The sequence below is a fragment of the Scyliorhinus torazame genome, chromosome 5, assembly GCF_047496885.1.
Source record: "Scyliorhinus torazame isolate Kashiwa2021f chromosome 5, sScyTor2.1, whole genome shotgun sequence".
Classification (NCBI taxonomy): Eukaryota; Metazoa; Chordata; class Chondrichthyes; order Carcharhiniformes; family Scyliorhinidae; genus Scyliorhinus; species Scyliorhinus torazame.
The window spans coordinates 301,202,493-301,333,859 of NC_092711.1; the positions used below are offsets into that span (position 1 = coordinate 301,202,493).

At 47.6% G+C, this 131,367-nt stretch overlaps 1 protein-coding gene across 1 annotated transcript; it reads right to left on the bottom strand.

The window, feature by feature from the left end:
* Positions 1-52,990: 52,990 nt before the first annotated feature.
* Positions 52,991-101,914, bottom strand: steep1 (STING1 ER exit protein 1). The gene is made up of 7 exons (XM_072505813.1): positions 101,699-101,914; positions 85,255-85,372; positions 84,683-84,724; positions 81,623-81,761; positions 66,596-66,685; positions 55,458-55,550; positions 52,991-53,366 (listed from the first exon to the last, which is right to left on the bottom strand). The coding sequence occupies exons 1-7, from the start codon at positions 101,820-101,822 to the stop codon at positions 53,304-53,306; spliced, it is 669 nt and encodes a 222-aa protein (XP_072361914.1). The 5' UTR covers positions 101,823-101,914; the 3' UTR covers positions 52,991-53,303.
* Between the last annotated feature and the right edge of the window lie 29,453 nt (positions 101,915-131,367).

Below are 131,367 nucleotides of genomic sequence, written 5' to 3' on the forward strand. Positions count from 1 at the left end.
AAGGATAGGATTTCTGAGCATCTGGAAAAACACTGCTTGATTAGGGATAGTCAGCACGGATTTGTGAGGGGTAGGTCTTGCCTTACAAGTCTTATTGAATTCTTTGAGGAGGTGACCAAGCATGTGGATGAAGGTAAAGCAGTAGATGTAGTGTACATGGATTTTAGTAAGGCATTTGATAAGGTTCCCCATGGTAGGCTTCTGCAGAAAGTAAGGAGGCATGGGATAGTGGGAAATTTGGCCAGTTGGATAACGAACTGGCTAACCGATAGAAGTCAGAGAGTGGTGGTGGATGGCAAATATTCAGCCTGGATCCCAGTTACCAGTGGCGTACCGCAGGGATCAGTTCCGGGTCCTCTGCTGTTTGTGATTTTCATTAATGACTTGGATGAGGGAGTTGAAGGGTGGGTCAGTACATTTGCAGACGATACGAAGATTGGTGGAGTTGTGGATAGTAAGGAGGGCTATTGTCGGCTGCAAAGAGACATAGATAGGATGCAGAGCTGGGCTGATAAGTGGCAGATGGAGTTTAACCCTGAAAAGTGTGAGGTTGTCCATTTTGGAAGGACAAATATGAAAGGGAATACAGGGTTAACGGTAGAGTTCTTGGCAATGTGGAGAAGCAGAGAGATCTTGGGGTCTATGTTCATAGATCTTTGAAAGGTGCCACTCAAGTGGATAGAGCTGTGAAGAAGGCCTATGGTGTGCTCGCATTCATTAACAGAGAGATTGAATTTAAGAGCCGTGAGGTGATGATGCAGCTGTACAAAACTTTGGTAAGGCCACATTTGGAGTACTGTGTACAGTTCTGGTCGCCTCATTTTAGGAAGGATGTGGAAGCTTTGGAAAAGGTGCAAAGGAGGTTTACCAGGATGTTGCCTGGAATGGAGAGTAGGTCTTACGAGGAAAGGTTGAGGGTGCTAGGCCTTTTCTCATTAGAACGGAGAAGGATGAGGGGCGACTTGATATAGGTTTATAAGATGATCAGGGGAATAGATAGAGTAGACAGTCAGAGACTTTTTCCCCGGGTGGAACAAACCATTACAAGGGGACATAAATTTAAGGTGAAAGGTGGAAGATTCTTTACCCAGAGATTAGTGGGGGCATGGAATGCACTGCCTGTGGAAGTAGTTGAGTCGGAAACATTAGGGACCTTCAAGCAGCTATTGGATAGGTGCATGGATTACGGTAAAATGATATAGTGTAGATTAATTTGTTCTTAAGGGCAGCAAGGTAGCATTGTGGATAGCACAATTGCTTCACAGCTCCAGGGTCCCAGGTTCGATTCCGGCTTGGATCACTGTCTGTGCGGAGTCTGCACGTCCTCCCCGTGTCTGCGTGGGTTTCCTCCGGGTGCTCCGGTTTCCTCCCACAGTCCAAAGATGTGCAGGTTAGGTGGATTGGCCATGATAAATTGCCCTTCGTGTCCAAAATTGCCCTTGGTGTTGGGTGGAGGTGTTCAGTTTGGGTAAGGTGCTCTTTCCAAGAGCCGGTGCAGACTCAAAGGGCTGAATGGCCTCCTTCTGCACTGTAAATTCAATGATAATCTATGATTAATCTAGGACAAAGGTTCGCACAACATCATGGGCCGAAGGGCCTGTTCTGTGCTGTATTTTCTATGTTCTATGTTCCTGCTCCTATTTTCTATATTTCAATGTCTGTGTTTCTAATACTGGGGACGGTGACCCACAAAGAGGCAGCATCACAGTCCTCACCACATCATTTCGACATTTCTCGATTGGTTTGCTGCACTGTTTTAAATGTTTGCAAAACCAGACCTTCTGCTGCTCAGACGTACACCCTCAGCAGTGCTGCTGTCAGCACTAAAACTCCCAGCTCTAACCGGGCTGCTCAGCATGAGTGTTCCGTGGAACTGCCAAAGTCGACATTATGGGATGGGGACTGCAGCAATGCTGCCATCTGGGCAACCTGTAAAGTTAAGCAGTAATTCTTAAAAGCTAGATGAAGAAACCTGCGCCCTTGGAAACTTTGAATGAGCGAATTCTAAAAATAGAACCCACAATGGGACAGATTCACATCTCAGAGCATTTAATATTGAATCAGACATGAGAGGGAGAAAGTTCTCATTTGGCTCCGCATGTTGGTTTATTGCTGTGACAGTTTGTGTTTCCTAGAATAACTCATTTGTCAATGTCACTTGTTAACATTACCTCCCGACCCTCTCAGAGGACTGCGCAGTGCCTCTAATTCCCTGGTTTCTGCAACTGTTCAGCTATCAGAACAGTTCAGACAGGAACTTCATAGATAGCAAGTAATTTAATCTCGGGGGCTGTGAACAGGTGCTCAACCAGTTCCGTTACAAAGAAGACAGGAAAGATTTATGCTTTTAATAGTAATGATGATGAAGGTGTGGTGGTTCAATGTTAGTTCCCTACCTCTGGGTCAGGAGCTCTGGCTTCAAGCCTTGGACCTCATGACCACAGAAGGTGTATTCTCAATGTGGCCAAACAGATTGATTATCAGCCTGTCAATCCTTCCAATATGCCTGGTGGTGGGTGGGAAGAACAGGAGAGTTTCTGGCTCAGCCTCACTGCAGAATGCAACAGTAGCCAACTATCGTGCATTGCCAAGGATAATCATGGGCCAATCCAATGGAAGCCAGTGGACGCCAACACCCTTTTAGGGCCTGATACCTAAAGGAAGAGGTAGCTGAAGGAAGAGGACAGTAACGGCCCTGAGGCTACCACATTTCGACAACCCATGAGCAATATAAACACAAATGTTCAGTGAAAGGGTCACATTCTGCTTGGATAAGGTTTGAATATGTGCACTAGCATGCATACTGTTTGGAATGTGGGTGTCATTGGTAAAACCATATTCATTGCCCATCCCCAATTGTCCTGAATAAGTGTCGGATAGCAGATTCTCAATACAGCTGGTTCCTGGACACTGAATGTCAAGACAGTGAAAACCAATCAGGGAAGCATTGATTTAAGAGCACAGTAAGAAGTCTTACACCAGGTTAAAGTCCAACAGGTTTGTTTCGAATCACTAGCTTTCGGAGCACTGCTTACTGTAAGACTTCTTCTGTGCTCGCCCCAGTCCAACGCCAGCATCTCCACATCTTGATTTAAAAGGGAATCCTTTAGGACTCAAACAATTACAACTCCTTGAAATGAAAGGCAACAAACTAAAACTCTCCCTCTCATCTTCTGCATTACACACTGGGGAAAGGTGAAAGCCTCGGTTTGATAAAATGAAGACAAGAGAAGCATTCAATATCTGTGTGAGGAATTAATCTCTGTAGAGGAAAAGAAGAATGTGAAAGATCCTGAAGACACTGCTGGAGGTGAGAAAAGGAAGACTTCCCTCCTACTCTTAGGGTAAGAATTTCTCCTTTTATAAGTTGTGGTATTACCCCCATGCTTGTTTCAGCTCCGCTGCAGACAATGCGATCTCAGGGTCAGTTGCAGGAAGTAGGATTCCATCATCATCAACAATGGAATAAACTGTACGTCCAGGATGGAACTCAGATCTGCAGACTTGCTTCAAAGTTCAACATCTGCATCAGGCATTTTTACTACAAGTTGATGTTGTAACTGGAGGGAAGATCCCAGAATGCAACCATGGCTCAAAAGATTGCAACTTTTATTTTTTTTTAATAAAAGTTGGAGGAACAGAGTCAAGAGACTGTGAATTAGCTTAAACATCAAGAATTTTAGAAAATTAAACATGAAAAAGCTGGATGATGAAACAATACGCTTTTACTCCCTCTTCATTTAACAGTTATGCACAGGTTTTAGGATTGACACAGATCACAAAGTACATTTTAAGCTACATTATTCTTATTAACACACAAAGTCCCCTTTAAGCACACAAGATGATTGTGGTCAAATACACACTCTGCTCTGAACCCAAATTAGTATCTGTGGATTTCTCCTCAGAATCCCCCAGATGATTGTCATGTGACAGCTTCAAACTCCACACCCAAAAACATGCTTTAAAAACTTCTCCCATAATAATCCTTTCCCTTAGTGGCTTGTATTCCGAAATCCTGGACCAGGTTTACCAAATTACACTTTTAAAAAAAGCTTCCACTCCAGTTTTAACAGTGCATCCAGTCCAGGGTTTCACACAAGCCCCTTTAGGAGTTATTTGTCTTGACTGCTGTGCAAACTTCTCACTATTTGTTTCAACTCTTGATTTTCAGACTGCATTAAAATAGCACCAGACATTTGTTTCACCTTTGAAAGCTGCTGCCCCACTTTAAATCTGGTTACTGCAATTCTCTCTTTTACTCAGAATACTTTATTTACCCTTCCTTGAATTTTTCTGAACAATACCTTGGTCTCGGTTCACTTAACTCCAGTCACCTTAAACATTCCTTCTGTCCTAATTCCCTGATTATCTGGATTGTAACTTATACTTTAGGAAGCCTGCCTCTTGCAGCTCCCATTCTGGCCAGTCTTTCTTTTGGCAGAATTGAGAGAGGTTCACTCCCCGAGGTCTTGTCTCCAACTGCCCACAAATTCAGCTAATATTGCAACTTAAAAGTTTTTCGACCTTACGAATCTCCAGTTGCTAAGCAACACCCACATGCTTATGCCTTTTTTAAATTCTTCACGCTGTAGCCCTCTCTAAGCACAACAGAGACACAGCTGGAACTTAATCAACCAGTGCACATACAAAAATCTTTGTCCAGCAGGAATCAATCTTTAGGTTTTACCCTTTCAGGCACAGAAACATTAAATTAAACACACTTAAAACTATATCTTATTTATAATGTTCCAATACAAATATATTCCCTTAAAACGACCTTTGTTTTCCTAACACTGGGCTTCACTTGAAGTTTTCCCCACCATTTTCTACTGTTTCTCTGGGGGTGTAGTCACTGCTGCCACCCTCTGTTATCGTGGGTTTATCTCGCGATTTGTAAACTTCTAATTGTAGAAGAGATCTTGTTGAAGACAATGATCTTTTGTTGAAAATGTATTTATATACATACTAGCTCTGTACAGAGGTTATGCAAGACCAAGAGATAGGACAGAAAATGCAGCTGGAGCTGCTCTCTGAGAAGCTTCTCAGCTGTCTTCATTTAGTAAGTGACGTAATTGGGACGTAACTCTTTACGCACACTGCAACACTTTACCTTTCACTCCATAAGGCAAGTCGAGTGTTTTGGACTATATCACATTGAAAAACCGAATATTAAACAACCTGTTCTCTTGAAGACCAAAGTCAGACACTGTTCCCACTGTGCATTTGTTTTATTTTTCACAGTGAATAATTATTTTTAATATTGAAGTCGTACAAAATAATAGTCAACAGTTTCTAATTCATCCTGTGTAGCCAAAATGAAAATTGAAGCAGACATCCAAAGTAGTTAAGAGATAAACACCAAAAGGTTGGAGCTTGTTGAAAGAGGATTTATGATGTAAAGGGAACTTTCATTGTATTTTAAAGCTTTTAAATTTGAGTCATTTTGAGATGCAGGTTTAATGCATGTCTTCATTGAAGATACAGCTTCTACTGTGTGCGAATATTAGCACTGGGATGAATGAACTGTCAGTTGATCCAGATGGTTCTCTGATAGCTAAGCATTAATAATAATAATCTTTATTATTGTCACAAGTAGGCTTACATTAACACTGCAATGAAGTTACTGTGAAAATCCCCTAGTTGCCACACTCCTGTTTGGGTACACAGAGGGAGAATTCAGAGTGTCGAATTCACCTAATGGCATGTCATTTAGGACTTGTGGGAGGAAACCGGAGCACCCGGAGGAAACCCACCCAGACACAAGGAGAACGTGCAGACTCCACACAGACAGTGACCCAAGCCGGGAATCGAATTTGGTTCTCTGGCCCTGTGAAGCAACAGTGCTAACCACTGTGCAGCCTCACCGATTGTAAGGTAGGAACCTAATAAATCCTATCAGGAATTCAGGAACGACCTGGAGTAGAACTTTCTTCCACATCAAATAGTTGAGGCAAATGGCATAGATGTATTAGGGAAGTTAGACACCTGAATGAGGGAGAAAGGAACAGAAGGTTATGCTGATAGGATGAGATGAAATAGTATAGATGGAGGTCCGGGAGGGACATAAGCCTGTTTCATGCTGTAAAATCTATGTAATTGCTCATAAAACAATGAGAGGGTGTGTAAAAATATAGTGTTGCCTGTATCAAGCAATTGAAGCAAAGAGACGCATTATCTCATTGCAGTTGTAGGGGCTGTTGATTGCTTTAAAACTGTGCTGCTTCTGGAGGGTACGAATAGCTGCGGAAAGATTAACATCATGAATGGTATCTTTCCAGGAATGCTCTGGAGATGCTGAAGGGAAGGATGATCTCTTTTTGGAGAAAGGAGGCATCAATCAGCGCAGGCTTGATGGGCCGAAGGGCCTGTTCCTGTGCTGTAATGTTCCTTAATCTTTGTGCAGCAGCATCAAAATAAGTAGCAGAGAGAATGCACCCATCTCACCCGGTACAAGAGCCTGGCAGCAAGCGAGGAAGAAACGTGTCAGACTCCGAGTCTTTTATTTCTTCCTCAGTGATCCTGACAAAGCCTGTCTCTGAGGCCCCATGATGTACAAGAAGTAGTTATGTTAAAGGGTCTTATCATGTATGTGAGTGAGCAGAGATTTTGCTCAATAGTGTATTTACAAATTACACTGAAGTGTCCTCAATCAAGATATCTCATCGAGGCCTCTGCTGTGTAACATTCTTAATGCCATTGTTATTAAAAGAAGATGGCAAAAGCAAGTGAAAAATACATTTCTTGTCTTCATTAATTCCCATTCACACCATGGGAATCATTTTGCATGTCACGCTTCTTTGATCCTATTAGTGTTACAGACACAGATAACTGCAAATAATTGAGATTTATTTAACATTTAAAAAATGAGAGTGAAGCTGGCAGAGCAATACATGATTCTAATTAATGAAAGTTTTGCCGAAGGTGGAAAATGATCTGATTTTCTAAAAACCCAGCAAGACTTTCAGATATTTAATTTATATGTTAATTGGATTAAATAGAGTGTAAAGCAGAAGGTAACGGCCTCAATTAGCTGGGATTGTTTGAGCGAAATCTCTGATAATATTTAATGGACAGATTCTGTCCATTTTTTGTGTGGATTTCTGTTAATAAGGCCCCCCATCTGTTGGGAATTGGGGGAGGTGGTGATAGTGTGGGAGTATTGACACTGGATTAGTAATCCAGAGACCCCAGAGTAGTGCTCTGGGGACCTGGGTTCGAATCCCACCAGGTGGAGGTATTTGAATTCAATAAAAAGAAATCTGGAATTAACAGTTTAATGATCACATTGTCATAAAAACCCATGTGGTTCACTAATGTCCTTTTGAGAAAGGAATTCTGCCATCCTAACCTGCTCTACATGTGACCGGCTACATGGGGTTGCCTTTTAATTGCTTCTCTGAAATCGCTTAGCAAGTCACTCCATTCAAGGGCAATTAGAGTTGGGCAACAAAGCTGGTGCTTACCAGTGACACCCACATCCCATGCAGGGATAACGAAAAGATGATTTTCTGCTCCATATTTACTGGAATACAGAAATCTTTAGAACATTTTGCAGCTTTTGGAGAAAGGGTGGGGAAGAGGAAGGGTGAGTGGGAGAGTGCCTGAGAATTAATGTTTCTTTAAATAAATCTAGAGTACCCAATTTGTTTTTTCCAATTAAGGGGCAATTTAGCGTGGCCAATCCACCTAACCTGCACATCTCTGAGTTGTGGGGGCGAAACCCACGCAAACACGGGGAGAATGTGCAAACTCCACACAGACAGTGACCCAGAGCCGGGATTGAACCTGGGACCTCGGCGGCGTGAGGCAGCAGTGCTAACCACTGCGCCACCGTGCTGCCCTCCTGAGAATGAATGTTGCCTGAAAGGGAGGTAGCTTGGCTTTAGTGGGAGATCCTGTTGTCTCAGTTGGATAGTTCGATGGGGTGAGTTGTGAATTTTGCCTGCATGAGGAGATGAAAGTTCAGAGCACGGTGTGGTGATATGCCTGCAGATAATATTACATGTACTAAACAGTGTGATCTTCCACCAGCAGGTGGTATGCACTCAGCAGTGTGACATCCCACCAGCAGGTGGCCATGTACTCAGCTGTATGACCTCCCACAAGCAAGTGGCCATGTACTCAGCAGTGTGACCTCCCACTAGCAGGTGGCGTCAGATATAAGTCAGGGGACATCCGGCTACCAGGTGAAGGTTGTGAGACGTACATGAGGACAGTCGCACATAAGGGTAATTCCAGGAGAGTGTAATGGAACTCTATGATAACTTGGTCTGTATCTGATCATTACCTTACCACGTGTACATTAATAAATCCTAGTTCTGGCTAAGTCATACAGCGAATGTATTTACAGAGTACAGTCCCGTTGAGACAACCAACATGCCGGTCCCTGTCCGGGCCGGCCTTTATACTAAGTTCTTATGAGCCCCTGTTGAATAACAGGGAAGATCAGGGTATCCCTGTGGGCCTCATGGGGGTTATTACAGCACCCATGAGGTGCTGTGGGCCATTAGCAGCAGAATTGTACTCAACACAATCTGCAACCTCATGGCCCAGCACATCCCCCACTCTACCATTACCACCAAGCCAGGGGATCAACATTGACTTAATGAAGAGTGCAGGAGGGCATGTCAGGAGCAACACCAGGTAGACCGAAAATTGAGGTGTCAACCTGGTGAAGCTACAACACAGGACTACTTGTGTACCAAACAGCATAAGCAGTAAGTAATAGACAGAGCTAAGCGATTCTACAATGAACGCATCTTCAATGATGGAGGAGCCCAGCATGTATGAACAAAGAACAAAGAACAAAGAAAATTACAGCACAGGAACAGGCCCTTCGGCCCTCCCAGCCTGCGCTGATCCAGATCCTTTATCTAAACCTGTCGCCTATTATCCAAGGATCTACTTCCCTCTGTTCCCCGCCCATTCATATACCTGTCTAGATGCATCTTAAATGATGCTATCGTGCCCACCTCTACCACCTCCGCTGGCAAAGCATTCCAGGCACCCACCACCCTCTGCGTAAAAAACTTTCCACGCACATCTCCCTTAAACTTTCCCCCTCTCACCTTGAAATCGTGACCCCTTGTAATTGACACCCCCACTCTTGGAAAAAGCTTGTTGCTATCCACCCTGTCTATACCTCTCATAATTTTGTAGACCTCAATCAGGTCCCCCCTCAACCTCCGCCTTTCCAACGAAAACAATCCTAATCTACTCAACATTTCTTCATAGCTAGCACCCTCCATACCAGGCAACCTCCTGGTGAACCTCCTCTGCACCCTCTCCAAAGCATCCACATTCTTCTGGTAATGTGGTGACCAGAACTGCACGCAGTATTCCAAATGTGGCCTAACCAAAGTCCTATACAACTGTAACATGACCTGGCAACTCTTGTACTCAATACCCCGTCCGATGAAGGCAAGCATGCTGTATGCCTTCTTGACCACTCTATCGACCTGCGTTGCCATCTTCATGGTACAATGGACCTGAACTCCCAGGTCTCTCTGTACATCAATTTTCCCCTTGACTTTTCCATTGACCGTATATTCCGCTCTTGAATTAGATCTTCCAAAATGCATCACCTCGCATTTGCCTGGATTGAACTCCATCTGCCATTTCTCTGCCCAACTCTCCAATCTATCTATATTTTGCTGTATTCTCTGACAGTCCTCCTCGCTATCTGCAACTCCACCAATCTTAGTATCATCTGCAAACTTGCTAATCAGACCACCTATACCTTCGTCCAGATCATTTATGTATATCACAAACAACAGTGGCTCGAGCACCGATCCCTGTGGAACACCATTAGTCACCTTTCTCCATTTTGAGACACTCCCTTCCACCACTACCCTCTGTCTCCTGTTGCCCAGCCAGTTCTTTATCTATCTAGCCAGTACACCCTGAACCCCATACAACTTCACTTTTTCCATCAACCTGCCGTGGGAAAATTTATCAAACGCCTTACTAAAGTCCATGTATATGACATCTACAGCCCTTCCCTCATCAAGTAACTTTGTCACTTCCTCAAAGAATTCTATTAGGTTTGTAAGACATGACCTTCCCTGCACAAAACCATGCTGCCTATCACTGATGAGTCTATTTTCTTCCAAATGTGAATAGATCCTATCCCTCAGTATCTTCTCCAACAGTTTGCCTACCACTGACGTCAAGCTCACAGGTCTATAATTCCCTGGATTATCCCTGCTACCTTTCTTAAACAAAGGGACAACATTAGCAATTCTCCAGTCCTCCGGGACCGCACCCGTGCTCAAGGATGCTGCAAAGATATCTGTTAAGGTCCCAGCTATTTCGTCCCTCGCTTCCCTCAGTAACCTGGGATAGATCCCATCCGGACCTGGGGACTTGTCCACCTGAATGCCTTTTAGAATACCCAAAACTTCCCCCTTCCTTATGCCGACTTGACCTAGAGTATTTAAACATCCATCCCTAGCCTCAACATCCGTCATGTCCCTCTCCTTGGTGAATACCGATGCAAAGTACTCATTAAGAATCTCACATTAAGAATTTCCTCTGACTCCACGCATAAATTCCCTCTTTTGTCTTTGAGTGGGCCAATCCTTTCTCTAGTTATCCTCTTGCTCCTTATATACGAATAAAAGGCTTTGGGATTTTCCTTAACCCTGTTAGCCAAAGATATTTCATGACCCCTTTTAGCCTTCTTTATTGCGCGTTTGAGATTTGTCTTACTTTCCCGATATTCCTCCAAAGCTTCATCAGTTTTAAGTCGCCTAGATCTTATGTATGCTTCCTTTTTCATCTTAGCTTGTCTCACAATTCCACCCGTCATCCATGGTTCCCTAATCTTGTCATTTCTATCCCCCATTTTCACAGGGACATGTCTGTCCTGCACTCTAATCAACCTTTCCTTAAAAGACTCCCACATTTCAAATGTGGATTTACCCTTAAACAGCTGCTCCCAATCCACATTCCTTAGCTCCTGCCGAATTTTGTTATAGTTGGCCTTTCGCCAATTTAGCACTCTTCCTTTAGGACCACTCCTGTCTTTGTCCATGAGTATTCTAAAACTTACGGAATTGTGATCGCTATTCCCAAAGTAATCACCGACTGAAACTTCAACCACCTGGCCGGGATCATTCCCCAATACCAGGTCCAGTGTGGCCCCTTCCCGAGTTGGACTATTTACATACTGCTCTAAAAAACTCTCCTGGATGTTCCTTACAAATTCTGCTCCATCTACGCCTCCAACACTACATGAGTCCCATTCAATGTTGGGGAAGTTAAAATCTCCCATCACGACCACCCTATTACTCCTACATTTTTCGATAATCTGTCTACATATTTGTACCTCTACTTCACGCTCGCATTTGGGAGGCCTGTAGTAAATTCCCAATAATGTTACTGCACCCTTCCTATTTCTTAGCTCTACCCATATTGCCTCAGCGCTCGAATCCTCCATCGTGTCCTCCTTAATCACAGCTGTGATATAATCTCTGACCAGTAATCCAACTCCTCCCCCCTTTTACCTCCCTCTCTATCCCTCCTGAAGCATCTATACCCTGGGATATTTAGTTGCCAGTCTTGCCCTTCCCTCAACCAAGTCTCAGTAATACCAATAACATCATATTCCCAGGTATTAATCCAAGCCCTAGCTTCATTTGCCTTACCTGCTACACTTCTCGCATTGAAACAAATGCACCTCAGACCACCTATCCCTTTGTGTTCATTATCTCTTCCCTGTCTACTCTTCCCCTTAGTCACATTGAGTTTATTCTCTAGTACCTTACTGGCTTTAGTTGCTGCCTCTTTACTGACCTCTAACTTCCTAATCTGGTTCCCATCCCCTTGCCACATTAGTTTAAAACCTCCCCAACAGTGTTAGCAAAAGCACCCCCTAGGACATTGGTTCCAGTCCTGCCCAGGTGTAAACCATCCGATTTGTAATGGTCCCACCGCCCCCAGAACCGGTTCGAATGTACCAAAAATCTGAACCCCCTCCCTCCTGCACCATCTCTCAAGCCACGTAGTCATTCTGACTATTCTTGAATTTCTACTCTGACTGTCTTGTGGCACTGGTAGCAATCCTGAGATTTCTAGCTTTGAGGTGCTACTTTTTAACTTATCTCCTAACTCCCTAAATTCTGATTGTAGGACCTCATCCTGTTTTTTTACCTACATCGTTGGTGCCTATATGCACCATGACAACTGGCTGTTCACCCTCTCCCCCCCCAGAATGTCCTGCAACCGCTCTGAGACATCCTTGACCCTTGCACCAGGGAGGCAACATACCATTCAGGAGTCTCGTTTTCGACCACAGAAACGCCTGTCTACTCCCCTTACGATTGAACCCCCTATGACTATAGCCCTGCAGTCATTTTCCAGCCCTTCTATGCAGCAGAGCCAGCCACGGTGCCATGAGCCTGGCTATTACTGCCTTCCCCTGGTGAGTCATCTCCCCCAACAATATCCAAAACGGTATACCTGTTTTGGAGGGAGATGACCGCAGGGGCCACCTGCACTGCCTTCCTGCTCTTTCTCTGCCTTTTGGTCATCCATTCCCTGTCTCCCTTACCAATCCTAATCTGCAGTGTGACCAACTCACTGAACGTGCTATCCACGACCTCCTCAGCTTCGCGGATGCTCCAAAGTGAGTCCATCCGCAGCTCCAGAGCCGTCAAGCGGTCTAACAGGAGCTGGAGCTGGACACACTTCCCGCACATGAAGGAGTCAGGGGCATCGGCCGCGTCCCTGAACTCCCACATTGAGCAAGAGGAGCATAACACGGGTCTGGGATCTCCTGCTATTTTTACACTCCCAACAGTAAGTTTTTTTTAAAAAATGTAGTCCCCATCTCAGCAAGCACTCACTCAGCAACCACTTCGGCCCACACGATAACACCTCAGGGAAAAGAAAAACTACTTACCAGTCACAGCCAATCACTTACCTGCAGGCTGTGACGTCACAGTTCAACTTCTCTCTACTTCTACCTGCCCTCGAGTCTCCCTCTTGATCTTTACTTGGTTGGGATCCTTACAGTGATTGTCTTTTTTTTGGTTAGCTGTCACTTGACAACAGCTCCTCCACAAACCACCTTTTGGATGCAGTGACCGCAATGCACGGATGCAAATTTTCCCCGCAACAGCCAATCAGCAGCTGCACTCTACTGCCCTCTGCTGGATGCTTGCCTTGAACACCTAAGGTGCCTTGCTCAGGTACACTTTATGGATGCAGTGACCGCAATGCACGGATGCAAATCTTTCCCACAACAGCCAATCAGCACCTCTGCTCTACTGCCCTCTGCTGGATGCTTGCCTTGAACACCTAAGGTGTCTTGCTCAGGTACACTTTATGGATGCAGTGACCGCAATGCAGGGATGCAAATTCTCCCCGCAACAGCCAATCAGCAGCTCCGCTCTACTGCCCTCTGCTGTGCGAAAGACAAGGCTGAAGCATTCGCAATAATCTTCAGCCACAAATGCCGAGTGGATGACCCATTTTGGTCTTCTCCAGAGGACCCCAGAATCACAGGTGCCAGTCTTCAGCCAAAACGGGGAGGTGTCGGCGGCCACATTTTGGGAAGCACTAAAAGCGGTAGTCTGAGGGGAGATCATCTCATTCAAGGGTCATGCGGATAGAGAAAGGAGGGAGGATTATGAACGGCTAATGAGCGAGATAGTGGAGGTAACTGCAGATAAGGGACTTTGCGCGGAAGGTTTGGAAAGAGTTTCCCAGGTTGCCAAGGTACACCCTATTGGAGTGACTGCTGCTTCCGGATGTGGAAGGAGAGGGCAGGATCGGAGACATATATAGTTGGCTGGGAAAACAGGGAGGTGAGCGGGTAGTGAAGATTAAGAAGAAGTGGGTAGAGGAGCTGGGAGGGGAGGTAAACTGGGGAGCATGGATTGAGGCACTACGAAGGTTAAATGCGACCTCCTTGTGCGCAAGGACGAGCCTGATACAGTTCAAGGTCGTAAGCAGGGTACATATGGCGTGGGCATGAATGAGTGGTTTCTTTCAGGGGTGGCAGATGAGTGTGAGAAGTGTGGGCGGGGACAACTGAATCACACACATATGTTCTGGGGCTGCGAAAAGTTGGAGAGATTCTGGGCGGAAGTGTTCGTGGTCCTCGCAAGGAAGGTGGGGGAGGAGGTTGAGCCGGACCCTTTGGTGGTAATATTTGGGATATCGGAGAAGCCGGGGCTGATGGAGGGGAGGAAGGCTGATGTTGTGGCCATTGCATCTCTGAGTGCCCGCCAATGAATCTTATTGGAGTGGCGGTCAGTAATGTCACCGGGGCTAGCGGCCTGGCAAGGTGACTTAATTGACTTTCTTTGGCTGGAAAAGATCAAATATGAGTTAAGGGGTTCTGCGGAAGGTTTTGAGGCAAGGTGGGGGATGTACATAACCATGTTTGATGAGTTGTTCGGAGCAGGGGCTGAGGGGTGAGGGGGGGGTGAAAAAGGGGAAAAGTTTGTACAAACTGTATAGTTGTGTGTTGGGAAGTCTGTTTCCCGAATTATCTATGTGTTGTAAATTTTCATATTCGTTTGGAATAAAACACATTTTTTAAATGTGTCCTGGCTGGCACATGACACAGTGGTTAGCACTGCTGCCTATGGCGCTGAGGAACCGGGTTCGAATCCCCACCCTGGGTCACTGTCCGTGTGGAGTTTGCACATTCTCCCCGTGTCTGCGTCGATCTCACCCCCACAACCCAAAAGATGTGCGGGTTAGGTGGATTGGCCACACTAAATTGCCCCTTAATTGGAAAAAACAATAATTGGGTACTCTAAATGTATGCAAAAAACTATGTCCAACTTGTGTGACACCTTTGTTGTTCATCTCTGTGTCTTGCTTCTGCAGATTGAAGTTGGTACTAATGTGAACATCTGGAGTTGCAGCTTCTCTCGCTGAACACGATGGAAAACTCAGATTTGTGCTCCAGGGACGTGGAATATCGAGCACTGTTGGGGTACAGTGACAGGCATTTTGCATTTGGCACCAACTAAGAGGAGGCAGCAGGTGAGTGGGTTTGGCAAGAGGTTATTCATGAAGTCCCACCGTCTCAATCTTGCCCCACTTACTCTGTAAAAAAATGATTTAAGAATTATTTATTTTACAAAAGATATCCTCTGCAGGTATGCTCAGACCCTGTCTGACAGAATAAATGTGCTGGAGCGGAGCCGATTTATTCATGTGCAGTGGGTCAGACTGTGGGCACTAACACAATCTGGTGTATCTTCCTGTTTTCCAGCTCTCTGGACTGAGTTAATATTTGTAAACACAGTAAAGCAGCTGTGATCCAGTCTGAGCGGGGAAAGCACTGACAGCCAAGGAGATGGATGTTTGCATTAAAATATCTTTTAAATAATCAACAGACATGGACAGAGTAATTGCACTTACTTGATCTCTGATTAATTAATATATCCATCTACATCTGTCCACTCAGGGAGCAAAATAAAATCTGTCAATCAGTGGAACAGTGCCAGCTGAATTTCGACTCCAATAAAGTAAAATGGGAGCCCCACACTGTATGAATAGTGTCGAAATAATGAATTTGATTTCAAAACTTATTAGGTCGAATTCTCTTCTCTTTTCAGCCGGATTTTGGATGGTACTGGGGGAGAGGTGAGGTGCTATTTTAGATGGATGTGGAAGCCCCTGTGGGACAATTGATTCAACGATTTAAATTAAAACAAATTGACTGGAGATTGAACACTACATTTTGACTTTAACAGCCAGCAGGGGGAGTTTCCTAGGCTTTGTAAAATGCTCCAGGGTCAACGAGGCGAGAGCACAGGGTGGTTTGATGGCTGTTTGAAATTGACAGGCTGGGAAGCCTTTCAAGACTGAAACAGCACAGCTACTTCCTTGCCTAAATCAAAAGCCTTTGCTGAAGGACTTGAGAATGTGTTTTCACAGCTTCCGTGTGATTTCAGATTCACAAAATTGTTACGGTGCAGAAGGTGGACATTTGGCCCATCATATCTACACCAGTTCTCCAAACAAGCATCATAACTTAGTGCCATTCTCCTGCCTTTCCCCCGTATTCCTGCACATTGTTTCTATTCACATAATCATCTAATGCCCTCTTGAATGCCTCAATTGGGAGTAGGTTGATTTGATCTTAGTTTCAGACTAGTTGAGCACAACATCGTGGGCTGAAGGGCCTGTACTGTGCTGTACAGTTCTATGTTCTATGCATCTGCCTCCACCACACTTCCAGGCCGTGCATTCCAGATCCGAACCACTCACTGTGTGAAAAAGGCTGTTCCTTACATCACATTTGCTTCTTTTGCAAATCACTTTAAATCTGCGCCTTCTCGTTCTCAATCCTTTTATGAGCTTCTCCCTATCTACTCTGACCAGCCCACCATGATTTTGAACACTTGTATCAAATCCCCTCTTAACCTTCCCCTCTCCAGGGAGAACAGTCCCAAACTCTCTTCACAACTGAGGTTTTTCCTCCCTGGAACCATTCTTGTGCCATAGTCCCAGTGACCGTAGGCTGCTTTCCCCTTTGCGGTGGAGAGCTGGTGGTGGTTTAACCTGAGGATCACCACACCTCAGGCGAGGGGCGAGGTTGAGACGGTGGGCTTCGTGAATAACCTCAGCCGTTATGGGAATTGATCCCCCGCCTTTGGCGTCAGTCTGCATCACAAACTAGCTATTCAGTCAACTGCACTAAACCTGCCCCCTTAAAACGTCGGTGAGGCCACAGCGAGAGTCTTGTGTGCAGTTCTGCAATCCACACTCTAGGAGGGACGTGATAGCCACTGGAAAGGTTGCAGAGGAGATTTACCAGGATGTTGCCTGGGCTGGAGAGTTTTAGTTATGAAGAGAGATTGGATAGACTGGGATTGTTTTCCTTGAAGCAGAGGAGACTGAGGGGAGAGAGGATTGAGATGTATAAAATTACGAGGAGCATCGATGGAGTAGACAGGAAGAAGTCTTTCCCCATGGTCGAGGGATCAATAACCAGGGGGTATAGATTTAAAGTAAGGGGCAGGAGGTTTAGAGGGGATGTGAGGAAAAACCTTTTCACCTCGAGGGTGGTGAGAATCTGGAACTCATGGCCTAAAAGGGTGGTGCAGGTAGACACGCTAATAATATTTACAAAGTATTTAAATGTGTACTTTCGAAGCAAAGGCATAAAGGGGTCTGAGCCAAGTGCTGGAAAATGGGATTAGAATAGTTAGGTTTTTATACCGGGTCAGATGGGATGGGTGATGTGTGAAGTAAGTTGGGTCAACGTTGACTGCAACTGGATGCAGTGAAACTAGAAACAGGCTTCTGACACAGGAGATGGTCCAACACTGTTTTATTGAACTTCCTGATTGCTGTACATAGTCTGCTGTGGGTTGACACTCTATCAATCTAACTGATAACCTCCTACTGGCTTGACCAGACTAACTCTCTACCTCACGGTGACAGTGCTCACTGGCTTGTGCACTCTTAATATCTCAGTAGCTGTGTCCTGTAGAGAGAGGGAGAGTCTTAATGCCCTGTGTGCTTTACAGTGGTGGTGTCTTGTCTGGTGATTGGTTGTTCTGTGTCGTGTGTGTTCATTGGTTATCCTGTGTGTCAATCACTGCCTGGCTGCATCTCATTATATACATTTTTTTAAAAAAATAATATTTTATTGAAAATTTTTGGTCAACCAACACAGTACATTGTGCATCCTTTACACAACATTATAACAATACAGATAATAATGACCTTTTTTATTTAAACAAGAACAAAAGAAAACAACAACAAATAAATAAATATTAAATAACAAAAATAAAAACTAGCCCTAATTGGCAACTGCCTTGTCTCAGGCCACCCCCCCCCCCCCCCCCCCCCCCAAGTCCTGGGCCGCTGCTGCTGCCTTCTTTTTTCCCCCATCTATCTTTCCGCAAGATATTCGACGAACGGTTGCCACCGCCCGGTAAACCCTTGAGCCGACCCCCTTAGGACGAACTTAATCCGCTCTAACTTTATGAACCCCGCCATATCATTTATCCAGGTCTCCACCCCCGGGGGCTTGGCTTCTTTCCACATTAGCAATATCCTGCGCCGGGCTACTAGGGACGCAAAGGCCAAAACATCGGCCTCTTTCGCCTCCTGCACTCCCGGCTCTTGTGCAACCCCAAATATAGCCAACCCCCAGCTTGGTTCGACCCGGACTCCTACTACTTTCGAAAGCACCTTTGTCACCCCCATCCAAAACCCCTGTAGTGCCGGGCATGACCAAAACATATGGGTATGATTCGCTGGGCTTCTCGAGCACCTCGCACACCTATCCTCCACCCCAAAAAATTTACTGAGCCGTGTTCCAGTCATATGTGCCCTGTGTAATACCTTAAACTGAATCAGGCTTAGCCTGGCGCACGAGGACGACGAGTTTACCCTGTTTAGGGCATCTGCCCACAGCCCCTCCTCGATCTCCTCCCCTAGCTCTTCTTCCCATTTCCCTTTTAGTTCGTCCACCATAGTCTCCCCTTCATCCCTCATTTCCCTATATATATCCGACACCTTACCGTCCCCCACCCATTTCTTCGAGATGACTCTGTCCTGCACCTCTTGTGTCGGGAGCTGCGGGAATTCCCTCACCTGTTGCCTCGCAAAAGCCCTCAATTGCATGTACCTGAATGCATTCCCTTGGGGCAACCCATATTTCTCAGTCAGCGCTCCCAGACTCGCGAACTTCCCATCCACAAATAGATCTTTCAATTGCGTTATACCTGCTCTTTGCCACATTCCATATCCCCCATCCATTCCCCCCGGGGCAAACCTATGGTTGTTTCTTATCGGGGACCCCCCCAATGCTCCGGTCTTTCCCCTATGTCGTCTCCACTGTCCCCAAATCTTCAGTGTAGCTACCACCACCGGACTCGTGGTATAGTTCCTTGGTGAGAACGGCAATGGGGCTGTCACCATAGCCTGCAGGCTGGTCCCCCTACAGGACGCCCTCTCTAATCTCTTCCACGCCGCTCCTTCCTCCTCTCCCATCCACTTACTCACCATTGAAATATTAGCGGCCCAATAATACTCACTTAGGCTCGGTAGTGCCAGCCCCCCCCTATCCCTACTACGCTGTAAGAATCCCTTCCTCACTCTCGGAGTCTTCCCGGCCCAAACAAAACCCATGATACTCTTTTCTATCCTTTTGAAAAAAGCCTTCGTGATCACCACCGGGAGGCACTGAAACACAAAGAGGAATCTCGGGAGGACCACCATCTTAACCGCCTGCACCCTCCCTGCCATTGACAATGCTACCATATCCCATCTCTTGAAATCTTCCTCCATCTGTTCCACCAACCGCGTCAAATTTAGCCTGTGCAATGTGCCCCAATTCTTAGCTATCTGGATCCCCAGGTAACAAAAGTCTCTTGTTACCTTCCTCAACGGTAGGTCTTCTATTTCTCTACTCTGCTCCCCTGGATGCACCACAAACAGCTCACTCTTCCCCATGTTCAATTTATACCCTGAAAAATCCCCAAACTCCCCAAGTATCCGCATTATTTCTGGCATCCCCTCCTCTGGATCCGCCACATATAGTAGCAGATCATCCGCATATAAAGATACCCGGTGTTCTTCTCCTCCCCTAAGTATTCCCCTCCATCTCTTGGAACCTCTCAGCGCTATCGCCAGGGGCTCAATCGCCAGTGCAAACAGTAATGGGGACAGAGGACATCCCTGCCTTGTCCCTCTATGGAGCCGAAAATATGCCGATCCCCGTCCATTCGTGACCACACTCGCCACTGGGGCCCTATACAACAGCTGCACCCATCTAACATACCCCTCTCCAAACCCAAATCTCCTCAACACCTCCCACAGATAATCCCATTCCACTCTATCAAATGCTTTCTCGGCATCCATCGCCACCACTATCTCCGTTTCACCCTCTGGTGGGGCCATCATCATTACCCCTAACAGCCTCCGTATATTCGTGTTCAGCTGTCTCCCCTTCACAAACCCAGTTTGGTCCTCATGAACCACCCCCGGGACACATTCCTCTATTCTCATTGCCATTACCTTGGCCAGGACCTTGGCATCCACATTGAGGAGGGAAATTGGTCTGTAGGACCCGCATTGTAGCGGATCCTTTTCCTTCTTTAAGAGAAGCGATATCGTTGCTTCTGACATAGTCGGGGGCAGTTGTCCCCTTTCCTTTGCCTCGTTAAAGGTCCTCATCAGTAGCGGGGCGAGCAAGTCCAAATATTTTCTGTAAAATTCAACTGGGAATCCGTCCGGTCCCGGGGCCTTTCCCGTCTGCATGTTCCTAATTCCTTTCACCACTTCTTCTACCGTGATCTGTGCTCCCAGTCCCACCCTTTCCTCCTCTTCCACCTTGGGAATTTCCAGCCGATCCAAAAAATCCATCATTCTCTCCCTCCCATCCGGGGGTTGAGCTTCATACAATTTTTTATAAAATGTCTTGAACACTTTGTTTACTCTCTCCGCTCCCCGCTCCGTCTCTCCTTCCTCGTCCCTCACCCCCCCTATTTCCCTCGCTGCTCCCCTTTTCCTCAATTGGTGTGCCAGCAATCTGCTCGCCTTCTCTCCATATTCATACTGTACACCCTGCGCCTTCCTCCATTGTGCCTCTGCAGTGCCTGTAGTCAGCAAGTCAAATTCCACATGCAGCCTTTGCCTTTCCCTGTACAGTCCCTCCTCCGGTGCTTCCGCATATTGTCTATCCACCCTCAAAAGTTCTTGCAGCAACCGCTCCCGTTCCTTACTCTCCTGCTTCCCTTTATGTGTCCTTATTGATATCAGCTCCCCCCTAACCACCGCCTTCAACGCCTCCCAGACCACTCCCACCTGAACCTCCCCATTGTCATTGAGTTCCAAGTACTTTTCAATGCATCCCCTCACCCTTAGGCACACCCCCTCATCCGCCATTAGTCCCATGTCCATTCTCCAGGGTGGGCGCCCTCTTGTTTCCTCCCCTATCTCCAAGTCTACCCAGTGTGGGGCATGATCCGAAATGGCTATAGCCGTATATTCCGTTCCCCTCACCCTCGGGATCAATGCCCTACCCAACACAAAAAAGTCTATGCGTGAATAGACTTTATGGACATAGGAGAAAAACGAGAACTCCTTACTCCTAGGTCTACTGAATCTCCACGGGTCCACCCCTCCCATCTGCTCCATAAAATCCTTAAGCACCTTGGCTGCTGCCGGCCTCCTACCAGTCCTGGACTTCGACCTATCCAGCCTTGGTTCCAACACCGTGTTAAAGTCTCCCCCCATTATCAGCTTTCCGGTCTCTAGGTCTGGGATGCGTCCTAGCATTCGCCTCATAAAGTTGGCATCGTCCCAGTTCGGGGCATACACGTTTACCAAAACCACCATCTCTCCCTGTAATTTGCCACTCACCATCACGTATCTGCCCCCGTTATCCGCCACTATAGTCTTCGCCTCGAACATTACCCGCTTCCCCACTAATATAGCCACCCCCCTGTTTTTCGCATCCAGCCCCGAATGGAACACCTGCCCCACCCATCCTTTGCGCAACCTAACCTGGTCTATCAGTTTCAGGTGCGTTTCCTGTAGCATAACCACATCTGCTTTAAGTTTCTTAAGGTGTGCGAGTACTCGTGCCCTCTTTATCGGCCCGTTAAGCCCCCTCACGTTCCACGTGATCAGCCGAGTTGGGGGGCTTCCCACCCCCCCCCCCCCTTGCCGGTTAGCCATCATCTTTTTCCAGCTTCTCACCCAGTTCCCACGCAGCTGTATCTCTCCCAGACGGTGCCCCCCCGCCCATCCTTTCCCGTACCCACTCCCCCCTTTCCCCAGCAGCAGCAACCCAGTAATTCCCCCCTCCCCCCCCCCTGCTAGACCCCCCGCTAGCGTAATTACTCCCCCCATGTTGCTCCCAGAAGTCAGCAAACTCTGGCTGACCTCGGCTTCCCCCCGTGATCACGGCTCGCACCGTGCGACGCCCCCTCCTTCCTGCTTCTCTATTCCCGCCATAATTATCATAGCGCGGGAACCAAGCCCGCGCCTCTCCCTCGGCCCCGCCTCCCATGGCCAACGCCCCATCTCCTCTCCCTCCCCACCTCCCCCCATCACCACCTGTGGGAGAAAGAAAAGTTACCATACCGCAGGATTAAAACATAAAACCCCTCTTCGCCCCCCCCCCCCATTCGCCCCACCACTTTGTCCAAACGTTCATTTTCATAATCCAATCATTCCAATTTTTCTTCTACAATAAAAGTCCACGCTTCATCCGCCGTCTCAAAGTAGTGGTGCCTCCCTTGATATGTGACCCACAGTCTTGCCGGTTGCAGCATTCCAAATTTTATCTTCTTTTTGTGAAGTACCGCTTTGGCCCGATTAAAGCTCGCCCTCCTTCTCGCCACCTCCGCACTCCAATCTTGATAAACGCGGATCACCGCGTTCTCCCATTTACTACACCGAGTTTTCTTCGCCCATCTAAGGACCATTTCTCTATCCTTAAAACGGAGGAATCTCACCACTATGGCTCTGGGAGTTTCTCCTGCTCTCGATCCTCGCACCATAACTCGGTATGCTCCCTCCACCTCCAACGGACCCGTCGGGGCCTCCGCTCCCATTAACGAGTGCAGCATCGTGCTCACATATGCCCCGACGTCCGCCCCCTCCACACCTTCAGGAAGGCCAAGAATCCTCAAGTTGTTCCTCCTTGCGTTGTTTTCCAGTGCCTCCAACCTCTCCACAGATCGTTTCTGGTGTGCCTCCTGTATCTCCGACTTCACCACCAGGCCCTGTATATCGTTCTCATTCTCTGCTGCTTTCGCCTTCACGACCCGAAGCTCCTGCTCCTGGGTCTTTTGTTCCTCTTTCAGCCCTTCAATCGCCTGTAATATCGGGGCCAACAACTCTTTCTTCATTTCCTTTTTTATCTCCTCCACGCAGCGTTTCAAGAACTCTTGTTGTTCAGGGCCCCATATGAAACTGCCACCTTCCGACGCCATCTTGGTTTCTGCTTGCCTTCCTTGCCGTTGTTCCAAAGGATCCGCTGCAATCCGGCCACTTTCCTCTCCTTTTTCCATCCGTGTCCAGGGGGAACACCCTTCTGGTTTACCGCACGGTGTTTTTAGCCGTTAAAATTGCCGTTGGGGCTCCTATCAAGAGCCCAAAAGTCCGTTCCACCGGGAGCTGCCGAAACGTGCGACTCAGCTGGTCATCGCCGCACCCGGAAGTCATCTCATTATATACATGAGTAGATATTATGACATCTCCCATTTTTGAAGTAAATTTTGGAACGTGGCTATATATATATACATGCATGATTATATACAAGTGGTGAGTGAATGAACATATGTACATGGGAAGGTGTCTATCGTGCAGATACAGAGCAAACTGAACAAAATTTACAAGATTTAAGTCTATAGATTCAGTCTTTGTGGCTGGCGACGAATCCTTGTCGACCGCCTCAGAGGTGGAGGGGGGGGGACGCCAGCACTTGGACAGGCGGGATTGCTGCCATGTCGGTGGCCTCGTGAACAGGCGGGATCGCTGCAGATCGGTGGCCACGTGGGGCGAGATGTCCTGAGGCGGCATGATGACATGCGGAGAAGTGCGGCCAGGCGGTGGGCAGGGAACTTTTCATAGCGCCCTCCTGTTGTGCCGTAGAATGGAGCCATCAGCCATTTGGACAACGAAGGACCTGGGGGCAGCCTGCCTGACGACAATTGTTGGGGCTGACCAACCTCCCTCAGGCAACTGGACATGAATAACATCGTCTGGAGCCAGAGCAGGTAGATCCTTGGCATGAGCATCATACGTGATCTTGTGCTGGTCCCTGGATCACTGCACTTTCTGCAGCACCGTGAGGCGGTGAAGGTCTGGAACATGGATGGCGGGAACAGTCGTCCTCAGGTTGCGGTTCATGAGCAGCTGCGCCGGAGACAAACCAGTCGACAGAGGGGTTGCCCTGTATGCCAACAGCGCCAGGTTGAAGTCCGAGGCTTAGTCTGCATCCTTGCACAGCAACCGCTTGACAATATGGACCCCTTTATCGGCCTTCCCGTTTGATTGCGGGTAATGGGGATTGGATGTGATGTGACTGAAGTGGTAGGATCGTGCAAAGTCGGACCACTCTTGGCTGTAGAAACATGGGCCGTTGTCACTCATTACTGTGAGTGGTATGCCGTGCCTGGCAAACGTCTCTTTGCAGGCTTTAATCACTGACTTGGACGTGAGGTCCAACAGTTTCACCACTTCCGGGTAGCTGGAGAAGTAGTCGACCAAGAGCACGTAATCAATCCCATTTGCGGGAAAGAGGTCTATCCCCACCTTGGACCACGGAGAAGTCATGATCTTGTGCTGTTGCAGTGTTTCCTTGGGCTGAGCTGGTTGAAACTTCTAGCATGTTGTGCAGTTGAGGACCGCGTTGGCAATGTCCTGGCTGATGCCAGGCCAGTAAACTGCCTGCCGAGCTCTGCGTCAACATTTTTCGACCCCAAGGTGACCCTCATGGATCTGTCTGAGCACCATGGCTTGCATGCTTTGGGGAATGACGATTCTATCTAGTTTAAGAAGGGTCCCCTCGACAACCGTTAACTCGTCCTTAACGTTGAAGAACTGGGGGCACTGCCCCTTTTGCCAGCCATGGTCAAGGTATTGTGTCACACGCTGCAGTAGAGGATCTTTGGCAGTTTCTTTGCGTATCTGGACAACTCGTTCATCAGTGGCTGGGAAGTTGCTGGCACACAACTGCACCTGTACCTCAATGTGGCGAATGAAGTCGCCCTGTTCACACGGCATGGTGATGAATCGGGATAGGGCATCCGCGACGATCTGCTCCTTGCCCGGTGTGTAGACGAGTTTTAAGTCATATTGGCGGAGACAAAGAAGAATTCGCTGCAGCCGAGGTGTCTTGTCATTTAAATCCTTCTGGATTATGTGGACTAAAGGCCTGTGGTTTGTTTCCACCGTGAACTTCGGCAGACCGTATACGTAGTCATGAAACTTGACTATTCCTGTCAGGAGACCCAGACACTCCTTTTCGATCTGGGCATATCGTTGTTCGTTCAGAGTCATGCCCCTGAAGGCATATGCCACTGAAGCCCAAGACGAGGAATCGTCTCGCTGGAGGAGCACCGCACCAATGCCGTCCTGGCTTGCGTCTGTGGATATCTTGGCATCCTTGGTTGGGTCAAAGAACACCAGTACTGGGGCTGTGATGAGCTTCGCCTTCAGCTCAAGCCACTCCGCTTGATGTGCGGGAAGCCACTGGAGCACTGTCGACTTTTTAACGAGATGCCAGAGGGCCGTGATGTGGGATGCCATGTTGGGAATGAATTTTCCGAGAACATTTACCATCCCGAGGAAGCGGAGGACCGCCTTTTTGCCCTCTGGGGTCTTCATGGCATTGATTGCCAGCACCTTGTCGGCGTCAGGTTGCACACCTTGCTGTGAAATGTGGTCACCCAGAAACCTGATAGCTGACCGACCAAATGAGCATTTGGCCCTGTTGAGCTGGAGGCCATTTTCATGAATCCTCTGGAAAACCTATCTGAGGCGAGCAATGTGATCCTCGGGCGTCGTGGACCAGATGATCATGTTGTCCACATAGACTTGCACCCCCTCGATGCCCTCCATCATTTGCTCCATTATACGATGAAATACTTCGGAAGCTGATTTGATATCAAAAGGCATGTGGTTGTAGCAATACCTGCCGAATGGAGTGTTAAAAGTGCACATCCTCCAACTGGACTCATCCAGCTGAATTTGCCAGAAGCCACGGGAGGCGTCCAGCTTGGTAAAGAATTTGTCATGAGCCATCTCACAGGTCAATTCTTCACACTTCAGGTTCGGGCAATGCTCTCACATGATGTTGCGATTCAGGTCTTTGGGATCAATGCAAATGCGGAGTTCACCAGAGGGTTTCTTGACGCAGCCCATGGAGCTGACCCAGTCTGTGGGCTCCGTGACCTTTGAGATGATGCCCTGGCCTTGGAGCTCTCGTAGCTGTGTTTTCAGACGATCCTTGAGAGGAGCCGGCACCCGGCGTGGTGCATGGATGACTGGGGTGGCATTCGGCTTGAGCAATATCTTGTAGTGATATGGGAGCGTGCCCACCCCATCAAACAAATTGTGATATTGCGTGAGAATGTCGTCTATCTCAGCCTGGAGATTCGCATTGGGCGAGGCAGTCGCCGGTGTCGAGGACATGGCATGGACTTGCTGGACCAGATTTAGGAGTTTGCATGCGCGAGCACCGAGCAGGGATGCCTTGTCAGGCCGGACGATCTCGAATCTCAACGTTGCCTTGATTGCCTTGTGAGATACACCTAGCTGACATGATCCACTGGCATTACCATTGTAGTCAAGGAGCTGGCAGGCTGGTGGAAGAATGCTAGGTTGGTGTTGGATGCTGTCGAGGTCCAACTGTGATATGAGGTTCGCAGACGCGCCAGTGTCCAATTTAAATCAGATGCGAGACTGGTTGACCGTGATGACGGCACCCCACTCGTCGTCAGGATCCACACTGAGGATCGAAAGGCTGTTGGCAGGCACGGTAGAGACCAACACGCATGTGGTGATGATGCCCACCCGATATGGAGACTCGAGGCAGTCAGCATCGGTGTCCATTGGGCTGTCTGGATCAGAATCCTGCAAGCCTTGTTGTACGCAGCAGACACGTCTGCGCTGCAGCTGGGATCGCTGGCTGTTGTTTGGTGGAGCGGACCTGCAGAGAGCCGCGTAGTGGCCAGGCTTTCCACACTGTAGACATCGCCTGCCTTTGGCTGGACATTGCTGCTTTAAATGGGCGGAGCCACAATTTGGACATGTCATGACACTGACGTCAGCACATTCCGTGCGCCATCGCGCATGCGCAGTGTGGTCGGCCGACGTTCGCGCATGCGCCGCAGGGTCTTCGGCCTCATCATCCTCCCGGTCGTAGCGCGCATGCGTGGGGACCCGAGAAAAGCGCGCGAAATGGCCACTCTCCTCGATGCTCAGGCCTTGCATTTTTGCTATTTCCTGCACCCTTTCTGCCTTGTGGGAGGCCAGTTTTGCAGTTTCTGCCGCCCTGATGCGCGAGTAGCGATTTCTGGCATGCTCATGGACAACGCACGTTTCGATGGTGACGGAGAGAGTCAACTGTTTGATTTTGAGGAGCTGTTCCTGCAGGGAGTCGGACTGGACCCCAAAAACGATCTGATCCCGGATCATGAAATCAGTTGTCGACTCATAATTACATGACTGCGCTAGGATGTGGAGATGGGTCAAGAAGGGCTGAAAAGGTTCATCCTTACCCTGAAGCCTCTGTTGGAAGATGTACCGTTCAAAGCTCTCATTCACCTCAATGTCGCAGTGACTGTCGAATTTCAGCAGAACTGTCTTGAACTTTGTCTTGTCTTCGCCATCAGCAAACATTAAGCGAGTTATAGATGTGGGCGGCGTGGTCCCCCGCAGTCGACAGGATCAGCGTGATCTTTCTGACATCCCGATGCTGCCTCGAGGTCGGAGGCCTCGATGTACAGGAGGAACTTTTGTTTGAAGACTTTCCAGTTGGCGCCGAGGTTGCCGGAGATCCGGAGTTGCGAAGGAGGCTGGATGTTTTCCAGCTGGATGGCTGCTTGCTGGTCATTGCAGATGCACTCGAGGTAGGTTCATTAGGATTAATAGCACTCTGGTACCATGATGTGTTCAGTAAGTTGGTTCAACATTGACTGCAACTGGATAGTGCTCACTGGTTTGTGCGCTCTCACTATCTTAGTAGCTGTGTCCTGTAGAGAGAGGAAGAGCCTTAATGCCCTGTGTGCTTTATAGTGGTGGTGTCCTGTCTGGTGATTGGTTGTTATGTGTTGTGTGTGTTCATTGGTTATACTGTGTGTCAATCACTGCCTGTCTGCATCTCAGTATATACATGAGTGGATATTATGACAATGGGCTGAAGGGCCTTTTCTGTGCTGTAGGTCTCTATGACTCTCTGACCATTTATCGCAAGGCTGATGTCCACTTGGCAGGTGAGAAGCAACAGTGGAGATGATTGAACAGTGGAAACTAGAAATAGAGTTTGACGTGCTTGACAATGACAATAAAGTGGACGCATTAAGATATATTTAAATGCTTAAGTGCGCTTGTTTACTACATAAATTGTTTCTTCCTTTTTCTACTACCCGTACACAGTGTTACTCCAATAGCTTTGGAAGAGCAGGAAGCCAGCTGCTTGCTCACAGCTCTGGTTACTCAGATGCCCGAGGCAAAGGCTCTGTGAGGCTTCTGCAGAAAACCAGCACCTGTCCTGACTTCCATGTGCCTCTCTTTGTTTTACCCCCATGATCCTTCCACAATTTACTGCTAGCCAAGAACTGGAAAGCACTTTGTTGCACTTCAGTGAGGCAATGAATGGGAAAGGAAAGGCTTTCCTCCATCCTATTTAAACTGACAATTTGAGTGCGCAGGCCGTTGGTCAGGAACCTGCAGTCTGTTAATTGTCACGTCCATGCAGGTGGCCACTCAATCCCTGAATATGGTCATCAGTGTGAATGCAGTGCAAGGTGTGCGGGAAGCCCTGCAGATCATGTCCATATGTTCTGGCCATGCCCAGCTCTTAAGGGATTCTGGCAGGGATTTGCTAAGGCAATGTCCAAGATCTTAGGCACGGGGGTGGTGCTGAGTCCAGAGAGAGCGATCTTTGGTGTGTCAGATGTTCAGGAAGCGAAAGAGGCCGACGTATTGGCCTTTGCCTCCCTGGTAGCCCGGAGACGGATCCTTTTAATGTGGAGGGACTTGAAGCCCCCGAGTGTAGAGACCTGGGTTAGTGACATGGCTGGGATTCTCAGTCTCGGGAAGATAAAGTTTGCCTTGAGGGGTCCATGACGGGTTTCTCTCAGAGGTGGCAGCCGTTCCTCGACTTTCTAGGAGAGCAGTAAAGGTCAGCAGCATCAGGGGGGGGGGCAATCAATTAAGCTTCAAGATGTCAGAACAACCCCAAGAACAGTTGTTGCTCACATAGTGTCATCAATGATTGCTCATATAGGTACCCTGAAAACACCTCAGCATTGGGTGTTTAGGATTTATGGGGGTAATTTGCCCTGCGGCCATGCAGAGTATTAGCCGAACTGAAGGATTTGAGGACAGTGAAAGGGGAAGGGGAACCGAGTTTCATCTGGGAATAGGAATTTGAGCAAGCTGGAGGGGTAAAAAGGGGGGAAATGTATAACTTACTGGTCATGGAGAGGGTGGGCTTCGAGATCCTGCTCACTGACAGAAGGCCCAGGTCTGACGAAGAGGACGGGGGGGGGTCACTGTCTTATATTGAGCAGCTTTCCATTTTGTTTCTCATTTTATTTGATCGATTTGCTCAGATGGTGTGATTTGATTCTTTTATTTGTATGTCTTCTCCTCTCTCCTTCGTGACCGTCACTCTGTTTCAAACTTTCCGCTTTTCCTTTACTCTCTTTTTCTCATTCCCTTTCCTTATCGTTTAGTTTCTTTTTAAACTTCTCTCTTCCTTGAAGGGCAGGGAGGAAGAGTCAGGATCAGAATTCAGGTGGAGTAGCGAGTGAGCAGCCTGTCAATTGGTGTGCTCATAGGTGAGAAAGTTGCAGAAGCCGTGAACACCCAGTGTGGATCCCTGAGCAGTCGGTCATCCTTGGAGACAAGGGCTGAGTTATGTTTCTGTTGCAGGTTTAGTGAACCTGCTGACATTCAGCCTGCCATTCTTGTGACATGAATTTATTTTAAATATCCAATTCAGCAGCACTTCGTTAAGCGTTCACTCTCAGATTTTTAAGGGGCTTAGAAAATCCTATATCACTCTTCAAAGATGTTATTGCATTTTATTAAATTAGCGTGTGGTGATATTTAGACTGAAATTCAATAGTCCTTCACCTTCATTCGGAAAGGGGCAGGAATCCAGTGGTACAGATGTAACAGTGTGTCCACTCCAGGGGCTGGCAGAAGAAGCCAGAGCAGCGAGATGCCAGTCCAGTGGCAGAGAGGCGAACTGGGTGAGGAATCAGTTGCAGATGTGAGGAAGAGGGCAAAAAAATAAACAGCCAAAAATTATCCAGCAGCCTAAAATGACAAATCAGCAAGCCACCTTGACCTCGCTGAAAGGAGAGCTGATTGAGGTGTATAAGATTGTGAGGGGCATGGACAGGGTTTCATTTCATTAAAGCTTCTGCAGTGTCCTTACTGATCAGAACCCACAAGTTGCAAAGTTATTTTTAGAGTACCCAATTCATTTTTTTTCCAGTTAAGGGGCAATTTGGCGTAGCCAATCCACCTACCCTGCACATCTTTGGGTTGTGGGGGGTGAGACCCTCACAAACGCGGGGAGAATGTGCAAACTCCACACAGACAGTGACCCAGGGCTGGGATGGAACCCGGGCCCTCGGCGCTGTGAGGCAGCAGTGCTAACTACTGCGCCACCGTGCTGCCCCTCAAAGTGAGATTAGCATGTGGCGAGTCAGGTTTTAGGCTCATCCAATTTCACAAAACGGTCTTTCAACAGGCGAAGGATCCTAATTAAAATCTGAGAATTAGGCTTCTAAATGATTTGATTGGCCACCTGCCGAAGAGGCCATAAAACAGGCGGTGTTTATAACGGCTCAGGATGTGTGTCTTTGCTCCCTGTCATTGGCAGCACGGTAGCACAGTGGATAGCACTGTGGCTTCACAGTGCCAGGGTCCCACGTTCGATTCCCCGCTGGGTCACTGTCTGTGCGGAGTCTGCACTTTCTCCCCGTGTCTGCGTGGGTTTCCTCCGGGTGCTCCGATTTCCTCCCACAAGTCCCGAAAGACATGCAGGTTAGGTGGATTGGCCACGCTAAATTGCCCTTAGTGTCCAAAAAGGTTAGGAGGGGTTATTGGGTTATGGGGATAGGGTAGATGTGAGAGCTTAAGTGGGTCGGTGCAGACTCGATGGGCTGAATGGCCTCCTTCTGCACTGTATGTTCTATGTTGGACACATTGGCACCAACACATCTCTGCAGTAGAGTCTTTGTATGCGTGAGCTCTCTGTTTTAATGGTTATGTTTTCAGGATTACTGAGCTTGTTTATATCAGGCATCAACAATTGCCGTCATTGTAACATGAGAAGTAGTAACTGATTATAAGATCAGAATCTAAAACACACAGTAAAACAAAATGAATATCTGCAAAAATGTTCTAATTGCGTCTGTGCTGTTTCATAGTTGCCTGCCTGTATCAAAAATCATGGAATCATGCAGTAAAGGAGAGGCCCTTTGGTCCATCAAGACTGCACAGATAAACAAATATTCTAAATCTACACTAATCCCACTTCCCAGCACTCAATACATAGCCTGGAATGTTCTAGCATTTCAAGTGCTCATAGAAGTAGTTGTTACAGATTGTGAGTTTTCCTGCTTCAACCACCCTCCCAGGCAGCACATTCCAGATTTCCACCACCCTCTAAATTCCTTCTAAACCTCCTCCTGCCTTTCACCTTAAAATGATGCCCTCTTGTTATCGACCTTCAACTAAGGGGAACAGCTGATTTCTATCAGCCCTGTCCATGCCCCTCACAGTCTTATACACCTCAATCAGGTCCCCTCTCAGCTCTCTCTGCTCCATCGAAAACAACCCAAGCTTATGCAGCCTCTCTTCATAGTTAAACACCCTGGTGAAGCTCTTCTGCATCCTCTCCGGTGCAATCACATCCTTCCTATATAATGCGATGTCCAGAACTGAACACCGTACTCCAGCTGTGGCCTAACCAAACTCCTGTACAAACGTAACCTCTGTGCTCTTATAATCAATGCCACAACTGATTAAGGCAAGTGTCCCGCATGCCTTAAAACCTACCCTATTAACCTATCCTGCTGCCTTCAAGAGACCTGTGGACAAGCACCCAAGACCCCTCTTCTTCACTGTCAGCCACCGGCCAATCTTCGTGTCAACTGCAAACTTATTTATCACCGCACCCCACACACATTTTCTTCACATTATTTATATATATCACAAACAATATGGGACCCAGTACTGATCCCTGTGGTACGCCACTGGACACCAGCCTCCAGTCACACAAACAGCCTTCTATCGCCATCTTCTGTCTCCTACCGCTGAGCCAATTTTGGATCCAACTTGTCACAGTACCCTGGATCCCATGTGCTTTTACCTTTTTTATCAGTCTCCCTGGGCTCAGTCCTTTCTTCCTTTTATTTCTTATTCTTCTGAGTTTATTTTTCCTCTTTCTTACCTTTGTAAAGTAACCCTTTGCTGTATTTTTCACTCTGAGCCTATCCCACCTCTTTCTTGTTCTGAGCTTATCATTTTCCCCAAAGATGTTCCTTGTCATGTATTTTCTCCCCATATCATGAACCCTTTTTAATTAGGCAAATGCTGAGCCTTGAGACAAGACACCTTCTCCTGTACCCAGCTCAGGCACGGCACTAACCCTCCTCTATCCTGCCCATACCCAGCTCAAATACAGCATTAATCCATTGCCATGTGTCATGGGAGTGACTTTAAGAAAGGTTTTTGTCTTATCACATGGCTTCAGCTATGTCATTGTGTGGGTGTAGCTGGGCTAAAGCTTTGTGAGCTGTTTTACTTTCGCTTTCAGATTTGATTGCTGTGGACTCAGGGAGAAAGAAGTGTTTTGTTCCTGTCTTTCTATTTTCACTTTGAATATCTGTTCCAGTAAAAAATCACCTCGGTGGTGGCTTTAGATATAGTCTGCTTTCCGGAAGGGTTTACATCTGCTGGTGAGACGGGGTCAAAATCTCAGGGAAAGCCATTCTTATTCAAGTGCGAATGCAGTGTGCTGGGCCACGCCCTTGAAAAGGGTTTTTTGGTTTATGGAATTTTGTTTTTGAATTGGAACAGTTAAGGGGGAATTCATTAAGTTACACATAGATTACTGTAGCTGTGGGGTATCTTTATGTTTGTAATTGATAAAAATTCTTGCTGTTTGGTTTATATAAATGTTAACTAAGTTCGTAAAATAAAGCTTATTTTGATTAAAGTGTCTAGGAAGACTGTTGAATAACACCTGAAGAGTAGGCTCTTGTGCTCACCCTAGTCAAATTCAACATAAAAAGTTATAGGTCAGGTGAACTCCATAATACTTTGGAGTTTTTAAACCCTGGCCCATGACACATGCATATCTAGCTCAGGCATAGCATTAACCCTCCTCTATACTGCTGATACCCAACTCAAATAAAGCACTAATCCATTGCTATCCATATTCAGCTCAGACAAAACACTAACCCTTCTCTACCCTGCCCACTCTCATGCTCAAATACATCAATAGCTGCCCATTACTAGTGCTCATGCCTGGACCAATCACACCATTATCCCTCCACTACAATGTCCAGGCATAGCCCACCCTCCAATGCTCATACCAGCTACCTTATGTCATTTTAACTGTCTGTATCCAAAGCAACTTCAGCCCTAACCTGTGTGAACAATGCTTAAAACCTGACCAAGACACATCTCTGTTGCTCGTCACACTATCTATGCCAATGGCCCTCTGCCTGTATTTAGGTTAGACACACATTATTAGCCAGCTCATTTATGTTTTCGAAACAAATCATTGCATTTCATGAGTGAGAAAATTAATTGCCTGTCTCTGATCTATGCTATAAGGATCATGCTGTCACTGCGTGTTTACTGTCTCTAAGTTTTAGCATGGACTCTCAGTACGTTAATGATTCAATCTAAGTGCGCCATTAATGAGGAAATTCTGTATTACTCCTACTGTGGGTGGAAAAGGCTCATGATATACAATTACATTATACACAGAACTGGACATGGGAGCACAGTGGTTAGCACTGTTGCTTCACAGCACCAGGGTCCCGGGTTCGATTCTCGGCTTGGGTCACTGTCTGTGCGGAGTCTGCACGTTCTCCCCCTGCCTGTGTGGGTTTCCTCCCACAAGTCCCGAAAGAAGTGCTGTTAGGTAATTTGGACATTCTGAATTCTCCCTCAGTGTATCTGAACAGGCGCCGGGAATGTGGCGACTAGGGGCTTTTCACAGTAACTTCATTGCGGTGTTAATGTGAGCCGACTTGTAACACTAATAAAGATTATAATTATATATTGTTGCTAATGTTCTGGAGAAACATTGTGGCATTGAGTACAAGAACTCCCTATGAATCACAGGTTTTTACTCATCTCACGATTGAAATGCCATAAAACACTAGAACTGCTGCCACAAGAGGTGAAAGTTTACATTGCTGGAGAGGGTAGACTTCTGAGTTTGGCTAATATTAAAATAACTGGCATTTTCTTGAAGTTTGTTTCTCTGCCTTGTGCACAAACTACAACATAATAGACGAGATTCTCAAAACAAAATGGTGTCAGTGTTCAATGTTTTGAGTTCAGATATGAACTTGTAGCGCACAAAGACTCACGAGAGACGAATAGAGATGAAGTCGATGAGGCTTTATTAAGCGTGACTTGTTCCCCGCAGTTCAGTAGCTGACTGGCCTGCGGGGGAGAACTCCAGGTTCTTATACTCCGCCTTCAGGGCGGAGCTAGAGGTCAGCAGCCAACCAGGACCCGGGATCTTTCAGCCAATGACATCATGGCTTCACAGTCCCACATGACCCCTAATGCATACTACCACATTCACCCCTTGTTAAAAATGAACCCGGCGGGGTGGTGCTTCGTATGGTGGTAAGGGTTTACAAGGCTGGTCCTGGGAGGAAAACTTTTGCATGTACAGAGGTTTTTTTTTTTTTTGTTTTGAACTATTTACAGTAAAAGGGGGGAAAAGGAAAACGTTCTCGTTACAGTCCACAATATAGTAGTGTTACATTGATGCCACAAGTCGGTCGGGCGGTCTGGTCGTCCTCGTCGATCGCCTCGGCCCCGGTGGTGGTGTTTGTTCCCGTGTTGTCGTCTCCGGGAGCCTTACGGTTTCTGCTTCCGCTTCACTTCTGGTCGGACCTGGGAGGAGGACCGATCCCCCCGGGAAGGGGGCGCTTGCGGGGTGCGCCGGTGGCAGGGAGGGGGTGATTGGTGTCGGGGTGTGTGTGTGTTGCCGGCGGGCGCCAGATCTCGCAGGGAGACGGTGTCCTGTCGGCCGTCGGGGTACTCCACGAAAGCGTACTGCGGGTTCGCGTGGAGGCGAACCCTCTCGACCAACGGGTCCGACTTGTGCACCCGCACATGTTTTCGGAGCAGGATGGGTCCTGGGACCGCCAGCCAGGTTGGCAGCGACGTTCCAGAGGAGGACTTCCTGGGGAAGACAAGGAGGTGCTCATGAGGCGTTTGGTTAGTGCTAGTACATAATAACGACCGGATGGAGTGGAGAGCGTCCGGGAGGACCTCCTGCCACCGTGAAACTGGGAGGTCCCTGGACCGTAGGGCCAGTAGGACGGTCTTCCAGACCGTGCCGTTCTCCCTCTCTACCTGCCTGTTCCCCCGGGGGTTGTAGCTGGTCGTCCTGCTCGAGGCTATACCGTTGCTGAGCAGGAACTGGCGCAGCTCGTCACTCATAAAGGAGGACCCCCTGTCGCTGTGGACGTATGCGGGGCAACCGAACAGTGTGAATATGGTGTTAAGGGCTTTAATGACTGTGGCCGCTGTCATGTCAGGGCAGGGGATGGCGAAGGGGAAACGGGAGTACTCGTCAACCACGTTCAGGAAGTATGTGTTGCGGTCGGTGGAGGGGAGGGGCCCTTTGAAATCCAGACCAATGCGTTCAAAGGGACGGGAAGCCTTGATCAGGAGCGCACCATCCGGCCTGAAAAAGTGCGGTTTGCACTCTGCGCAGATGTGGAAGTTCCTTGTGACTGTACGGACCTCCTCCACAGAGTAGGGGAGGTTGCGGGACTTTATAAAGTGGTAGAACCGAGTGACCCCTGGGTGCCAGAGGTTCTCGTGGAGGGTTTGGAGGCGGTTAATTTGTGCGTTGGCACATGTGCTATAGGGCGTCGGACGGCTCGTTCAGCTTTCCGGGACGATACATGGTCTCATAGTTGAAGGTGGAGAGCTCGATCCTCCACCTTAAGATCTTGTCGTTCTTAATTTTTCCCCGCTGTGCATTATCGAACATGAAGGCTACCGACCGTTGGTCCGTGAGGAGAGTGAATCTCCTGCCGGCCAGGTAATGCCTCCAATGTTGCACAGCTTCCACTATGGCTTGGGCTTCCTTTTCCACTGAGGAGTGGCGGATTTCTGAAGCGTGGAGGGTTCGGGAGAAAAAGGCCACGGGCCTGCCCGATTGGTTAAGGGTGGCCGCTAGAGCTACATCGGAGGCGTCGCTCTCGACCTGGAAGGGGAGTGACTCGTCGATGGCGCGCATCGTGGCCTTTGCGATATCCGCTTTGATGCGGCTGAAGGCCTGGCAAGCCTCTTTCGACAGGGGGAAGGTCGTGGTCTGTATTAGGGGGCGGGCCTTGTCTGCGTACTGGGGGACCCACTGGGCGTAATATGAAAAAAACCCCAGGCAGCGTTTTAGGGCTTTTGAGCAGTGCGGGAGGGGAAATTCCATGAAGGGGCGCATGCGTTCGGGGTCTATTATCCCATTGCGCACTACATATCCCAAGATGGCTAGCCGGTTTGTGCTAAACACGCACTTGTCCTCGTTGTATGTGAGGTTCAAGGCTTTAGCGGTCTGGAGGAATTTTTGGAGGTTGGCGTCGTGGTCCTGCTGATCGTGGCCGCAGATGGTCACGTTGTCGAGGTACGGGAACGTGGCCTGCAACCCATGTTGATCAACCATTCGGTCCATCTCTCGTTGGAAGACCGAGACCCCGTTTGTGACGCCAAATGGGACCCTTAGGAAGTGGTATAATCGCCCGTCTGCCTCGAAGGCTGTGTACTTGCAGTCACTTGGGCGGATGGGGGCTGATGGTAGGCGGACTTGAGGTCCATGGTGGAGAAGACCTTATATTGGGCAATCCGATTGACCATGTCGGATATGCGGGGGAGAGGGTACGCATCTAGTTGTGTGTACCTGTTGATGGTCTGGCTATAGTCTATGACCATCCTTTGCTTCTCCCCTGTCTTTACTACTACCATCTGTGCTCTCCCGGGACTGTTGCTGGCCTGGATTATGCCTTCCTTCAGTAGCCGCTGGACTTCGGACCGAATGAATGTCCGGTCCTGGGCGCTGTACCGTCTGCTCCTAGTGGCGACGGGTTTGCAATCCGGGGTGAGGTTTGCAAACAAGGATGGGGGCTCAACCTTGAGGGTTGCGAGGCCGCAGATAGTGAGTGGGGGTATTGGGCCGCCGAATTGAAACGTTAGGCTCTGCAGGTTGCACTGGAAATCTAATCCCAGTAATGTGGGCGCGCAGAGTTGGGGAAGGACGTAGAGCCTGTAGTTTTTAAACTCCCTCCCTTGCACCGTTAGGGTCACTATGCAGAACCCTTTGATCTCTACGGAGTGGGATCCTGCAGCTAGGGAAATCTTTTGCGCACTGGGACGGATGGTCAAAAAACAGCGTCTTACCGTGTCGGGGTGGATGAAGCTTTCCGTGCTCCCGGAGTCGACCAAACGTGCCCGTTTATCAGCACCGTTGTTGTCGTCGTCTGGAGCATCCGGGGCCGTGCTTGGTCCAGCGTCATTGAGGCCAGACGTGGTCGTAGTGTTTGAGCTTCTTCCTCGAACCCCGTGGAGCCGTCGACACTGGGGTCCGTTGTTGCCGTCCAAGATGGCGGCGGGGGTGAACAAAATGGCCACCCCCATGCATCGCACATGGCTGGGGGGGTCACAAGATGGCGGCGGGGGTGGACAAAATGGCCGTCCCCATGCGTCGCACAGGTCTGGGGGATCCCAAGGTGGCGGTGCCCCTCCTCCCCTCGTGGTGGCCGGGACCCAAAATGGCGGCGCCTGCAGGTCGCACATGGGGCGCTGGGGGGGTTGGGGAGCGTCAGAAATGCGCAGATCGCCTTGTTCTCCGGGGACAGCGGTAGTCGGGACCCAAACTGGTTGCGCCTGCGGGTCGTACATGGGGCGCTGGACAGCGGTGGCCGGGACCCAAACTGGTTGCGCCTGCGGGTCGTACATGGGACGCTGGGGTGGTTGGGGAGCGTTAGAAGCGCGCAGGAATCCTTGTTCGCCGGGGACCGCGGCAACCTCCCGGGACCGGCACACAGCCGCGAAATGGCCCTTTTTCCCGCAGCTCTTACAAGTCGCTGCGCGGGCCGGGCAGCGCTGCCGGGGGTGTTTCGCCTGGCCGCAGAATTGCAGCGGGCTCCCCCGGGACGACTTGGCGTCTGAACCGCGCAAGCCTGTGGGGTGGGGGGGGAGGGGGGGGGTTTGTCGCGACGGGGGTCCACGGAGCCCAAGGGGCTGCCGCGCGGTCGGGGCCGTAGGTGCGGGCGTTTCGCGCGGCCACATCTAGTGAGGCTGCAAGGGCCCGTGCCTCTGAGAGTCCTAGCGACTCTTTTTCTAAAAGTCTTTGGCGGATTTGGGAAGAGTTCATACCAGCCACAAAAGCATCACGCATCAACATGTCCGTGTGTTCCATCGCGTTTACCGGCGGGCAGCTGCAGGCCCGTCCCAAAATTAGTAGCGCGGCGTAGAAATCATCTATCGATTCTCCGGGACTTTGCCATCTCATTGCGAGTTGGTAACGTGCGTAGATCTGGTTCACTGGGCGAACATAGATGCTCTTTAGTGCTGCGAACGCCGTCTGGTAATCCTCTGCGTCTTCGATGAGAGGGAAAATTTCCGGGCTTACCCTCGAGTGCAGGACCTGTAGTTTCTGGTCTTCTGTGACCCGGCCGGGGGCTGTTCTGAGGTAGGCCTCGAAACAAGTCTGCCAGTGTTTGAAAACTGCTGCTGAGTTCACTGCGTTGGGGCTGATCCTCAGGCATTCCGGGATGATCCTGAGCTCCATAGTTCTTTTAAGCACGCTTAATAAATTGTAGCGCACAAAGACTCACGAGAGACGAATAGAGATGAAGTCGATGAGGCTTTATTAAGCGTGACTTGTTCCCCGCAGTTCAGTGGCTGACTGGCCTGCGGGGGAGAACTCCAGGTTCTTATACTCCGCCTTCAGGGCAGAGCTAGAGGTCAACAGCCAACCAGGACCCGGGATCTGTCAGCCAATGACATCACGGCTTCACAGTCCCACATGACCCCTAATGCATACTACCACAGAACTGTAAGTAGATTTTGACCCTTTCACATGCGAGGAAGCAGGTTTGTCTTCTCTGACTGTAGTGTTGTAGGATTTAAGTTGTAATTCTTATTTTGTATACAGAGTTAAACTAGGTAACAATGGCAATGGGTGAGTCATTTCAGCCCATCAATGTACTAATGCTCGATGAATGCTCCCAGTTCCCTAGCCACGCCTGTTGTTTCCCCCCGTTGCGGACTTTGATCTGTCCGTCAGTGGGTCCTGTTCTACAACCCCCCCCCCCGGTGATCAGTCAGTGCGTATCTATGCCAGGGATTTCCGCCATGGTCTTTTTTATAAACTCTGTGTAATCCCGGTTGGGTGCATACGCATTTACCAGGGCTATCGGTGCCCTGTCTAGGACACCGCTGACCATGACGTACTGTCCCCCTTGTCCGTAACCGTTTTGCCGCAGTGAACACTATGGCCTATCAAAATGGCTACCCCCTAGCCCTCGTCCCAGGTCAATCAGCCGACCAGCCCAAATTATCCTCACGCCCTCCGGAGACTGAGCAGCTCCGAGGGAAACATCCCGGAGACCAGCATCGAGGAGGTGACCTCAGCAGATCCACAGCAGGCAGATGAAGAAATGTTCCAGGGATCCGGCGCTCAGAGGGATGCCAGAGACTCGGACTCTGCTGAGCCCCAGGCCAATGATGTACCCTGGGTATGGTCGTCCCAACGCGGCTGGAGCTATAAAGACAGAATTGCAACATCAAGAAGGGATGACAGCATCTCTCCTCGGACTAGAAGAGTCCCATCACCTACTGTCTGAGGAAATAGTGCAGTCACTCCTACGCAACAAAGCCGACACTGCAATGTGGCATCCACAGTGAGACCTTGGCACAGGACATGCACTCTATGGAGAGAGATGTCCATTATTCTGCTAATGACCTCCATGGCTGAGGTCGTGAGCTCCATCGTGCAGGGCTTCAACTGCATGGTGCAGGCACTGGGAATCCAGGAGTGTCAGCACCAGAGGATGGAGGGGCCTCTGGATCTCACTCCAGCTGCCTCTCCATGCCATAGAGCCTCTGGGCACCTGAAGGGAAGAGGACCGGCAGGTGGGCAGCCCAAAGCCTTCTACAATGTTGGCGACCCTACACATACTACTCAACAAGCACCAGAGGTGGTAATGAAGAGCATCAGAAAGAGGCGATTTTGCAGGCCCATTCATGGGTTCCATGTTCTTGCTCATCATAGATGCATACTCCAAGTGGTTAGACATACACGAGATGAAGTCCATGGTCTCGTCAGCAATGGCAGATACATTGCGACAGACATCCACCCACGGGGTGCCCGATGTGCTGGTCTCAGATTATGGGACTGTTTTTACTAGTGATGAACATTTCATGATCAACATATTCGCACCGCTCCCTACCACCCTTCTTCAAGTGGACGGGCCGAGAGAGTTGTCCAAACATTCAAAGTCGCCACAAAGAAACAGTCATCAGCCGCTCTATAAACCAAACTGGCCTGTTTCCTGCTCTCCCATATAACAAACCTTCATGTCACCACAGGTGTTCCATGTACCGAGTTGCTAATGGGCAGAGGCATTAGAATACGGTTGGATATTTCCAGATTTGGCGGGAAGGGTGGAGGTAAAACAGAATGCACAGCAGAAACATCACAACTATCTGTAAAAAAATTGGTGCTGGTCCCAATTGGATGCCTGGAATGGTCGTGGCCAGGACAGGTCCAGTGTCCTATGAAATAGTGTCCAAGGTAAAAGGGTAAAGATACACTTGGACCATTTGAGAAGGAATCACACACAGAACCAGTGGGGTAGCCCGTCCCTAGTATGCCTATCAGTGATATTGCTGCAGATGAAAGAAATGCTGCAACAGGCTGCCCCAAGAGCCCAGTAATGTTTCAGGGGGAACTGAGGAAATTAACTGTACGGATGTATCTTCGCAAGTTGAGAGTCAACCCAGTGAGGGTCAAACCAAAGTTACCGCTACTGCTGATGTGGCCACTGTAAATTATGATGCTCCCAAAGTAAAAGGAAGTTCCCTGGCCGGCTCACCTTATGAGGAACTGTGCTGAGATTGATTTGTTATATATTGTAAGTAGTTTCAGTGTTGTAATGTGTTAATCAGGGACTTAAAAGGAGGGATGTGGTGGTGTGGCCCTTCAAAAGGGTGAGTTCTCAAGAGTGTCATGTGACCCATACGACCAATTGGGCCTGAGGGCAAGAAACTTGGGCTGGGCATGGGCTTTACAGCCAGTTCGGAGTTTAGAATTGCGGAGCACGGTAGCCTTTATCTCACTCTCTGTAAAATAGTTCAGTGTTTTTCAAACCTTTTTCCTCCTTTTTTCATGCCCAAATCAGGGTGCTTGACGCCTGTCTACGTGCCGGGCACGTGAACTGTTCTCTGCTGCTGCTTCTGGCGGGAAGGCTCCGTCATTTGGATTATAAAAGCATTCTCAACTTAAAAGCTGTTGGGCATTTCTCCTGCAATTGGAAACACCATGACCAATTGCTCCGCGACCCCCCTGACAGCCGCCTGCAACCCACCCTATGTTTGAAAAACCCTGCAATAGTTATTGTCCTTAATAAACAGTTTATTTGTTAATCTACTCGGTGACCATCAGACGTTCAGGATACTACAACCTCAATAAATGGTTACCAGTAATTCACTCTACTTGCCTCCACTGTGGGCAATTTACATCAGGGTTGATGTAATCAGATAGCAGAATTTTCTAGTTTTTATACAATAGGTAAATACATAAATACCACTGTAATATTCTTTGAATATGTTGATGTTGAATCTTGATGTGGTAGTGTTAACAAAGAACATTAGACTTTCTTTTACAACAAAGCTATTTATTACAAACGCTACTCTAAAAGGTTACTATAATGTTAATACAGTTGGAAATAATGGTCTAACACTATTAACATACACTAAGATACTACAGAGCTACTCTAATGTGTGACTGCTATCAACTCCTTACTAACACCTTGTCCTGGAACATATGGTTCGTCCGGGTCACGTGCCTGCATACTCGCAACACCTGCTGGTTGGATGCTAGAACTACAACAGTAAAACATATAACTTATAATACAGATACAGATGATGATGATCTGCTAATATTATATACAGATGATAGTCTACCTATCATCTTAGACACTTGAACAATTAGTGGGGATTCAGCATTAGCAAGGCCATTAAACGTCAAGGGGCTATGGTTATTTTCTCTCTTGTTGGAGACGGTAATTGCCTGGCACTTGTGTGGCATGAATGTTACGTGCCAATTTTCAGCCCAAGCCTGGATATTGTCCAAGTCTTGCAGAATTTGGACATGGACTGCTTCAGTATCTGAGGAGTTGTGAATAGAGCTGAATGTTGGTACCTGGGACTTCGATGTTGTGGCCATTTCGGAGACATGGATAGAGCAGGGACAGGAATGGTTGTTGCAGGTGCCGGGATTTAGATATTTCAGTAAGCTCAGGGAAGGTGGTAAAAGAGGGGGCGGGGTGGCATTGTTAGTCAAGGACAGTATTACGGTGGCAGAAAGGACGTTTGATGAGGACTCGTGTACTGAGGTAGTATGGGCTGAGGTTAGAAACAGGAAAGGCGAGGTCACCCTGTTAGGGGTTTTCTATAGGCCTCCGAAAAGTTCCAGAGATGTAGAGGAGAGGATTGCAAAGATGATTCTGGATAGGAGCGAAAGCAACAGGTTAGTTGTTATGGGGGACTTTAACTTTCCAAATATTGACTGGAAACGCTATAGTTCGAGTACATTAGATGGGTCCGTTTTTGTCCAATGTGCGCAGGAGGATTTCCTGACAGTGTGTAGATCGGCCAACGAGAGGCGAGGCCATATTGGATTTGGTACTGGGTAATGAACCAGGACAGGTGTTAGATTTGGAGGTAGGTGAGCACTTTGGTGATAGTGACCACAATTCGATTACGTTTACTTTAGTGATGGAAAGGGATAGGTATATACCGCAGGGCAAGAGTTATATCTGGGGGAAAGGCAATTATGATGCGATGAGACAAGACTTAGGATACATTAGATGGAGAGGAAAGCTGCAGGGGATGGGCACAATGGAAATGTGTAGCTTGTTCAAGGAACAGCTACTGCGTGTCCTTGATAAGTATGTACCTGTCAGGCAGGGAGGAAGTGGTCGAGTGAGGGAACCGTGGTTTACTAAAGCAATCAAAACACTTGTCAAGAGGAAGAAGGAGACGTATGTAAAGATGAGACATGAAGGTTCAGTTAGGGCGCTCGAGAGTTACAAGTTAGCTAGGAAGGACCTAAAGAGAGAGATAAGAAGAGCCAGGAGGGGACATGAGAAGTCTTTGGCAGGTAGGATCAAGGATAACCCTAAACCTTTCTATAGATATGTCAGGAATAAAAGAATGACTAGGGTAAGAGTAGGGCCAGTCAAGGACAGTAGTGGGAAGTTGTGCTTGGAGTCCGAGGAGATAGGAGAGGTGCGAAATGAATATTTTTTGTCAGTACTCACACAGGAAAAAGACAATGTTGTCGAGGAGAATACTGAGATTCAGGCTACTAGACTAGAAGGGCTTGAGGTTCATAAGGAGGAGGTGTTAGCAATTCTGGAAAGTGTGAAAATAGATAAGTCACCTGGGCCGGATGGGATTTATCCTCGGATTCTCTGGGAAGCTAGGGAGGAGATTGCTGAGCCTTTGGCCTTGATCTTTTAGTCATCTTTGTCTACAGGAATAGTGCCAGAAGACTGAAGGATAGCAAATGTTGTCCCCTTGTTCAAGAAGGGGAGTAGAGATAACCCCGGTAACTATAGACCAGTGAGCCTTACTTCTGTTGTGGGAAAAATCTTGGAAAGGTTTATAAGAGATAGGATGTATAATCATCTGGAAAGGAATAATTTGATTAGAGATAGTCAACACGGTTTTGTGAAGGGTAGGTCGTGCCTCACAAACCTTATAGAGTTCTTTGAGAAGGTGACCAAACAGGTGGATGAGGGTAAAGCAGTTGATGTGGTGTACATGGATTTCAGTAAAGCGTTTGATAAGGTTCCCCATGGTAGGCTACTGCAGAAAATACGGAGGCATGGGATTTAGGGTGATTGAGCAGTTTGGATCAGAAATTGGCTAGCTGGAAGAAGACAAAGGGTGGTGGTTGATGGCAAATGTTCAGACTGGAGTCCAGTTACTAGTGGTGTACCACAAGGATCTGTTTTGGGGCCACTGCTGTTCGTAATTTTTATAAATGACCTGGGGGAGGGGGTAGAAGGATGGGTGAGTAAATTTGCAGATGACACTAAAGTCGGTGGAGTTGTGGACTGTGCGGAAGGATATTACAAGTTACAGAGGGGCATAGATAAGCTGCAGCGCTGGGCTGAGAGGTGGCAAATGGAGTTTAATGCAGAAAAGTGTGAGGTGATTCATTTTGGAAGGAATAACAGGAAGACTGAGTACTGGGCTAATGGTAAGATTCTTGGCAGTGTGGATGAGCAGAGATCTGGGTGTCCATGTACATAGATCCCTGAAAGTTGCCACCCAGGTTGAGAGGGTTGTTAAGAAGGCGTACGGTGTGTTAGTTTTTATTGGTAGAGGGATTGAGTTTAGGAGCCATGAGGTCATGTTGCAGCTGTACAACACCATGGTGCGGCCGCATTTGGAGTATTGCGTGCAATTCTGGTCGCCGCATTATAGGAAGGATGTGGAAGCATTGGAAAGGGTGCAGAGGAGATTTACCAGAATGTTGCCTGGTATGGAGGGAAGATCGTATGAGGAAAGGCTGAGGGACTTGAGGCTGTTTTCGTTAGAGAAGAAGGTTAAGAGGTGACTTAATTGAGGCATACAAGATGATCAGAGGATTGGATAGGGTGGACAGTGAGAGCCTTTTTCCTCGGATGGTGATGTCTAGCATGAGGGGACATACCTTTAAATTGAGGGGAGATAGATAGAAGACAGATGTCAGAGGTAGGTTCTTTACTCAGAGAGTTGTAAGGGTGTGGAATGCCCTGCCTGCAACAGTAGTGGACTCGCCAACACTAAGGACATTCAAATGGTCATTGGATAGACATATGGACAATAAGGGAATAGTGTAGATGGGCTTTAGAGTGGTTTCACAGGTCGGCGCAACATCGAGGGCCGAAGGGCCTGTACTGCGCTATAATGTTCAATGTTCTATCATCAGTGAACATTCCTACTTCTGACTTTATGATGGAGGGAATGTCATTGATGAGGCAGCTGAAGATATTTGGGCCTCGGGCAACACCCTCAGGAATTCCTACAGTGCCCTGGAACATTGGTGTGACAGAGCTAAGTGTTTGCACTACCAATGGATCAGATCTAAGCTCTGCAGTCCTGCCACATCCAGCAGTGAATAGTGATGAACAATTAAACAACTCACCGGAAGAGGAGGCTCCACAAATAACCCATCCTCACTCTTAGCAGGGCCAAGCACATCGGTGCAAAAGATAAGACGGAAGCATTCGCAACATTATTCAGCCAGAAGTGTTGAGTGGATGATCCATTTCTGCCTCCTTAAGAGGTCCCTAGCATCACAGTAGCCAGTCTTAAGCCAATTTGATTCACTCCACATGATATCAAGAAATGGCTGAAGGCACTGGATACTAGAATAATAATAATCTTTATTCGTGTCGCAAGTAGGTTTACATTAACACTGCAGTGAAGTCACTGTGAAAATTCCCTCGTCGCCACACTCCGGCGCCTGTCTGGGTCCACGGATGGAGAATTCAGAATGTCCAATTCACCGAACAGCACGTCTTTCGGGACTTGTGGGAGGAAACCGGAGCACCCGGAGGTAACCTGCGCAGACACGGGGAGAACGTGCAGACTCCGCACAGACAGTGACCCAAGCCGGGAATTGAATCTGTGTCCCTGGCACTGTGAAGCAACAGTGCTAACGACTGTGCTACTGTGCCTCCCGCTATGGGCCCTATGCAAAGGCTATGGGCCATGACAACATTCCAGCAATAGTACTGAAGTCCTGTGCTCCAGAACTACCCACGTCCTATTCTGGGACAATTACAACACTGGCATCCACCCAGCAATGTGGAAAATTGCCCAGGTATGTCCTACACAGGAAAAGCAGGACAAATCCAAACTGGCCAATAATCACACCATCAGACTCCTCTTGATTTTCAGCAAAGTCAGGGAAGGGTGCATCAACAACGCTATCAAGTGGCACTTACCCACAATAACCTGCTCATTGACGCACAGTTTGGGTTCCGCCAGGGCCACCCAGCTCCTGACCTCATTACAACCTTGGTTCAAACATGGACAAAAGAGCTAAATTCAAGAGTTGAGGTGACAGCGACTGTCCGTGACACCAAGGCAGCATTTGCCGGGTGCTGCCTCAAGGAGCTTTTGCAAAACTGTATCTACAGCTCGGGGACTGCAGTGGTTCAAGAAGGCAGCTCACCACCACCTTCTCATGGGCAATTATGGATGGGCACTAAATTCTGGCAGCACCCACATTCCGTGAATGAATAAATATAAAAATGTATTCAACATCAAGAGTATAGAGTCCCTTTGCTCCTTCCTTTAAGCTACAGACTTTAAAACACACATCCAACAGCTCTCTTGATTTTTTTCTCCTCTGTTCGTCAGTCTTGGTGGTGTCTGCACCATGGGTTTTGACGAACCTATAATCTGTACATAATTAGTCAAAGTCTCTCTGAAGACAATTAATTAGCTTTCTACTCATTATTCATCCAAAAATGTTGTCATTAGCAAGTCCACAGGCAGTCTGTTTTACATCATTTATGTTTGCTGCATAGATTAGAGGAGATATTTGGGAATAGAGAAAAAAATACATATTCTATCCAAAACAGGCATGGAATTAAATCAAATAGATATCTGGGAATGAGTCATACTGCAAACAATAACTTTGAGCATTTAACCTAATTAATACAGGTAGCTATGTTTTACTGAGTGATTAATGTTTAAAGTGTAATGTATGTTACAACCTTAAATACAGACACATGTTAACATGTTAAATGGGGGGGGGGGGGGGGGGGGGGGAAGAGCTAAAAATGCAGGGAATCTTACACAAAATATTCCCTTAAAAAGTAAGAACAAAACACCAAAAGTTCTTTCTAGATCTAGTTCAAAAATATATTACTTTAGTGCCATCACCAATTGAAAAACATCTGCCCTTTTAAAGCTTCTCTGTTATTTGGGCCCAGTTAGCAGTGCAACATCAAGGCTGCCAATAATCTCTCCATGAACGAACATCTCTTTGAACCGTTTTCTGCCTTTGAAAACGTAAGGCTAAAAAGGAAAACACTGAGAGCTAAATTTTGGAAGAATACTTTTTTTTGAAGCTTAGAATTTCCTTTCAAGCTCAGTTTCCAAGAGTTTCAGTTGATTACACTCATTACCTCATTCAACGGAAAGTTTATCTTTATGTGCACCTTTGTGGGAGTTGCCAAGTGGCTAGTTGAAGGTATTGTTTCAATAGGTGACTTATTTGTCCCGTCTATAATCTAAGTGTTCACAACCCACAATAGCTCATTTTTGGTAACTGCCACAGAGCATGCCTGGGTGTAAAACAAAAGGCAATATATTTCATTTGATCAAACCATTCTCCGCAGGATTAAATTCAGCCAATTGAGAGAATGGGTGGAATACTAGACTACACGCTAGACTTTGATCAATGGAACCATGCTTCAAACCTAGCCCAGTCATGTAGGATTGAAAGCCTAGCCCTTTTTGTAAGGTTGTAAAGCCCTTTTAAAAAATAATCTTAGGTGATTCAGCTTCAAGTGGCCATGGGTTCAAAGCAAAATAGCTGCACCGTACTTAAAGGAATGCCAGAGGGCAGCACGGTGGCTCAGTGGGTTAGCCCTGCAGCCTCACGGCGCCAAGGTCCCAGGATCGATCCCGGCTCTGGGTCACTGTCCGTGTGGAGTTTGCACATTCCCCCCGTGCTTGCGTGGGTTTCACCCCCACAACCCAAAGATGTGCAGGCTGGGTGGATTGGCCACGCTAAATTGCCCCTTAATTGGAAAAAATGATTTGGGTACACTAAATTTATTTTAAAAAAGAATGCCATGCTGGACTGGTTGGAGAAATGCAAAATTGTTATATTTTTGCAGCGAGTGCTAGGATGAGGGAGGCCAGGTACATTACTGGTAGAGGGAACTCGCTTCTGGCTGCATTTTGTATGTTGCCATTAGAGTCTGGGTCATTTGGGGAAAAGAGGAGGCAGTCTTCCCATTACATCCATGCCAGCAATAGCTCTTTGAAATTGACAAGTGTCAATCCCAGCATTCAGATCCTTTTGCAAAACCAGCTTGGAACCAACAGAAAGAGAACACAGCAACGGCTCCTTACTTCATTTGATACCAATGAATATGGGATTTTCACAGGAACGTCATTGCACTGTTAATGTAAGCCTACTTGTAATACTAATAAAGGTTATTAAAGCTAACGCAGGTTAAAGCTCAGGAGGCTATGCAGCCTGTCCTGTCTATATCACTTATTTGCTCCCTTCCCAGTTTGACATTTTGCTCTGAATATTTATCACAAGCTAAATATAGGTTGTTTTCTCCATCCAATTAAAGGAGTTCTCAAAAGGTTATGTTTCTACTCTTTCAATTTCTTTTGACTAGAGAAATAAACACTGGACATCAACGGGATATTTCTGAAATAAACCAGCGAATTAACTTTATACTTCATAAAGGTTAAAGGTGATAAAATGAATAGATTTTTGAAATATTCATTCGAGGGACGTGGGCATCACTGGCAAGGTCACCATTTGTTGCCCACCCCTAATTGCGCTTAAGTTGTGAGAAGCTGCCTTCTTGAACCGCTGCTGCCCATGTGCTATGGGTAGGCCCACACAGTGCTGTTATGGAGGGAGTTCCAGGATTTTGATCCAGTAACAGTGAAGGATCAACAATACAGTTCAAGTCAGGACGGTGTCTGCTTCGAGGAGAACTTTTACGTGATGGTGTTCCCATGGATCTGGCTGACCTGGTAGAAGTCATGGATTTGGAAGGTGCTGTCAAATGAGGTTTGGTGAGTACCGCTGTGCATCTTAACACAATTCAAACGACGCTGGACAAAGAGCAACCATTATCCACCACAAAGTACGATTGAGAAACCATCAGATCTTCCAGGATGATTCAATTGGAAGTAGAATTAGAAACACGGCTGTGATAACCCTATGGTAAAATAGATTGCCTTATAGGAAACATGACCACAAGGGTTGGAAACTATGGAGTGGTTGAAATCTGCGGAAGTCCAATCAACTAGTCAGCATCAACAGGAAAGGAGAATAAAGTATGAAATGGAAAAGTACATTTTATAGTAACTATGGAGGAGGAAGACGGAATTATTTTCAAACATAACTTTTGAAATGAACTAATATGCCAAAAGAAAGCTTTTGCTAGTAAATCCAAACAATAAGATTTGATCCAGCTATAAAGACTAATCGAGGCTATTGGGGCCAAATGATTCCCAACCTTTCCCAATGGCTACCGTTGCTGTTTTCATATGTTCCATCAATATTGCTTTGTTGGATTGTTCCCAGTGCAGCACAATTGTCCTGGGGAAGTTAACACTTCTGGACAAGTGCCGTGTAAACCCTTGCCTGGGAACCTCAGATAAGTATTCCCCACCGTATCTTTGGGGTACTCTCACATGACACTTGGAGCCAGGATGTTACAAACCATTGTTTCTGCTGGTCAGGGAATCTGAAACAGGGGGGCAGAGTCTCAGGATAAGGGGCCAAATGAGGAGAAACTGCTTCACCCAGGGGGTTGTGGATGTTGGGGGCAGCACATTGGTTAGCACAGTTGCTTCACAGCTCCAGGGTCCCAGGTTCGGTTCCCAGTTTGGGTCACAGTCTGCACGTTCTCCCAGTGTCTGCGTGGGTTTCCTCCGGGTGCTCCGGTTTCCTCCCACAGTCCAAAGATGTGCAGGTTAGGTGGATTGGCCATGATAAACCACCCTTAGTGTCCAAAAAAGGTCAGGTGGGGTTACTGGGTAATAGAGGGTGGAGGCATGGACTTAAGTGGGGTGCTCTTTCCAAGGGCTGGTGCAGACTTGAATGGCCTCCTTCTGTACTGTAAATTCTATGATACTGTAAACAGACTTTTGGTTTCTTAGGGGATGTGGGGAACGGACAGAAAGATGGAGTTGAAGCCCAAAATCAGCCATGATCTTATTGAATGGAGAAGGATCAACAGGCAGTACGGTCTACTGTTGCTCCTATTTCTTGTGTTCTTGTATTTCTTTCTTACAAAAACAATAGCCATGACATAAGGCCATAAATCAAACTTATTTAAAGTGATTTATTGTGAAATGGTTAGAATGTTCCACTTGAGAATAGAAAACACTGGGGATTAATGTGTTTTTTTTAAAAATACAAGTGAACTGACTGAAAACTGGCAACATTGGAGAGCTCTATATGATGTACAGTGCCTCATTAGACAGACGAACAATGCAGCTCCCAGCCAGCTTCTCAGTGTTTTTCTATCTCTCAATAAAAGCAGTTTGTGTGAATGTCACTTTCTCCCCTCCTTTTTCAATCCTCCCATTGCGTTAAAACAATTTATTTGACTTTCAAGTATAAATATATCTTATTTTTCACACAATCCCAAGGATATAAATTAAGAATTAAGGGAGGGGAAAACATTTGAACTCTTATATTTCAAGCTAAACCGAAATGAAAATGAAAATGGAAACACAAAGCATCTGAAGGAGAAACTGAAAGCTTTACATGAAAATATGGTGATGGCTCTGGTGAGGATCCCTCTGGGAAATACTTTTCTTTCTGTTGCTGATTATCATATTTTTAATTCAGAAATCTAGCATTTTTGATTTTATCTTCTCAAAGGATACCTTTGAAGCCTCAATGTTGGAAATTGGCCATCGTACAATGTGGTCACATTTTCATCAATTGCTTTGTGTTCAGTGAAGTTCTTTAGGCAACTGTTCACATAAAAATGCACCAAATATTGACAAGCAAATGTCTTCAACTTTCTATTTTCTAAACTTTCTAAAAATTAATTAAAGCATATTTTTTTGTAGTGGGAAAATGAGCAGATCTAAATGTTTCCTTGCACATGACGTGGCTCTTAATGTTACAAGGGCAGATTAGAGTCCATATTACTCACTTTGGAGGAACATTAACTTAGGGTGGACCTTGAAGAGTTTACAATTACAAAATGAATAGGTGTTGCAACATAGGTTAGGTCAGTGATTTTCAAAATCCGGGTCGCGACCTGTGGATGGGTCACCGGATGGTGTAGCATGGGTCGCCAAAAAAAATCATCAAAATGATCCCCAAATGGCACCTGACCGTGTTTACCATTTTCTCTCTTAGTAAATTCTCACTGCGTTAGTGTATGACCGTGCGAGGCTGATGAAGAAGCCGGTGCCGTGGACTTCCTTGCCTCTCTGGGCTCGAGTATAGTTGGGCAGTTCGCAGTCAGAGACATGCAAAACTCTCTTTGGGTGGCCCATCCTGCTACTGTGTTCAGCGGCAGGAACGGTATTATTTCTTGAGTTGTGTGTCACGAACAAACCCTGTGCGTCTTTTATCATTCTCTCAATTAAGCTGGACATTCAGACACCTCCAACCCTACAAGCCCCTGTGTCCATTCCTTCCACTTCAAAATAGTCTCTCACACCAGGGCTTTTGTCCTTCAAGGACGCTTCTTTTTTTCCATCACATCCCCCGCCGCTATCCACTCCCTCTTCCCAGGTACTCATCCCCAAACATCCGCCTCTGCCGCATGGCGACATGGACACCATCAGCTGAATTGGTTCCTCTACAGCAAGGACTTTTGCATCTACCTTTATCGGGGCTTGACTTGTTCGCCAAAGATGGCAATAGCTGGCGATTAAACTACACATGTATACAGGAGCCGGTAAAATGTTGCAGCTATATGGAATGGAATGTTTCTGCATGTTTTGTAGATTGGTCAGCTGAGCTGTGCCCAGCATTGTTTATTTTAGCATGTTTCAGTCTGTTACATATTCACCTGGGAAACGGTACTGACAGGCGTCCTGTGACATTCTGTCTGACCGTCTTTTTCATTCAACAGTTAGGGCTCCTGTTTCTGTAGTTGAAGTTGAGTTTAATTTCCTATCCAAGATAGTGTTCGGTCTTGAACGCTGAACATGACGTTGTTAAAACTGTGCAATACTGAGCCCGTTAATCTTTCCAACGCTTGCACACAATTTTCCAAATGCTAACAATGGATGTGAAGAAATAAAATAATCAAATAATCCTGAGTTACACCCTTTAGCAATGTGTCAGGGTGCGACTGTCCTTTAAGGTGAAACAGCAGCGCAATTTACAAATTTACGTTCAATAATACAGAAGTGGCAACGAGTGTGACTTTTCAAAAAGTAATTATGGAGAATCTTTTGTGAATGTGGCGTGGGTCGCGATCGTCAGCCATTCTGTAAACATGGGTCGCTCGAAAAAAAGTTTGAAAAACACCGGGACAAGATATTCAAGGTGGATTGTGTTAGTGGAATTGGAAGATTTATCCACAAAATATACAGGCAAAGGATAGGGTAGGATGCAAGGAAGCATTTCTGTTCTCACCCTCTGTAAGAGGCTACCAATGTATGTGAGAATACAGTTCAATAGGTACTGATGGGCATGCAACCAGACCATTCTTCACGTGAGCTAATGCAGTGCATTTTGGTATCTTATTCAACTACAAGGAGCATCAGAGACAATCATGATGCCTGCACACTCTTCAAGTGGAAGTCACTTGGTGTCAATCAGGAATAGGACGGTGTAATTTTAACTCTTCGCCTAGCCCATGGATAATAAAGTCAACTATAGTGCACCATCTCTGCTGTGCTTTCAAAGGATGACAGAGCTTGGCCAACTCTGCTTCTCTATAAATTAGTTTGTTGTAGAAGAGCGGATTGACCATGAGCAATAGGAGAGCTGAAAACAAAGGATTTTAAGGAGTTAGAAGTGCAAAGCAGCTTGAGGGAGTGAAAATTTATTAAAATACACAGTGTGCTGAAACACATTGGTCTACTATTTATTAGGATGTATATCATACAACGCACTTGTTTAGATCCCAATAGTACAACAGCAAGCATCCAAACACAAGATAGCCCCTTATTCATTCAAATTCTTTCCTCTCCTTACCCACCCTTGCTCCCTACCGATTACTTGAAGGAAGGTATAAATGATCTTGTTCAGGTTAACAGCTGGTTCATTAAATGACAATCACTTTAAAGTTGATTAGTTGGGCACTGATTAGAGGATGAATTCACCAGTAGTTTTAGTTGGGCACTGATTAGAGGATGAATTCACCAGTAGTTCATGTAAGTCTTCATTTGAACTGATTGTCGATCAGGGTACCTTTCATCTTAGCTTTCTTAGCCTCCAACTCTGCCTGCAAAGAAAATAAAACAATGGGTTTTACAAGATACTTAAACCCACCGAGTGAAACCAACAACTAGAAATGAATTCAAAGCGTAGATGAGAATTAAAAATTTGATTTATTTTTACAATTACAATACTATGAATGTACAATAATTGGAAGCCATGAATGCTCCAGGTTATCATAGATTCATAGAAATTACAGTGCAGAAGGAGGCCATTCAGCCCAACCAGTCTGCACCTGCCCTTGGAAAGAGCACCCCACCCAAGCCCAAATCTCCACCCCATCCCTGTAATCCAGGAACCCCACCCCACCTTTTTGGATACTAAGGGCAATTTAGCATGGCCAATCCACCTAACCTGCATATCTTTGTACGAAGTCTTACAACACCAGGTTAAAGTCCAACAGGTTTGTTTCGATGTCACTAGCTTTCAGAGCGCTGCTCCTTCCTCAGGTGAATGAAGAGGTATGTTCCAGAAACATATAAATAGACAAATTCAAAGATGCCAAACAATTGTCACCCGAGGAAGGAGCAGCGCTCCGAAAGCTAGTGACATCGAAATGAACCTTTTGGACTTTAACCTGGTGTTGTAAGACTTTGTACTGTGCTCACCCCAGTCCAACGGCGGCATCTCCACATCATGCATATCTTTGGACTGTGGGAGGAAACCGGAGCACCCATAGGAAACCCATGCAGACACGGGGAGAACGTGCAGACTCCGCACAGATAATGACCCAAGACGGGAGTCGAACCTGGGACCCTGGAGCTGTGAAGCAACTGTGCTAACTACTCTGCTACCATGCTATGTGGTCAGCTTGATTTTTGATGAATTTGTTCCTCAATAACAAATATACAGCGTATCTGTATTACATGTTTTTCTCTAGAATAAGAAGCGGGATTATCCACTCCCACGCCGAAGTGGGCGCGCCGTCGAGGGTCACGACGGCGCGGAACGGCCCAACGTCCCGACCAATTCAGGCCCTGACAATGGGCCAGTATCGGGGCCGTGTCATCTACCCGCGCCAGGCCTTGTCGCCCGCGTAAAAGCGGCGCCGCATACATGACGCGGCCGGCGCCGCATACATGACGCGGCCGGCGCCGCATAACAGACGTCATCCGCGCATGCACGGGTTGGCCGGCACCAACCCACGCATGCGTGGTTGCCGTCCTCTCTAAGTCCGCCCCGCAAGAAGATGGCGGACGGATCTTGCGGGGCCGCGGAAGGAAGCAGGTCCTCCTTCAGAGAGGACGGCCCGACGATCGGTGGGCACCGATCGCGGGCCACCCCACATTTGAGGTACCCCCCAGTGCAGGATCCCCCCTCGCCCCCCCCCCACAGGCCGCCCCCCCAGCATTCACGCACCGCCCACGACTGCAGCGACCAGGTGTGGACGGCGCCAGGGGGAACCCGCCGTTTTGGCCTGGCCGCTCGGCCCATCCGGGCCTCAGAATAGCAGGGGTGCCGGAGAATCGCCATTTTCGGTGTCTCCGGCGATTCTCCGGCCTGCGAAACTCGACCGGGCCGTTCCCACCGCTTGGGAGAATCGCGGGAGGGCGTCGGACCGGCGTCCCCGGAAATTTTGGCGGCCCAGGCGATTCTCCCAACCGGCGTGGGAGTGGAGAATCGCGCCCAAGGTCTAGGAAAGAAACCCTACAATAGCATTAACTGAGTTTTCAGTGGGTATGCACTCAACCTCAATTCCAAGAGCCTTCTGCTATTTGTTGATTTCAGTTAGGTCAAAGGGGAGAAAGTTTGCGTGAATTAGCTGTCAAGACTGAGCTAATAAATACCCTGGCATTTGGGCTGAAACAGATCTGGCGCAATAACAAAATCCTAGCTGGTTTTCTGGGTAATGCAATGCTCCACGAGTGGGTTTTCACCAGTAAAGGCATCTTTTGTGAGCTGTGAAAATGCTTGCCGACTTTCTTTTTTAAATGACATTACACTGCAGGAACATTTTAAATTATTTTTCAAGTTTCACAGTTTATGATGTGATTTTCTGCTGATTCAGACCACACCAAAAAACAAACTGATCCTGAACTTGGGCTAATGGATTTATCACATTTGACAGGAGCGACATTAAAATTGCTAATGCTTTTACCAGTTCCTGCAGTCTCTTCTTGCTCATGCCTTTCCTTTCCAGCTGCTTCTCAATCACTTTGGCATTCTGTGCGTAGGAATCAGCAATCTCCCTCTGTCAAATACACAAAATACAAGTTAGCAGCATTTAGTGACAATTCTAATTCTGACATTCATTCTGGCTTGCTGTGAGCTTCTTGTTCTGAGCCCGTGACAGGTGAAGATTTACAAGCTACAAAATGAACAAAGGTAATTTATTCCATCAAAACTATTCCTTCCACTGGCTGAGATTTGAATGGTAAAGCATACTGCTAACATTACCGGAGACGAGCATCATGCTCAGGTACTGTTCTCATGTATTGCCTTGCAGACAATCAGAGCAGATTTGTCAGAGAGCTGGAAGCAGCTTACTCTTTTCCCTTGGGTATTGATGAATAGAGCAGGAGGACCAAGGAGAAACTCATCCAGATGCACAGTCATATATTCTGAGACTTTAAAAAAAAAAAAACTTTTCAGATACGCTCTTATGGACACTAGGGACACCTCATCTCAAACTGGCAGTCTTAGAGACCCAGAACCGACTAATTATAGCTCCTTTGGTCTAATTGGACACCACTGTAGTCTGAAGAAGAAAAGGTTACCATGCGGCTGATTGGGAGTTGGGGTATTCTGGTACCTCAGATCAAGTGCATCAATTTCTAGCTGTCAAAATGTTACAAGAAGCTATAAAAATGATTCACCAAACAGTATAGTATCCTATAATGAAATACAATGCATGGGCTAAAGTGAATTAAATGCATACTCTCGATGTACACCCTCATTTGTGCCTGTTGGCGGAAGAAATTGCTATGTGTCAGGATTGGTATAATAAAGATGTCGCAAAGTATTGTAATAGCACAGGTCAAGGGCAAACCAGCAGGCAAGGGGTTAAACATATACCAAGGGAAAACCAGCAAGCAAGGGGTTAAAGTCACCCACATTGGAAATGGTTTAATCATCTCACAGAGCATTTGAATATGAAAAGGGAAACACAGGAGGCCCCAGTAAGTCTAAGGGATCCATTGTCCAACACGTTCACACCTCTTCTAGAAGTTAAATATATTAAGCACAAACCCATGAGATTGTAAGGAAACATTGTATTCTTTAATCTTTTTCCCATTACAGGGACCAGAAAATATGCACTGATCACTTTGTATTGTTCCGAATGATTCAGCGACGTCAATACCTGCTCGTGACTCCAAGGAACTTTAAATATATATGCGTGTAATTCTGACTATGATCAGTGCTGACCTTTGCAAGCTACAGGATGGTCGCGGGATCGGTCTCTCCTGTGTGCACAGTTTTTCCGAATTAAAGAAAGTTTTACCAACACCACGTGGTCGAGAACAGACTTTGAGGTTTTTCTTCCCTCCAACAGTGCCTTTACCTGTAAACTTCACTACCCCCAATGCAGTCCTCACTAGGCTCCCAAGTTCAACTCTGTAAACTTGAGGTTATCCAAAACCCTGCTACCCATGTTCTAGGGTATTGTATAAAGTCTGATTTACCCATCACCCCTGTGCTTGTTGACCTATATTTGTTTGTTGTTAAGTAATGCTTTATTTTTAAAATTCACATCCTGGTTTTCAAATCCACAATTCCTCCCTCCCACCAGCCCTATAGCCCTCAGATATCTGCACTCCTCTAATTCTAGCCTCGTGAGCAGCCCCAATTTCAACTGCTGCACCACTGCTGTCTGTGCCTTTGGTTGCCAAAGACCAAACCTGGAATTCTCTCCAAAGTCCTCTCCACCTTCCTTTAAGAGGCTCCTTAAAACCTTCCTTTAAGAGGCTCCGTAAAACCTATCTCTGAATTAAGCTTCTCATCATCTGCACTAGGAGTTTCCTCAAGTGGCTCGGAGTCAAGATTTGGGCAATATCTTCTGCACTTACTTTGCCGAAATGGCAGGCCATTTGGAGGGTCAGGAATCCACTTTACTAATTGGCGAGTTTGCTATGGCTCCTTGCCTGGGCCAGGACATTGGCATCCACCTCCAGGTTCCCCAATCAACCAGGAACGACAGCCAGGATGACACGTCATTCCAACCAAAGGAAGGATTTCTAATCAAAGAGACCATGACATGGGTTACAAGGGTTCATGAACACTTGGATTTTTGAGGTTGCAGCAGTCACAGGAATGGAGAGGACACCTGGGATGGCTCCCAAGGGTCTCACTCTTATCTACAGATCCTATTTCATTCTTTCATTTCCCTTGAAGGCCTACGTCCATAATCTACTCCAGCCCACTAGACTCAAGATATCTGTGCTCCTCTAATCCTAGCGTCCTGAGCATACCTGATTTAATCACTCAAGGCACGATGGTCAAACCTTGTATTGCCTAGGCCCCAAGCTCTGGAATTTCCTTTCTAAATCCTTTACTTTTCGTTCATCCTTTAAGACACTCATTTGATATATATGTTGCAGAGATTAGGGCTGGGAGCAGATTACATCAAGTTGATTCAGGTGTTGTAACATAGGCCTGTGGCGGTTGTGCTCATGAACGGTTTGAGGTCAAAGACCTTTGGGCTCCAGAGAGGGGCTAGACAAGGATGTCCTTTATCCTCATTGCTATCTGCACTGGCTATTGAGCGACTGGCAGAGACCATTAGAAAATATACCCTAAAATTGGGGCTGGAGTGTTGGGGGGGGGGGGCTAGGGAGTGTTGGGGGGGGGCTAGGGGCTGCAACACAAGATGACACTTTATGTGGATGGCATGCTGCTGTTTGTTAGAAACCCAGGAATCTCAGTTCCCGACATTATTGGTGCAGTGGATAGATTGGTGCCTTCTCTGGTTATAAGATCAATTTTACTAAATTGGAGACTGTGCCGGTGGGTGAGCTGAATGATAAGCCAGCTCCTCTTGCTAACATCCCCTTGAGATTTAAATGTCTGGGTGTTTCAATTACCCCTTCCTTTAGGCAGTTATATTGGGCCAATTGTCCTTGGTTGATCGCGTTTATAAGGTGGACTTGACTCGTTGGTCAACCCTACCGTTTCTTGGCTGGGAAGGATCGCACTGATTAAGATGAATGTGTTGCCTAGATTGGTGTATCCTCTGCATATGCTGCCTATACTAGTTGTTAAGGAAATCAATGGTGATTAGTTCATTTATCTGGAAGAAAAAGCAGCCTCGCCTTAAGTTTGTTAAGCTCCAGCTCCTGGGGGCTAAAGATGGGTTGGATGTCCCAAATATTGCCTCTCAATTAAGGTTCATGAGGGACTGGGTTAGGAAGGCCCCTTCATTTACTTGGCACGATATATCCTTCCGGGAGCAGAGAGGAGCGGACCTGCGCGGGACACTGCTGCAGGTAGGACAGCTGCTTGTCTGTTTGTTTATTTCAAATTGAAAGAAACCCGGTAAAGTGACGTCACGGGAAACTGTGACCTGATTGGCTGAAAGGCAGTCTGGGCTAAATTTGAATATTTGTGGAGTTACTAGTTTTAATTTGATTTAAATTACTATTTTTAAGTTGATTTGAATTATCATTTTTTTTTTTAAAATTTGACTTGGATTACTATTTTTAAATTGATTTGAATTACTATTATTAAAATTTTTAAATCTCACTTAAATAACTTTTTGGGTTGATTTAAATTATTTTTAAGTTGATTTTAATAACTTTTTAAAATTTTAATTAAACAACTTTTTAAATTTCAATTAAATAACTATTGAATTTGTTGTCAGATCAAGCAAGATAAATACTCAGTGGAAAAGCTAATTAAATAGTATACAGGAGATTGGATATAATCCGACACAAAAATATCTTTCTAAAGTTTAAGTTCAAAAATTTAATTTAAAGGAATAAATCATGGCAGGACAGCTCCAAGGCTCCTCTTGCTCCATGTGGCAGGCTGGGGACAGTTCCAGTCCCCACAATCAGCATGTGTGCAGGAAGTGTCTCCAGTTGCAGCTCCTGGAAACTCGAGTTTCAGAGCTGGAGCGGCAGCTGGAGACACTTTGGAGCAACCGCGAGTCGGAGAGCATCGTGGATAATACGTATAGAGAGGTGGTCACACCGCAGGCTCAGACTCGACAGGCAGGAAGGGAATGGGTGACCACCAGACAGAGCAAGAGAGTGAGGCAGGTAGTGCAGGGGTCTCCTGTGGCCATTGCCCTGCAGAACAGATATACCGCTTTGGATACTGTTGAGGGGAATGACCTCTCGGGGGGGAAAACAGCAACAGCCAAACCTGTGGCACCACGGTCGGTTCTGCTGCAGAGGGGAAGGGCGATAAGTGTGACAGTGCAATAGTTATAGGGGATTCAATTGTAAGGGGCGTTTCTGTGGCCGCAAACGAGACTCCAGGATGGTATGTTGCCTCTCTGGTGCTAGGGTCAATGATGTCTCGGAGCGGGTACAGGACATTTTGGAGGGGGAGGGTGAACAGCCAGGTGTCGTGGTACACATCGGTACAAACGACATAGGTAAAAAAAGGGATGAGGTCTTACAAGCAGAATACAGGGAGCGAGGAAGGAAGTTAAGAAATCGGACCTCGAAGGTAATCTCAGGATTACTACCGGTGTCACGTGCTAGTCAGAGTAGAAATGACAGGATATATAGGATGAATACGTGGCTGAAGGGGCTGTGTCAGGGGGAGGGTTTCAGATTCCTGGGGCATTGGGACCGGTTCTGGGGGAGGTGGGACCTGTACAAACTGGACGGGTTACACCTGGGCAGGACGGGAACTGATGTCCTGGGGGGGGCTATTTGCTAGAGAGGTTGGAGAGTGTTTAAACTAATGTGGCAGGGGGATGGGAAACAATTCTGGAAGTCAGAAGGTAGTAAACAAGGGCAGAAACAAAAGGCAGTAAGGGGGAAAGTGGAAGGCATAGAAGCCATAGTCAAAAATCAAAAAGGGCGACAGTACAAGGTACAGTGGATGAGGGGAGCTCAGTGAATAGGCCCAGTAATACTAAAAGGAATAAAACGGGAAGTAAAAACATAAATGGAAAGCGACGTGGCAGGTTGTTATATGAAGATATGGGTTCAACGACAAGGAAAATTAGGAGAAACGTTAAGCGGAAAAATAACTTTGGAGAGGTTACTGATCAAGGTGTTAAGATTCAAAACAGAGGTATAAAAGCCAACAGAAGTGTACTTTACCTGACTGCTCGTAGCATTCGGAATAAGGTCAATGAGTTGATGGCGCAAATCATCGTGAATGACTATGATTTAGTGGCCATTACTGAAACATGGTTAAAGGATGGTCACGACTGGGAGTTAAATATCCACGGGTATCAAACTATTTGGAAGGACAGAGTGGATGGTAAAGGAGGTGGTGTAGCTCTGTTATTTAAGGATGACATCCGGGCAATAGTAAGGGATGACATCGGTGCTATGGAGGATAAAGTTGAATCCATTTGGGTGAAAATCAGGAATAGTAAGGCGAAAAAGTCACTGATAGGAGTAGTCTATAGGCCATCAAATAGTAACATTATGGTGGGGGCAGGCAATAAACAAAGAAATAACTGAAGCATGTAGAAATGGTACAGCAGTTATCATGGGGATTTTAATCTACATGTCGATTGGTTTAACCAGGTCAGTCAAGGCAGCCTTGAGGAGTTTATAGAATGTATCCGCGATAGTTTCCTAGAACAGTATGTAGTGGAACCTACAAGGGAACAAGCGGTCCTAGATCTGGTCCTGTGTAATGAGACAGGATTGATTAATGATCTCATAGTTAGGGATCCTCTCGGAAGGAGCGATCATAATATGGTGAAATTTAAAATACAGATGGCGGGTGAGAAGGTAAAATCAAACACTAGCGTTTTCTGCTTAAACAAAGGAGATTACAATGGGATGAGAGAAGAGCTAGCTAAGGTAGACTGGGAGCAAAGACTTTATGGTGAAACAGTTGAGGAACAGTGGAGAACCTTCCAAGCGATTTTTCACAGTGCTCAGCAAAGGTTTATACCAACAAAAAGGAAGGACGTTAGAAAGAGGGAAAATCGACCGTGGATATCTAAGGAAATAAGGGAGAGTATCAAATTGAAGGAAAAAGCATACAAAGTGGCAAAGATTAGAGAGACTAGAGGACTGGGAAATCTTTAGGGGGCAACAGAAAGCTACTAAAAAAGCTATAAAGAAGAGTAAGATTATGAGAGTAAACTTGCTCAGAATATAAAAAGAGAGTAAAAGTTTCTACAAATATATAAAACAAAAAAAGAGTGGCTAAGGTAAATATTGGTCCTTTAGAGGATGAGAAGGGAGATTTAATAATGGGAGATGAGAAAATGGCTGAGGAACTGAACAGGTTGTTTGGGTCAGTCTTCACAATGGAAGACACAAATAACATGCCAGTGGTTGATGGAAATGAGGCTATGACAGGTGAGGACCTTGAGATGATTGTTATCACTAAGGAAGTAGTGATGGGCAAGCTAATGGGCCTAAAGGTAGACAATCCTCCTGGACCTGATGAAATGCATCCCAGAGTGCTAAAAGAGATGGCTAGGGAAATTGCAAATGCACTAGTGATAATTTACCAAAATTCACTAGACTCTGGGGTGGTCCCGGCGGATTGGAAATTAGCAAACGTGACACCACTGTTTAAAAAAGGAGGTAGGCAGAAAGCGGGTAATTATAGGCCACTTAGCTTAACTTCGGTAGTAGGGAAGATGCTGGAATCTATCATCAAGGAAGAAATAGCGAGACACCTGTATGGAAATTGTCCCATTGGGCAACGCAGCATGGGTTCATAAAGGGCAGGTCGTGCCTAACTAATTTAGTGGAATTTCTTTGAGGACATTACCAGTGCGGTAGATAACAGGGAGCCAATGGATGTGGTATATCTGGATTTCCAGAAAGCTTTTGACAAGATGCCACACAGAAGATTGCTGCATAAGATAAAGATGCATGGCATTAAGAGTAAAGTAGTAGCATGGATAAAGGATTGGTTAATTAATAGAAAGCAAAGAGTGGGGATTAATGGGTATTTCTCTGGTTGGCAATCAGTACCTAGTGGTGTCCCTCAGGGATCAGTGTTGGGCCCACAACTGTTCACAATTTACATAGATGATTTGGAGTTGGGGACCAAGTGCAATGTGTCCAAGTTTGCAGACGACACTAAGATGAGTGTTAAAGCAAAAAGTGCAGAGGATACCGGAAGTCTGCAGAGGGATTTGGATAGGTTAATAATAAGTGAATGGGCTAGGGTCTGGCAAATGGAATACAATGTTGACAAATGTGAGGTTATCCATTTTGGTAGGAATAATAGCAAAAGAGATTATTTAACTGATAAAATATTAAATCATGCTGCTGTGCAGAGAGACCTGGGTGTGCTGGTGCAGGAGTCGTAAAAAGTTGGTTTACAGGTGCAACAAAGGCAAATGGAGTTTTGCTCTTCATTGCTAGAGGGATGGAGTTTAAGACTAGGGAGGTTATGCTGCAATTGTATACGGTGTTAGTGAGGCCACACCTGGAGTATTGTGTTCAGTTTGGTCTCCTTACCCGAGAAAGGACGTACTGGCGCTGGAGGGTGTGCAGAGGAGATTCACTAGTTTAATCCCAGAGCTGGAGGGGTTGGATTACGAGGAGAGGTTGAGTAGACTGGGACTGCACACGTTGGAATTTAGAAGGATGCGGGGGGGGGGGGGGGGATCTTATAGAAACATATAAAATTATGAAGGGAATAGATAGGATAGATGCGGGCAGGTTGTTTCCACTGGTGGGTGAAAGCAGAACTAGGGGGCATGGCCTCAAAATAAGGGGAAGTAGATTTAGGACTGAGTTCAGGAGGGACTTCTTCACCCAAAGGGTTGTGAATCTATGGAATTCTTTGCCCAGTGAAGCAGTAGAGGCTCCTTCATTAAATGTTTTTAAGATAAAGATAGATAGTTTTTTGAAGAATAAAGGAATAAAGGGTTATGGTGTTCAAGCCAGAAAGTGGAGCCGAGTCCAAAAAAGATCAGCCATGATCTCATTGAATGGCGGAGCAGGCTCGAGGGGCCAGATGGCCTACTCCTGCTCCTAGTTCTTATATTGAAACAGACCAGTCAGTTTATCCTCTGCAAGTCTTGTTGTTTTATGGTGACTCTATGTCAAGTTCTGCTAAGTGCGACAATAAATTATTATTAATACTTTTTAAGAGTGTAGAAATTGGGCCGTCAACTAGAAGGGAGATCCAAACTGACTTCCACTCTCTCTCCTATCCAGGGCAGCCCAGGCTTTCCATCCAGTCTAATTGGCCACAAATTCAACACTTGGAGAGACGGAGACAATTGTAGGCTGGGAGATTTGTTCAAAGATGCTTCCTTGTCATCCTTTGAGCTGCTAGTTTAGCGCAGGGCTAAATCGTTGGCTTTGAAAGCAGACCAAGGCAGGCCAGCAGCACGGTTCAATTCTCATGCCAGCCTCCCCAAACAGGCGCCGGAATGTGGCGACTAGGGGCTTTTCACAGTAACTTCATTTGAAGCCTACTTGTGACAATAAGTGATTTTCATTTTCATTTCATTTCAATTTGATATTCCGAGAAACGCCTTTTTAAAGTATTTATAACTTAAGAGACTATCGTTAATAAGACAATTTTGCGTCTTGACTCCTCAATTTCCCTGGTGGAAAAATCCCAAATTCTGTGGAGCCTAAACATTTAATTAGCAAGTTCTATGACACTTTAAATTCCAGAACCAGCGTTAGCACGTTGGGTGCCTTGAAGTCTTGGGAAAAGGATTTGGCAATCAATATTGATGCGGAAACATTGGATAATATATGGAACAGTGCCGGTAAAGTTTTGTTTTTTAATAAATTGAAGGAGACCTGATTCAAAGTCTGTATAGAACACCTAGTCTTAAACACCAGTTTGATCCTGCTAGATCCTCGCTGTGCCTAAAGTGCCAGTAGTTGAGGGTGATTATTTGCATTGTTTATGCACCCATGTTAAGGTTTAATCCTATTAGTCTGGTGCAGTCAGAGAGCTGTAGAGGATTTTTGATAGAGCCTTAAGAGTCTAATACTGTGTTCCTGATTCTGGGCCTTCTAACGCTGGTTCTAGAATTTAAAGAGTGTCATAAAACTTATTAATTAATTGTTTAAGCTCCACAGAATTCAGGATTTTTCCACCGGGGAAATTGAGGAGTCAAGACGCAAAATTGTCTTATTAAGGAGAATTACTGACTCTAACGAAAAAAGGCTGTACAATATCCTGCCCATTGCAGCTTGTAAAAATATTCAAGTCTCCTGGATTGGTGACAAATATCCTTCAATCCAAAATTGGCACAGGCTAATTATGGAATGCATCCTTATGAAATTCCTGACCCCTGTGATCTGCTCTAAGTTTGATGCATTGCGTAAAGTATGGGGCCCCCATCTTAATTTCATAGGCTCCACCTTGGCTGACTTACTCCTGTTGGAATCTCCACGAGCTATTTAATCTTATTTTGTTAAATCTTGATATCGCAATACATAAAGGCATGTGCTCTGAAATTTTCTTCCTTTCTCCCATTCAATTTGTTGCTGAATTGATCGGAAATATAAACAAGAGGCGCCGCTTATGTATATTGTTCTGAATTTACCCTGTCTTGCTTGATCCTATGTCTTGACTTCCAAAAGGCCTTTGATAAGGTGCCTCACGGGAGACTGCTGAGTAAAATAAGGGCCCATGGTATTCGAGGCAAGGTACTAACATGGATTGACGATTGGCTGTCAGGCAGATGGCAGAGAGTTGGGATAAAAGGTTCTTTTTCGGAATGGCAACCGGTGACGAGTGGTCTCCCGCAGGGTTCAGTGTTGGGGCCACAGCTGTTCTCTTTATATATTAACGATCTAGATGACGGGACTGGGGGCATTCTGGCTAAGTTTGTCGATGATACAAAGATAGGTGGAGGGGCAGGTAGTATGGAGGAGGTGGGGAGGCTGCAGAAAGATTTAGACAGTTTAGGAGAATGGTCCAAGAAATGGCTGATGAAATTCAACGTGGGCAAGTGCGAGGTCTTGCACTTTGGAAAAAAGAAGAGAGGCATGGACTATTTTCTAAACGGTGACAAAATTCATAATGCTGAAGTGCAAAGGGACTTGGGAGTCCTAGTCCAGGATTCTCTAAAGGTAAACTTGCAGGTTGAGTCCATAATTAAGAAAGCAAATGCAATGTTGTCATTTTTCTCAAGGGGTTTGGAATATAACAGCAGGGATGTACTTCTGAAGCTTTATAAAGCATTAGTTAGGCCCCATTTAGAATACGGTGAGCAATTTTGGGCCCCACACCTCAGGAAGGACATACTGGCACTGGAGCGGGTCCAGCGGAGATTCACACGGATGATCCCAGGAATGGTAGGCCTAACATACGATGAACGTCTGAGGATCCTGGGATTATATTCATTGGAGTTTAGGAGGTTGAGGGGAGATCTAATAGAAACTTACAAGATAATGAATGGCTTAGATAGGGTGGATGTAGGGAAGTTGTTTCCATTAGCAGGGGAGACTAGGACCCGGGGGCACAGCCTTAGAATAAAAGGGAGTCACTTTAGAACAGAGATGAGGAGAAATTTCTTCAGCCAGAGAGTGGTGGGTCTGTGGAATTCATTGCCACAGAGGGCGGTGGAGGCCGGGACGTTGAGTGTCTTTCAGACAGAAGTTGATAAATTCTTGATTTCGCGAGGAATTAAGGGCTATGGAGAGAGAGCGGGTAAATGGAGTTGAAATCAGCCATGATTGAATGGTGGAGTGGACTCGATGGGCCAAATGGCCTCACTTCCGCTCCTATGTCTTATGGTTTGCTATAAGTCGTGTTCTATTCTGTGTCTGGTTTGTACTGTTCTTTTCTGTTACTTTGTTGCATTTATTGTAAAATTAAAATACCGAATAAAAAATATCAAAAATAATGGGAGTGCATTTGCCTGATCTAATCCTTGCCATTTTGAAAAGGTGTATGAGGCCACCATACTACACTTGAAAATCATTGGTCAAATTTGAATAGCGATACGAAGAAAAATACAAAGCAAGAATAGATGTTAATGAATATTAACCATTAATATTACAATTCAGGAAATGTTTTGAAGATTATATACTTACATGTTAATATTTGTCAATAATAAATATAATTTCAGTGTTAAATGAAACCAACAAGGAACACAGAGGTAAATACTTGAGCATTTCAGTCGAAAGAAAGATTTTGTTGGATTATGAAACTCACAGCTTCAATCTCCTCCTCTTCCTCGTCAATGGTGGACACAGTAACGGAGCTGAATTTACCCATGTCCTTTGTCCTCTTTGTCATCATCACCTGTATAAGCAGAAATCCAGTCAGTAATTAAGGCACATTCTGCTAGATGTTTGAAAAACGTGCAGACTATTTAATACTTTTCTTGTTTTTGGAGGTTGTAACGTACATATTCTTGAGCAACAGATGTTACATTTTTCTTTTTTATCTGGTTCTTGTGCTGAGCAAACTACACCAAGCCTTCAGCCAAGGCGGTCTTTTAGCAGGGAATTATTTACATGCAAAAGCCATTTTGAGATGGTCCTCCATGGTAAATCTGTAATTATGGCTTTACCCCAGTGGCGCAGCCATGATCAGGAAAAGCACAAGCCCAGAGCAATGCCTTATCATCCGAGGCCACAGAATGTTGGAGTGCAACCCAGGGTGTGCTTTACTTTCTAGTTGAAATATATTTAATCTAATGTATATTGTGTGGTAGATTTACAATGCACTGTGTAGCATTCATAAGTTCGGCCATTCGGCCCATCGAGTCTGCTCCGCCATTCTATCATGGCTGATATGTTCCTCATCTTATACCTACAATGTTACAGACCAAGAGCTGAATTGTGAAATCAGCCAGAGCATCTCCTCCCTAGAACACATGGTCTAAGAACGGGAGTTGGCAATTTAGCCTCCCGAGCCTAACACCCTCAATGTGATCATGGCTGATCCCATTCTGGCCTCAACTCCACCGTCCTGGCCGTTCTCCATAACCCTTCAACCCATTACCAATTAAAAATCGGTCTAACTCTTCCTTAAATTTACTCACTGTCTGCATCGACTGCACCCTGGGGTAGTGAATTCCAGAGATTCACAACCCTTTGGGAGAAGTAGTTTCTCCTCAAATCTGTTTTAAATTTGCTACATCTTATTCTAAGATTATGACCACTCCTTTTAGAATGCCCTGGTATTAAAAAGCTACTGCTTTGGTGGTGACATCTTCATGCAGATTTTATGGTTTGCAACATCTCACAAGATCAGTCAGATCATGTGAGGAGTTGCGAGCCGGGTAGATCCCGGGAGCGGGGTCATCCAGCTTCTATCGTCCACGCTGCACCGAGCTGCTTTTCGGGCTCAGTGTGCCCGTAAAAATCACGGCCTGTATGTTTTCAAGAAGACGTTAGATATAGCTCTTGGGGCGAAGGGGATCAAAGTGTATGTATGGAAAGCGGGAACGGGTTACTGCGTTAGATGATCAGCCACGATCATAATGAATGGCGGAGCAGGCTCAAAGGGCCAAATGGCCTCCTCGTGCTCCTATTTTCTATTTCTCTATACACACAGAAATCCAACTGATGTCACTGCACAATAACAACATCTACTTACATAGCACCGTTAATGTAATGAAACATCCCAAGGTGCTTCACAGGAGCGTTTTAAACAAAGTAGGACAGCAAGCCTCATAAGGAGAATGAGGTCTAAAGACTAAAAGCTTGGTCAAAGAGATAGGTTGTAAAGAATGTCTTCAAGGAGGAAAGCAAGGTGGAGAGGCAAAGGGTGTTGGAAAGATATTCGCATGTTTGGGGTCTAAGCAACTGAAGGCATGATCACCGGCGGTGAAGCAGTTAAAATCAGAGCTGCACAGGAGATCAGAAATAGAGGAGAGCGGATAACTGAGGGATGTAGGGCTGTGGAGATCAGAGAGATAGGGAGGGGTGAAGCCAAGGATAATATAATCTATAAATCAGACCCTTGTGGCATTAGTGCATTCCCATGCAAATTCCCATGCTAGTCCTACTAAACCCACTTTACATTTTCTCAGGGAGATAGACAGGTACATTTTTAAGAAGTTATAAAAATATCAGGAAACATCAGAAAATAAATCTCAAGATGTTATTCTTCCCATCATTTGGCAACAAAACTGAAAATAAATGCCTGAGAAAGTTTAATTTCCTGTCTACCTTTCTGTAAGGTCTTCCAATTACATATGCAGTCATTTTTAAGGCTTTCAAAGTGCAACCAACAGCAAACAACCTACAACCCGCCACAGCTGTACTTGGAATTAAAAATGGATTAATTTGAACCAGCAGTAGCAAAAAGCCACTGGTGAGCTGTAACTGGATTGGCAGACTCTGGAAAGTCAGCATTGAATCACGCTTCCAAAATATATATAACAACATAACAACAGATAATTGCTTATTATGAGATTGATACAGGATTCCTACAGATCTATACTAATGAAATCTGAAGTCCATTTCCTCTGCGGAGCAGTATTTGTTTAATGAACTGTCTCTTGGTTTACAATACATTTTAATTTACAGTCGCCTGCTGGGTCACTATGAAAATATTCTTTTGTCTTTGAGTATTCCAATAGGACATATAAATAATATTCAAAGCCAGATTTCAGTTTAAAAATCCCATTTTTCTTTTGCAGGTGCCATTTGTTACCAACATTATTCAATTCACTCAGTGCTAAAACATTTTTTTGTTTGGAATGTATCTATGTGAGGATTATCAGTGAGGGAAATGGGACATATTTCGATTTCGTGTTGCCGGGAAGCACTTAGAGACTGGATACACAGACAGCCACAGAGGCAGAGGCCGGAATGTGGCGACTAGGGGCTTTTCACAGTAACTTCATTTGAAGCCTACTTGTGACAATAAGCGATTTTCATTTCATTTCCATGTTGTTTCAATGTGCTTAAACCTACCTTCAGCCCGAGATTGCCCTTTCTGCCACAATTAAGTTTTCATCTTGTTGATCCACAAGTCGGTAAGTTTGTACAGTAGACTAATACCACCAGGTACTGGACTGAATTTGCCTATTATTCATTCCGCATATACACTAGCAGTGGTAAAGAAATACATCATCCTAGCATTTTGAAGAGAGTCAAGAGTTGCATTATATAGCCCTCATCACTTCTCTCAACCTCTTGTGTTTCAGGCACAATAAATTACTTTGAAATGCAGTGACTAACTTTAAGCTGCAAAGCTTGCAGTTGTATGAAAACTTAGGTCTGAGAAGTAAAGAAAAGAGCTAAAAAACCTGCACCACGCCATTGACTTGCTTGCGCATATTCTTTTGTCAGGTTTCTCCTGAAGGCATGAATGCCTTTTTAGGATATGATTCATTGAGTGCTCACCGCCCCCTGAAACCTTATTCAAGTGGCCAGTATTTGCGAGTAAGACTTGTTGGTATCTGCATCCCAACCTACCAAAGGTCACCAGAATAAAAATAAAAACCTCCCCTCGTGTGCCCCCGCAGATAGAGATCAGAATCTGGAACATCTGGTCAATTTTCACCTCTTTAAGCTTGGGGATATTCAACCAAATGTGTAGCATCCGTCCTGCAGCAAGGTCAGCTAACTCAACAGAGGAAATCAAGCCTCGCTCCTTCCTGGTTTGGATTGGTTATATATTCACTGAATAAACTTGCTGACCCACAGGGTGCACCCCCTCCCCCACCAAGCTTTTCAAATATCAAAATACAAATATTATTATTGTCCAATTGCAACAATGATTTTTCCAACTTTCGAATTCCAACCATTGGAAAATATGGGAAAAATGTTAAATCAAAGAACAGTTCTGAAATCGAATAACATTTTGGAATTTAAAAAATGTTGTTGCAGTATATAGGTACGGCAAAGTAGCTTCAAAATTCATCTACAAATCATTGTTCTGTAAATCTACGGTAATGTCATTATGACTGTTACTCCTCCTGCATTAATGGTATTATGCATTAAGGGCATCGAATACAACCGTCAACTAAAGGGTTTATTTTGATTCAATAATTTATCTCAGTGCAGAAAACCATTTCCTGTTATGATTAAAGATGAGTTGAAACTATGCAAGAGTATTTTAGATTTCTGATCAAGTACTTCAGAAGCATGTAGGAATATTGATGGCCAGCAGTTTCATATTCCTGACCAAGATTTTTAAACACAAACAACAAAAAACAGAATTATCTCCCTATTAGCATAATTGGTTTGGGCCAATTCCCAAGTAGAAAGTAGCATCATTCAGAACAATAAAATTATTGGCAAAATACTAGAAATAACATTTTCTGGAGTAAATACACAAATATGTATACTGAAATTATTCAAGACCATTAAATTGAAAGTTACTGGGGCGGCACAGTAGCACTGTGGTTAGCACTGTTGCTTCACAGCTCCAGGTTCTGAGGTTCGATTCCCGGCTTGGGTCACTGTCTGTGTGGAGTCTGCACGTTTTCCGTGTCTGTGTGGGTTTTCTCCAGGTGCTCCGGTTTCCTCCCACAAGTCTCAAAAGATGTGCTGTTAGGTGAATTTGATATTCTGTTTTCTCCCTGTCCCCGAACAGGCGCCGGAATGTGGCGACGAGGGGCTTTTCACAGTAACTTCATTGCAGTGTTAATATAAGCCTACTTGTGACAATAAAGATTATTGCACTCTCAAAACCTGCTCTTACTCAATTCTATCTGTATCGACTTCAGAGTCACAGAATTATTATGCCGCAAAAGCAAGCCATTTGGCCCATCGTGTCGGTTTCAGCCCTCCCCCAAATGAGCATTATGGCTTAGTTCCATCCCACTGCCTTTCCTTGTACCACTGCATAGTTTCTATTCAAATAATCATCTAATGCCCTCTTGAATGCTTCGAGTGAACCTGCCCCATCACACATCCAGGCCATGCATTCCAGACTTGTGTTAAAACGTTTTTCTCACATACATCACATTTGTTTCTTTTGCACATCACTTTAATTCTGTGCCCTCTCATTCTTGATCCTTTTACAAGTGGGAACAGTTTCTCCCTAGCCACTCTATCCAGTCGCATGGCCCTTCTTCAGTACTAGAGAGGGAAACATGTGATTATATTATATATGAGGGGGTGGAACAGCTGGAACAGTGATTAGTGGGAGCTGGGTAAGATTGCAACAAAGGCACCATAAAACACAAGAATAAGTGACAGATGGCCAGTGGGGGAGGTGGAGGGTGGGCTTTTGCAATGGAATAAACAATGTTTGGGATATAACAAAAGGTCAAGATGGGGGAGAAAGGTCACAGTCTAAAGTTGCCGAATTCAATGTTCATTCCTGAGAGCTGTTGGAAGGTGATGTTCTGCTCCTCCAGTTTGCATTGGGCTCCACAGGAGCATTGCAGCAGTACAAGACAAACATGTGGACATGAGAGCAAGATGCCGAGTTGAAATGGCAAGCAACAGGAAAGTTGGGGTCATGCTTGCGGGCTGAGCGAAGGCGTTCTGCAAAGCGATCACCCAGATGGCATTCAGTCTCCGCAATATAGAGTAGATAGCTAAATCTAGCTACGGTTCTATATAATAATCTTTATTATTGTCACAAGTAGGCTTACATTAACACTGCAATGAAGTTACTGTGAAAATCCCCTAGTCGCCACACTCCGGCACCTGTTCGGGTACACAGAGCGAGAATTCAGAATTCACCTACAGCACGTCTTTCGGGACTAGTGGGAGGAAACCAGAGCACCCGGAGGAAACCCACTCGGGAAAACGTGCAGACTCCGCACAGACAGTGGCCCAAGCAGAAATCGAACTCGGGACCCTGGCACTGTGAAGCACCAGTGCTAACCACTGTGCTACCGTGATCTGAATAATGGAGGGATAGAGAAAGAAAGGAACAGATAAAGGAAAAGAGAATAAAGCTAAGAAACATAGGAGAAGCAACTGCTGTGCCACTAAACCTCCTTCTGAATTGAAATAAGAACAAAATTCAAAGAATTTTGAATAAAAACAACAACAAAAATGCACAATAGGATAATAACCATTTAAAAGAGAAACAGGGGTTAATGTTTCAGCAGGGCCCTCCAATCAGTCACCTGAAATGAAAAAGATTGACTTGCTCGCTTTGTTGTGAACTGACATGCTGTGCATTTCCAGTCATTTTCTGGTGTTCAGTTTTGGATTAAAGAACTTTTACTTCAGGAGATAGGATGTGAAGCCTGGCAGGATGTGAAGCCTGGCAGGAAAACAGAATTGAAATTCAGATCTAATTGAATGGTGAAGCAGACAGAAGGGGCTGAATGGTCTACTCCTGATCCTAAATTAACCATTTGACCGCAGACTAGTTTCCTTTTTTGTGTCAGTGTCGTCGAACCGGATATTTTGTTCAAAAACAAATTAATTCACACTAGTTTAACCCGAGGGAAACCAGCCTCATGGGATTTCTTTTTTGATAAAAGTAAATCATATACACAATTGGATACAAATACACTCAAATTAGTACGAACAAGTGTCAAACCCATTCCATGGAGGACTTGACATCAGACGTTGCTTATTTATCAGGTGGAAGAGCTTATAAGATTGCTATGTTGTGGTTGAAGTGCAGTTTGCTATACATAGTATTTGTGGAAAAGAACAATTTTGAATTTCCATGAAAAATTAAATGAAGAACCCAAGCGATCCTAAATCACTCTGTCCATCTTGCAATTTGCTTGCAGGGATGGGTTGGGAAAATAGGCATTTTTCATGTCCTACTGTTGATTTACCATTTCACTAGCAGCAGATGGGGGGGGGGGGATTGTAGCTGGAAGCAAAGAATAAAGTAGCTGCTACTCTTATTGCAACCAGTTTTCAGCAGACTTTCTGGTGTGATGGCTCCTCTATTTGCCTCATTCTTTTTTATTAATTCTATATTCAGCAACCAATGTTCATTTGCAACACTTTGAACAGTTGCTAGAAGACACACCTAAACACTTGGGTGAACCATGAGACTGCAAAGTTACCCAAAAATGGCTTCAGCTAGAACAGGAATGGGAAATCAGGAAGTAAACAGCAAACAACGAGTTTGGCAGCTGCTACACTTTAAGCATTCAGGACTTTGTAAATACTTTATTTACAACTGCACTAGAGCAGAACAGAAAGCAGCATCAATGTTACATAGAACAATACAGCGCAGTACAGGCCCTTCGGCCCACGATGTTGCACCGAAACAAAAGCCATCTAACCTACACTATACCATTATCATCCATATGTTTATCCAATAAACTTTTAAATGCCCTCAATGTTGGCGAGTTCACGACTGTAGCAGGTAGGGCATTCCACGGCCTCACTCTTTGCGTAAAGAACCTACCTCTGACCTCTGTCCTATATCTATTACCCCTCAGTTTAAAGTTATGTCCCCTCGTGCCAGCCATTTCCATCCGCAGGAGAAGGCTCTCACTGTCCACCCTATCCAGCCCCCTAATCATTTTGTATGCCTCTATTAAGTCTCCTCTTAACCTTCTTCTCTCCAACGAAAACAACCTCGAGTCCATCAGCCTTTCCTCATAAGATTTTCCCTCCATACCAGGCAACATCCTGGTAAATCTCCTCTGCACCCGCTCCAAAGCCTCCACGTCCTTCCTATAATGCGGTGACCAGAACTGTACGCAATACTCCAAATGCGGCCGTACCAGAGTTCTGTACAGCTGCAACATGACCTCCTGACTCCGGAACTCAATCCCTCTACCAATAAAGGCCAACACTCCATAGGCCTTCTTCACCACCCTATCAACCTGGGTGGCAACTTTCAGGGATCTATGTACATGGACACCTAGATCCCTCTGCTCATCCACACTTTCAAGAACTTTTCCATTAGCCAAATATTCCACATTCCTGTTATTCCTTCCAAAGTGAATCACCTCACACTTCTCTACATTAAACTCCATTTGCCACCTCTCAGCCCAGCTCTGCAGCTTATCTATATCCCTCTGTAACCTGCTACTTCCTTCCACACTATCGACAACCCCACCGACTTTAGTATCGTCTGCAAATTTACTCACCCACCCTTCTGCGCCTTCCTCTAGGTCATTGATAAAAATGACAAACAGCAACGGCCCCAGAACAGATCCTTGTGGTACTCCACTTGTGACTGAACTCCATTCTGAACATTTCCCATCAACCACCACCCTCTGTCTTCTTTCAGCTAGCCAATTTCTGATCCACATCTCTAAATCACCCTCAATCCCCAGCCTCCGTATTTTCTGCAATAGCCTACCGTGGGGAACCTTATCAAACGCTTTGCTGAAATCCATATACACCACATCAACTGCTCTACCCTCGTCTACCTGTTCAGTCACCTTCTCAAAGAACTCGATAAGGTTTGTGAGGCATGACCTACCCTTCACAAAGCCATGCTGACTATCCCTGATCATATTATTCCTATCTAGATGATTATAAATCTTGTCTCTTATAATCCCCTCCAAGACTTTACCCACTACAGACGTGAGGCTCACCGGTCTATAGTTGCCGGGGTTGTCTCTGCTCCCCTTTTTGAACAAAGGGACCACATTTGCTATCCTCCAGTCCTCTGGCACTATTCCTGTAGCCAATGCTGACATAAAAATCAAAGCCAATGGTCCAGCAATCTCTTCCCTGGCCTCCCAGAGAATCCTAGGATAAATCCCATCAGGTCCCGGGGACTTATCTATTTTCAGCCTGTCCAGAATTGCCAACACCTCTTCCCTACGTACCTCAATGCCATCTAATCTATTTACCTGGAGCTCAGCATTCTCCTCCACAACATTATCTTTTTCCTGAGTGAATACTGACGAAAAATATTCATTTAGTATCTCGCCTATCTCTTCAGACTCTACACACAACTTCCCATCCCTGTCCTTGACTGGTCCTACTCTTTCCCTAGTCATTCGCTTATTCCTGACATACCTATAGAAAGCTTTTGGGATTTCCTTGATCCTTCCTGCCAAATACTTCTCATGTCCCCTCCTTGCTCGTCTTAGCTCTCTCTTTAGATCCTTCCTCGCTACCTTGTAACTATCCATCGCCCCAACTGAAACTTCACACCTCATCTTCACATAGGCCTCCTTCTTCCTCTTAACAAGAGATTCCACTTCTTTGGTAAACCATGGTTCCCTCGCTCGGCACCTTCCTCCCTGCCTGACCGGTACATACTTATCAAGAACACGCAGTAGCTGATCCTTGAACAAGCTCCACTTATCCAGTGTGTCCAACACTTGCAGCCTACTTCTCCACCTTATCCCCCCCAAGTCACGTCTAATGGCATCATAATTTCCATCATATCACTTGTATCACTTGCATCATAACAATGAATTGTTAATTCATTGTCAGTCAAGTTTTCAATATCCAAAGGTTACACTTAAGCCCCTTTTGAATTCAAAATGTTGAACAGGAAACATGATATTTAACAGGCAGCATGTTATTGAACAGGGAACATAAATGACTGGCAATGATCTGGCTCCTGCTTTCTACTATAAACAAGGTGTCATTGTCAGATAGCAAAGAATTTCAGGATCAAAGCAAATACTAGCAGAATCTCAGAAATAGATTTTATAAAATACCCTTTAACACAAGTTCAACTTGTCCCAGGGACAAATCTCCAAGCTACGTAGGTCAGCCAAAATGCCTTTAATTATTTTCCCATGAGGCAGTCCATCAACTTGCCTCAAACTCAAGTCGTTGACACAGAATCCTCCTGTCAAGAAGTTGGGATAAATGAAGATTAAAGAATTAGATAAAAGGAAATTGATAAGGATTCATCTGCAGAGCGCTTTTGATATGAGGCTTAGCCTAGTAACAGGGTGAACAGATATGACTTAAGGGAAGTGGAGAACAATAGAGCATAGAATTGCAGGAGTTAAAGATAAATAGGGTAAGAGTTCAAATGAAGAAATAAGACTGGATTCCACACTCGCATGCTAAGACAAGTTGTTCAGGTAAAATGACATCAAAACGAATGAACAGTATATCAGTTATAGAGTTAGTCCTATACTGGAGAAGAAGAGCTGGCTGGCGACCAAGGTCATAGCTGGAAGTTGAGCTCTCCCAAAACAAGGTTGCTGCTTTACTAAATCAGAAGAAAATTCTCGAAAGAAAGATATAGGTCGTGTGTGGTAATGATTGCTGGATTTGGCTCACAGAGTTAAAATCTATGGGATGTTGTTTTTGGAGAGTATATTCTCGTAGTTGAGGAAAGTAGATAGGTGTGGAATGGGGGTTGATTAGCTCAGTTGGCTGGAGGGCTGATTCATGATGCGGAGCGATGACAGCAGTGCAGGTTCAATTCCCAAAACAGGGGCGGGAATCCTAAAGGCCCCATCCTCTCAACAATGCCCCTCACTTGAGGTGTGGTGACCCTCAGGTTAAATCACCACCAGTCAGCTCTCTCCCAAACAGGGAGAGCAGGCTACAGCTCTCTCCCAAACAGGGAGAGCAGCCTATGGTCCTCGGGGACAATGACGACTTTCATTTCATTTTCAATTAAATTGCACTGTGTGTAGCCATTTTTGTAGTTAAGTGCAATTTGTGTTCTGTATTGCTGGCTTTCTTGTTGTGTTTTAGATGGATCACCATTTTTTTATTTGAATGGTTACAACAAGCAAACTCCCCTCTCATGCCAAATTACAAAATAAACAGTTCTGAACTGGCATTTTAAATTTCCCTTCTGGGATTTCAAAAACCTCATATTTAACATCAACGGGGTTCTGGAATATTCAAATATAATGACATCCTTGAGAATAGTTGAATATACTATCATTTCATACACACTGTAAAATTGATACTAGCTCTCCTAATGATTCTGTTTGTACTTGTATCTCAGTTTGCAGTAGAGTCACATAAACAGGAACAGATCAGGGTCATTTCCCAATCTTTCCTGAGTTAGCTAGTTGCAGCAGTGGTGAGATGCTACAGATGTAGGCTCAGTATCCTGGGATAGGTAGAAAACAGTTATCAGGATACCCCAATCTTGTTTGTTATCCCGCAAGACATGATGGAAAGCATGCCCAATATTAATTGAGGACGGGTTGATCAGCTACGATAACCTGCGTGGTCAACTACTATCATCACTTACAACCTCAGCTTGCAAATAAAAGGGGCGCTCATGATCTGCGGCATTGTATCCAAATCAATGCTCTCAGTGAAGAGCACAATTTCTTTGGAGGTGGGAAAAGGGGGTCAGAGATAATAAGAAAGAGAGAGACAATCAACAATTTTCCAAGTGTCTCAATGGACCATACCTCCAGGTAAATAACCTCAATATCTATAATAGCCTTTCCCCCTCACATTTGCTGCTTGAAGATTTGGAAAACCTCCAGTGGTCAGCTTTCCTTACACTCTTTCCCCTCCGCCCCCCCCCACCTTCTCCAGAACCATTTTCCTTACTACATTGGTCTTTAAGGTTATTCCTAATGCACAGGATCTATTTTAATTGAAACCTGCTTCACATACAAATGTCACCCTGCTCCTTACAGAAATAAAAACTGAATAGACATATTGATAGCTGAAATACATGTGAAAGAAGCTGTGCTATCTCACACTGCATTAGGCTGCTGTCTGCTAGACCTGAAGGCACTAAGAACATAAAGAACATTTTGTAAAGTTACCACTATCAAAATATTTTGTTTTTAAGAGCAGTTGAGGTAACTAGGCTATTTGTAAAATCTATTTTACGAGAGGCGAGAACCTTGCCAGCATTTATTGCTCCTCCTACTTGCCCTTGAGAAGGTGGTGGTCAGTTGCAAATTTTGTCTATATAAATAGATTGGGCAAATCAGAAGATATCAAAGTCAGATCAAGGAACAAATAAAACTATTTTAAAAGGCACCTGGATGAAAAACTATGGTTCGAGTTGGGTTTGAATTCACCATCCCCCCCTTCCCCCATCCAGCAAGATTAAATTAATCTCCTGTAAGGCAAGCATTTGAAATTGGAAATTCAGATTAATCCAAGCATTTAGTTGCCAAAGTTGTTCAATTTTTCAAAAATATGAAAATGTTCAGAGTCAAAAAATATTTGACACAAAAGATCCTGAAAGCTCAACCCATATCCTTTCTTCGATCATCAAATTAAATCAAGTAAATAGCAATTTGTTATGTAGATGACTAGTTAGCATTGATGAGGCTTTTTATTTCCTTTATTTTGTACTCAACAATTTGGGGGAACATCCTGGGATGCTCCCAAAATGTGTTTTGGTTGATTGTAGTGGAAGCAATTAAGTCAACAATTCTCTCAATTCCCTGTATTGATCCTAGAGAATATTGATGATGTTTCAACAGGGAACTGGTAGGATATTTTATAGAACAAAGGTAGTAGCAGACATGCAAAAGAGCTATGAACAATCCAGGGCATTGAGTATATTAATTGTTCAAATGAAAAATATGACCAGTTGCCACTTTTAGAAGGAGATTTAAAAGAAACCAAACATGCAATGTGTTGTTAACAGACACTTGCCCTGCTGTAAATATTCTACTCGGGCTACTATAATGCCCCGCAGAATAAAAAAAGTCATTGGGCTGGATTCTCCGCCCCGCCACATTTCGGTTTCAGCCGGCGGGATGCTCCGTTACGCCGGCTGGTCAATGGGGTTTCCCAATGTGGGGCATCCCCACCTGTCGGGAAACCCCCAGGCTGCTGGCAAAACGGAGCATCCCGACGATGGAGAATCCAACCCATTATTTTCCATGCATATAGTTTATAAAACTGACAAAGAAATTTTTAAAATTCATACTGGATTTGAATATCTTCACCTTTCTCAAAAACTCACTTTGATCCCTCGGTCCTTGCAAACTACGGCCCCAGATCCAAACCCCCCCCCGCCCCTTTCCTCTTCCAAGTTCACCAATGTCTTTTAACCTCCGAAATCATGCTTATTTTTCCACACAACTTTGTTTGAATTTCTCCAATCAAGTTTCTGTCCCCGACACATCACTGAGATTTATGACTGCGGTACATTAACTCTAGTTTCTCTGGTTGACAGTTGACTACTCAACCCTCCATTGCATTTCGTTAACCGTCTAGCTTAGTGAGATTTGCTTTGCTTGGTTTCACGATTGCCAATCCAACAATAGCAAAGAATCTCCAGGAATGGTTTCCCTTCCAGTGCTCATGTATCCATGGCCCCCATTTTCCTCAGTTGCAGGCTTGATACCACTATGATACCACTATGAGCAGACATGCGGCCAGCTTCCACATGTACGCTGACAATATCCAGCTCAACCTCTCCATCTTCAAGTCATCATAGAACTTACAGCGCAGAAGGCGACCACCCGGCCCATCGACTCTGCATCGGCCCTTGGAATTAGCACCCCACTTAAGCCCAAACCCGTAACCCAGTAACCCCACCCAAACGTTTTAGACACTAAGGGCAATTTAGTGCACTACCGAACCTGCACATCTTTGGACTGTGAGGGGAAACCGGAGCACCAGGAAGAAACCCACGCAGCCACGGGGAGAACGTGCAGACTCCGCACAGACAGTGACCCAAGCCGCAAATCAAACCTGGGACCCTGGAGCTGTGAAGCAACTATGCGAACCACTGTGCTACCGTGCTGTCCATTTCTCTCAACTGCTAATCGAATATCCAGTCTTGGATGAGCTGCAATTACCTCCAGTTAAACATTGGGAAAATTAAAACCATTGTCTTCAGCCCTGTCACAAATTCTGTATCCTTTCCACCAATTCAATGCCTTTCCTTTACTTGTCAGGCTGAAATAATTTGTTTGCAATCTCAGCACCCTTTTTGGCAGACCTTGTTTACCGCCTCCCCTCACTTCGTTCCACACTTTAATAATATAATCTTCATCAGTGTCATAAGTAAGCTTACATTAACACTGCAATGAAGTAACTGTGAAAAGCCCCTAGTCGCCACAGTCCAGCACCTGTTTCGGTACACTGAGGGAGAATTCAGAATGTCCAATACACCTAACAAGCACATCTTTCGGGACTCGAGAGGAAACCGGAGCACCCGGAGGAAACCCACACAGACATGGGGAGAATGTGCAGACTCCGCACAGACAGTGTCCCAAGCCTGGAACTGAACCCGGGTCCCTGGTGCTGTGAAGCAACTGTGCTACTTTGCTGCCAGGCCTTCCAGTTGTCTGGATCCCATGTTCTGGAATTCTCTTTCTAAACCCCTCTGGCTCTCTGCCTTCCTTTTAAATTTTTCATAATACTCAACTCTGGGTCTAAGTTTTTACTCACCCCTCCTAATACTTCTTGCTCTGTCTCATTTTTGTCAGATTGCACCCAGTGCCCGAGGATGTGTTTCCATGTTAAAGACATTATGTAAATGCAAGTTACCGTTGCTCCCAAATGCCTGGCCTTGTACCGAATTCTTCCAATCTCTTTCTGTATTCTTTCTTAGAGTAATAAATTATTCTGGGATAATTATTTTCTGTATTTGTCTATTATTCATACCAGAGTCCAACCATGGAAAATAAATGTTAACCATGTATTCCAAAATCCTTGATCACATAGAAACATAGAAAATAGGAGGAGTAATCCATTCAGCCCTTCGAACCTGCTCTGTCATTCATTATGATCATGGCTGATCATCCAACTCAGTAACCTGTCCCTGCATCCCCCATATCCTTTAATCCCAATAGCCCCAAGCGCTATATCTAACTCTGTCCTGAAAACATACAAATTTCATATAGAGAATTGCAGATTCACCACCGTCTGGGTGAAGACATTTCTCATCTCTGTCCTAAATGGTTTACCCTGTATCCTTAGATTGTGACGCCTGGTTCCAGACTCATCACCATTTAGAACATCTTTCCTGCATCTACCCTGTCTCGTCATGTTCGAATTTTATATGTTACTAGGAAATTCCCTCCTCATTCGTCTAAACTCCAACAAATATCATCCTAACTGACTCAATCTCTCTTCATATCAGTCGTGCCATCCCTGGGACCAATCTGGTAAACCTTGGCTGCAACTCCCTCCTTACCAAGAACATCATTCCTCATACAAGGAGACCACAACTGCACACAATACTCCAGGTATGATCTGACCAAGGCCCTGTATAATTGCAGTAAGACATCCCTGGTCCTGTTCTCGAATCCTCTATGAAGGCCAACATACCATTTGCCTTCTCCACCGCCTGCTGCAACCCCCCCCCCCACCAATTCTTACATGAATATTGAACTCTTTATATGCGGTCTTTAATGAGTTTCTATGTATAGTCCTCAGTCAGACCCTTTCAACGGCTTAACAGTTAATAACTTATAATAAATAAACATTTTTAAAATTCCCTCTATTTCCAGAGGATTACCTTCTTTGGTGGTTCCTGCTTCTGGCTGTATATGCTTGTGGTACCAAAACCCTGGCCAAACTTTACCAAAGCACCATCCACAATAAAAGTAACTGGAGTATTTTTCTGCTGGTGCTGATAAAAGAGGAGGAGTCCACATCTGCAAAGATAATCACCACACTGTACCAGTCAGCGCTTTACAATCAAGAGATAAGCAAATATCTAGAAGCTTCAAGAAGTGCATGGCATTTCAGAAATAATAAACCAAATCACAGAAAAATAGGTTTAAATCAGGAGCAAAAAGTTAAAAATTTACAATCAGAGGGGAGTCACGTGAGGGGAACGGGAGTGGCGGTGCTCTCGTGAGCTCTGGCTCTACTCGTCTTTTAATCCTTTATTTTATTCGAATGCACATTCCATAATTATCTTTTTGGGGATATATGTCTTGCAATATGTCCTTGGATGATCCTGGTCAGAGTTTAGTGAAAAGGAGCAGTTAATTCGGAGAGACTCCTCATTTGATTGAGGCGGTCGGAGATGGCCAGGGTGGGTCCAGCTTGCCGTGGCGGTTTTGCTAGTGAGCGGGCCTATGCCTCGGTGATGCCGTCAGCATCGGAACGATGGCCGCCATTGCGAATGATGATCTCAGATCTCAGCTCCTTGGTGGTCACTTCGATGATCTGCAAAATATCCTTTGGAGAATGGCAAAACGCAGAAGAGAATCCTGGCATTTGATAACGAGCAATTTCCCTGTTGGTGGCACACCTTCGGTTCGTAGAAATCCTGCTGCATGGTGTGTCATCTATCCTGACCGATTTGGGAAGTGGGGGCCAGACAAGCAGTGTTTGTGAGGCCGGCCTCTTGCTTGATGTGGGATACAAGTCCCCGATTCAGTTTGAAAAGTAGCTGCCATGCTTTAGGTAATGTTAATTTGGAGGCTGGGTGCATGATGTTCGACTGTATCCAGTCTTTGAGACCTGGGGTCAGTTGGGGCCCCCAGCCACTGGTCTTGTATTATCCTGTTCTCGATGCCCACCTTGAGAAGTTGGAGGTGGCTTGTCATGTCATAATGATAATCTTTATTAGTGTCACAAGTAGGCTTATATTAACACTCCAATGAAGTTACTGTGAAAATCCCCCAGTCGGCACACTCCGGCACCTGTTCGGGAGAGGGAGAAGTCAGAACGTTCAATTCACCTAACACCATGTCTTTCGGGATTTGTGGGAGGAAACCGGAGCACCCGGAGGAAACCCACCCAGACACGGGGAGAACGAGCAGACTCCGCACAGTGATCCAAGCTGGGAATCGAACCTGGGACCCTGGCACTATGAAGCAACAGTGCTAATTACTGTGCTACCGTTTCCTCATGCTCTTTCCAGCTCTTCTATATTGATGCCTGTATTCCTTCACCTAGGCTTCTCATTACTTCTTTTTTAAGAAGACCATGGTGTTCTCTAATGCATTTTAATGAAGACGATTGTCAGACTGAAGCTATAGAAACATATACTTCCAAGTTACATCACTCTACATTGTTAAACAAAGGTAGCATGCCTCAGTCATTGTGCATTATTAGATCGATAACTTAGTAGACGATGGAACTAACACAACGGTTGGAAGTTAATTGTTCTTCACCAATTTCATTAAGGGTAGTTATTGCACAGAACCACTAAATCTCGGAACCAAAATTCTGGTACTTCTAAACAAGCTGCAGTCAAATGCTTATAACCAAAACTATCATAACTATCAAGCTTCTTCATGAATGAAAAGAGAACTTGTATTTTTTGGTCTTTTGAACATCTCAAAATGCTTCATAACTAATGAATCACTGATTTTCAAATGGCAAGGTCCCAGAATCAACGAGATAAACAACTAAACTTTTTTAAAATAAATGTAAGGTCAGTTGAGGGATAAATGCAAACCAGAAAATACCTCCTTTTTTTTTAATATGCCATGGAAAATTTTATATCCGAGCAAAAAAGACAGGATTTCAATTCAATCTCTCATCCAAAAATGGCTCATTCCATAAAGCGATACTCCTTCAGTGCTGCACGTCAGGCTCAATTAAATGTTCCTGGCACTGGAACAGGGCTTGAACCCAAGACGTCTTGACTCAGAGGCAAGAATGCTACTAATAGGTTAATACGTAAATCATTATTTACCCCTAGTGGAAGTAGCTCATAATAATAATAATCTTTATTATTGTCACAAGTAAGCTTACATTACCACTGTGAAAATCTCCCAGTTGCCACACTCGGGCACACTGAGGGAGAATTCAGAATGTCTGATTCACCCAAGAGCATGTCTAACGGGACTTGTAGGAGGATACTGGAGCTCCGGAGGAAACCCACGGGGAGAACATGCAGACTCCGCACACTGACCCAAGCCGGGAATCGAACCTGGGACCCTGGCGCTTTGAAGCACAGTGCTAACCACTGTGCTACCGTGCCGCCCACCATAACCACTAACATCCTCACAATATGATATCCAAATTATTATATTGAATATCTTACATTAGGAAACAAAAATGCTTCTTTATTTCTTGGAAAATAGAATTTTGTCATAACTTCTCACATAGGTATACCAACAGTAGCAGCCCTTTGATAGCTTCACTTTGAATCTTTATCCATTGACATTCATGGTCTTATTATCGTCTCCACTGCTAAAGTTGCTTCCATGAAGCTCAGTTTGCACTTCAACATTTTGTAATCCTATAACGCTCTAACCAATGCCACTGCAAGAGTGCCACCACCCAAAGGATATAGTTGTTTATAGCAAAGACACAAAAACTTGGCCAATAATTTCCCGCCCTCCTGCGGGAGGAATTTTCCGGTGCCGCTGATGGCGAACCCCCATGGCAGGTTCTCGGGCGGTAGAGGGCACGAGCCACAGAACAAGCCATGGACATCAAAGGGACCGGAATATCCCGTCGCCAGCCACTGGTGGGCCGCCTCTGCTGCTGAGAAACATGTTGGGGGTGGATCTTCATTGTCCATGTGCAACGTGACTGAATATTTATGTGCAACGTGACTGAATGTTATCAAGAAGTATAATGTAATTCCAATTAAATGAGGAGCACTTACTTTCCGCATTTTTTCCTGAATTGCTTCTCTATCCCTTGTGGCCTACAAATGGGGGGGAAAAAATGATGATAATTTTAAGCAATTACTATCATTCAAAATTCATGCTTGAATATTATTGTAAATTGATCCTGGCCTGTTCCAGGAAAACCATGAATGAGATGGAAATTACTTCTGCAAATAAATTACCCATCATCAAATGTGCTACATAGTTATCTCCGCCTCGAGTTTTCTTTGCTCCAGTGCAAATTCTCTCTTCATAACCATAGCAACGCAAGTCCCAGCATCATAGATTTAATTACTTTCAAAACCTCGCTGTTTGAGCTGCACGCTTTTCACTGCACCTGGGTACACGTGACAATAAACAGATTCAAATCCAAAACCGTCCAATATATCAAAGCCTTCCTGTTGGCAAGGGAATGAAAGTACCACTTCAAAACTGACCAGTAAAATCTTTGGTGGAAGAATATTTGATGCTGTAACAGGTCAGTTTCTCAACCCAGACCTTTTGTTTAAAACTATCTAATACACACTGTAACCTCAAACAAGACTCTCAGAGCACACTGAACACTTACCTTCGAAGATAAATGCTCTCATCTTCTTCAATATTACAGAATTTATGAGCATGTTTGGATGCATCTATGACACGCGCTCGGTCTTGTGGTCTCATTGGCAGTTTCTCCAAATGACAATCTGATGGCAGCCAAAAAAAAAAATCAATTTAAAATAAATGCACGTGATTGACGTTGATTGCTTGCTGAGTGGTCGAAGATTGAACCAGACAAATCAAAAATTCACAGGTTTGACCCTAATCTATGTGGGGTCAATGGATTATAGCAAGGGCAGAAGTTGAGTTCCAATTACCATTAGCAGTCTTGGGTTATAAATTAATGGAAATAATAAAATAGCAGATAAAATCCTGCTTCAGGGCTGGTTTAGCACACTGGGCTAAATCGCTGGCTTTTAAAGCAGGCCAACAGCACAGTTCAATTCCCGTACCAGCCTCTCCGAACAGGCGCCGGAATGTGGCGACTAGGGGCTTTTCACAGTAACATCATTGAAGCCTACTTGTGACAATAAGCGATTTTCATTTCATTTAATTCATTTCAAGAGCCTTCCAATATTAAAGCAAAAGCTAAATGCTGTGGAAACTGGAAATATGAAATAAGAACACAAAACCCTGGAAGAACTCAGAAGGTCTGGCAGCATCTGTGGAGAGTCCTTCAAATCGATGATCGTTCATCAAGCCATTAACCCTCTTTCTCTCCACAGCTGCTGTCTGCCCTGATTTTCAAGCATTTTCCTTCTTATTTCAGTGCACCACTCTTTTGAGTGGCTCCTATACAAAGCATTGCCTCTGTGTTGAAATACCAGCAGACATTGAAGCATCCATGTTGTGAGACCATGTAGCAATTCAAATATGAACCAATTTTAAAATAAATGAGAATAGCAGGTAACATGCATCGACTGATTTCACTGTTAAAAGCAGAACAAAACTATTTCATAGGTGTTCTATCACAAGTAGTCACACTGGTGTCAGCGATCATGTGAACACAAACAGCACCAAATCTTCATGTCCCTCTCATTCCCACCCAAATGTCTGCATTTGTGGCCATTAAAAATAACTTTAACAGCAGGCAATAAAATCTCACCACATTGGTGAAAGATAATAATGGCAATATATTAGATAAAACAGCACAAACTCAAAGAATAGCAAACAAAAGCATCTCCTGGGTTGGTCAGAGGTATTAACTGGTATGCAAGAATGTTTAAAATGTATTTACAACGGAAATTAGCTTTTTAGCACCACAATGAGCCACCATACAGCCAAGTGGTTTTTGTTAAAGTCAGAAGTAACAATGGCAACTTTAGTAAAAATTTTGCAGACTTTTCACCTTTCCAGCTCCCCCACACCTTTCATAGAATCACAGAATTTACAATGCAGAAGGAGGCCATTTGGCCCATCGAGTCTGCACCGGCTCGAGGAAAGAGCACCCTACTTAAGACCACACCTCCACCCTATCCCGTAACCCAGCAACTCCACCTAACCCAAGGGCAATTTAGCACGGCCAATCCACCTAACCTGCACATCTTTGGACTGTGGGAGGAAACCGGAGCACCCGGAGGAAACTCACGCAGATACGGGGAGAATGTGCAGACTCCGCACAGGCAGTGACCCAAGCCAGGAATCAAACCTGGGACCCTGAAGCTGTGAAGCAACTGTGCTAAACACTGTTACTGTGCCGCGCTTTAGGGATGTATTCTCAGGGACAACTACTATCCATTGAATACATGATTTCTACTGCAGCAGAGGAGATGGACAATACCTGCCACAGGTCCACCTCAGTGACCATCAAGTAGGGCATTGGCTGCCGTAGATGAGATTTATGTGCATTGACTGATCTGGTCCAGTCCTACAGTATGACCCAGTAAGGTTTACTGATATTATGGTGGTCTGTCACAATCTTAACAATTATAGCACCACAAATGGGGGCAGAAAGAGACCTTGCACAATAAGGACTTGACCAAACACAGCCTGCTCTTACATTAGAAGCCTATTGAGGGAGTGTGGGTGACATCGGAGAAGGCAGCAATTAATAACAGCCATTAATTCCAAGTACATCTATGTGCTCTTCTTAATGTGAATTTGTGTACGTCTATGAGGTATGGCCCTGTGTATTTGCAGCTGTAGAGAAGACAAGCTGCTTATCATGTTGCTTTGTAGCGTTGGATGACCTGACCGTCCTCTGGCTTGAGGCTGGTTGGCCCAGACATGCAGAGAGTCTCCTGCAAATGCGCAGGACCCTAATCTGTCACTGCGGTTACTAGGAGGCGCTGAGGCCACTTGTAGAGGAATTGAGGAGCTGCTACGGACACTCTTGAGCACCCCAGGAAGAGCCCCCAAATGTAGAAGGCAGCCTCACTCCTCCTTTACAAAGCATACTTGTAACTTCCATCTGACCAGAGAGAGACAAGGACCCAGTGGAGATTCAGGTGCCTCGTCCGCCTCTCATGTTGTCACTGATGCGTTGAGCTCTTGGATAAGGTAGGTCTGCACCTTTCTTCAGCATTCACTGATCGGCCTGCTGGATCTGGCTCTCCATGAGGCAGTAGTACAAGCCTGCGTGGCAGCACTCGAGGTCTGAATGAATTCTTCTATCATCCGCACATGGCTGTGCATATCTTTTGATCAGACACATCTGTGATACGTTCTCCAGCTTGTTACACCAAATCTAATCTACAAGCACTGGGGAAGTGTGTGGGAGAGGGGTGTGTGATGTGACACTGCACCTTCTGAGGATCGCTCTCCTTGTTCCTCAGAGGGCGGATTTAGCTCAGTGGGCTACACAGCTGGTTTGTAATGCAGAACCAAAACAAGACCAGCAGCGCGGGTTCAATTCCCGTACCAGCTGAGAATTCTGAATTCTCCCCGTGTACCCGAACAGGCACCGGAATGTGGCGACTAGGGGCTTTTCATAGTAACATCATTTCAGTGTTAATGTAAGCCTACTTGTGACAATAAAAAGATCAGAGGTAGACTACAGGCAACCTCAGCAGCTGACTGTTTCTGGATTGCCGAAACCTTCACAGGAAACAAAAAATTAGGGACTAAGGCCTTCAAATTGTTTCTTTGCAAATATGCCTGATGTGGTCCTCCAGATGTGCCAAGGTGATTATGCATGCACTCAAAGAGAAAATGCTGGAAAATCTCAAATAGGTCTGCATCTGTAGGGAGAGAAAAGAGCTAACGTTGCAAGTCCAGATGACCCTTTGTTAAAGCTTTGACAAAAGGTCATCTGGATTCGAAACGTTAGCTCTTTTCTCTCCCTACAAATGCTGACAGACCTGCTGAGATTTTCCAGCATCTGCAGTAATTTGCTTATGTGCATGCACTTTATCTCCGCACCCACTTAGGCTGACACTCCAGCCTCACAATCCACAACTGTTCAATTGTCCAGTAAGTCAGCCAGTTCCAACATTGCCATTTCCTCTGTGACATCAGTGATCAATCATTGGTCTTGATTCTCTTTTTATCATTGTGGGCCCAAAGAAGTGACACTGAGTTCCACACAAAAACAAGCACAACATTTAAGCTGGTATCAGCCCTTTGGCACATGATGGGAGGTCCTGGACGCCTCCTCCATAAATTTGCTTTCCAGTAATGGAGGTGAGCAAAGATAGACGGCCAGCTGTTGTTGCGATGCTGCCATGCATAATACAGCAGCAGGTGCTGGTGCTCCCCACTGACATAGCACCCCACCCCACGTTGCTACATAGACGCCCCCAAGAGGAGAGTTTGATATGGAGAGCTCACCCAAGCAGAGTGGAGGAGATTATTGGTCCATTTGCAGAGCCACATCCAGGATTCAGAAGGGTGACCCCACAGCTGCTGACCTCCTTTCTAATGTGCATCCAAGCTTGCTTGGTCAAGCAGGCCATCTCTTCCTGCCACGCTTGCAAAGAGGGGCTCCAGTCTTTCGCCAACAGCCTGGAGAAAGGCATTGTTAAATCTTTCAGCCACCTTGAGTCCTGCCTTCCATCCATCAGTCTTCTGGTCCATCCTCCGCAGTATTCCACACCAGACACTAGGATCAAGGGCTCCAAAGTCCCTCAGGGCCTAGGGTGGAGGGCACCAGTCTGGATGCAAGAACTTCTCTGGAGTGCTGCTGTGGCAAATGCAATGTTCGAGGCAAGATTGAATGCCAGCATTTGCCTGTGCCTGACACTGAAATGCGAGTAAATTCAACCCTTTGTCTCTGATTCAGTTTGTGGAGAATTCCGGGGTCTAAGCATTCCCACAGCACATTTAAGTTGAGCTTGGCACAGCATCAAAGTTATACTTTATGTCAAGCTTAAGCACGAGGAGATGATCTACTCCAGGGGAAAGCAGTGTGCAGGGGGGTCTCACATTGTTGCATGCTGATATCATGCTGGGATTTAATCCCAAATGTAAAGTTCACTTTGCTTTAAAGCTAAAATTGCTTGGCAGTGACACAAAGCTGGTTGTAGAACTACACATTCATTGGAACAGTTTGAGACCTTACTGCGGTATCTACTACACTGTCAGAGTGTAACATGCAAACAGCTCCCAAGGGCAACATCTGCACACCCTCCATGACACTTATGCAAAACTTCGACTGAACATCTAACTGATGAAAGTGTCCCTCTCGCTACAGATTTGCCGAGTATCTACACCACCTTTTTTTGGTTTTACATTAAACATCAGATTTGTCATCATTAGTATTTGCTAAAAAAAAACAATGACACTAAAAGCAGAATACCAAGGATGTTGCAAATCTAAATACAAACAGAACACTGGAAATCTTCAGTGAGTCAGGCAACATCTGTGGAGAGAGAAATAGTCAATGCTTTAAGTCGATGGCCTTTCATTCTGAAAAGTTGGCCCTGATTCTCTCTCCACACACGCAGCATAACCAGAGTATTTCCAGTATTTTCTGTTTTTTAATAATTTCTATTTTTATTTTAAAGAATCAATGCGACTTGATTGGAGGATAACATCCAGATTAATAAAATCTTAAAAATCTGAACAAAAATAGTAGTTTGAATTAATGATTGGCAATAATATAAATGTGCTTAGTGTTGGTTTAAGATCAATGCAAGTAATGGGCTCCCAGACACTTTAAATGTTTCATTGTTATGAATTCATTGCAAGGCAAAAAGAATTTATAATTAATTCACAAAAAAGCTAGAAAGAGCAGAGATCCAAGGAGATTAAGTTGTCCACGTACCCAAATCATTAAAATAGTACACAAATTACCCTTTATAATTATAGAGGGCTAGAATACAATGGGGAGGAAATTTTGCTACAATTCTACCAAGCCTTGGGTAGATTCCATCTGGAGGACAACACATAATTCTGGACAACAGATTCTGAGGGCATTGCACCTCAGAAAGGATATATTAATCTTGGAGGTTATGTAGCCCAAATTCACCAGAACATCACTCAGCTTCAAGGGTTAAATTATGAGGACAGATTAAATAAACTAGGCTTGAGTTCCTTGCCGTAAAGCAACTCAAGGGAAGACTGATTTTGAAAGAAATTCATCGGGTAGATGGGGATAAACAATTTTCCACTAGTGGGGGAATCTAAAGCCTGGTGTTTGACGAAAAAACACAAAAGCCGCTTGAAGTGTGGAACACTCCCCGAAAGAGCAGTAGATGCTCAGTTAACTGAGCAATAGATTTTGTTTGCCAAAGGTATTGTGAGATATAGAATCAAAGCAGATGAATGGAGTTGGGATACTGATCAATCATTGAATAGTAGAACATGCTTGAGGAACCACATGCCCGAATCCTGTTCTTATGCTCTTGAATTTGTTTTACAAGCAGTGAGTGCTGAAAACATTTGAGAACTTAGGTGAAGTTTGCCTCAAGACTTCAGCTTGTTTCCTTTCCTTAGTTAAAGAAGCAGTGAAAGGAGTGTTACCGTGAGTCTCAGTGGCCCCATTTAGGAAATACAAAAAGCAGTTAGCTCTCCACAATCCAGTATTGGAAACGTGTTTCTCAGGCCAAGGTTTGCTCTATTTTTTAAAATTCTTTCAAGGGATGTGGGCACGCTAGCTGGGCAGCAATTATTGTACATCCCTAATTGCTCTTGAGGAGGTAGTGAGCCACCTTCTTGAATCGCTGCAGTCCATGTAGTGTAGGTACACCCACAGTGCTATGGGAAGAGATTTCCAGGAGTTTGACTCAATGACAGTGAAGGAACAGTGATATAGCTCCAAGTCGGTGTGTGGCCTGGAGGGAAACTTTTCAGGATGCTGTTCCCAGGTATCTGTTGCCCTATTCTTCTAGATGGTAGTGATTGTGGGTTTGGAAGGTGCCATCGAAGAGCCTTGGCGAGTTGCTGCTGTGCATCTTGTAGAATCTTGTAGATAGTACGCTGCCACTGTGCATCAGTAGTGGAGGGAGTGAATGTTGAAGACGGTGGATGGTGTGCCAATCAAGCAGACTGCTTTGTCCTGGACAATAATCGAACTTGAGAGTTGTTGGAGTTGCACTCATCCAGGCAAGTGGGGAGAACTCCACCATATTCCTAACTGCTTTGGGGAATAAGGAATGAATTACTCGCTGCAGAATTCACAACCTCTGACCTGCTCTTTTAGCCATAATATTTACATGTTTGGTTGAATTCAGTTTCTGGTCAATGGTAACTCACAGGATGGTGATTGTTGGGGACTCAGCGATGGTAATGCCATTGAATGTCAAGAGAATGAAAGCCCCCCAAAACCAGCAGCAGTGGCTCGCCATCGGTATGACCAGAAGATTCCACTGGCGGGAACGTTCGGAGTATTCCGGCCAAAGTAATAAATTTAGCTCCTCTGCTATTTCTCTATTCCTTATTATGAATCTGCCCGTAATAGAGCCACATTTGTCTTAGCCCAATTCTTCCCTCTTACATACCTATAGAAGCTTCAGTCTGTTTTTATGTTTTTTTGCTAGATTGCATTCATATTATTTTCTCCCTTTATCAGTTTCTTGGCCTACCTGGTGTATTCTAATACTGTGCCTTCAGACTGGATTTCCTCACTTTCAAACATAATGTAAAATTCTATCATATTGTGGTCACTCATCCCTAAAAGTTCTTTCACAACAAAAGCCTTGCCATTTTTCATTACATGATGCGAGATCTAGAATAGTCTGTCCTCTCATTGGCTCCTCAACATATTGCTCTAGAAATCCATCCTTAACACACCCCAGAAATTCGTCTTCCACAGCATTAGTGCTCACTTGGCTTAACCAGTCTATGTGCAGATTGAAGTCATCAATGATTACTGCATTGCCCATGCTACAAGCTTCTCTCATCTCCTGATTAATACCATGCCCCACATTATTATTACTATTAGGTGGCCGATAAACAACTCCAACCAATGTCTGCTGCCCTTTGCTGTTTCTTAGCTCCATCCAAACAGATTCTGCACATTGGTCTTCAGATTGGAGATCCTCACTTACTACTGCACTGATTCTGTCCCTTATTATCAACGCAACTCCACCGCCTTTCCCTTCTAGTCTGCCCTTCCTAAACGTCAAATATCCTTGAATATTCAGTTCCCATGAATATTGGTCACCATGCAGTCATGTTTCTGTAATGGCAATTATATCACACCCATTTGCCTCTATTTGTGCCTTTAGATCATCTACCTTGTTGTGAATGCTGCGCGCATTCAGGTAGAGTGCCCTTAATATTCTCTTTTTGATATCATTGCACTTGGAAAATGGTTAGTTGGTGAAGTACAGGAGAAACTGACACCTGTAAATACATCCTACGATCTCATTACAAATATATACTTTTACAAGCCTTGATCATTTTACTGAATACACTTTGCAGAAGCCTAGAGGGTGGTATGTACGTCAAACTGTAATTTCCGAAGACCGAGAAATTCATTTTGTTCACATTGACACTGAATTTGACATATTTCTATAAATTAAAAGACAAATATATACAAATAGCATCTTGCATTACTGTTGTGCAAAGTGTCAATGACTTCAGATGAAAAGGAAAGAAATTTGAAAATTAAATTCACTTCAGTGAGAATGGAAATCAGGAAAGATATATAACAGACATCTGATTAGATCAGCCTGCTTTACACAATCACCCAAAGTCAGGATTACCCCAGTGGATCAGGTTCCATATTTGTAATGGATGACAGTCAGTTCAAACTTTGCCCCATGACTCCTGACCTCCTCCACTGAATCTCTGTTGTCTTTTGTGCCTAACACCCCTGCAAAAATTTTTATTAATATATATATTCTTATATATAGTTCATCAGCTGAGTTAACTGAAATGTTTGTGCCGGTTGGATAAATATGCTCGTCAGCAATTCACTGGATTTAATTTCAAATGCAACACTAAATCATGAGGGAGCTAATTTATTCAGCTAAAATAGTACTGAAGCTACAGCAGCCTTTTAAAAAAAAAAAAAAAATTTTAATCTGTGCTTGCAGGAGTTTCAAAAAAGCAAATCAAAAACAGCTGAACTCAAAAGATAACTCTCGCGTGCCAAAGAGAATATTGACAGCTAGCTGTTGAGCATGGTGTTTGCATGATCTACTTTGTATTTGCAGTCAGTTATCGGCATTCCTTCACTCAAGGAATTAACTCTGCTTTCATGTTATTGAGCATTGTCAAGGACCTGTGGCTTTGAGGTGTGGGGTAACACTTAAATTTTCTCATAGTTGCTTGTTGGCACGGAATTTGAATATTGCCAGAAAGAGAGACATGTTGCAGAATATTCATCAAGCACTCATTAGGACAAACACAATGCCCATTTTCAAACAATCGCAACAATTTATACTGCAGGAGCAGCGGGGTCCTGATTGGGTTGCAAGTCAACTGACTGGTCAGGGCATTGCCATGGAAAAAGCAACAGGTTCCCCATGCTTCTGGCAATTCAAAAAAGATGGAAGGTTTGAACATATTCCTTTTGTTTGCAGAGGACGGGTCCCTGTGTATGAATGTATGTTAATTTTAGCGTGCATAAATGAGTTTGATCAATTATCATAAATTAGTTGTTAATGTAACTATTAACACGCTCATGGTTATTCAGCAAGTGCTGCCCAATTGTGGAATCACATCTAACAGTAGATGTTTTGTTCTGGGTTTTGCAAGGTAGGGCTGGTCGAATACGGTCTGTACTCTGCCCATTACAAACAACCGAAGGAACATGCGGTTTGATTTGATCAGCTGATCATTGGGATGTATAGCAGCATACCTGACATCGCACCAGCACTGAAATTCATACATATTGTTGCTCAACGTGTGATAGGTAACACATCTTTTGGGACTGATGGCAGGATCCTGTTGGCCCCCCTCTTTCATCGACATGCCAGTTAACAAAGACATTAATGGGTTCTCCACTACTTCTCTGGTTAATATACATATGGGAATTTGCATAGCTCCACATGCTATCAGACTGACCAGATCAGTAATCACTTGAATAGGGCCCTAGTCATTTGTTCACCTTGCAAGTTTGATGCAGAAATAAATGCATGAAAGGTATGCATGAAGTGCATGTGGGTCAATGGCACGATTAGATCACAGTTAGCTGTTTATCATGTGAACACATGAATGGCCCAACGACTGCCACTTTCGGACCTGAAAAGCGTCCGATCTACATCAAAACTGCCCTGAAAAGGCAACGTATCTCAAAAATGTTTGCAAGTTAGGCAAGCTGTTTCATGCCACTGCAAAAAGTGGTTGCTGCCAGTCCAGAAAACCATTCTGCCCATGACATTTAGTTACACTGACCAACTCTTTCCCCATAGTGCTGAAATGTTTTCTTTTTCCATGTATTTATTTTTGAAAACTACTATTGAGTCTACTTCCACCGTTCTCTTAGGCCGGCAGTGCAATGCAAATCATAACTCGCTGCTTTGAGAAAAAAAACCTGTTTGCCCCTCTGGTTCCTTTGCCAATTATTTTCTGTGGTTACTAACTGTCCCACCAATGGGAAAATTATCTCCTCCTTTACTCTTTATCAAACTGCACTGGAATTGGGAATAGTCCCGAGCAAAGGCTGTGGATTTAATGTGGAGCCAGGAGGACTACTCCTCTCTCCATTAGCTAGGTTAAAAAAAAAAAACAGAAAAATATCACGGTTACCTTCCTTGCAGCAACTCTTTTCATTCCCTTTTTTAAAAATAAAAATTGATGTATTTTTCGGTATAGTAACAACAACAAAATAAACAAAATACATGAAACCATAAACATAATGCAAAAGCCATTTACCTTTCGTACAGGTCCCACCCTTATATTAACCCCCTACTCTAATCTAAACTACTCCTTCCCCCCCCCCCCCCCCCCCCCCCGTCTGCTGCCGATTAATTTTCCGCAAAGAAGTTGACGAACGGTTGCCACCTCCGGGTGAACCCTAACAGTGACCCTCTCAGGGTGAACTTGATTTTCTCCAAACAGAGAAAGCTAGCCATGTCCAATAGCCAGGTCTCTGACTTCGGAGGCTTTGAGTCCTTCCATGCCAATAGTATCTGTTTCCGGGCTACCAGGGAAGCAAAGGCCAGAACGTCTGCCTCTTTTCTCCTCCTGGATTCCCGGGTCTTCTGACACACCGAAAATCGCCCCCTCTGGACTCAGCACCACCCTTGTTTTTAACACCGTGGGCATGACGTCCGCAAACTCCTGCCAAAATCCCCTGGGCACGACGTCCGCAAACCCCTGCCAAAATCCCCTAAGCTTTGGACATGTCCAAAACATGTGGACATGGTTCGCTGGTCCTCCCGCACATTTTGCGTACCTGTCCTTCACCCCAAAGAATCTGCTCATCCAGGCCACTGTCCTGTGAGCCCTGTTAACAACCTTAAATTGTTTCAGGCTGAGCCTGGCACATGTTGCGGACGCTTTGACTCTACTCAATGCGTCCGCCCATAGACCATCCTCTAGCTCTCCTCCCAGCTCCTCCTCCCACTTGCGCTTCAGCTCCTCGGTCTGCATCTCCTCTGACCCCTTAAGTTCCTTGTAAATGTCCGAGACGCTCCCTTCTCCTACCCACCCTCTGGAAACTACTGTCCTGAATCCCCCTTAGCGGTAGGAACGGGAAGGTTGACATCTGTTTACGTAGAAAGTCCCGCACCTGCAGATACTGGAATTTGTTTCCCCTCGCCAACCAAAACTTCTCCTCCAGCGCACTCAAACTCGGAAAGCTCCCCTCTCTAAACATATCCCCCATCCTCTCAATCCCCGCCATAACCGGAACCCCCCGTCCATATTCCCCGGGGCAAACTGGTGATTATCACAGAATGGGGCCCAAACCGATGCTCCCAATGCCGCCTCCACTGGCCCCAAACTCTCAGGCCGCCACCACCACTGGACTGGTGGAATACCGTACTGGTGGGACTGGTAGAGGCGCAGTCACCAAAGCCCCCAAACTGGTGCCCTTACATGAAGCCGCCTCCATGCGCACCCATGCCGACCCCTCCCCCACCACCCACTTCCTGATCATGGCTATATTAGCCATCCAGTAATAATTGCTAAAATTTGGCAGCGCCAGCCCGCCCTCTCCCCGACTCCGCTCAAGCATTACCTTCCTTACTCGCGGGATCTTGCCCGCCCAGACAAAGCCCATGATCACTCTGTTGACCCGCTTAAAAAAGGACCGGGGAATAAAAATGGGGAGAGACTGAAATACAATAGGAATCTTGGGAGGACTTTACCGTCTGCACCCGCCCAGCTAGAGACAACGGAAGCGCGTCCCATCTCCGAAAATCATCATTCATTTGGTCCACCAGCCGGGCCAGATTCAATTTATGCAGCCGGTCCCATTCCCGCACCACTTGGATATCTAGGTTCCTAAAGCTTCCCTTTACTGACCTAAACGGCAGCTCTCCCAGGCGCCTCTCCTGTCCCCTCGCCTGGACCACAAACATCTCACTCTTTCCCATATTAAGCTTATACCCCGAAAACCGGCCAAATTCCCCGAGAGCCCTCATGATTTCATCCATCCCCTCAATTGGATCCAAAACGTACAGAAGCAGGTCATCCGCATAGAGCGAAACCCTGTGCTCCACCCCCCCCCCCCCGGGACCAGTCCTCTCGAGCCCCTTGAGGCTCACAGAGCAATTGCCAATGGCTCTATAGCCAGCGCAAACAACAGTGGGGAGAAGAGGCATCCCTATCTCGTCCCCCGGTGCAGTCTAAAATAGTCCGATGTAGTCCTATTCGTCCGTACACTTGCCACAGGAGCCTGATACAGCAACCTGACCTAGTCGATAAAGCCCTGCCAGAATCCGAACCATCCCAGTACCTCCCACAGATAATCCCATTCTACCCAATCAAAAGCCTTTTCTGCATCCACTGCGATCACTACCTCCACCTCCCTACCTTCCGAGGGGATCATGATCACATTTAACAGCCTTCTTACATTGGCCACCAACTGCCTGCCCTTAACGAACCCCGTCTGGTCCTCCCCAATAACGCCTGGAACACGTTAGGTGGATTGGCCATGATAAATTGTCCTTAGTGTCCAAAATTGCCCTTAGTGTTGGGTGGGGTTACTGGGTTATGGGGATAGGGTGGAGGTGTTGACCTTGGGTAGGGTGCTCTTTCCAAGAGCCGGTGTAGACTCGATTGGCCAAATGGCCTCCTTCTGCACTGTAAATTCTATGAACACAATCCTCAATCCTTTTGGCCAGCAACTTGGCATCCACATTTAACAGGGAGATCGGCCTGTAGGACCCACACAGCTCCGGATTCTTGTCCCGCTTAAGAATCAGCGAAATCATTGCCTGTGACATCGTCGGTGGCAGCACCCCTCTTTCCCTTGCCTCATTGAACATCCTCATCAACACCTTCCCCAATATCCCAGAGAACTTTTATATAGAACTCCACTGGGTACCCGTCCGGCCACGGGGCTTTACCCGACTGCATGGCCTTCAGACCCTCCACTATCTCTTCCAACCCAATCAGAGCCCCCAGCCCTTCTACCTGCTCACCTTTGGGAAATTCAGCTCCTCCAAGTGCTCACCCCTCTGGCCCCACGGGGGGTTCTGACCTGTAAGGCCTGCTATATAAGTCCCTAAACGCCTTATTCCCCCCTACTGAATCACCAACCAGGTTCCCATCTCCGTCCTTTACTTTCCCTATCTCCCTAGCTGCCTCCCTCTTCCTAACCTGCTGTGCAAGCATTCCCTCCATGTTCGTAAATCGCCCCCCTCGCCTTTCTCAGCTGCTCCACTGCCCTCCCTGTGGTCAGCAAGCTAAGTTCCGTCTGTAACTTCCGCCATTCCCTTTAAAGCCCTGCCTCTGGGGTCTCCGCATACCTCCTATCAATCTGTAGTATCTCCTTTACCAGTCGGTCCATCTCTGTCCTGTCCACCTTCTCCCTATGGGCCCAGATCGAAATCAGCTCCCCTCTGACCACCGCCTTCAGTGCTTCCCACACCACCGCTACTGAAATTTCCCCCGTGTCATTGACCTGCAGGTAGCTCTGAATACATTTCCCGGGCTGCTCGCACACCCCTTCGTCCGCCAAAAGTCCCACATCCAACCTCCAGTGCGGGAGCGGATTACTGTCTTTACTAACCTGCAGGTCAACCCAATGCGGAGCGTGGTCTGAGATCGTAATCGCCGAGTACCCCATGTCCACCACCCCAGCCAGCAAGGCCCTACTCCAAAAAAAGAAATCAATCCAGGAGTACACTTTATGCACGTGTGAGTAGAAGGAGAACTCCTTCACCCTCGGCTGCCCAAACCTCCATGGATCGACCCCTCCCCCCATCAGTTCCATGAACCCTCTTAGTTCGTTTGCCACTGCTGGCACCCTGCCCGTTTTCGAGCTTGACCGGTCCAAGCCAGGGTCCATAAGTGTGTTGAAGTCACCTCCCATGACCAACCTGTGCATGTCCAGGACCGGTATCTTCCCCAGCATCCTCTTTATAGACTCCACATCATCCCAATTTGGCGCATATACATTTACTAATACCACCTGCTCCCCCTCTAGCTTCCCACTGACCATAATGTACTGAGACTATTCTACCCACCTCAAACACCACACGCTTATTGATCAGGATCGCGACTCCTCTAGTCTTTGAATCTAATCCCGAGTGAAAGACCTGACTGACCCAGCCTTTCCTCAGTCTAACCTGGTCCATTACTCGAAGGTGCGCCTCCTGCAACATTACCACGTCCGCCTTCAATCCCCCAAGATGCGCGAACACATGTGCCCTTTTGACCCGCCCATTTAACCCCCGAACATTCCAGGTGATCAGCCTGATTGGGGGGGGGGGGGGGGGGGGGGGGGGGGGGGCTCATTGCCCCCCATCCGCTCCGCTGATCAGCCATCCCCTTTTTTAGACCCGCCTCCAGCCCGTGCTCCACCGGTCCATCCCCAGGCAGCCCCCGCCCCCAACCTCCTCAGTGTCTCTCAGCACAAGTCCCTCCCTCGTCAGCAGAACATTCGCACCCCTAGTAACAACACCCTGTAACCGAACCCCTTTACAAAACTAAACATATGCATACCCCCACTGCGCTTCCGTGAGCTAGGCCGCCCAGCTAGCTTGGTGGCCCCCATTCCCGGCGCCAGATAGTTTCCCACCTATTGTTCCCTCCCCACCGCTCATACAAACAAACTCCAGCATCAAACAAGCCCCACACAATTGCCCAACAGAAAAAACACCAAGATCAAAAACAAGCACACCTCCATCCCCCAATAGTGCCAATGGAAACCTTAACTCACTCAGCTCTACCGCTGGTTCCAAATCAATGCAAACGGCAACACAAATATCTTCCATGAAACGCAAAATGAGAAACTTTTTACAAAAACAGAGAAACAAAAAGAAAAAACAAAAACATGAACGTTGCAGCCAAGTTCAAAAGGTCTCAATCCTTCGCCAGCCCTTTCTTTTTCGCAAAGTCCAATGCGTCCTCAGGCGACTCGAAATAGAAGTGCTGATCCTCATGCATGACCCAGAGACAGGCTGGGTATAACAGTCTAAACTTCACCTTTTTCTTAAAAAGGATCGACCTAATCTGGTTGAAGCCTGCTCTCCTCCTGGCCACTTCTACACTCAGGCCCTGGTAAACCCGCAGGATGCAATTGTCCCACTTACTGCTCCGTGTCTGCTTGGTCCACTGTAGGATGCGCTCCTTGTCCGAGAACCTGTAGAACCTCGCCACCATTGTCTCCCATTCGCGGCTTCCTCGCGAGTGCTCTGTGAGCCCTATCCACCTCCAAGGGCCGGGAGACTGCCCCATCCCCCAGCAGTTTCACAAACATGTCTGCAATGTATGCCCCAGCGTCCGTTCCTTCGGACCCCTCCGGGAGCCCGACGATTCTTAGATTCAGCCGGCGGGACCTATTTTCGAGGTCCTCCACCTTCTCCAGGAGCTTCTTCTGCTGGTCCCTCAGCATCCCCACCTCCAGCTCCACTGCAGTCTGCTGTTCCTCCTGCTCAGCCAGCGCCTTCTCCACCTTCTGGATCGCCCGATCTTGGGCGTCCAATCTATGCTCCAACCACTCAATCGACTCTTTTATCAGGTCCAAGCAGTCCCATTTCAGCATAGCAAAGCCTTCCTGAATGACTTGCATCCGCTGCTCCATAGACTGCTGGATCGACAAGCCCGAGGTCCGAACCTCCGTCATGCTGTCTTCAGTTGCAGCTACAGCCCAATCCTTCTGTCTTTTTATTTCTGCCCTTACGAACACTTCTACTCCTTCTCTCCATGCGCCGAAGAGGGATTTCAGTAAACAATTGCCACTAACATCCGTTTTACAATTCAAGTCCGGTAGTAAAAACGGGGGAACGGTCCAAAAGTGCAACCAGAGCGGGAACCACCAAATGTGCGACTTACTCCTCCATAGCCTCCACCGGAAGTCCTCTTTTCAGTCCCTTTAAAGGACTGCCTAGAACCTGAAGAAACTGATCGCAGTATGCAAGGTAAACCACATATCTGATTGAAGTGTCAGCCTAGATTCTTTCTCAAGTCCCAACCTTTCAACTCAAGAGACAAGAGTTTTACCACTCAGCCAAGATTGACATACCTGAAGAAGTTTTCCCATCTTCTTTTGTCTCTTCTGGCACAAGGCTGCTCTTAAAATTGTTAACTTGTATTAGCCTCCCTCTCCCCTCTCTTCAGATCCTGGTAGGTCTGCTGAGTTTCCAGTTTTTTTCTAGTTCCATTTCAGGCTCCTTGCTGTCCTTTTACCCAAGCACACTGCAGTACCGCACATTCTCAGACCTGTCATACCAAGTTTGCTCCACAGCAAATTAATTCTGCACATGCAATCCCAGTGAACCTCAGGGCTGCACTTCCACTCTGAAGTTGTTTTTTGGTTCATTGAGAACAAAAAGTAATCACCAATCAAAAATAATCTCTCAAATTGCAAGTGTAATAACATTTTTTTAAATACTTAAGTAGAAGAAGAAAGTTACACCCGCGTTAACTGTAAGCACGCAGAAAGATGGCCTGCCCGGGTGGCGGACATCCTCGCCCCGAAGAGCTCAGTACTCCAGCCCGAGGCTTCGGGGCCTGTCGAGTTTGCTTACCGAGGACCAGCACCATCTGTCCGCACAGACAGTAATAAACATGCAGGGGTTTCTCGCCGTCGTCATATTCCTCGCGGTCCCGGGTGTCGGAACACACCACGCTGCGAGACACTACTTTCGGCATCTTGGTTCACCGGTGGCCGGGAGGAAAGGGATGCCACCGCTCTGGAGATAGGGGCTATTCACCCGCCGCCATTTTGGAATCCTGTTGCATCATGGGATCGCAACCAATCCTCACCTTCCCTCTGTCCACCTTCCATGTCTCTCACACCTTGGTAGCAGACTTCATCTCAAGAAAAACAAAGAGCTGTCACCAAAAGCAAAATACTCCGGATGCTGGAAAACTGAAATAAACAGACAAGCAACAACAACAAAAAGCAGTTGGCTATGCTCAGCAGGTCAAGCAGCACCTGTGGAAAGAAACGTCTCAGGTGGAGATGAAGGAAGAACTGACATTTTATACAGTGCCTTTCCCACTCTTGGGACGTCCGGAGCGACATCACACAGCCTGATTACTTTTGGAAGTTTGGTCTTTGGGATTGGGGGTGGCCAATCTGCACACAGTCTTTCGAGTCAATGGACTCGTTGTCAGAACTGAAAGGAGGGAGAATGTAAAATATGCAACAAAACGTAGCAATTTTAAGAACAAGACAGATGGCCTGATGTGAGAGTTGGATGGGGGTGTTTTGCAATATTATCTTGGTTGCTTCCATGGGTATTTTTATTATCCATTTACGGGATGCCAGCATTTATTGCCCATCCCTCGTTGTCCTTGAGAAGATGTTGAGCTGCCTTCTTTAATAGCTGCAATCCCTGTGATATAGGTACACACTCAGTGCTGTGAGGAAGGGAGTTCCAGGATTTTGACCCAGCAACAGTGAAAGAATGACAATATATTTCCAAGTCAGGATGTTGAGTGGCTTGGAGGGGAATCTCTAACTGGTGGTGTGCCTATGTATCTGCTACCCTTGTCCTTCTGGAAGGTAATGGTGGTGGGTTTGGAAGCAGTTTCATAAGAAGCCTTGGTGAGTTCCTGCAGTGCATCTTGGAGGTGGTACACACTGCAGTCACTGTGCTGGAGGGATTGAATATTTGTGGAATGGTAACAATCAAACCGGCTGCTCTGTCCTGGATGGTGTCCATATTCTTCAAAACACAACCGTAGTGGTTGGATCTTACAGGAGGGAGATGGAGTACAGGAGGGAGATAGAGAACGTAGTGGTATGGTTCAACAACAACAATCTCTCCCCCAATGTCAGGAAAACTAAGAAGCTGGTCATCAACTTCAGGAAGCCAAGTGTCATACATGCCCCTGTCTGCATCAATGGTGCCGTGTGTAGATGGTTGAAAGCTTCAAATTCCTAACTGTAAACTTCAGCAAAATCTGCCCTGGTCCACCCACATCATTCTATGACTAAGAAAGCACAACAGCACCTAACCTTCCTCAGGAAACTGGAAATTCAGCATGTCCACATTGACTTGTCATGGGAGTGCCCCTTTAAGAAATGTTTTTGTCTTATCACATGGCTTCAGTGATGTCATTGTGTGGGTGGAGCTGGGCTGTGGCTCTGTGAGTTTTTACTTGCACTTTCAGTTTTGGAGCTGGTTTGTGGCTGTGAGTTTTTACTTTTGTTTTCACATTTGGCTGCTGTCGACTCAGACAGAGAAGCATTTTGGCCTGTCTCTCTATTTTCAATTTTAAAGAATTATTCCAAGGAAGAAACCCAATGATTAAATTTACCTGCTGTTTTTGGTTTAAAAAAAGGGGGTTTTGGTTTATGGGATATTTTTATTGAATTGGAACAGTTAAGGGAGAATTCATTAAGAGTTACACATAGATTACTGTAGCTGTGTGGGGTCTTTATGTTTGTAGTTGATAATAATTCTTACTGTGTGTGTTTATACAAATGTTAACTAAATTCGTAGAATAAAACTTGTTTTTTGATTAAAAGCGCCTAAGATGTGTGTTTACATAGAACTTACATAGAACATACAGTGCAGAAAGAGGCTATTCGGCCCATTGAGTCTGCACCGACCCACTTAAGCCCTCACTTCCACCCTATCCCCATAACCCAATAACCCCTCCTAACCTTTTTGGACACTAAGGGCAATTTATCATGGCCAATCCATCTAACCTGCATATCTTTGGACTGTGGGAGGAAACTGGAGCACCCGGAGGAAACCCACGCAGACATGGGGAGAACGTGCGGACTCCGCACAGACAGTGACCCAGCAGGGAATCGAACCTGGGACCCTGGCGCTGTGAAACCACAGTGCTATCCACTGTGCTACAGTGCTGCCATTGAATAACATCTGAAAGGCAGGCTCTTGTGCTCATCCTAGCCAACTTCAATAACAGTTGCAGGTCAGGTGAACTCCATAATATACTTTAGAGTTTTCTAAACCCTGGCCCATAACACTCTTAACAATTTTGATAGATGCACCATAGAAAGCATGCTGTCTGGTTGCATGGCAGCTTTTATGGCAATGCTTGGCCCAAGACCGTAAGAAACTAAAGAGAGTCGTGAACACAGCCCAGTCCATCACGCAAACCCCTCTCCCATCCATTGACTCTGTCTACACCTCCCGCTGCCTTGGGAAAGTGGGCAGCATGATCCCACCCGGGTTATTCTCTCTTCCAACCTCTTCCATCGGACAGAAGATACAAAAGTTTGAGAACACGCACCAACAGATTGCTCTCTTATGGACGGAACTGGTCTCTCCATGCATTTTCCCTACTGAGTAGTACTACACTCCGTATGCTCCACCTGATGTCTATGTCTATGTATTTACATTGTGTATCTATCATATGTCGTACGTTTTTCATGTGTGGAACGATCTGCCTACTGAACAAAGTACAATACTTTTCACTGTACCTTGGTACGCATGACAATAAATCTAAATCGAACCATCAGTGCATAAGGGGATTCTATGATTATCCCCGGCTACCATTCGGGGTCTCCACGGCGTGCGCAACATTTCAGAGGATCATGGAGAACATATTGCAGGGTTACCACGCGTGGGTGTCTACATAGATGATGTGTTGATAACCGGTTTGCCCAACCAGGAGCACCTCCACGACGTGGCAGAAGTGCTACAACGCTTTGAGGAGGCTGGCGGCTGCCTTTGCCGAGAGAAGTGCGCCTTCAGCGCAGCTGAGGGGGTGTACCTTGGGTATGCATGGACCGCCACGGTCTATGCCCCATGGGAGAGAAGGTCCAGGCCACCCGCCAAGCCCCGGTGCCAGGGGGGCCAACAGAACTTCGGGTTTTCCTGGGGCTGGTCAATTATTATGGAAAGTTCCTCCCACAAATAGCCATGACATTGGTTCCCCGCCATATACGCCTAAAGAATGGACAACTCTGGGCATGGTGCGCTGAGCAACAAGCAGCGTTTGCTAGAGTAAAACAGCAGCTTTCCTCTTCATGATTGCTTACTCATTTTGACCCCTCTAGGCCACTCTTACTGACCTGTGACACATCCCCTTATGGAGTCAGGGCCGTGCCAGCTCACATAATGGAAGATGGTTCCAAGAAACCTATCGCATTTGCATCTAGGACAGTGGTCGATGAGGAGAAACAATATGCACAGGTGGAAAAAGAAGGACTGGCCATGGTATTCGGCGTAAAACGATTCCACCAGTATGTCTACGGGCACCACTTCACCATCTAAATGGACCACAGGCCCATTCTGGGGCTCTTTAAGGAGAACCATGTGATTCCTCCCATAGCTTCTGCCCGCATCCAGCACTGGGTGTTATTACTGTCAGCGTATGACTGCAGACTGGAACGCCACTCCAGAGCCCACATACCCCATACAGATGCTTTGAGCCACCTACCACTGCCCACTAAACTACCACTCCCACCATGGCCAATAAGGTAACAGCTGCCCTCCATTCCATGGACTCACTACCGGTTGCGCATCCGCAGTTGGACCCAGACCGGCCCACAGCTCTCCCGCATCAGGCACATGGTGCACTAGGGTGCCAGGTTCCGGGCTCTTCCCGAGAACCTGAAGGCTTACACAGGGAATGATGTGCTCTTACAGCACCCACGTGGTGGTCCCCAAGTGTGGATGTGCAGCGCTCTTACTAGAACACCATAATGGACATCCAGGAGTGTCTAAAATGAACATGCTCACGCGGAGCTGCGTCTGGTGGCCTAACATCGAACGAGTAGCACAGCAATGCCCCCAATGACAGGCGCACCAATGATTACCCCCAGCAGACCCACTCACCCTTGGGAACAGCCCAGAAGGCCCTGCGCCTGGGTTCATATCGACTTTGCCCTTTCCAGGGAGCAATGCTCCTCCTGGTGGACTCTCACTCTTAGTGGCTGGACATGGTATGGATGCAGGCGACAACCCCCCGGGCCACTGTGGAAAAACTACGGCAGATTTTCAGTCCGCACGGAATCCCCGAGGTACTGATGTCCAATAACGGCACAGCAATCACAAGCGCAAAGTTCAAGGCATTTGCCTCCTCCAACGGGATTCAACATGTGTGGACTGCTTCCTATTGCCCGGCTTCGAACGGACTGGCTGAAAGGGTGGTGCAAACATTTGAGCTGGGCATGAAGAAGCTGATGGCTGGTTCCTGGGACACTCGCCTGGCGTGTTTTCTTTTCTTCAATCGCGCGACACCACATACCACGACTAGCATCACACAGCGGAGGTTTTGATGGGCCAATGCCTCTGTCCCTGCCTGAGATTATCATCCCCAATCAGGTGACCAGGTGAAAAATGGTCTGAATTGTGGAGTGACTTCAAATCACTCTGGGAGGGCTAGCGAAGGGGGATCAGCCGATAGTAAGGGAGAAGAATTGGTTGACAGCATGGAAGGGAAGCTATTGGGGCAGATTGCTGGAGGCGCTAAGGAATAAAGTATTCCAGTTTCTTCTGGTCAACAAGCAGCTAGCAGCCTAAAAACACTTAGCTGCTGGATCAATTCCCTTCTGTTTCCAGCTTTCCTGAAACCTGGAAAACCTGGCCCAGAGAAATTAGGATGCTCGTTTAAGATGGATTTGAGGAATCATTTCTTCTGACAGAGTGGTGAATCTCTGGAATTCTTTACTCTAGGAAGTTGTGGAGGCCGAGTTCTTGAACATTTTCAATGCTGAGATCAATAGCTTCTTTTATCAGTTGGGGAATTAAGGGTTGCGGAGATCAGGCAGGAAAGTGGGCTTATTGAGTGGTAGATCAGCCTTTATCTTATTAAGTAGCAGAGCAGGCTCGGAGGGTTGAATGGCCTACTCCTGTTCCTTTTTCTTATGGTCTTAAATTCAAATTGATGGCACATTCTGCAGCAGTATTACTCAAATATCATTCGTGACCCAATTCTCAACAGTGTGTTACCCGTTTTATCCCAAACCAACGCAGTTAAACTGGACATGAGCTCGATCATTGGTCTCGCTCTCCATTAAAAACAAATTTCCATCCCGCCCTTCATTGAAGTAGGGGTAAAATTGCCTTTTGTTTAAAGACTTGTTTTTACACCAACTTGCATAACTCAAGTTTCATGTCACCTAATTATTTTGTGATGTGTACCCCTTTATAATCTTGGTGGGATTTTGCACTATGGAATTCACTGTTCACCTGTGTTCCCAATAAATTATGTTGTATGTGAAACTAACTTCAGCAGTTTCAACATAGTTCCCTTTGAGAATAGCATACATCTGACAGTATAATTTACAGGCAGTCCATACATCCCTGGGAGGATAGATAGAGGATCACACTACACCTAATGCATGTAATATCTGACCTAGGCTTGCTTGATCTTGACATACTTGATGGAACAAATGGAAGTGTATTCCATTCTGGAGGACTTGCACTCCTCGAATTAATAAGCATAAAATCTCCATTGGGTTTTGCTATTTAAATCATATCATGAATGCCGTTTTATTTGATGTTTACCGTTCTAATACTTTTAAAGATTCATAACATGCTGAAAAATAATTCAGCTCCTTGGGTAAATGCTAAAATGTCACAGTGATCTGGCAGAGTTTCATTTTAATATAAAAATTAATAAAAGTCAGCGATAAATAAATGAAACTTGCGTTTAAATAGCCTCAAGACATCTGAACAGTTTCACACACACAATGAATTTTATTGTGTAGTGATTGGCTTTATTTACACAAAATAACAGCCTTCAGCCCTTCATCTGCAGTTTTCATAAGTTGCAGACTTAACTATTCCAGTGCACTCCTGGCCAACATTCCACTTTCTAGAGACAGCACGGTAGCACAAGTGGATAGCACTGTGGCTTCACAGCGCCAGGGACCCAAGTTCGATTCCCCGCTGGGTCACTGTCTGTGCGAAGTCTGCACGTTCTCCCCATGCCTGAATGGGTTTCCTCCGGGTACTCCGGTTTCCTCCCACAGTCCAAAGACATGCAGGTTAGGTGGATTGGCCATGATAAATTGCCCTTAGTGACCAAAAAAGGTTAGGAGGGGTTATTGGGTTACGGGGATAGGGCGGAAAGTGAGGGCTTAAGTGGGTCGGTGCGGTGCAGACGTAATGGGTCGAATGGCCTCCTTCTGCACTCTATGTTCTATGTTCTATGTTCTATGAATTCCAGCTCATTCAAATTTTGCTGCTTGTGTCCTAACTCATGAGAGCTGCCCATTGTCATAGAAGGTGGTGGCCTTCTTGTTCAAACTGGGAAATGGGTGGCACGGTAGCACAGTGCTTAGCACTGTTGCTTCACAGCGTTAGGGTTCCAGGTTCGATTCCTGCTTGGGTCACTGTCTGTGCGGAGTCTGCACCTTCTCCCTGTGTCTGCATGGATTTCCTCTGGTTTCCTCCCATAAGTCCCGAAAGACATGCTTGTTAGGTGAACTGGACATTCTGAATTCTCCCTGTGTACCTGAACAGGCGCCGGAGTGTGGCGACTAGGGGGTTTTCATAGTAACTTTCTTGCCGTGTTAATGTAAGCCTACTTGTGACACTAATAAAGATTATTATTAACCTTTCTACCCAATACTCTCAGTTCAAGTAACAATTCTCTTCCCTCTCAATTAATGCTACAACTTTCATTTCCCCTTCCTCTCAGTTAATACCGGCTATCCCATTCTTCCCCCTCCCCCAATCAACTCCAGCTCAAAGCACTTGTTGTGTTTCCCACTTCCTTCCAAAGTATTGCACTCAGTTCTCCCCCTCTCAATTCCAGTTTCCTGCATCCCAAAGCACACTTTCCGCCTTGGATTTTTCCTGTTTCACTTCCCTCCCTTCCTTCAGCACCACATCTACAGGAGTCCTGCTGCTAATTGAGGTCATTCTGAACAGCTACATACTCCAGGCAGGAATTCCTCTACTCACACAAATCCCTATCCACAGTGTGCATGTGACTGGAATCACTTCTCATAAATGCGTAAGAATTAGGAGCAGGAGTAGGCCATCTGGCCCCTCGAACCTGCTCCGCCATTCAATAAGGTCACGGCTGATCTTTTTGTGGACTCAGCTCCATTTACCCGCCTGCTCACCATAACCCTTAATTCCTTCACTGTTCAAAAATCTATCTATCTTTGCCTTAAAAAATATTCAACGAGGTAGCCTCAACTGCTTCACTGGGCAGGGAATTCCACAGATTAATGACCCTTGGGGTGATGAAGGTACTCCACAACTCAGTCCTAAATCTGCTTCCCCTTATTTTGAGGCTCTGCCCCCTAGTTCTAGCTTCAGCCGCTAGTGGAGACGATCCTCCTTGCTTCTATCCGTTCTATTCTCTTCCACTGTGAAAGATACGAAATATCTGTTCAATGCCTCAACCAGTTCCTAATTTCCCATTATTAAATCCCCCTTCTCATCCTCTAAAGGACCAATGTTGAACTTAGCCACTCTTTTTCGTTTTATATATTTGAAGAAACTTTCGCTATCTGTTTTTATATTCTGAGCTAGTTTACTCTCATAATCCATCTTACTTTTCTTTATAGCTTTTTTCATGGCTTTCTGTTGACTTTTAAAGATTTCCCAATCCTCTAGTATCCCACTAATCTTTGCCACTTTGTATGCATTTTCTTTCAATTTGATACCCTCCTTTATTTCCTAAGATATCCGTGGCTGATTATCCCTTTTCATACAATCCTTCTTTTCCACTGGTATATACTTTTGCCGTGCACTGTGAAAAATCGCTTTGAAAGTCTTCCACTGTCCCTCAATTGTCCCACCATAAAGCCTTTGCTCCCAGTCGACCCGAGCCAACTCCTCCCTCATCCCATTGTAGTCTCCTTTGTTTAAGCACAAGACACTGGTATTGGATTTTACCTTCTCACCCTCCATCTGTATTTTAAATTCAACCATACTGTGATCGCTCCTTCCGAGAGCATCCCTCACTCTGATATTATTAATTATTCCTGTCTCATTACACAGGACTAGATCTAGGATAGCTTGCTCCGTCATAGGTTCCATTACATACTGTTTGAGGAAACTATCGTGGATACATTCTATGAGCTCCTCCTCAAGGCTGCCTTGACCGACCTGGTTTGACCAATCAACATGTAGATTAAAATCCCCCATGATAATTGCTGCACCACTTTTACAGTTCTCTTCAGTTATTTCTTTGTTTATTGCCCGCCCTACCATGATGTTATTATTTAGTGGCCTACAGATTATGCCTAACAATGACCTTTTCTCCTTACTATTTCTAATTTCCACCCAAATGGATTCAACCTTTTTCTCCATAGAAATTATATCATCTCTCACGACTATAAAAATTTTATAAAAATTTAATTTAGTTGTTAGCCAGATCTTGGTAGAAAGTTAGAGGAATGGCAGGGAAGGGAGTGCAATGTTCCTCCTGCAGGATGTTTGAGGTGAGGGATGCAGTTAGTGTCCCTGCTGATTTTACCTGCAGGAAGTGCTGCCATCTCCAGCTCCTCCAAGACCGAGTTAGGGAACTGGAGCTGGAGTTGGAAGAACTTCGGATCATTCGGGAGGCAGAAGGGGTCATAGATAGCAGCTTCAGGGAATTAGTTACACCAAAGATTGGAGATAGGTGGGTAACTGTAAGAGGGACTGGGAAAAAACAGTCAGTGCAGGGATCCCCTGCGGTCGTTCCCCTGAGAAACAAGTATACCGCTTTGGATACTTGTGGGGGGGACGACTTACCAGGGGTAAGCCATGGGGTACGGGCCTCTGGCACGGAGTCTGTCCCTGTTGCTCAGAAGGGAAGGGGGGAGAGGAGCAGAGCATTAGTAATTGGGGACTCTATAGTCAGGGGCACAGATAGGAGATTTTGTGGGAGCGTGAGAGACTCACGTTTGGTATGTTGCCTCCCAGGTGCAAGGGTACGTGATGTCTCGGATCGTGTTTTCCGGGTCCTTAGGGGGGAGGGGGAGCAGCCCCAAGTCGTGGTCCACATTGGCACCAACGACATAGGTAGGAAAGGGGACAAGGATGTCAGGCAGGCTTTCAGGGAGCTAGGATGGAAGCTCAGAACTAGAACAAACAGAGTTGTTATCTCTGGGTTGTTGCCCGTGCCACGTGATAGTGAGATGAGGAATAGGGAGAGAGAGCATTTAAACACGTGGCTACAGGGATGGTGCAGGCGGGAGGGTTTTAGATTTTTGGATAACTGGGGCTCTTTCTGGGGAAGGTGGGACCTCTACAGACAGGATGGTCTACATCTGAACCTGAGGGGCACAAATATCCTGGGGGGGAGATTTGTTAGTGCTCTTTGGGGGGGTTTAAACTAATGCAGCAGGGGCATGGGAACCTGGATTGTAGTTTTAGGGTAAGGGAGAATGAGAGTATAGAGGTCAGGAGCACAGATTTGACGTCGCAGGAGGGGGCCAGTGTTCAGGTAGGTGGTTTGAAGTGTGTCTACTTCAATGCCAGGAGTATACGAAACAAGGTAGGGGAACTGGCAGCGTGGGTTGGTACCTGGGACTTCGATGTTGTGGCCATTTCGGAGACATGGATAGAGCAGGGACAGGAATGGATGTTGCAGGTTCCGGGGTTTAGGTGTTTTAGTAAGCTCAGAGAAGGAGGCAAAAGAGGGGGAGGTGTGGCGCTGCTAGTCAAGAGCAGTATTACGGTGGCGGAGAGGATGCTAGATGGGGACTCTTCTTCCGAGGTAGTATTGGCTGAAGTTAGAAACAGGAAAGGAGAGGTCACCCTGTTGGGAGTTTTTTATAGGCCTCCTAATAGTTCTAGGGATGTAGAGGAAAGGATGGCGAAGATGATTCTGGATATGAGCGAAAGTAACAGGGTAGTTATTATGGGAGACTTTAACTTTCCAAATATTGACTGGAAAATATATAGTTTGAGTACAATAGATGGGTCGTTTTTTGTACAGTGTGTGCAGGAGGGTTTCCTGAAACAATATGTTGACAGGCCAACAAGAGGCGAGGCCACGTTGGATTTGGTTTTGGGTAATGAACCAGGCCAGGTGTTGGATTTGGAGGTAGGAGAGCACTTTGGGGACAGTGACCACAATTCGGTGACGTTTACGTTAATGATGGAAAGGGATAAGTATACACCGCAGGGCAAGAGTTATAGCTGGGGTAAGGGCAATTATGATGCCATTAGACGTGACTTGGGGGGGATAAGGTGGAGAAGTAGGCTGCAAGTGTTGGGCACACTGGATAAGTGGGGCTTGTTCAAGGATCAGCTACTGCGTGTTCTTGATAAGTATGTACCGGTCAGACAGGGAGGAAGGCGTCGAGCGAGGGAACCGTGGTTTACCAAGGAAGTGGAATCTCTTGTTAAGAGGAAGAAGAAGGCCTATGTGAAGATGAAGTGTGAAGTTTCGGTTGGGGCGATGGATAGTTACAAGGTAGCGAGGAAGGATCTAAAGAGAGAGCAAAGACGAGCTAGGAGGGGACATGAGAAGTATTTGGCAGGAAGGATCAAGGAAAACCCAAAAGCTTTCTATAGGTATGTCAGGAATAAGCGAATGACTAGGGAAAGAGTAGGACCAGTCAAGGACAGGGATGGGAAATTGTGTGTGGAGTCTGAAGAGATAGGCGAGATACTAAATGAATATTTTTCGTCAGTATTCACTCAGGAAAAAGATAATGTTGTGGAGGAGAATGCTGAGCCCCAGGCTAATAGAATAGATGGCATTGAGGTACGTAGGGAAGAGGTGTTGGCAATTCTGGACAGGCTGAAAATAGATAAGTCCCCGGGACCTGATGGGATTTATCCTAGGATTCTATGGGAGGCCAGGGAAGAGATTGCTGGACCTTTGGCTTTGATTTTTATGTCATCATTGGCTACAGGAATAGTGCCAGAGGACTGGAGGACAGCAAATGTGGTCCCTTTGTTCAAAAAGGGGAGCAGAGACAACCCCGGCAACTATAGACCGGTGAGCCTCACGTCTGTAGTGGGTAAAGTCTTGGAGGAGATTATAAGGGACAAGATTTATAATCATCTAGATAGGAATAATATGATCAGGGATAGTCAGCATGGCTTTGTGAAGGGTAGGTCATGCCTCACAAACCTTATTGAGTTCTTTGAGAAGGTGACTGAACAGGTAGACGAGGGTAGAGCAGTTGATGTGGTGTATATGGATTTCAGCAAAGCGTTTGATAAGGTTCCCCACGGTAGGCTATTGCAAAAAATACGGAGGCTGGGGATTGAGGGTGATTTAGAGATGTGGATCAGAAATTGGCTAGCTGAAAGAAGACAGAGGGTGGTGGTTGATGGGAAATGTTCAGAATGGAGTACAGTCACAAGTGGAGTACCACAAGGATCTGTTCTGGGGCCGTTGCTGTTTGTCATTTTTATCAATGACCTAGAGGAAGGCGCAGAAGGGTGGGTGAGTAAATTTGCAGACGATACTAAAGTCGGTGGTGTTGTCGATAGTGTGGAAGGATGTAGCAGGTTACAGAGGGATATAGATAAGCTGCAGAGCTGGGCTGAGAGGTGGCAAATGGAGTTTAATGTAGAGAAGTGTGAGGTGATTCACTTTGGAAGGAATAACAGGAATGCGGAATATTTGGCTAATGGTAAAGTTCTTGAAAGTGTGGATGAGCAGAGGGATCTAGGTGTCCATGTACATAGATCCCTGAAAGTTGCCACCCAGGTTGATAGGGTTGTGAAGAAGGCCTATGGAGTGTTGGCCTTTATTGGTAGAGGGATTGAGTTCCGGAGTCGGGAGGTCATGTTGCAGCTGTACAGAACTCTGGTCCGGCCGCATTTGGAGTATTGCGTACAGTTCTGGTCACCGCATTATAGGAAGGACGTGGAGGCGTTGGAGCGGGTGCAGAGGAGATTTACCAGGATGTTGCCTGGTATGGAGGGAAAATCTTATGAGGAAAGGCTGACGGACTTGAGGTTGTTTTCGTTGGAGAGAAGAAGGTTAAGAGGAGACTTAATAGAGGCATACAAAATGATCAGGGGGTTGGATAGGGTGGACAGTGAGAGCCTTCTCCCGCGGATGGATATGGCTGGCACGAGGGGACATAACTTTAAACTGAGGGGTAATAGATATAGGACAGAGGTCAGAGGTAGGTTCTTTACGCAAAGAGTAGTGAGGCCGTGGAATGCCCTACCTGCTACAGTAGTGAACTCGCCAACATTGAGGGCATTTAAAAGTTTATTGGATAAACATATGGATGATAATGGCATAGTGTAGGTTGGATGGCTTTTGTTTCGGTGCAACATCGTGGGCCGAAGGGCCTGTACTGCGCTGTATTGTTCTATGTTCTATGTACCCTAATGTCATCCTTAAATGTCAGAGCTACACCACCTTCCTTACTTTCCTGTCTGACCTTCCAAATAGTCTGATACCCCTGGATATTTAACCCCCAGTTGTGACCACCCTGCAACCATGGCTCTGTAATGGCCACAAATCAAACTTTGTGCCAACAACTCATTTACATTGTTTTGAATGCTACGACTATTCAGGTAAAATGTCCTTATACTAGTTTTATAACATCTCCTGAGTTTTCCTTTTTCATAATTTTCCATGTAGTTGAACCCATCTCCCTGCTAACCTGGGGCGAAATTCTCCCGAAACGGCGCGATGTCCGCCGACTGGCGCCCAAAACGGCGTCAATCAGACGGGCATCGCGCCGCCCCAAAGGTGCGGAATGCTCCGCATCTTTGGGGGCCGAGCCCGAACCTTGAGGGGCTAGGCCGACGCCGGAGGAACTTCCGCCCTGCCAGCTGGCAGAAACGGCTTTTGTTGCCCCGCCAGCTGGCGCGGAAATGACATCCCCGGGCGGCGCATGCACGGGAGCATCAGCGGCCGCTGACAGTTTCCCACGCATGCGCAGTGGATGGAGTCTCTTCCGCCTCCGCCATGGTGGAGACCGTGGCGGAGGCAGAAGGGAAAGAGTGCCCCCACGGCACAGGCCCGCCCGCGGATCGGTGGGCCCCGATCGCGGGCCAGGCCACTGTGGGGGCATCCCCCCCGGGGCCAGATCGCCCCACGCCCCCCCCAGGACCCCGGAGCCCGCCCACGCCGCCTTGTCCCGCCGTTCAAAAGGTGGTTTAATCCACGTCGGCGGGACAGGCAATTTATCGGCGGGACTTCAGCCCATCCGGGCCAGAGAATCCAGCGGGGGGCCCGCCAACTGGCGCGGCCCAATTCCCGCCCCCGCCGAATATCCGGTGCCGGAGACTTCAGCAACCGGCGGGGGCGGGATTCACGACAGCCCCCGGCGATTCTCCAACCCGGCGGGGGGTCGGAGAATGACGCCCCTGGTGCCTTGCTTCCCATTAACCATTATACTTCCTGTAGTTTTACCTTTCCTGTCTCCTAGCAACTTAATTCCAATAGTTGTGGTGTTGAGGTGGTGGGAGGTGGGCGGCTGGTCCTCAAAGATTTTTGTCTGTGCACGAAAGCAGCTCCCAAAACACATCTGTGGCAGTAGGTATAGAGAAGGCTTACTTTTTTCCACTTAGGTCTACTGAGAATAATTTTACTGCTCCCAGTGCCAGTTGAGCTCAATTCTGATAACTTAACATGAATCAGTCATTGCACTTGAGGCCTGCTTGCTCTCTCACCATCTTCCAAGCTGCTCCCATTTCATTGTCTTCTCGCACATTCAGATAGCAGAGGTTCTGTCATCAATGAAGTTCACTAAAACACGAGGGCTGTTTATTTACCCTCTTCTAGCCTCACAACCCAATATTCCTCTTTGAGATTTTCCTACAGCGCACACATAGTCAAAAATGTGATCTAACATCTTTCTGTCCAACAATAATTCCATGAACTAATACATTTTATGCCATGCGATCTCCTCGTTGCAATGCCAAAATTTACTGAAAGACTGTTTAGAGTGTGCCTCAGAAAGTACATCAGAATCAGAATAGCCAATAGTCTATTTGAAGGAAAGCATAACATTGAGAGAAGTGGGTGGAGAAGGCACTTGTATCCTGGCTTGACGCCTGAAATTTCCTGTGACACTCTCTTTTTTCACAGCCACTCAGGAGTTTCTTTCACTCTCGTCAAAAGGTTCTGCTGAATTTTTTGCTGGTTCTCTTTTTAAATTATACATTTCATCACAAAATCTTTGTAATTGTGTGATATGTTTGTACAGCTGTTCCTTGCCGTACAAACGGTGTTTAATTTTGCCTGTTCGTTGATCAACACTTAAATAAAATGATAAATAGATGTACAGATGGTGCCAGTTTGATGTGGTAATGAATGGCTGAGTCTATATAACCGCATGGTTATGTGCAGTGCAGCCAATAAAACATCTGTCCTTCTGTCCCAAAGGTGTTGCTCGCTTAATCCTCATTTAACACTATGTCTATAGATCCAATAAAAAGCAGTGCATCCACTATCCCTCCAAATCAGGTCATGTTGATGGTGCCTTTATATAAGTTACATTCCAACTCTGTTCAGACTGGACCTGTGAATTAAATCCCCTGAGTTTTGCTCAAATTTCTACTTCTCTAGATTACAATCTAGAAGCATTGAATCCAACAGCAGCAAAGGAAGCCATTCAGGCATTGAAAGCCATTTAATGAATCCCACTTCCTTCAATTTTACCTTCTCAACTCTACATCCGAATCCCTTTTGAAAATTATTAGTGGTATCGGCTTCAAACTCAGATTGGCGGGAGGGGGTGTGATTATTTTGATTGTTCTTACGAGGGGGATTTCCGGTCCCGCCGATGACGAACCCTGCCGTGGGTCTCCCGGCAACTGGGAGGGGGGGAAGGGGGGCAGTGGATTCAGAGGGAATTCCCATTGACACCAGTGGGATCATAGATCCCGCCGCCGACCAACAGCGGCTGCCTCCCACCACCGAGAAACACGGTGTTCGGAGTGCAGAAAATCCCATTCTTAATTTCCAATCTTTAAAAAAAAATTCCATGGACAATCTCCGTTGTCCTTCATTTAAAGTTATTTGTAGGTGAGCAGAAGGCTTTGCAGCTGAATATGACTCACAATCCATTTTTAAATGATGAATTAAAATTAGAAAGCCTGCCAGCACCATTTGTTGATGGTCTAAGTGGCAGTGATGATCAAAGTGGTATTCATTTAGTAAATTTGTGATTGCTACTGATTTTAATGAAAGTAGCAGAGCTGTGATGATTAATTGTTCACCATGAGGAGCTGCACAAAAATCTCAGGAAATTGTCATGTGGTATAAATCACATATACCATAAGTGTGTCTTTACTCCCAACCGTGAACTGGACCTTATACCATTTATGAAACATTATAATGATGTAACGCTCCAGTAAATTCTGGGATAGTGATTAGACTATTTATTAAGCAGCTTTTGTTCTTCACAGTAAGAATTGATTTTTTATTAAATGATCTATTTAGAGATGAACTGTTTCCTTCTATAATAAATTCAGAAGGGAATCAAATGTATTTCTTTAATAACAACAAAAATATAAAAGCTATTACTTTCTGTATAAATAGATAATTCTTGATGCTGTGAATTTCTGTTTTATTTAGATCAGAAAGCTATTGTTAGGGCAAATGAATAGACTGAGAGAAAGAGGGGAATGGACCTAACACCCCTGCATTAGAATAAAGAGTGCATGCTAGTCAAATGCTCTACCTCAAAGATCAGCTGAACTCGCCAGCAAGGTTATTTACTGTTCGAACAACAGAGAGTCACAACAGAGAGCCCCTAGTGAGGAGATAGCAGCCCAGCTTTTAGGTGAAAGATTTAAGAATACAATATTGGAAATTAAACAATGTTCTGTGTACTGACGAATTGTATAAGCCGTCTGTACCTGAGACTTGGTGGAGAGAGCTGTATTAGAGGAGAGTGCTGCTTCACAGGTTTCTCTGGGGTAGTGCTCTCCATGCTTGAATGATGAATAAATGGTTGTAACCTGTCCCTGGGTCTCCTGTGGTTAGTAGGAAAAAGTCCACCAAAACATTATCATATTGTTTCTCCTTAGATTCTCTTGAAATGGAAATGAATGTGCACACTACTTATTATAGAATATAAAAATATAGTTTATTATCCATAACTAATACATTTTTTAACAAAGGTAAAGATCTTAAATAACCTTAGCATAATAACATGCGTGTTATTCTAATTCACCAACTGAGCTTTAAAATCTATGAAAGAAAATCAATAAACCACATGACAGAGGTTCTTTATGCAGTAGGTAGCGTTCCATTCTCCTGAAGATCCTGGTCACTCAGGGAAGGCATGAAGTCTTGCACATTTAGGTCAACCGGTGCGTGAAAGGTTATGGGAGGCAAGCAGGAAAGAGGAGTTAAAGCCACAATCAGACCTTACTGAATGGTGGAGCAGGCTCGAGGAGCTAAATCACCTACTCCTGCTCCTATTTTGTATTGTTAGATTTTTTTTGTTGCAGGAAAGAGAACAGGTATGTAGGTTCCCACACTCTGGGTTCTTGTAAAACACGATGAGAGATTTATTAGGAGGACTTGTTCATCCAATCTAGGATGGTAATCTGCCCAAAGCCTGTGCAAATCTTCTGCTGACGTCATTACACATCAAGTAACGTTAACCAACAGGGATGTATACAGATTCTTATGCATTATTTCTTTTTTTTAAATAAATTTGGAGTATCCAATTTTTTTTTTTCCAATTAAGGAGCAATTTAGCGTGGCCAATCCACCTAGCCTGCACATCTTTGGGTTGTGGGGGTGAGACCCACACAGTCACAAGGAGAATGTGCAAATGCAACATGGGCAGTGACCTGGGGCTGGGACTGACCCCGGGTCCTCAGCGCCATGAGGCAGCAGTGCTAACCACTGTTTGAGATGAAGTCACAGGTACATATCCACGAGTGAGAAATACAAAATATTAACAAATGTTCTTCAGGGACATGACTTGTAACAGCAATCGTGACAAAGCATCAGCATTTGCATACGGCTCTGACGTGCGATATTGGATATCGTACGTCTGTGTTGACAATACCAATGACCATCTTTGTAATCTACTAGCTGCCAAAGAAAATACCCTTATACAGCCCATAGCTTGTAGTGAAGGGTTGATGATCCATCAAAAGAGTAAAATGACTACCCAAAGGTAACGGTGGACCTTTCTTACACCAAACATTATGCTTGAAACTGCTTTTTCTAGTTGAGTGTAATTCACTTCTGCACTAAGAGAGCGTGAAGCAAATGTTATCGGCCATTTTTCTCCTGAAGGCATAATGGGGGCGATTCTCCCACGCCGCGCCGGTCCAACGCCGTTCTGCCATTCTCACAACCGGCGGGAACGGCTCCATCGAGGTCGGTGCCGCGCACGCCGGAGAATCCGCCAAGAAGGCAGTAGAGCCGATTCACCCAGCCCCCTGCTATTCTCCAGCCCGGATGGGCCGAAGTCCCTACGGCGTGACCCCAGCTCGTGCTGGCTGACAAAGCGGATGAGGGAGGTGAGTAGGCGGGCCCATCCCAGGAACCAGGAAGTAGCGTCCACGGCCGGTGATGGCGGGGGTGGGTGGGTGGGGGGTTGAGGGGGGAAGGGGGGGGGGTGGGAGGGGGGGAGGGAGGGGTGAGTGGGGAAGGGGGGAAGGGGGTGAGTGGGGAAGGGGGCGTGGGGAAGGGGGTGAGTGGGGAAGGGGGGAGAGGGGGAGTGGGGAAGGGGGAGAGTGGGGAAGGGGGCGTGGGGAAGGGGGTGAGTGGGGAAGGGGGGGAGTGGCGGAGTGGGGAAGGGGGTAAGTGGGGAAGGGGGTGAGTGGGGAAGGAGTGAGTGGGGAAGGGGGGAGTGGGGAAGGGGTGAGTGGGGAAGGGGGGGAGTGGAGAAGGGGGGAGTGGGGAAGGGGGGAGTGGGGAAGGGGGGGAGTGGAGAAGGGGGGAGTGGGGAAGGGGGAGTGGGTGAGTGGGGAAGGGGGTGAGTGGGGAAGGGGGTGAGTGGGGAAGGGGGGAGTGGGGAAGGGGGGAGTGGGGAAGGGGGTGGGGGAGGGGGGGAGTGGGGAAGGGGGTGAGTGGGGAAGGAGGGAGTGGGGAAGGGGGAGAGGGGAGTGTGGATGTGGTTGGTGGGGAGGGGGGAGTGGGGAAGGGGGTGAGTGGGGAAGGGGGGAGTGGGGAAGGGGGTGAGTGGGGAAGGGAGAGAGTGGGGCCGGGGGGAGTGGGAAGGGTGGAGGTGGTTGGTGGGTAAGGGGGGAGTGGGGAAGGGGGGGTGAGGGAGTGGGTGAGTGGGGAAGTGGGAGTGTGGAAGGGGGGGAGTGGGAAAGGGTGGATTTGGTTGGGGGGTGGGGTGAGTGGGGAAGGGGAGGTGGGGAGGGGGAGTGGGAAAGGGGAGAAGTGGGTAAGGGGGGAGTGGGGAAGGGGGTGAGGGAGTGGGTGAGTGGGGAAGGGAGAGTGCGGAAGGGGGGGAGTGGGAAAGGGTGGATTTGGTTGGGGGTGGGGGGAGTGGGGAAGGGGGTGAGTGGGGAAGGGGGGAGTGGGGAAGGGGACGTGGGAGGGGGGAGTGGGGAAGGGGGGAGTGGGGAAGGATGGACGTGGTTGGGCGGATGGGGGGAGTGCGGAAGGGGGGAGTGGGGAAGGGTGGACATGGTTTGGCGGATGGGGGAGTGGGGAAGGGGGGAGTGGGGAAGGGGGAGTGGGGAAGGGTGGACGTGGTTGGGTGGATGGGGGGGAGTGGGGAAGGGGGAGTGGGGAAGGGGGAGTGGGGAAGGGGGAGTGGGGAAGGGTGGACATGGTTGGGCGGATGGGGGGGGAGTGGAGAAGGGGGAGTGGGGAAGGGGGAGTGGGGGAGGGGGGAGTGGGAAAGGGGGGAAGTGGGGAAGGGGGGAGTGGGGAAGGGTGGACATGGTTGGGCGGATGGGGGGGGAGTGGGGAAGGGGGAGTGGGGAAACGGGGGGAGAGGGAGGGGGGTCTGAGATTGGCGACGACAGGGTTAAGGAGGATGGGTTGTGTGAGGTAGTACAGGGAAGGGGGCAGTGGTGGGGTATTGAGAAGGGGGACGGAGGAGGCTGCGGGGCAAATGATGCCACCACCCTGCCGGGTTGGGGGGGGGAGGGGGGTGCCAACGGTTGTCCGCGGGACCGAGACCACTAGCTGGAGAGCCGTGGCAGGAGGGTGGCGAAGACACCCTTCCAAATCGGGAGCATGATGAAGGGCTGTGTCCGCTGGCGCTGCCATGAGGCGGGACGGGGTGAACAGCGCGGGATACGGATACTGTGGGCAGGTGGAACAGTGCGTGTCTGATTGAAGTGTCCAGGCTGCCTGGGCACCCATTCATCCAAAGGGCCCCGGCTGCCTACGTGTCAATACGCCCTCCTAACAAACGTTGTTGCCTCTCCCTCCCAAACCAACCCCCCCCCCCTTCAAGTTCATGATGTTTTCGCAGCAGCCGTCGATGTTCGCCGCCGTGGCAGCAGCAGCAGCCATTCAGATGGGCATCCGTCGGGTGCGAGCAAGGCGGCTCAGGGTGGGTGCTGCAGAGGGAGTGGCTGCGGAGGGCCCCGTGCCAGGTGCTGCTGCTGCAGGCCACCATGCCCGACCAGTCCAGGAGGAGGCGGGAACAGGGCAACGACACCGATCCTGAAGGGTTACCAGGGGATGAGCACGATCAGGTGGTCGTGCCAAGGCGGCAGAGGCGTCCCATACGTAACCGTGTGTACCGGGACCGCATCTCCTTCGAGGACCTGACGGAGGCGGCATGCAGGAGGAGACTCCGAATGAGCCGTGAGACGGTCAGCCATATATGCCACCTGCTGGCGCTCCGGGAACCAGGTGGAACGGGGGGAGGACATGCCCTCCCACTGAGGGTGAAGGTTACGGTTGCCCTGAATTTCTTTGCGACCGGCTCCTTCCAGTCGCCGAGCGGGGACCTTTGCGGGATCAGTCAGGCCTTGGTGCACCGGTGCATCCGGGCAGTAACCGATGGTGTCTATGCAGTCATGGGACGGTACATCAATTTCCCGGAGGACCACGCGCACCAGGCTGCCAGGGCTTCGCAATTCGCCGCGGTGGCCGGCATACCGATGGTACAGGGCACCGTGGATGGTGTGAACATCAACCTGCGTGCACCAACGCGGGACAGGGACATACTCGATGAATGTCCGGGGAATGAGAATAATGCACGTGTGCGCCCAGTATCCGGGAAGCATGCATGACGCCTTTATATTTGCGCAGTCCTACTTCCCCGCTATTTTCGAGGGTGACCCACCCTGGAAGAGGGGCTGGTTGCTGGGCGACAGGGGTTATCCGTTGTGGCCGTGGCTGATGACGCCCATACGGAGGCCACAGAGCAACGCGGAGAGCCGGTACAATGAGGCCCATGCAGCATCCTGGGGTGTCGTGGAGAGGTGCTTCGGCCTCCTTAAAATGAGGTTCAGGTGCCTGGACCGCTCAGGAGTCGTGCTGCAGTACGAACCCGACAGGGTCAGAATGATCGTCGTCGCCTGTTGCGTGCTGCACAACATCGCCCAACAGAGGGGCGATGTGATGGAGGAGGAGGAAGCAGGTGAGGCCGAAGAGGCCAGCGACTCTGATCAGGAGGAGGAGGAGGGGGGAGAGGAGGGGGAGGAGGAGTGGGGGGAGGATGGGAGGGCAGCGGGGCACAGACACCATCGGGGCTCGGGATATGGCCGGGAGGCCGCACGACGCCACCGTTGGGAACAGCGGGCACACGATGCGTTGATCGCCGCACGATTCGTACACTAGGGGGAGGGCATCGCTGTTCGGGGCAGTCGCACCATTGACCGCGCGCACTGGCACCACCCAGCACCCCCCTCACCCACCTCCCACACCATCGCAAGACCCTACCAGACACGGCACCACCCTCACGCAACACTACACCTGCGGCACCTTGTTACTGTCGGTACACTGCTACCTCCGTAAGCGGGTGTGAACACTGCCATGTTGGAATGATGACAATGATGAGCTGTGAGCTACAGATCATTACTGACCGTCTGACTCATGGACATAGATGAACACCACCACCTCGGTGTCCCCTCTATGCATCGTGGACACTCCATCACATGTCCATATGGGGCAGCGGGCATCGTCACACTGAGGACAAAGCGTGTTTGGTGTTGGGGTGGGGAGGGTGCACCCCTGGCCGCACCCTTGCGATGATCCTTGGGCAGCACCGTCAGCGGGCACCCTCACTTCCTCCCCCCACCCCCCCCCCCCCCGCCCCCCCCACCCCCGCCCCGCCCCCACCCCCAGGCACCGGAAATAGTAGGTTTGGTGTAGCTACTTTTATTGTGACATTGAAACACACGTGCCCTAGCCCGTATGACTAATCCGTGCCCTGCACCCGTGCCAACTTACTACGTGTCTAACCTTTTGGCCTTACGAGCCCTACCAGCATTTGAGTGTCCTGCCCTTCGACGTGGCTCCCCGTCGGCGCGCACGTCCTGGGGCGGCTCGGCCTGGATGGGCCAGGCTGCTCGGCGGGCATGCTGGATGGCGTGGTGCCACCCTCTGCCCGCTGCCCACCAAATGCACCAGGGACAGACTGGGGGAGTGCGAGTGTTCCGGTCCCTCCCTTGCTGTGGTTACCGGGACCGGCACCGGGACCTCCTCCTCCCTCGGGGAGCCAGTTGGCCCCCGAGCCTCTATAAGGGACGGTGGTGCGCACGGAGGCACGCCCCGTTGCAACACCGACACCTGGCGTTGCCAGTCCTGGAGGCCCGCTCTGGTATTGACCAAGGTCTGAACGTTGCCGTCTATGGAGCTGACGGAGGGCGACATCCCTGTCAGAAACATCGCTACCTCCCGCTGGGTTTGGGCGACGCCGTCCATCACACGGACAAGGCCGCCGATGCTCTCAGCGATGGCCTGCTGAGACTGGGCCAGAGCCCGGAGCATGGCGGTAATGTCCATGTGGCTCTGGAGCATGGCTGCCTGTGGGAGGGAAGGCCTGTCATGGGCCACGGGTGACGCGTGCGCACTAAGCCCCACGCCCTGAAGAACCTGACCCATGGCCGAAACGTTTCCCCCATTGCCTCCATCGTGGACACCACACGTGCGGTGTCGGCCTGGGTTGCAGCCATGACCAGCAACACTCCCTGCTCCTGGACGTGGATGGACTCCTCCAGCTGCGTCCGCAGTTGCCGGAAGACAGCCTTCATCCCGTTGTCTGGTCCCTGGGGTGCCAATTGCATCGGGTCAGTGGGTGGGCCTGGAATGGACAGGAAAGCAGGAGTTGTCTGGGCAGCAGCTGGGTGCTGGGCCTGGCCTGTCCTCCGACCGCCCAGCCCCTCGGCTGCTCCTACCTCCACCTGCAGTACCGGTTCGGCTGTGTGGTGCGCACCAGTCTGTGAAACAGAAGCCTCGTCACTAACTTGCCCAACCGGGGTGAGTGTATCAGCGATGTTGGAGGGTGTGGGTGACAGCAGTGCCGCGGCCGCTAGGTCCTCGTCTGTCCCCAGCTCTGACTCGTGTGTGGAACCGTGGCCCAGTGCATTGAGACCACGGCCGATGCCAGGTGCCGTGCCCCTGTGCCTCGAATGTCGCGATGTACTCTGTGCGTCACTGTCCGGGCTCGCAGTCCCCTTCTCGTCCGTCTCACAGTCAGAAGAGTCATTATCGTCCATCCTGACGTCTCTGTCTGTCCTCTGTGCATCACGCCTCGATGTCCCGGCCTCAGAGGATGGCCCTCCTGCCTGTGGTCCTTCCCGTCTGTCCGGGTCAGGGCTGGGGCTGTACGGCGGCGGGGTGAACGGACTGTTCCAAGGCGGTGCTCGTGTGGCACGGTCAGCCATATATGCCACCTGCTGGCGCACCGGGAACCAGGTGGAACGGGGGGAGGACATGCCCTCCCACTGAGGGTGAAGGTTACGGTTGCCCTGAATTTCATTCCGACCGGCTCCTTCCAGTCGCCGAGCGGGGACCTTTGCGGGATCAGTCAGGCCTGGGTGCACCGGTGCATCCGGGCAGTAACCGATGGCGTCTATGATAATGATAACACATTAAGGCAGGTTTTGTTGGTCTTGCATGGTCTTATGTGAAGGGTTGGGGGGGCGTTCTGAGGGCGTGGACTGTGGGAGTGGTGCAGTGTCAGGCGGTGTCGTGTGAGGGTGTGGACTGTGAGAGTGGTGCAGTGTCAGGCGGTGGCGTGTGAGGGTGTGGACTGTGGAGGTGGTGCAGTATCAGGCGGTGTCGTGTGAGGGCGTGGGCTGTGGGAGTGGTGCAGTGTCAGGCGGTGTCGTGTGAGGGCGTGGGCTGTGGGAGTGGTGCAGTGTCAGGCGGTGGCGTGTGAGGGTGTGGACTGTGGGGGTGGTGCAGTGTCAGGCGGTTGCATGTGAGGGTGTGGACTGTGGGGGTGGTGCAGTGACAGGCGATGTCGTGTGAGGGTGTGAACTGTGGGGGTGGTGCAGTGTTTAAGCGGTGGCGTGTGAGGGCGTGGACTGTGGGAGTGGTGCAGTGTCAGGCGGTGTCGTGTGAGGGCGTGGACTGTGGGGGTGGTGCAGTGTCAGGCGGTGGCGTGTGAGGGTGTGGACTGTGGGGGTGGTGCAGTGTCAGGCGGTGGCGTGTGAGGGTGTGGACCGTGGGGGTGGTGCAGTGTCAGGCGGTGGCGTGTGAGGGTGTGGACCATGGGGGTGGTGCAGTGTCAGGCGGCGTCGTGTGAAGGTGTGGACTGTGGGGGTGGTGCAGTGTCAGGCGGTGTCGTGTGAGGGTGTGGACCGTGGAGGTGGTGCAGTGTCAGGCGGTGGCGTGTGAGGGTGTGGACCGTGGGGGTGGTGCAGTGTCAGGCGGTGGCGTGTGAGGGTGTGGACTGTGGGGGTGGTGCAGTGTCAGGCGGTGTCGTGTGAGTGTGTGGACTGTGGGGGTGGTGCAGTGTCAGGCGGTGTCGTGTGAGTGTGTGGACCGTGGAGGTGGTGCAGTGTCAGGCGGTGTCGTGTGAGGGTGTGGACCGTGGAGGTGGTGCAGTGTCAGGCGGTGTCGTGTGAGGGTGTGGACCGTGGAGGTGGTGCAGTGTCAGGCGGTGACGTGTGAGGGTGTGGACCGTGGAGGTGGTGCAGTGTCAGGCGGCGTTGTGTGAGGGTACGGACCATGGGGGTGGTGCAGTGTCAGGCGGCGTCGTGTGAAGGTGTGGACTGTGGGGGTGGTGCAGTGTCAGGCGGTGTTGTGTGAGTGTGTGGACCGTGGAGGTGGTGCAGTGTCAGGCGGTGTCGTGTGAGGGTGTGGACCGTGGAGGTGGTGCAGTGTCAGGCGGTGACGTGTGAGGGTGTGGACCGTGGGGGTGGTGCAGTGTCAGGCGGTGGCGTGTGAGGGTGTGGACCATGGAGGTGGTGCAGTGTCAGGCGGTGGCGTGTGAGGGTGTGGACCGTGGGGGTGGTGCAGTGTCAGGCGGTGGCGTGTGAGGGTGTGGACCGTGGGGGTGGTGCAGTGTCAGGCGGTGGGTTGTGAGGGTGTGGACCGTGGAGGTGGTGCAGTGTCAGGCGGCGTCGTGTGAAGGTGTGGACTGTGCGGGTGGTGCAGTGTCAGGCGGTGGCGTGTGAGTGTGTGGACTGTGGGGGTGGTGCAGTGTTTAAGCGGTGGTGTGTGAGGGTGTGGACTGTGGAGGTGGTGCAGTGTCAGGCGGTGTCGTGTGAGGGCGTGGACTGTGGAGGTGGTGCAGTGTCAGGCGGTATCGTGTGAGGGTGTGGACCGTTGAGGTGGTGCAGTGTCAGGCGGTGTCGTGTGAGGGCGTGGACTGTGGAGGTGGTGCAGTGTCAGGCGGTGTCGTGTGAGGGTGTGGACCGTGGAGGTGATGCAGTGTCAGGCGGTGGCGTGTGAGGGTGTGGACTGTGGGGGTGGTGCAGTGTCAGGTGGTGGTGTGTGAGGGTGTGGAGTGTGGGGGTGGTCCAGTGTCAGGCGCTGTCGTGTGAGGGTGTGGACTGTGGGGGTGGTGCAGTGTCAGGCGCTGTCGTGTGAGGGTGTGGACCATGGAGGTGGTGCAGTGTCAGGCGGTGGCGTGTGAGGGTGTGGACCGTGGAGGTGGTGCAGTGTCAGGTGGTGGTGTGTGAGGGTGTGGACCATGGAGGTGGTGCAGTGTCAGGCGGTGGCGTGTGAGGGTGTGCACCGTGGAGGTGGTGCAGTGTCAGGCGGTGGCGTGTGAGGGTGTGGACCGTGGAGGTGATGCAGTGTCAGGCGGTGGCGTGTGAGGGTGTGGACTGTGGGGGTGGTGCAGTGTCAGGTGGTGGTGTGTGAGGGTGTGGACTGTGGGGGTGGTGCAGTGTCAGGCGCTGTCGTGTGAGGGTGTGGACTGTGGGGGTGGTGCAGTGTCAGGCGCTGTCGTGTGAGGGTGTGGACCATGGAGGTGGTGCAGTGTCAGGCGGTGGCGTCTGTGGGTGTGGACCATGGAGGTGGTGCAGTGTCAGGCGGTGGCGTGTGAGGGTGTGGACCGTGGGGGTGGTGCAGTGTCAGGCGGTGGCGTGTGAGGGTGTGGACCGTGGGGGTGGTGCAGTGTCAGGCGGTGGGTTGTGAGGGTGTGGACCGTGGAGGTGGTGCAGTGTCAGGCGGCGTCGTGTGAAGGTGTGGACTGTGCGGGTGGTGCAGTGTCAGGCGGTGGCGTGTGAGTGTGTGGACTGTGGGGGTGATGCAGTGTTTAAGCGGTGGTGTGTGAGGGTGTGGACTGTGGAGGTGGTGCAGTGTCAGGCGGTGTCGTGTGAGGGCGTGGACTGTGGAGGTGGTGCAGTGTCAGGCGGTGGCGTGTGAGGGTGTGGACTGTGGGGGTGGTGCAGTGTCAGGCGGTGGCGTGTGAGGGTGTGGACCTTGGGGGTGGTGCAGTGTCAGGCGGTGGCGTGTGAGGGTGTGGACCATGGGGGTGGTGCAGTGTCAGGCGGCGTCGTGTGAAGGTGTGGACTGTGGGGGTGGTGCAGTGTCAGGCGGTGTCGTGTGAGGGTGTGGACCGTGGAGGTGGTGCAGTGTCAGGCGGTGGCGTGTGAGGGTGTGGACCGTGGGGGTGGTGCAGTGTCAGGCGGTGGCGTGTGAGGGTGTGGACTGTGGGGGTGGTGCAGTGTCAGGCGGTGTCGTGTGAGTGTGTGGACTGTGGGGGTGGTGCAGTGTCAGGCGGTGTCGTGTGAGTGTGTGGACTGTGGGGGTGGTGCAGTGTCAGGCGGCGTTGTGTGAGGGTACGGACCATGGGGGTGGTGCAGTGTCAGGCGGCGTCGTGTGAAGGTGTGGACTGTGGGGGTGGTGCAGTGTCAGGCGGTGTTGTGTGAGTGTGTGGACCGTGGAGGTGGTGCAGTGTCAGGCGGTGTCGTGTGAGGGTGTGGACCGTGGAGGTGGTGCAGTGTCAGGCGGTGACGTGTGAGGGTGTGGACCGTGGGGGTGGTGCAGTGTCAGGCGGTGGCGTGTGAGGGTGTGGACCATGGAGGTGGTGCAGTGTCAGGCGGTGGCGTGTGAGGGTGTGGACCGTGGGGGTGGTGCAGTGTCAGGCGGTGGCGTGTGAGGGTGTGGACCGTGGGGGTGGTGCAGTGTCAGGCGGTGGGTTGTGAGGGTGTGGACCGTGGAGGTGGTGCAGTGTCAGGCGGCGTCGTGTGAAGGTGTGGACTGTGCGGGTGGTGCAGTGTCAGGCGGTGGCGTGTGAGTGTGTGGACTGTGGGGGTGGTGCAGTGTTTAAGCGGTGGTGTGTGAGGGTGTGGACTGTGGAGGTGGTGCAGTGTCAGGCGGTGTCGTGTGAGGGCGTGGACTGTGGAGGTGGTGCAGTGTCAGGCGGTATCGTGTGAGGGTGTGGACCGTTGAGGTGGTGCAGTGTCAGGCGGTGTCGTGTGAGGGCGTGGACTGTGGAGGTGGTGCAGTGTCAGGCGGTGTCGTGTGAGGGTGTGGACCGTGGAGGTGATGCAGTGTCAGGCGGTGGCGTGTGAGGGTGTGGACTGTGGGGGTGGTGCAGTGTCAGGTGGTGGTGTGTGAGGGTGTGGAGTGTGGGGGTGGTCCAGTGTCAGGCGCTGTCGTGTGAGGGTGTGGACTGTGGGGGTGGTGCAGTGTCAGGCGCTGTCGTGTGAGGGTGTGGACTGTGGGGGTGGTGCAGTGTCAGGCGCTGTCGTGTGAGGGTGTGGACCATGGAGGTGGTGCAGTGTCAGGCGGTGGCGTGTGAGGGTGTGGACCGTGGAGGTGGTGCAGTGTCAGGTGGTGGTGTGTGAGGGTGTGGACCATGGAGGTGGTGCAGTGTCAGGCGGTGGCGTGTGAGGGTGTGCACCGTGGAGGTGGTGCAGTGTCAGGCGGTGGCGTGTGAGGGTGTGGACCGTGGAGGTGATGCAGTGTCAGGCGGTGGCGTGTGAGGGTGTGGACTGTGGGGGTGGTGCAGTGTCAGGTGGTGGTGTGTGAGGGTGTGGACTGTGGGGGTGGTGCAGTGTCAGGCGCTGTCGTGTGAGGGTGTGGACTGTGGGGGTGGTGCAGTGTCAGGCGCTGTCGTGTGAGGGTGTGGACCATGGAGGTGGTGCAGTGTCAGGCGGTGGCGTCTGTGGGTGTGGACCATGGAGGTGGTGCAGTGTCAGGCGGTGGCGTGTGAGGGTGTGGACCGTGGGGGTGGTGCAGTGTCAGGCGGTGGCGTGTGAGGGTGTGGACCGTGGGGGTGGTGCAGTGTCAGGCGGTGGGTTGTGAGGGTGTGGACCGTGGAGGTGGTGCAGTGTCAGGCGGCGTCGTGTGAAGGTGTGGACTGTGCGGGTGGTGCAGTGTCAGGCGGTGGCGTGTGAGTGTGTGGACTGTGGGGGTGATGCAGTGTTTAAGCGGTGGTGTGTGAGGGTGTGGACTGTGGAGGTGGTGCAGTGTCAGGCGGTGTCGTGTGAGGGCGTGGACTGTGGAGGTGGTGCAGTGTCAGGCGGTGGCGTGTGAGGGTGTGGACTGTGGGGGTGGTGCAGTGTCAGGCGGTGGCGTGTGAGGGTGTGGACCGTGGGGGTGGTGCAGTGTCAGGCGGTGGCGTGTGAGGGTGTGGACCATGGGGGTGGTGCAGTGTCAGGCGGCGTCGTGTGAAGGTGTGGACTGTGGGGGTGGTGCAGTGTCAGGCGGTGTCGTGTGAGGGTGTGGACCGTGGAGGTGGTGCAGTGTCAGGCGGTGGCGTGTGAGGGTGTGGACCGTGGGGGTGGTGCAGTGTCAGGCGGTGGCGTGTGAGGGTGTGGACTGTGGGGGTGGTGCAGTGTCAGGCGGTGTCGTGTGAGTGTGTGGACTGTGGGGGTGGTGCAGTGTCAGGCGGTGTCGTGTGAGTGTGTGGACTGTGGGGGTGGTGCAGTGTCAGGCGGCGTTGTGTGAGGGTACGGACCATGGGGGTGGTGCAGTGTCAGGCGGCGTCGTGTGAAGGTGTGGACTGTGGGGGTGGTGCAGTGTCAGGCGGTGTTGTGTGAGTGTGTGGACCGTGGAGGTGGTGCAGTGTCAGGCGGTGTCGTGTGAGGGTGTGGACCGTGGAGGTGGTGCAGTGTCAGGCGGTGACGTGTGAGGGTGTGGACCGTGGGGGTGGTGCAGTGTCAGGCGGTGGCGTGTGAGGGTGTGGACCATGGAGGTGGTGCAGTGTCAGGCGGTGGCGTGTGAGGGTGTGGACCGTGGGGGTGGTGCAGTGTCAGGCGGTGGCGTGTGAGGGTGTGGACCGTGGGGGTGGTGCAGTGTCAGGCGGTGGGTTGTGAGGGTGTGGACCGTGGAGGTGGTGCAGTGTCAGGCGGCGTCGTGTGAAGGTGTGGACTGTGCGGGTGGTGCAGTGTCAGGCGGTGGCGTGTGAGTGTGTGGACTGTGGGGGTGGTGCAGTGTTTAAGCGGTGGTGTGTGAGGGTGTGGACTGTGGAGGTGGTGCAGTGTCAGGCGGTGTCGTGTGAGGGCGTGGACTGTGGAGGTGGTGCAGTGTCAGGCGGTATCGTGTGAGGGTGTGGACCGTTGAGGTGGTGCAGTGTCAGGCGGTGTCGTGTGAGGGCGTGGACTGTGGAGGTGGTGCAGTGTCAGGCGGTGTCGTGTGAGGGTGTGGACCGTGGAGGTGATGCAGTGTCAGGCGGTGGCGTGTGAGGGTGTGGACTGTGGGGGTGGTGCAGTGTCAGGTGGTGGTGTGTGAGGGTGTGGAGTGTGGGGGTGGTCCAGTGTCAGGCGCTGTCGTGTGAGGGTGTGGACTGTGGGGGTGGTGCAGTGTCAGGCGCTGTCGTGTGAGGGTGTGGACCATGGAGGTGGTGCAGTGTCAGGCGGTGGCGTGTGAGGGTGTGGACCGTGGAGGTGGTGCAGTGTCAGGTGGTGGTGTGTGAGGGTGTGGACCATGGAGGTGGTGCAGTGTCAGGCGGTGGCGTGTGAGGGTGTGCACCGTGGAGGTGGTGCAGTGTCAGGCGGTGGCGTGTGAGGGTGTGGACCGTGGAGGTGATGCAGTGTCAGGCGGTGGCGTGTGAGGGTGTGGACTGTGGGGGTGGTGCAGTGTCAGGTGGTGG

Coding starts and splice junctions, on each gene's coding strand:
- steep1 (XM_072505813.1), bottom strand. CDS start 101,822: ATGCCGAAAGTAGTGTCTCGCAGCGTGGTGTGTTCCGACACCCGGGAC. Junction 84,725..85,254: donor GAGAGCATTTATCTTCGAAG/GTAAGTGTTCAG, acceptor CCCCATTTGTAG/GCCACAAGGGATAGAGAAGC. Junction 55,551..66,595: donor AAGAGGAGGAGATTGAAGCT/GTGAGTTTCATA, acceptor TGTATTTGACAG/AGGGAGATTGCTGATTCCTA.